The following is a 122902-nucleotide window of genomic DNA, read 5'->3' on the forward strand; positions in this document are numbered from 1 at the left end:
AACCCAATCTTTTACTATAAGTAAAAAAAAAAAAAAATGTCACTAGGTGTGCTTTTCAAGTTTGAACCGGCATTACCACAAGCAGAACCATTTGTTGTTTATATAATCTATCTTTCTTTATTTCTTCTTTTTATTTGGCTTTTTGATGCAGTGGATAATCAGGATGTTGTTGATTTGAAAGCAGCAAGAACATTTCCCATGTTTTGCCTGGCTCGTGTGACTTGATCTTTCATTAAAAACTGCAAAATTGGACAGACCAGATATTAAATTCAATAGTGTAGAGGTTAAGATGCAGCCCTTGTAAACAGGAGGTTTTGGGTTCAAAACTAGCACAGAATTTTCTCTGTATTTCATCTAGTTCTTGTAGCTTTATGTAACCTTGAAATGAGATATTTTACAGTTCCAGTGGTGCAGTGGTAAGATCCCTGACTGACAATCCATAGGGTCCTAGATAAAATCCAGCAATGAATCATTCTAATTTTATCTCACTCTTGCACCTTTACCTAACCTTTTAGTGAAAATGTGCAAGAGAACAAGATTTAAGCAAGCATTCATGGAGTAGTGGTTAAGGTGAAGGCCTTGTGACCAGAAGGTTATTAGTTCAAACCTGGCAAGGATGTTGCTCAAAGTTTGTTCCTATAGTTTTAAATAATCTTCACTTGAAATTGTGCAAGAGAAACTAAATAGTGTAGAGGTTAATATGCAGCCCTTGTAAACAGGAGATTTTGGGTTCAAAACCAGCATAGAATTTCTCTGTATTTCATCTAGTTCTTTTAGCTTTATGTAACATTGAAATGAGATATTTCATGGTTCCAGTGGTGCAGTGGTAAGATCCCTGACTGGCAATCCATAGGGTCCTAGTTCTAAATCCAGCAATGAGTAGTTCTAGTTTTTATCTCACTCTTGCACCTTTACCTAACCTTTTATTGAAGATGTGCAAGAGAAAAAGATTTAGGCAACCATTCATGGAGTAGTGGTTAAGGTGAAGGCCTAGGGACCAGCAGGTTATAAGTTCAAACCTGGTAAGGATGTTGCTCAAAGTTTTTTCCTATACTTTTAACTAATCGTCACTTGAAGTTGTGCAAGAGAACCTTTGCTTTAGGAGCCATGGTGGTACAGTGGAGTAGATACAGTGCCCACAAGTAGCACGTTCCTGGTTCAAACCTGGGACAGGGATTTTTCAAAGTTGTACCTGGCTTTTGTACCTTTACCTCTAATGTTTCACTCAACAGCATGCAAGAGAAGTGATTTAGTAAGAACCACAGTGGTGAAGTGGTTAAGAAAACTGCCTCAGAGTTCAAAGACTGTGAGTTCAAACCTCACCAATGGTGAAGGAAAAGTGCAAAAGATGGCACAAGGGAAAATCCTGAAAAAATGAAAATGCCCAAAATGCAAAACCGAAAGATGGAAAAAGACAGTAAACATCAGCATGTAAGGTGTACCACACTAACGAGATTCCAAAAGCAACGGCTCAAAATGGGCAGAGGCGGCAACGGCTCGAGATGGGCGGCAACGGCTCGAGATGGGCGGTGACGGCAACGCCTCGAGATGGGTGGAAACGGCAACGCCTCGGAATGGGCAGAGACGGCAAAAGGCTCGAGATGGGCAGGGACGCCAACGGCTCGAGGTGGGCGGAGACGGCAACGCCTTGAAGTGGGCGAAGATGGGTGGTGACAGCAACGGCTTGAGGTGGGCGGAGACGAAAGGAGGCAAAGAAGGGGAAAAGCAAACTTTTTTTTAATTTTATTTACATTTTAAGCCCCTCCCCACCTGAGGAGTCTTCTTAGGGACAAAAGTTGAAACTGCTATCACCTGGATTCAAACCCCCAACCTTCTGCTCACAAGTCCTGTGCTTTACCTCTGTACCACCAGGTCATTCACACTTACATAAGGTTTAAGGTCATATTTAAAGTCGAAGCAACAGATGGCAGGTCAAAACATAAATATTTAAATATTCACATATTTTATGTATTTTTCTGTTTTTTCCATCATAAAGCATACATTTTGGTATTTACATTAAAAGAATTAATGGCTATAAAGTTTAAGGCAGTGTCGTACTATACCCAGGCATGCAGCATATCACATTAATGAACAATTATAAGCTGAGACACATAGTTATCAACTGCATTCAGTTTTTTTAACAGATTTTAGACAGCATCCTGTTTTTTAACTGATTCTAGACAGCATTCTGCCTGTTTGACTTGAAACCTACATAAAATAGATTCCAACCACTTGAATTCCATGTTTTTGTTACAACATAAAAACCTCGCCTCAACCATTAATAACCTCGCCTCAACCATTAATAAAGGCTATGCGCATGCATAAAGTGAATGGCAAATTGAGCGGCAAATCGAGTGTCAATGTGATTGCCTGGTTATTAAACCAGACCGAATTGTTTAACGTCATTTAATGCAATCAGATAGGACCTTTCTGTTTGGATGTATGGGCTGTCAAGGCCAGAAAGTCGTTTTTGCCACTCAATAGGTTTTCCCACATACCCTCTATATATAGTAAAGAAACTCATATCATAAGACACAACATATAGGCTATATCATAAGACAACATATAGGCTACTGTAATAATACTATCAAAAACATGAACCTAACTAACCCTACTGTATGTCGTCAAAAAACATGACAAGGTGGGTTTTGATTTAATTTCTTTATTTACAAATGTATAAACACCTGTCAAAAGGATTTCCATTGAGTTGTGTGTGTGTGTGTGTGTGTGTGTGTGTGTGTGTGTGTGTGTGTGTGTGTGTGTGTGTGTGTGTGTGTGTGTGTGTGTATCTGTTGGGAGGAGAGCAGATATAATTATTACAGGAAAACAAAATCAACAATACATTAATTAATAACATTTCCAATTGACCATTTAATTAAAATAACATTAAAACAATATGGGTGTATAGAACCCGTTTATAATGTCCCAAATGGTGTTGAGGGCAGTTCACACTGAGTACTATAAAATACAATGGTGAACCATATAGTCATAGTTATAGTGTGAATGGCCCTTTGATGTTAGGGTCAATTCTTGTGGTGTTAGGATATATTAAGTATGGTGTGTTGGTTAAATTCCTACCCTTTGGTCAATTCTTGTGGTGTTAGGATATATTTGTATGGTGTGTGGGTTAAATTCCTACCCTCTGATAACTCTAACAGGATGTGGTCTAGTAGAGAAGGTGGAATTCTGTGCATCAGGATCCTGATCCACTTCCTCAACAGTGGATCCACCCTGAAGGTCAAAAACAAAGGTCATTAACTGATGCAAAATTATATTTATAATCCATTCATTTCAACAGTAGAATAATGATCATATACTATAGCTACAGACAGTTATATCTATAATCCATCCGAGGACAAATATAATCACTCAGGATTCCTTGTTCCCTCAATCTGAAGGGGTCAAAGTAGCCTTTCTTTCACATTTTGTCAGGAGATATGTCAGCCCTTGGGTGTTTTAAAATTTTCTAATGTGGCCCCCTTTGAAAAAGGAATGTGGCCCCCTTTGAAAAAGGTTTGGACACCCCTGATTTAGGAGGTCTAAATCTGCCTCAAATCTTAATGGGAGGAGAACGGCCCTGTGTGAGTGATTCAGATTGTAACTCTAATGTACGCCTGTGCTCAAATAAGTTATAACTCACATTCACTTATAATCAGTGACCTACTGCCATTTGCTATACAGCATATACCCTAGAACACTCACGGCCATGGATTCCTTTGTTTTAGTAAAACTAGCCCTTACCCGTTCAAAGATATGAGCTCCAAAATGATGTGCAGTGTGTGGGTTATGGGATGTGCACTGTGCATACAGTATATGAGGGATGGAAAGTAACTTTAACTGGTGCTGGCATGATAATATGTAGGAGCATCAATGTAAGAAATACCCGTTCCATTTAACGGCTACAGAGATACTGTGTACCGATCTGCATGATTTTTGGACAACATCTGTAACAGGGCCAGAATACACCATAAAAATGCTAATATACAGCATACGATTTGTGAAAGTGACAAACGGGCTTCACAGTTATGTTAGGTGTGTTCATCTGCTAATGGTGATGCGATTTCAGATCAATTGCTCCAGCCACTGAGGAGAAACGCTGTTTCAGACAGACAGACAGACAGACAGACAGACACTCACTCACTCACTCAGACAGACAGACAGACAGACAGACACTCACTCACTCACTCACTCAGACATTCGCAAAATTATAGTATAGATAGTCTGATAACAACAAAATTATGCTCAATTTGGGGCAGAGGGTCTTCCTTGACCTACCGGGAGTGTGTGTGCAAAGTTTGAGCTGCACTCGTACATGCGCACACGTGCACACAGTGTGAAGTGAGCTGTGCTATTTATGAGCTAATTTTCATTAAGTGTCCCGCAAAGCTTGGCCAATGTGACCCTGGGCGTACAACACACATTGAGCGCTTTGAGCCAAGATGTAGGCCACGCTTCAGAGCCTGGACAAAGCTAGATGTTGGAGCTTAGCTCATTCCAGGAGCATGCTTATAAACAACATCTGTCCCATTTGCACTGGGGCTGTAATGCTACACCACTGATAAATAACATCCCAATCAAACAATAGATTAAAACCTACATCAGTGACATTACAATAAAGGCATTTAGCAGACGAGTGCATCTCTCCATTCTGACATGTCTCCTTTCCGACATGTCTCCATTCCAACACTAACCCTATCTCTTTTCTTTTTAATATATATATTTTTTATCCCACGGTTTTTGCAACCCATTTTTCTCACCCGGTGACTACCTAACCTGTAGTCCTGGTTTCCGCTCTCCCCCTGCCGCGCCAGGGGACATTGGGGAGCACCCGGCTGGCTAGGGGGAGGTAGTATAGAAACCAGGACTACTGCATGTTTTTGTGTGAGGGCCTATGCCCAAGGAGACACGGGGAGAACATGCAAACTAACCCTATCTCTTACCCTAACCCTAACCTCTATGGAAGGGTTGCCACACCGACAATAAGAAGTCACTGTCGGAGTGGCGACAATGGAGAGCGCCCCCCCTTAGCAGACAATCCTCCATTCATAGCGACTTACATTGAGCAAGGTAAACACATAGGCCTACAGTACATAGAATGCAGAGAGATAGTGAAGTGCCTCAGTAAACTATAGGATCACAGAGACAGCGTTAGTACTTCAGTATATGATCACATACTGCTGAGGGGGTCAAACAATATAGGAACCCTTTTTGTTTATTTCCTTTTTTACATTAACCACTTAATAACTTAACCAGCATCCCTATTCTAGTGCGAACATTCGCCAAAAATAGCCAATTTACATGCTCACAACACGTCGCAGTGATTTTGTGAAGAGGGGAAAACCAATGTCATAACCAATACAAGTAGCCAAAGGTCATGTTAAATGTCTGAAAATACACATGAACATGAATACAACACAACAATGATGATGACAGTGCTGTCAAACAAGTCTATGAAATCCATCAGAATGTTTGATCTGCACACTGAAACTATGGGATAGCAGGTAAACAATGAACCTAGCATCAGTCTGAATAACATGCTTTCTAAATGACAATTCTAACATTGTGGTCAAGAAAAACAAGCCTAAGTAACAAAAACACAAGAATGACCAGCATATGTACAGTACATCTGCATGGTTGTCATATCTAGGTCAGTCACTAACATCAATCCAGCACAATGTGGAAGGGACACGCTCTCTTCTCCTCCAGGCTAGTTTGTTATTCTGGGGCGGAACATTTGCCAAAAAATAGCCCATCTACAAGCTCACAACGTGTCGCACTGTGACACGTTGTGAGCTTATAGATGGGCTATTTTTTTGGCAAAGACATTTGATAGAGAGTGAAAAAAAGACTTTATCAAGTATGTATATTATAAGTACCTTTTACCAATTATAGAGGGTTTAAGTGGTAGGCTACCGGATAAGCAGCTCTGCAAATAAAAGGTGAATTGATCCCAGTGCATGATGGAGGACGATATCACGATAAATTAAATCTCCACCATACGATTATCCTGAGTGTTATTTATCACGATAAACGATAATATCGCGTATCGTCCCATCCCTACTCAACAGTAAACAAACCAACAATCGGCACATTACATAAGTTAAAATGTAATGACTTTTAAGGCCTTTTAAATACCAAATTGGCCAAATATTACACATGAAAGAGGCAACCATCCACCACCACGGATGTTGTGGGTTTGAATCCACAGCGGTGCATCCGGCTTTGCCGAGCATCTGCATGAACACACCTGTCAGCGTGGAGTATTACGCGGGAGGAGTAGGACGAAAGCTCTGAGAAAGTGAGCTTGTCGATCGGCTATTTTCACAACATTTATCTGTGGAACCGAGTCAAACTAAATGTAATGCCTGCAATTCCAAGTGCTTGTCAGGGTGGTGGGGGCCCCAGTTGATTATTTGAGGTTTGCAGCCTGAAAAGTTAGGGAACCCTTGATATATAGAATCTGCGATGTGTGCCTTGAACGTTGTTGGAACCAAAGTCACCAGAGATGGAAACAGAGAGATCCTGCATGGGGCAGGACTTACCTGGGTAGAAGAGAAGCTCAGTCTTGTCTGGGTTCAGCTTGAGGTGGCGAGAAGAAAACGTCCACTGTGAGATGTCAGCCAGACATGCAGTGATGCCCTCTTCAACCTGAGTGACAGAGGAGTGGAGAGAGAAAGGGTTACAATCAACGACCGAAGGTCGCAGTTTACCATAAGAAATCTCGCAGCTTGTCTCTGTCTATCTGTCTGTGTCACTCAGTCAGTACACATTTTTACAGTCTATGGGTTGGTTCCCTTGTCACTGTGACATCACAGGTGATATCACAGGTGACATCACCTATGTAAAAGTCCTTATATGGGTATTCCCCAGAACCCTTGTATGCCCATATATGGAGATCCCTGATGTCATCGATATATATCACTGGCCAGATGGCCAAAACATGGCCCATATCTGTGTGGCTGGTTCAGATACAATATATTGTATGTGTATATGAATACATATTTTTATTATTAATAAAGGATAAAATTAAATAAAAAGTCCAAATATGGGCATTCCCAGAAACAAAATCCCTTTTATGCCCATATGGAGATTGCTGATGTCATCAATCCCAGGCTATAACTGGCCCAAGAGCCTGCTTTACTCTGATTTACACCCTACCTTCCCCGAAAACGTTAATATTAAGTCCATATATGTTTATGTATATATATATACTTAATAAAGGGTAAAATAAATAAAATGTCCATATACAGTATGGGCATTCCCAGATGATGCCATATTAGGGTACCCCCTTATGCCCATATATGGAGATCTACATCACTGGCCAGATGGCCAAGAATTGGTGCGACCTTGAGGTCGCATGTCGCCCTGAGGCGTCTTAGTTGCGACCGTCAGGGAGCAGTTTACTATGAAAACCTCCACCGGCCGTCCGTCCGTCGGTCACACGTCACACGTCACACCTTTGCCCTGCTCATATCTCCACATCAGTATGACATCACACCACATGTGTACACAAACCTTTGTGTACGTTGCTGTGGCAACAGTCTGTTGTTGCTGGTCTGTTAGTGTACGTTAGCAACCACCTTAGCAACCATGGTTTTACCCTAGCAACCAACTGTTTACCCTAGCAACCAACTGTTTACCATAGCAACCATGTTTTTTTACCCTAGCAACCAACTGTTTACCATAGCAACCAGATACGCAGAGCAGGGATCTCCATATATGGGCATAAACAGGTGACATCACACTGATGTCAGATACTCAGAGCAGGGATTTCTCCATAATATATGGGCATAAAAGGGATTCTGTTAGGGATCTCCATATATGGGCATAAAAGGGATTCTGTTAGGGAACTCCATATATGGGCATACAAGGGATTCTGTTAGGGATCTCCATATATGGGCATAAAAGGGATTCTGTTAGGGATCTCCATATATGGGCATAAAAGGGATTCTGTTAGGGATCTCCATATAAAAGGGATTCTGTTAGGGATCTCCATATATGGGCATACAAGGGATTCTGTTAGGGATCTCCATATATGGGCATAAAAGGGATTCTGTTAGCTGTTAGTGATCTCCATATATGGGCATAAAAGGGATGCTGTTAGGGATCTCCATATATGGGCATAAAAGGGATTCTGTTAGGGATCTCCATATATGGGCATGAAAGGGATTCTGTTAGGGATCTCCATATATGGGCATAAAAGGGATTGTATCCCAGATGATACCCTGTTAGGAGATCCACACTAACAGAATCCATATATGGTCCTACCGACAGCTGCTATAAGCCAACCCTGGCGATAAGGTCTGAGTCGAAGAAATGCTTCTTTCCTGGCAAGAATTGCCCCTTTATACTGTAGGGCTCGTTTGTGTATTGTATGACATCACGCCACATCATCGGCTGAGGACTGTGTGATGTCATCATATCTCCATATATGGAGACATAAGTTGCTCATGCCCAAATATGGGCTGGTGAGGTCAGACTTAGTGTGATGCGTAGGTTATCTCCATATATGGAGATTCAACTTCAATGAGTAACCATGGCAAACTGTCAACTGCCCGTATGTCTTGATAATTGGTAAAACAAACTTTTGGCCTATTTGTGGAGATAAGCGACCAACGGTCGCTTATTGCGACCGTCAGGGAGCAGTTTACTATGAAAACCTCCACCGGCCGTCCGTCCGTCCGTCCGTCCGTCCGTCACACGTCACACGTCACACCTTTGCCCTGCTCATATCTCCGCATCAGTATGACATCACACCACATGTGTACACAAACCTTTGTGTACGTTGCTGTGGCAACAGTCTGTTGTTGCTGGTCTGTTAGTGTACGTTAGCAACCACCTTAGCAACCATGGTTTTACCCTAGCAACCAACTGTTTACCCTAGCAACCAACTGTTTACCATAGCAACCATGTTTTTTTACCCTAGCAACCAACTGTTTACCATAGCAACCAGATACGCAGAGCAGGGATCTCCATATATGGGCATAAACAGGTGACATCACACTGATGTCAGATACTCAGAGCAGGGATTTCTCCATAATATATGGGCATAAAAGGGATTCTGTTAGGGATCTCCATATATGGGCATACAAGGGATTCTGTTAGGGATCTCCATATATGGGCATAAAAGGGATTCTGTTAGGGATCTCCATATATGGGCATAAAAGGGATTCTGTTAGGGATCTCCATATATGGGCATAAAAGGGATTCTGTTAGGGATCTCCATATATGGGCATAAAAGGGATTCTGTTAGCTGTTAGTGATCTCCATATATGGGCATAAAAGGGATGCTGTTAGGGATCTCCATATATGGGCATAAAAGGGATTCTGTTAGGGATCTCCATATATGGGCATGAAAGGGATTCTGTTAGGGATCTCCATATATGGGCATAAAAGGGATTGTATCCCAGATGATGCCCTGTTAGGAGATCCACACTAACAGAATCCATATATGGTCCTACCGACAGCTGCTATAAGCCAACCCTGGCGATAAGGTCTGAGTCGAAGAAATGCTTCTTTCCTGGCAAGAATTGCCCCTTTATACTGTAGGCTCGTTTGTGTATTGTATGACATCACGCCACATCATCGGCTGAGGACTGTGTGATGTCATCATATCTCCATATATGGAGACATAAGTTGCTCATGCCCAAATATGGGCTGGTGAGGTCAGACTTAGTGTGATGCGTAGGTTATCTCCATATATGGAGATTCAACTTCAATGAGTAACCATGGCAAACTGTCAACTGCCCGTATGTCTTGATAATTGGTAAAACAAACTTTTGGCCTATTTGTGGAGATAAGCGACCAACGGTCGCTTATCTCCCGATTAGGGAGTCTTACTGGTCTCCCGATTAGGGAGTCTTACTGGTAGTATGAAAACCTGCAGATCATGTGAGTGCGTGCATGCGTCAGTCACGCTCCATATGTGGCCAAGACAGTCCCTTTTATGACCATATATGGAGGTCCCTGATGTCATCAATATTAAGCCCATATCTGGGAATGCCGATGTATGGACATATTGTGTCAATCTCTGTTGTTTCAGCACAACCTCACTTCTCGCCCTTAGGGTGTCTTACTGGTAATAAGGAGTAAAATAAATATCAGATCCTAGATCAGTGTCACCATCATGACATTTCACTTGATGATTGATTGTCATACAAATAATTGCACAACAATTTAATTTAATTTGTCCTTTGAACATTGGAAGGAATACATCAATTATAGGCCATATTTAATAATGTTATAGTCAAAATTAAAAGTTGTGGAAATAGACGATCTACAAGCTCACAACGTGTCGCATTGCGATGCAGATATACATAGCTATATTTTTTGCAACATGGAGATGATTATGATGGTGATTATCATATCGTAATTGTGACATGCCTATCAGTGACATTTCAACCAACCAATAGTAACAAAACAATAACATCAAACTGACTGATTTACCTATCATTAAAGCAGCATCATACATGTAAGAGTAAGAAGTAGTGAATCACTTTGAGCACAGTGGTGCTCAAACTTTTTCATGTAAATGACCTCCAAAATTATATGTATTTGGCCACAGACCCTCATCTCAAAATATTTAGTTCCAGGGACCCCCGAGAATCAAAATTTCAGTTACACACATATATTCAAAGATTTGCGCACATTTTCACGACTTGTATAAAATAGCAGATCTACAAGCTTGCAGCGCGGCACTCGGTGCCGCGCTGTGAGCTTGTAGATCTGCTATTCTTCAATAGCTAAAGCATAAAATAATTAAGGCCCCTCCACCTTGGGCCCTAGTAACTCAGTCCCACTCCCCCCTGTGACGCCCCTGCCTGGATCCTCCGGTGTGCAGTAAGTCCTGATCACCTTGGTAGCAGGTCTTGAAGCACACTATCCAAATCACCACAACACTGTTAAAGGTCCCACTGATTCCTTTAATTTATGTATTTCATATACAGTATAAAGCCATAGATCACTCCTATGCCCTCCTGAAATGTAAGTGAAATCATCACAGCCATTCTAGGGCTAAAGTTGTCAGATAGCGTTCATACTCACTCAGAAACCTGTTGAAATGTCTCCCACACTCTTCTCCTCCAGGCTAGTGTGTTGACCAGCCACAGTCCATCTGGTAGTTATTAATGTCAGCTGGTTGTGGTAGAAATACTGAGTGACAACCCAGCTCCAAACACACAGACATGCTGATATATCCACACTGATATATATTATCCCTGGTTCTTCATTTGGTGACAACAATTAACAGATTATTAAAAACAACTCTGTTTTCACCTATTTCTCTCACTCACAGACTGTTTCTCTTCCTGCTTCTTTCAGCCCCACCCCCTCTTATACCTGCTAGGTTGTCTAGAGTTGATTGACACCTGGATACCAAATGACATTGCTTCCATGATCTTTAAACACACATATCTGATCAAGTAGCTGCATATCTGCCCCCTAGTGGACCTGGTGCTTTAGACAACTGGTTAGTGCAGCTGTCAGTGAAATGACAAACCTCTTGTCTTTGATGTTTGATGATCTCAAGGTCAAACACTCTGACTACATTTAAAGTGTAATTAATATGAAAATAATAATACTAGTAGATTGGAATGTAACAGGTAGGCTAAAATATCCTGCGCTCCATTTATGTTAAGTTAGTAAATCAATATGCTCATTTCCAATGCTAGCACTTTTGACTCACTGATGAAGTATATTAAAGTATAGTGTAGGTCAGGGGTTTTCAAAGTGGGTGACGGGGCACCCTGGGGTGCCGCAACGGCAGTCCAGGGTGCCGCGAGATCATTTGATAATATTTGGAATTCATTTGGACATCATTTTTGGTATAATTTTAAACTTGAAGTACAAAGTTTATTTCAGTCAGTTCCAACCAAAATGGCTATTATGTCAACGTTTTCCTCACAACATAATCACTAAAATATCGTCACTGTCGGGCAGAAACCTTGTATCTCCAAGTTTCAAATGTGTACGTCTTTTGGTAAAGCAAAGCCCTGCTTCATCATACAAGACTGTCGCACAAAACTAGTGAAAAAAGTAAAAATTGATGGGCCAGGGGCCCTCGTGGGGGTTAATCCGTCCCAGATGTACCATCTTTCGGGGTTTTTCCTTGAACCATCTTTCAGGCTTTTCCTTCACCATTGGTGAGGTTTGAACTTACAGTCTTTGAACTCTGAGGCAATTATCTTAACCACTGCTCCACTGTGGTTCTTACTTGATCTGTTCTCTTGCAAGCTGTTATGTGAAAGATGGTAAAGGTACAAGAGCCAGGTAAAAGTTTGAATAATCCCTGTACTGGGTTTGAACCAGGAATCTCCTGCTTGTGATAACTGTATCTACTCCACTACCCCACCATTGCTCATACATACATCAATGGTTCTCTTACACAATTTTAAGTGAAGATTAGTTAAAGGTATAGGAGCCGGTTAAAACTTTGAGCAACATCCTTAGCAGGTTTGATCTAGTAACCTTCTGGTCACATGGCTTTCACCTTAACCACTACTCCATGAAGGTTTGCACAGGTTCTCTTCTCTTACACATTAAACGTGCAAGCGTAAGATAAAAGTTAGACAGAATCCTTTGTTGAAGTCGAACCAGAACCCTATGGGTTGCTAGTCAGGGATCTTACCACTGCACCACTGAAAATATTAATGTGTTTTCATAGAGATTACATGTAAGGTAAAAGAACTAGATGAAAGATGGGCATAAAGGTTATGTGTTAACACTTGTTGGTTGGTTGTGAGTGACGTCACCACCAACATCACTCACGGTGGCCCGAGTTCTGTCCGTTTTTTTGTGGGTGGGCAAGTTGACGCTCTTTCGAGGTGCCAACTTGCGTCTTGTTATCTATATCAGGTCGAACTTGTTGGTGGTGAAGTCACCGAGAACGCTGCTCCCTCATTGGCTAAAAGCCCTGCCTTTGTACTGTCGGCCCGGAAACAGACAGCACCGAACACAGTACTTTGCGCACTCTGCTGGTGCAAGTAACAATACAGAAACCTTGCCTGAACTTGTACGATCATTAGATTAACGTCAGTCGAGCGCCATGTACGATTCTGCTTCGATAACCTCTTGTCATCGGAAATAGATTGAGAGCCCTGCTGCCGCAGGTCAGCGGAGGGGGAAGCCACAGACATGTACTGTGACCTTGGAAATGTAGGCCTACTCAAGTAAGAGTAATAAGTATATAAAAAATAAAAATCAAACCTCGGTTCGAATTGAAGCGGTGGACAGATAAAACTTCTATTCTGAATGTATTTGGAGAGCTGGTATGACAGTTGGTATAATAGGTTTAAAAAATAAAATAGATTAAAACACATACATTAAAATAAGAATTTGTAATTAAATAAATACATAAATAAATATAAAGTGTTTAAATAAGACAGATAAACCCTGAAGGCCAAATTATCATGTGAAGCTTGATAAATCCTCAAAGTATCCATTCATCTGACCGGGAGGGACACCGCACACATATTCTAGATGTACAGGACATATAAAGCCTATTCATTCTGAACTGAAATGACCATATATGGACATGGGACACACATTTTGCTTTTTGAAAAAGCCTATTCATTCTGGACTGATATTTTACACGTACGGGACAGGAAAACCTGTTCATTCTGGCCTGGAGTGACCATATATGGACATAAGGTAACGGACATTCTGTTTTTGAAAAACCCTGTTCATTCTGGACTGAGATCACCATATATGGTAATTAAACGGACATTCTGTTTTTGAAAAAGCCTGTTCATTCTGGACTGAAATGACCATATATGGGCGTGATACACACAAAGCCATTCATTGGAAGTGGTTTCCACCGCTTCAAAAAAAAGATCAAGTAAAGTACAAATCCTCAGAATCTGTACAGTACACAAGTACTTTTACTCAGTTACTGTCCACCACTGCTGCTCACATTTACCCCCTCTCACCTTTAAGGGGTGATTTATATTTGTTCACCAAATATAGCAGATCTACAAGAACACGTGTCATGCTGCCACATCACGCGTGTAGATCGTCTCTTGCGTGTAAAAGTTTACAGGGAATAGTGCATGACTCACATTACTGTTTTTCTTCTGATGCATCAGATTTGATAGAAGCTCTGTTGTTGGCAGGGAGAAGTGAGGAATAACATTAATCTGCAGTTCAAAGCTCAGGAATAAACATTTATTTGAGGCCATCATGACTCACTCCACCAACAAAGGAAAATGTATACACCACATGCAGCCACTAGATGGCAACACATATCAAGGGGAAAGCCTAGCAACCTTTATTGGGGTCATGTTTTCATTTACACACAAGTCTCTGGCCTCCATGGACATTAGTTAAACTGAGAAATACATTAGTGCCCAATGTAGCCTGTCAATGGCAAAAAGGATTCATAATTGCATTGCACACCCAGCAGGGCGCGGATAATTTCTCTCAACAGATTGGGTTTTCACAGATGCCTTTGCTTATAGGTCATATGGAGTCTGCAACAGGAGAGTTGCTGATAGCAGTCTGTAGCCCGGGCATTAGCTTTCAGTCTGTGCCAGCAGTAGGCTTTGCCAGCTGGACCAGTTGATTTTACAGAAGAGAAGCAAAGCTTGATAAGATCCTTCCGAAGTCATGTATTGTAATGTATTGTGTTTAGGCATGTTTTTATGTGTTTATTTTAACAAAGCATGTTTCAAATAACCTTCACAGGCAAAATATGTTAAAGTGGAAAAGGGAAATGTAGAGGCTATATTTAATTATATGTCATTTCATTTGAACTCTCTCTCTGCATCAAGAAAACAAATCAATTTTCTGCCAAGTCACCGGGTCTTTGTGTTTACATGTTATGTGGCCTTAGTATAAATCAGAAAGTGAAAGCTGCGTTAAAGCACGGATCAAGGGCAATAACATAGGAGACTTGGGGGAAATGAGAGTGCTGGGTGGTTCAACGTGGATTTGATTGACCGTGGCTTACAAAAACATTGTTTTTGGACAAGCTCTCAAGTGAGCAAGGCTATTTACAGCCCCTTCTGTTAGTCCATTCTGCCAGTGCTCAGTTTGCCCAGACCCAGGTTATCTCCAAGGATGCAGTAGGATCACAGAATATCATTCCCCCGACATGTTCTATGGCTGTACCCTCTCTGAGGTGGTTTAACAAGTGGTGAGGGTTATGTAGTCATTATATTTGCTTATATAGTTGCTTTTCGTCCGCCAGGCCGGACCCGCCGGACGGTGGAAGACTGTATTTTCGTCCTGTCCGTCCGTGTGTCTGTGAACATGCAGCTACTCTCCGGCACTGTTGCCAAACAATTTTATTTATATTATGCCTACAGATGTAGTCCAAAACCCATGCAAATCAGTGCACACTACGTATCGCTATGGTCATGTGATCATGACCATGGAGATATGTACTGTTTCTGTCAGATGTTTCGATTTCCTATCATTTTCTCCCTCCTGTTGTTTAATATTATTAATGTAATAGCTGGTTTAGTACGGTATATTAAGGCATTTGATTCATCCTTTATTTGAGTAAAGGTTTCTTTAATCAATTTAGATTGAATCACACCAGGTTGATTTCATAGTTGTTTCAGAGTTTTGAACCTAGAACCTTCGGTTTATAAACCCCTAACTATTGATGAGCCATGCTGGCATGGAGGATGTGTTTGGGAACAACACTTGTAGAATTCAGATGAATGGTGTAAATGTAACAATGGTGGTCTTGAACTTACAATCCCTGCTTGGGAAGGTTCTGAGTTTTGAACTCATAGTCTTGAGTCATGGGGGCTTACCATTATACTACCATGTTTCATGCTCAACCAGTTCTATCCCATGCTCTTCAGTGAAAAACTAGAGCCAGGCACAAACTTCCATTTTTGAACCAAGAGACTACTTACCATCAGTACGAGTGTTGAAGTCAGCAGGCGTTGACAATAAGGGTTGCCCACCTGCCCCTGGCAGGTAAATAAAACTTTTGGGCTTGTGGAGTTTGCTTTCAGATTGCCCGACCGGCAAGTGCTCATTTGAGAGGGGACGCAACCATCTATAAAGACAACACGAGATATCTGTCTAAACACCTGAACATGGCCAGAGTGCCCTGTCTTCTGGTCTTTGGAATGTAAAATACTACTGGTCAAGGCGCATACAGGCACCGCCATACTTAGGCATGGATGCCTGCTGGCGTCGCCGGTTCGATTCCCAATCCGGACAACCTTTGCCGTGTGTCATTCCCCATCTCTCACCCCATTTCCTGTCACTTTCAATAAAGGCATAAAAGCAACCCCCCCCCCCCCAAAAAAAAAGTCATAGTCATATTCGCGCCTCAGTCTTAACAGAAAGTGGAGTGAGTTATTAAGCTAGCAAAGTCCATCCTAATGGTCAAGTTTGAACAATTAAGTTTTTTAATCAATGCTTTTAAAAGAGTTTCAAAGTTTACGTTCTCTTTTGTCCTTTAATGAAGCAATTAGTTTGTGTGGGTTACTGATCAATCGGTAAGGTTTGCCACACTTGGGTGTCTGTGTAGTGTGTAGAAGGGAAGAAGAGGGGTGACAGGAGCCTGAGTCTTGTCCCTCCTTGTCCAAGGACTTGCAAGCCTGACAGCTCATTTGCCCTATAAGAGAGATGAACAGGTGTGTAGAAGCCCTGAGAGAAGAGATGGGGTTCTAGGCAGCTCAAATAGTCACTATCTCTTGTGCTGCAAGAGGAAGGGGGCACAGGTTGTCTACTGTCACCAGGGTAATTCATCACGTTCATCACAGTGCGTGGCGGCATACCTACTGTACAAAGAAACAGCAGCGTAGATGGTGTGCTCACCCAGCTCAGTCTTCTAATGAAGACATACTGCAGCACAAAGACACAGACCACAGTTCTCCATCTCCTCCTCTGTCCATTAACTCTCGGGTTAAAGGACATGAGGCACTGTAGACTGGAAAGCTTCAGGGGGAAAAAATGAAATAAAACAAAACCAAAACAGTGGGGAAGGTGATGAACGAACATCATTCTCATGAATGATTGCGGACGCAGGGATATGTGTCTGTTTTTTTCCGTTGCCTTTTTTTCTTTCTCTTTCTGGCAAACAACCAAAAGGATGGAACTTGCTGTTTTACACCTGTGAACCTGTGATGTGACAGTAAAGATGATGGTTGCTCCAAAACCTTGTGTCATGTAACCCTGATGCCATAAAGCTGGCCAATGAGCAGACTGGGTATTAGCCTCACAAGACTGGATAGCCTCAGACTATTAGTACTTGTCCGACTTTCGTTCTTTCTTTCGTTCTTTCGTTCTTTCGTTCTTTCTTTCTTTCTTTCTTTCTTTCTTTCTACGAGAAGGAACATGATGAGTCAATGTTAAATTAACATGGAGTGTGAAGTTCGATTAGGAGTGGTCGGGTCTGATCAAATGAATACCAAATATCAAAATATTGAATCAAGCAACGTTAAAACTGTCTGGAGTGCACACAAACCACCTAGTGGATGTGGCAACTTACCTCAAAAGTGAAATCCCCCCTTTAAATAAGCACTGAGTATTTCACTGTGTATTCAATCTGAATTTCCTCAATCGACAACTTTGGCAGTTTTCAAAGTGCCATTGATCACTGCAATGTAATAACAGAGTAATCCTTGGTTTTACTTTTATCGAACTGGAGCATTGATTTATGCCAGCCAAGTTCAAGGTTGTTTCAGGCAAGTAAATGGCCACTTGTTGAGCACAACCATTAATGTGTAACCATACTGGAAGGAGCAAAGAAGCACGTGTCACCTAGTAGGCCTATTCTAGTATTTGAGCTCTTATATCAACTTCCATTTATCGCTCTTGAGGAGACCTTTCTTTAACGCTTTATTCTTTCTAACTTGCAATTCTTCAATGTACAATGAGCAAAGAGCAAAGGGTGCATGAATCCCATGTATGGTAACAATGGAGATGTGATGTTTTCAAGGGAGACATTTTCAATAGGCCTACACTCAGAAATAGCTGAGAGTGCTGAATTCCAGTACTTAATGTTATGCCAATGTTTCAGCCATATTGTATTTTTGCAAACAATCTCAAAATAACCATCAGGAGTTATGTGCCAAAATCAGGAAGAATACATTCATATTGGCTTAATACCCAAACTCCAAGTAGTTTATCAGCAGATATGTGCTGATAACAACGCATACGTAATATAGATTTAAGTTTCATTTTACAACAGCTAAATTACAAATTGTCCATCATATTGGCCATATGTCTATGCAAATCTAATAGCAAAAACATGTAATGGGGTCAATGGGTCATGATGGTGAGCTATCCTGTGCTCTCCCGGCAGAGCGTAGCAGGTGATCAATAGATGTGAATCACCTGTGGTCACATGGACTGTGGCATTTATTGATTTTCATTTGGTGATTTGAAATATTGCCACTGCCACTGATGCTTGCTTACCAGTGTGCAACATTAATTTGCATTGTTTAGAGAGACAAAAAGAAAAAATCTATTGGTGCCCTCATCAGGTTGGGTTATCCCAACCTGATGAGGGCGTCGCACAAATAGATTTATTTTTGCTCCCTGCAAGATGTTAGGAATAAGGCTTTCATTTAGATTTACATTGTGAAATCCTGAGTGTTATTATAACTCAGAGTGTACAAATGTGGTATGCAACACAACCTAAATGAATCACTCTACCTAACAAGTAAAGTGATGTACTACAGATAATATTAACATTTGGACGGTCATTTGTAAATGAACCTGTTTTTAATAGTCACCCAGGGAAGCGCCTATGAAAGGCAATGGAGTAGAAATGTCTGTTATAGTATGTTTCATTGTTCCGGAGTAATTAACATGCTGTTGTCCCAGCACCGTGTGGTGCTTGTTGATGCTTGCTTCCTGTTCAGCTGGCCATGGACAACCAATGTGCTTATACCTAAAATCAAAACATAATCTTTTCATTTCCTATTACTTCCATGGCTAATCTTTGCAGGGTTGCCATTATTATGATGCCAAGAGAGTGATTCTGTAACATTAGTTACAAGCAAAATAGAACTGACTGACAAGAGGCCTCATATCTCCCTTGGACAAGGGGAGAATTCCCTTTGGCAGGGTGGAGAGAACCTGCGTCCTTATAATCCAGAGTGGCGCTACTGGTGCAATCTGCAGTGACATCTCAACAAACTACATTTTAACGATTATCATTTTTGCAGCATGGACATTGCAGTTTGGCTGCAGCCATGGAGATTGTAATGTAACTAAGTGTGCAGCCGTGAATTGAACCAATGGACCATAACGTAATTATTTTGAACATGACGCGATGCATGCAAATAAAACTATGAAGTCTAGATGATACACATTCTCATCCATTACCGTCCAATGTTCCTGTTGTCACAGCAGTCATCATTTCATGACATTTTTATTGGTTGGAATGTTTTGTCTGAAAACGAAATGGATTCATGTTTTGCTTACAGCATTGGTACAGTATTATATAATTGCATTTATTAGACACCAGTAAGGCTCCCTAATCGGGAGATAAGCGACCGTAGGTCACTTATCTCCACAAATAGGGCAAAAATGTGTTTTGCCAAAATCTTCCTGATCCATGTTGATGACATGAGTGTAGACATACTGTGTAGTGATTTTCGTGATTTTAGGGCAAAATCTGTAGGAGCAGTGTCCAAAAATGTGTTTTTAAAAATCGGCCTGGAGGTGGCGCTATATGGGACAGATTCATGTTGATGGGATGAGTGTAGACATACTGTGTACCGATTTGCGTGATTTTAGGGCGAAAATTGTAGGAGCAGTGTCCAAAAATGTGTTTTGCAAGAATCGGCCTCATGGTGGCGCTAGAAGAGGGCCATGTGAGAAATGAGGGGTGGGGTCTCCGCGCCGGCAAGGCGGACGAATAGGTACCGGCCCCGGCTGTCCCGGTCGCTCCTAGCCGGAGTTACGGCATTTTATGTGAGCTGCAGTGTAGGGGGTCCTCCACTGGGGGCGCCACCACTTTTGCATCCGTTCTGGAGCACCAGGAGTCGGTGGTCCCCGGGAATTCCCCGTGAGCAGCCCCGTTGGGGTGGTCATTTGGTCATGTTTGCGCATTTGGTCATTTTTTACATCTGGGGGTCCCCCAGGGACCTGGGGGTCCCTGGAGCTCCGGGGGTAACGGTTGCGGAGATATAAGCAGGGAAAAAGTGTGACGTGTGAGGTGTGACAGACAGACAGACTGACAGACAGACGGAGGGACGGACGGACGGAGTTACTTACACTTTGTGGTGGTTTTGATAGTAAAGTGCGACCTACGGTCGCAATTAAAACTGAATGAACTAGTGCATGAACAGTAGGCTGAACTTTGTTCGTTCACCCAATTTATAATGATATGTAATAATACAGTATGTAATAATTAGTGTATAAGCGTAACTTTTATTCTATATTTTGTAGTCATGTTAGGTTCATGTCATTTGAAAATATATTCGCACCATTTTTACAATTGAAATTACTGAGTATGCCAACACCTGAAAATGTCAAATGGTGTAACCGCATAAAAATTAGAATTATTTTATTACCTACTATTGTATTACTCTTAGAGATCTTAGAGATCCCTAATCGGGAGATAAGCGACCGTAGGTCTCGCTAGAAGAGGGCCATGTGAGAAATGAGGGGTGGGGTCTCCGCGTTGCCTTGGCGGACGAATAGGTACCGGCCCCGGCTCTCCCGGACGCTCCTAGGCCGAGTTAGGGCATTTTATGTGAGCTGCAGTGGAGGGGGTCCTCCACTGGGGGCGCCACCACTTTTGCATCCGTTCTGGAGTAGCAGGAGTGGGTGGTCCCCGGGAATTCCCCGTGAGCAGCCCCGTGGGGGTGGTCATTTGGTCATTTTTGCACATTTGGTATTTTTTTTACACCTGGGGGTCCCCCAGGGACCTGGGGGTCCCTGGAACTCCGGGGGTCCTTGGAGGTTGTAGTTTGGCAGGTAAGGAGTGTGTGTGCAAAATCTGGCATGGATCGGGGCAACGGTTGCGGAGATATGAGCAGGGCAAAAGTGTGACGTCTGACGTGTGACGGACGGACTGACTGACTGACGCACGGACACCTGGTGGAGCTTTCTGTAGTAAGTGCGACCTACGGTCGCAATTACAATTTAGGCATTTAGCAGACACTCTTGATCCAGAGCGACTTACAATAAGTAAGGTAACACATCAACACAATAAGCAAGCTAATACATCAATGAATTCATCAACATCAATACATCAAATACATAGCAATATCAATCTAGAAAAAAATAGCATAGGTAGACCGAGCACGTAATGAATAAAAAGGAGACAGCTTAGGTGGAGTGTCGCTGCTGCACGTCCTACTGGTAGGAGACCCCCTAGCAGACCAAAGACCAGATGGAGGGATTACATCTCCACACTGGCCTGGGAACGCCTCAGGATCCCCCCGGAGGAAGCAGCTAATGTTGATCAGGAGAGTTGGAACTGTTAGATAGGTAAATCCACATAGGGTAAATCCTTGCAAAGAAAGTATGAAGTAATCTATGAGGGAAGGTATCCTAAGGCAGCATTAGGAGACTAGTCCGACATAATGAGGGAAAGTATTCCAGTGCGGCAGGCCAGGCAGTGTTGTTCAGGCCTTGTTCAATCAACAGTCAGATGGTAGCCAGCTGGAAACTGCACATTTCCACGCGACAATCACATGAGGATGCAGTGAAGACAAAATAAGAGTTGGCAAATGGAAATCCAACGGTGATAAAGGTATTTGACACAGATTACTGTAGTTATTAATCACTTCCACAATCCCAGAGTGCTTTCAATAAACATGCAGCCATCTTGGGAGTGCTACCGTAGGCCTACAGGGTTTTATTGTGGCAGTTATGTAAGGTTTTACAAAACCTTACCGACCTGGGGCCCATGTCCCATGTCTCCTCCACACATTTTGCGACACTAGGATGGACAGGGTTAAACAACAAAAAATGGGACTGACTTTCAAAATAGTCAATGCAAATCTGCCCTCAACCCTACAGGGTTGACCAAACACCTTCAAAAAGTTAGCGACACCCACAGCTACAACACTAGAGGGAGCGTACACAACAATCTGATAATACAAAACCCATAGTACAAATATGGGAAAATTCTCCTTTTACAACACTGCCACTCAAGTGTGGAATTCCTTGACTATTTCCCTTAAAACATGTAAATCGCTGGCCTCCTTCAAAACGGCCCTGAAAATTCACCTTTCAGGAGGCCAGAGGAGAAGGTAGGCATCACTTCTCCCATAAGACAGGCAAGAAGTGAGACCCCCCCCTACCCCCACTCTCTCCCTGGACTGAACATATAGTGTATTTGTTATTGTTGCTATGTCTGTAAATTGAGTGCCAAGGACTTCTGACGTAAACAAGACTGTAAAAGGCCTTATTCGGGATGTTCCTGTTGGGCAGGATGTTCTAACTGTACCTGTGCCGTGCTGCATCTTAAATGTGACTACTACATGTGATGTTGTTCATTGTGACTAATAAAATATTCAATCAATCAAAAACAATATCAGGCTTTAGATTGAATTTACTGGTATGTGTGTGTGTGTGTGTGTGTGTGTGTGTGTGTGTGTGTGTGTGTGTGTGTGTGTGTGTGTGTGTGTGTGTGTGTGTGTGTGTGTGTGTGTGTGTGTGTGTGTGTGTTTGCTATACCCAGGTATAGCAAAAGCTCCAGGGAACAGCACTTGTGGCCTATCTGGTGTTAACTCCTGGACAGCTGTCTGTCACCATAAAGAGGAGGAGCGCATCTTCCACTCTTCTGCTCCTCATGAATTCACATGAGGCCCTATGCTTGAGTCTGTTTAAGGCCACCGGACTGTCCCTGCATCTTGTTGACATGCAGCAGTCTCATATTATGCAAGCACAGCAGATATACAAGCTCAGAACTTGTTGCTGTGTCACATCATGAGCTTGTAGATTGCCTCTTGCCTGTTTTCCGTGACTAGTCCGTCTGACTCTGCACAGTCCCGTGCCTCTTCAGAGGATCTCTGACCTGTAGCTGAGAGAGATGGATTCATTTGACACTGATTGGTTTGACAGGATAACGTCAGGAGTCAGGACTGAGAGAAAGTACTTGACATGGCATCAACGTATGCACCACACGAAGATGGATTCACATACTAATCGTCACTGTCCTGCGGAAACCTTGTATCTCCAGGTTTCAAATGTGTTTTGGTAAATTAAAGCCCTGCTTCATCATACAAGACTAACAAGAGTGTTGCACAAAAGTAGTGAAAATAGCGGATCTACTAGCACACATCGCCTCAACGCGAGGCATTGTGTGCTTGTAGATCATCTATTTTCACTATTTTGAATCGTTTTTAAAATAAATAAAAAAAGGAAGGTTTTAGACATACATTTCCACCCGACAACAAAGTAATGCCTACGTACCGGTAGCTACACTGGCCAAATTGCTTACACATTTGGAAGCACACACAAGTACATTCAAGTATGTGCAATTGTGCATGTGCACAATCACAAACACACAGAGATTTTAACTGAATTGCAATCAATGTATTTTTTATTTTATTCATACTCGCTTTTTTCATCCTCTGTACATTATGAGTCCTTTGACTCAATGTCCTTAAGGGACATTTTTTACATTGTTGGGTAAGTATAACTTATTGCATAGCTTACTGTCTCTATTTACACACGAACGCATGCACACACGCATGCACGCATGCGATTGTAGTGATACGTGGAAGCGGGAATTGAACCCGGGACTCCCACTCGCCAGTCCAACGCACAACCGGTCGTGCTAATAGGGCTGAGCCCGATTAGCAGGGCTGTTGTCGCTGGTTCATGGCTGGTACTAACTGTGGGGGCTACAATCACCCCCCTGATCTTTGGAGCGCGCCCTCGCGCTCCACACTTCACACCGCAGACCGCCGCGCACAATGTGGACCTGTCCCTCACGCGAGGATATCACGCTCCTCATCCTGCCGACAACGCCAGATTGTAGTGATACACGGAAGCGGGGATTGAACCCGGGACTCCCACTCGCCAGTCCAACGCACAACCGGTCGTGCTTATAGGGCTGAGCCCGATTAGCAGGGCTGTTGTCGCTGGTTCATGGCTGGTACTAACTGTGGGGGCTACGCACGCACGCACGCACGCACGCACGCACGCACGCACGCACGCACGCACGCACGCACGCACGCACGCACGCACGCACGCACGCACGCACGCACGCACGCACGCACGCACACACGCACACACGCACACACACACACACACACACACACACACACACACACACACACACACACACACACACACACACACACACACACACACACACACACACACACACACACACACACACACACACACACACACACACACACACACACACAATAATGTGCCAGTCAGAGATGTAAGGATTGCAGAGAGCATTAGGACAGCATATAGGTGAAATTGCTAGACTTCCGCATGTCTTATAAAGGGCAGAATATAGCCTCTGGTGAGTGAACCATGGGCACTTTACTTCTTTCCTGCTCATCGCTAAACTAAACTAAAGCAAACAGGAATTAGGTTAATTAACTTTTTAAATAATCAATTTACATCAGTGGTGTAAAGTAAAGTACTGTACATGTACTCAAGTACTGTACTTTTATTTGTTGTATTTTTTACTTTCTTCAGTTTTACATTTTCAATACTTTTACTTCTACTCCACTACATCTCAGAGGACAATATTGTACTTTTACTCCACTACAATTATTTGAAAACTTTAGTTATTTGTTACTTTGTAGATTTGGATTTACTACATGGATTTATTACAAAACATGCATTAACCACTTGTCTTCATCCCTATATTGGTGTAAGAATAATTTCCTTCATTTTCGGACCAGTTGTGATGCTGCACACCAGAAAATAGTCATTGATGGGGATGAGGTAGAGACTGTTGAAGAATACAAGTACTTGGGTACAACGATTGATTCAAAGCTGACATGGAATTCTAACACCGATGCCATCTATAAGAAAGGTCAGCAGAGGCTGCATTTTATGCGCAGACTGAGAAAGTATAACATGGATAAAAGTCTAATTCTACTTTTCCATCTCTCCTTCGTGGAAAGTGCATTAACCTTTTGTTTTGTTGCCTGGTATGGCTCCTTATCGTTGGTCAACAAGAACAGGCTCCATAAAATCATAAATGTACCTGCGTTGAAGGTGAGGGCTTCGAGGACATTTGTCCCTACAAGTATAGGGCTTCTGAACAAACAAGCCCCATCTCAGTTCAGCGCATAAAATGTTATGACTGGTTAGCCTATTCTCGTTTTGTATCATGTTGTCAGTGAATTGTGAGTTTTGTCTTGTCATTCATGTATTGAGTATATTATGTGTTGTGATTTTGTATCCTGATGACTGCTTGGTGCAAAAAGAATTTCCGCAAGGACAAATAAAGCATCTATCTACATCATTTGGCTATTTGAAAATAGCCGATCTACAAGCTCACAACACGTCGTATTGTGCACTGTCATCAAATTTAAGGGTTGTATTCAGGATAGGTCAAAGTCATGGACATTGAAGTGTTTCCAAGGATAGTGAGAAGAGGAATTATGCCAGTCGAGCGTGTCACCATGATAGAGCAGCTCATGGCATATTTCTTAGAGGATATCTACTTGACTGCCTCATTAGCCTTTGAGCTGTTTCACTGTCAACTCTCAACTTGGATGCTTGCCCAGCCTACTACACAGTAAAATCAGTGTTAATTATAAGGGTGCATAACGGATAACGGTTAATCAACCAAATCAATTTAATCAATTATAAAATATAATACAGTTTGAAGGGAATATAAAAAACATAATATAAAAAAGTACAGAAATATTTGAAAACACTTTGTTGCAGACACTTTGTTGCACACTCGTGCATCATGTGACTATACCGTCAAACAGGGTTTTCATACCCAAATAATGAAATTAGATTAATAAAATCGTGTGCATGTAGGAATTGCAAGAATTGTGGGCCAACTGTACAAAAACACCATGTATGAATGCAACATCCAATCATCCCCAAATTGGAATCACACGTTGAGGGGCCTCTATAGAGCGAACCTCCAAAAGCACTTTCACTTCTCCTCAAAGGGGGTGCCACAAAAGCGAGGCAGCTTCCTCTTGTCCTGATGGCTGCACCTCACGACTGACATGGCCCCATGGGTGAGAGAAGGGACTCAGTACTCAGAAAACTGTAATAGTATATAATTCCATACAAAACATTTTCGACTGCTCAGCTCATGATGGCAGGAAGGGGAAAATACGTTTTGTATGGGTGGCATATGATGGATTAAGTAAATTGATCTATTCGGAGTGCGGCCCTTCCTTTTACATACGTGTTATCATTGCATAAGATCCACATCAACATCTCACTGGCCTGCTTCCTATGTCTCCGGGCTAACAGCTGGGACTGGCCTCATTTTCTTGCTTATTTGCTGTGAGTGCCATGCCCTCCCCACACAATTCATGCGATTTTGACATAGTGTGAAATTAATCTTTAATACACCTCATTAAAGGAAGTGAGGGTATTAGGGGAAGTTTGGAATTATACAGTTCTACCTGTGATCCAGTTGTAACCAAGTGTTTAATTAAAAAGAAATGAAGTGTTTTCTTCTTTTTTCATTAAAAAAGAAATACATTTTCTGAACACTATGGAAAGTCACATGAGGGTTTGTGAATACAAATGTTTCAAGACAATATGTGGGAAAGAATTCAGATGCAAAACGTCTGCATCCGAATTCTCTATTGTGTACAAAGTAAAACAAATATTATACACACACACACACACACACACACACACACACACACACACACACACACACACACACACACACACACACACACACACACACAGTTGCACATTACGCAACACAGAAATCACAATTATCTCGTACTTTCTCGTTCTCTCTGCCTTACGTACATATATATATATATATATATATATATATATATATATATATATACTGTAGGCCTATGCCGAGTATGTGCATACGCACAAACACTCACATGCACGCAGCAACGGGAATGTCTGCAACTTTCTAGGAAGTGTATCGGGGCAGAGGACATGCACCAGGGTCCATGGCTTTCTGGGCTTCCAGCGTTGCTGAAGGTCCCCAAAGACAGCCAGCTGCTCCATCACATTCATCTCCTTTAGGCCTTTAGGCCATGCTCGTTGAGCATGTGCTGTCACCACATGGGGAGCTGTCTCCTTTCACCTTCACCATCTAATGTTTTTTAAAGAAGCATTTAATAGGTTCTGTGGCCCTGGGTTTTCAGGAAACCTGTTTCCTGTGCCGGCTAATTTTCCCACAACTTCATCTTATTGGCTCGGAAGTATATTTGAACTGGAAACTCATGACACTTTCATACTGTGTGTTTCCGGTCTGTACAAAATACCTCTTATTGTTTGAAAAATAATTCAAATATGATGGAAGCGGGATGTCGACAGCTGAGTGGTTAAGGCACGTACATACCACATAGATGCCATACAGCGAGTCCCGGGTTTGATTCCCGAGCCTGTCGGATTCAGACGGACCATTGCTGTAGCATGTCACTCCCTGACTCTCTCTTGCGGGTTCCTGTCTCTCTTCAATGTGGACTATCTATCAATAAAATATATGCGAAATGAATGAATGGCTAACTTTTACCTAATAATAAGAAGTAAGGTGACATTTACTGGCCTGCCCTTGGAGAAATGTCCGTAAAGGTCATTCCAATGTGGACGACTTAACTAGCACTAGAACAGGGACACACCATGCGGCTGTCATGTCACGCAAATTGGAACAGTGTAATGTTGTTGGTCTCCCGTTCCAGCATTAGCTCAAAAAGGTTACTGCAAATGAACAGTTTAACACAGAAAGCCATCTCCGGGTACTATCGCAAAGGTTACTACAGCTCCATATGGGATGTTCGCATGCTAGTGTCATGCGAGAGAACACATGGCGATGGCGCTGTGTGTGTAATAATTACTAAGGAACAATTAGCATACATAGCGGTTTCAAAGGGGAGGTGGAGGAATGCGATTAAGATAACCATGGAGGAGTTTGATGCCTGATTAGAAGAGATGTGTGTAACTTAATGAGACCATTCAATTATGTCCCATTTTCCGTGTGAACACCCATTGGCCGAATTAACATATGATATGTTGGTGAACATGGCATGTCATGCTTATGAATGGAAAATGAGATGTCATTTGAAATTTTGCACTTTCCCATTTCTTAAGCCAGGGGTCTTCAACAGGGGGTCCGGAACCCTAGGGGGTCCTTAGAGTTACTACAGGGGGTCCTCCAAATCTTTGTGTGATAGAAACCTTTTTCCCCTGCATGAGAACTTTAGCCAAAGGGGTTTAGTCAGTGTAGAGGGGAAAAAGAGCAGACTAAGTACTGTCAAGTTTATTAAGCATTGACGGTTCAAGTGGTTAAATATCTGAAAACACAAATTAACATGAATCCAAATACACTGATTGTGCTTTCAAACGATGAAACTATATGGAATCTCTGAAAAGGTTGTGGGGGTCCCTGACCTGTTTCATCTATCTTTCAACTAAGGGGTCCTTAGCCTGAAAACAACCCCTGTTATAGGGATTTAATTGCTGAAGTTTCTCGATTCATGTTCCAGTAAAAAGAGAGCGCGGTCAGATCAGATATCCACTTCCATCGAGGTGTTATAAGCCTGTCCCCTGGCCTTGCTTCTCCCATCTCCTTTGGCACTGCCAATAAACTAATGGGAACACAGGGGTAAATGCCAATCCATTTTGCTTACCTGCGAAAAGGCTTCCTCAAAAGGCTTCGTCATGACAGGGGTGGTCTGGGCCTCTCATGTGGTAGATAAGAAAGTTATGCAAATAAATTGGTGGTGGCTGCCTGTTGCTCACCACACAAAGACAGACAGACAGACAGACAGACAGACAGACAGACAGACAGACAGACAGACAGACAGACAGACAGACAGACAGACAGACAGACAGAGGGAGTTATTATAGTGTTGTTGTCGGTGTAAACCTTGCATGTCCAAAACCGTTCGTATTGTATTTATGATTAAAATAAAAAAGTTAAAATAGTAAATATTGCTGATCTACAAACTTGTAGATCTGCTATTTTCACTAGTTGTGTGTGACAGTCTTGTATGATGAAGCAGGGCTTTACTCTACAAAGAAAAAAATAAAATAAACTTGGAGATACAAGGTTTCTGCCCGACAGTGACAATATGAAGAAGAAAAAAAAAAGTCTCGGAATGAGTGTCACCAAAACCTTATCCAACCCCCCCCCCCCCCCCCAGAGCTTGCCTAATACAGACGCAAAGCCAGCGCTTTGATCTTTCAAAGGTCCAGAGGGTGGGAAATTACCGGGGATTGAAGGTGCAGAAATATGATTGACACACTGTCATAAATCATCCCTGGCTGCTAAGCCTAAATTGGTGTTTACTCTGTGGAAACTTGGAGTCATCAAATGGAGTTTTGATGAATTCCAAATGAGTTTTATGAAAAAAAAGTGCTCTAGGTTGAACTGAAGCTGTTGCCATGGTCCTATTATTGTCTCATAATGTATCTCTCTCTCTGACCCTTTCTCACTTTCATGCAAACATGTAGCATAGGCCTATACTGTATGCACACGCACGCACGCACGCACGCACGCACGCACGCACGCACACACATACACTTGAATTGAATTGAACTGTATTTGTACAGCTGTTCATCACTGTTGGCGTCTGACACATACCAGCCAACCCTCCTGTTTTTGGAAGAAGTCTCCTGTTATTTGACCATGTCTCCCGTTCCAGAATGTCCCCCAAAACAGGAGATGTTCTTCTCCTTTTTGGGGGGATTTTCACCCTTTTTCATACCGACCAACCCTCCTGGCTTTGGAAGTAGTCTCCTGTTCAGTTTTTGCATGTATATGTCCTGTCAGACTCTGACAGGACATATACATGCAAAGGAAACAACCTGCCCAACCTGAACCTATACGTTTTAGAACAGTGATTTAATTGCCTCGACTTCACACATTTAACGACCGAAGTTAGCAGATTACAGTCTTCGACCAGCACACTCCTTCATAGGAGGCGTGCACACTGGCAGACAAACATGGATTTGGCATCACAAACTACAGGATCAGGACAGATTTGTCAAGATTCCAGTTGTAAAATCATGTGTTTAATGTTTTAATCAATGTTTAATCACGATGGCTCTGACTGGTCTGAAGCTTGATCAGGACTCCAGGTGGTGACAGATTTGAATCCTACAAAATAACATGTGCCTTAGTGCCTTGGTCTACCCACAGTGTCAGCAGGTGGTTTGATGAAGTAATGTCTTTCTCTTCCTCTGGCTAAATATAGGTTTCAGTAACAGAGTTTTACCCATGCTGTGGGACACATCTTCAGTGAATAGCCTAGATACTATTATTTAAAATATGTTGGTGGATTCAAATTACAAAAGACATCAACAAAAGTAGATTTAAAATGGTTATAATAATTTACACATGCGCAGGGATGTGCAGAGAATGTTAGAGGCAGGGGCTGAAATTTATAAAAGGTCCTTTGTTGAAAATATTGAAAATAGCAGACCTCCAAGCTCACAACGTGTCGCAGTGCGGCTATTTTGGCATGGAAAGAGGGCATTTGCATTTCTTTCACCATATAGTGAAAACTGCATTCATGGTCTGGAGAGGTCACTTTTTACAGATGGGTAAAAGGGCAGGGGCTCAAGCCCCCTTTGATGTCTATGTGTGCACATGCCTGCACATGTTTCAGTATTCTTTTTGTTTTTATGGATTATTTGACCTTTTTTGGGGCTACAGAAAATGTCTTCCAAATTCTATAATGATCCTCATACACATTAAAAAGTGAGTATTAATGTAATTTAACTTAAACATGGATCAAAGGGTGAGTTTAAGGGTTAATGGGCAAGGCTTTTACTTTGTATTTATATTTTCTCTATCTGTGCCTTGCTTTGCTTGTCTCCCATCTTGATCACTTTAATAATACAATACGAATTGCTGCTATCTTTTATATTGCCTTCCATTTTCTACAGTCAAAAGTGAAAACTTTTCAAAAAAAGTAGAGTAGAAGTCTAATACATCAAGTTCTTACATAATCAGTTGTGTCTCTTTGGCAATTCCAGAAAGGTTCCCAGCTTCTCTCCTGCTTTTCCGAAAGTATCTGATTGAACAATTCCCAAGTGCATTTTATCAGGTTTTCCAATTACAGTAGGTATCTGCTTGAACAACACCCTCATGCATTTTATCACGTTTTCAAAAAATATATGCTGGAATAACACACCCTATAGCGCATTTTATCACGTTTTCATAAATATGTGCCTGAACCACACCCTAGCCTAGTGCATGCATGGTCGTGGCCTGTCAGACGTGTAAGTGTAACTATGGAGAGAGATGGATGGTGCAGTGAAGGGTTGCACCCATGGTGTGCTGGATGTAGCTCTGGTCCATAGTGTTAGAAGGCCAGGATCGAACCGGTAACCTTCCGATTCCCAAATCACTGTACGTTGTCTGCTACAATATATTTTCAAATATCTCAAGCTAGATACATATCGTCGTTGTCGGGTGAAAACCTTGTATGTCCAAAACCGTTGGTTTTGCATTTATCATTTTAAAAATGATTTAATCTAGTGAAAACAGCCGATCTACAAGCACACAATGCCTCGCACCGCGAGGCGTTGTGTGCTTGTAGATCTGCTGTTTTCACTACTTTTGTGTGACAGCCTTGTATGATGAAGCAGGGCTTTACTTTGCGAAAGAACGTACACATTTGAAACTACTAGGTTTCCACCCGTCAACGACGATATGCTTCAACTAATTTGATTTACCGTAGGACTTATATATGCGACTGCAAAAGGCAAAACAATTAACGTTCCAATGTTGGGTGGAACATTTGTAAAAATGTGTGAGCCTGTCTCTAGAAAATAGATGGATTCCTACAGAGCCACGCTGTTAAAACATACACATTTCCATGCAATGTAAACTGTAAACAGCCACACAGCCAAATGGGGATGTGTGCTGGAACCTGGAGGTAGTAAACAGAACTAAAGCGGTCCCATAATTCCTTCTCAGTTGACCTCACCTTACGCACTCAATCATGTTTCTGTCTAAAGAAACCAGGTACACCATCAAGAGACTGGTATGTAATCAACACGTACTGCTGTCCCAGGGGGGCAACGCAATTCTCCAGTGGGACTCCTGGAATGTCTGCTGCCTTCAGTCCAATGGCCCCAAGGTTCGAGATGCTCAAGAGTAATCAACACCAGTCCTGTCGCCGGTCATTACTCAACATAAGGCTCTGGTATCGTGGAAGAGGCAGTAGGCTTTAGGCTACCCACAGGGAAATGACATGGGTCATCTCACCAAGGCTGATGGGAACTATTGATCCACCTGGTTCTGATTCGAAAGTTGCTGTTACGAATTAACTGTAGTGACCTCTTGACAGCCCAGGGCTGAATTCCTTAATGGACCTCCTACCCCTTCACCAATACCTAAGCAACCCTGTCAAAACAATATAAAAACAATCTAATTGCCTAAACAATTGTACAATTGCAAATAAATAAAGGTATCGCGTCGATTCGGTCGCGATTCGTTGGCCGAAGAAGCCGGAAAGCGTCTGAACCAGTTGATGAATAACTGAGCATGTTCAGTCGTTTGCCGTCCTCGCTAGCCACCGGTAGAGATGAGCGGGTAAATACTCCCCTGTAGAGTGGACCTCTCACCTGCTACTGGTGCAGAAGCAAGCATAACTAGAAGCAGTGCTCTTCCGAGTACAGGTCTCCGCCAGTCAGGTATAGGTTACTGTGGCCTCCTGGTGACACTATAATAGGCAAATGTGAAAAGGGTGTCATGTCATCTGTGGCTCGGCATGATTTGAGGGATTTTGTTCCAAAAATGTGTTTTGCAAAAATTGAGATGCTGGTGGCGCTATAACAGGCCAATGTGAAAAGGGTGTCATTTGTTCCTTATATTGGGAAGGTGCGTGCAACGGAAATCGCAAGCTATGTTTATGATTTGAGGCATTTTGTTCAAAACTGCAAACTTTCGAAGCCAATGTAAGCCAACTAGGATGGAATATGAAATATTGGACAGATCAGTCTTGCTCACTCGACTATAGAGATACTCTGTACTGATTTGCATGATTTTTGGAACAAATCTGAAGGAGTTATATAAAAAAATATAGTTTTACATAATTCGGCCTCCTGGTGGCGTTATAAAAAGCACATGTGAAAAATGCAGAGCAAAGGTTTTTCCTTGGCCTCTGGAGTGCGCATATAAAGTTTTACACAGATCGGTGGAGTTATTGGTAAAAAAACACAAATAGTTATAACACCACCATGAGGCTAATTTGAAAAAGGAAGTTGAAGTGGCATTTCTTCCTCGGCCTAGTGGGAATGTGCGTGCAAAATGTCACAGAAATCACACTGATTTGAAGCATTTTGTTCAAAAGGGAGCACTCTTGCAAACTTTGGAAGCCAATCTTGGCCAATTAGGATGGTATATGACAAATCTGAAAGACCCGTTTTGTTTCATGACTATAGAGATACTGTGTACCTATTTGCATGATTTTTGGACAAAATCTGTAGGAGTACTGTCCAAAGTTGTCTTTTGTACAAATCCGCCTCCTGGTGGCGCTATAACAGGCCCATACAAAAGATTGGGGCAGAGGTTCTGCTCTGGCACCCAGGGAGTGTGTGTGCACAGTTTTGCTGCCATCGTGCCAATGGTGCCGGAGATTAGCTGTCCACAGACTGGCACGCACGCAGATGGAAGGACACGCCCGCAGACGGACGGACGGACAGACAGACAGACAGACAGACAGACAGACGGACAGGCGGCGAAAACATAATCTCGGCCATGCCTTTCGGCCTGGCGGAGACAATTAAGACACATTTTCCCGTCATAGTTTGTCTATTCATTTAGCTACGGTGACACACCCTAGAATGTTCAAAAAACGTTTCTTGTGTGATTTTGGCTCCGTTTTGTGTCTCAGAACTCGATTAGTACAACTTTATATAAGAGACTTTATTGGACACCATCAAGATTGCATAGAGCTAAACTTATAGTCCGACTTAAAGTCCGCTGGGGATGTGGGGGTGACCACGGTACACTTAATAATCATTTTCTGTGGGAATGTTCCAAAGTTCAGATTTTATGGCGTGCTGTTCATGAAAATGTAATGCAGATCATAGGCCATGATATTTCTGTTTTGTTAGGTGATCCATCACAGTTAAGTAACCTCCCTATAGTCTACACCTCACCTCTAGCAGTTCACACAGCAATTATGTTGGGTAGAAAGATAATGGTTAAAGATTGGACATCTGTTGATTTACCTCCAGCACTGCACATGTACAGTATGGTTCTCTCAACTTGGAACTGTGGCTGCCATTGAGAAATTGTAATTTAGGATTAAAGGCTAAGTGATTTTAAATTTAAATAAGCGTTAAATTATTTTTATATTCTGATAGTCCTCACTGGTATAACATGTTTGTTCTTTAATAGGGGTCTTCCCCGTCCCCCCAGCTCTTTTTCTGGTCAGGATACCAATTTTATCCAATCAGGAGAGAGACACACAATAAACAAGTGAAATGCAAGTGATGACAAATAAATGAGCAGACAAAAGTGAACTGGGACACTATGAAATTGAAGCTGATAAATTGGTACTTTCTTCTGATTGGCTGAAGATTGGCCACCCACCTGAAAATTTATTTTCTGTTTATTAAAGAGCTGGAGAGACGCAGAGACAAAATCTATAGTTTGTTCTATAGCAATGATTACTACCACAATATAGTGCTTTAACCTTTTAACTTATATTAATGTTGCGTTTAAAATCCGAATAAAGTAAAATAATCTGACCATAAAACCTCAGGCTCTAAATGGCAACAGAAGTATCTAGCCAGGTCTGGTACTGTAGGTAATTGTGGGCTAGCAATGTTCGTAATTCGCCAATCAGGATGGGATATGAAAAATGTAACAGATCTGTCTTGATCACATGACTATAGAGATTATGTGTACTGATTTGTGTGATACGTGGATAAAATCTGACAGAGTAATATCTAAAACATTGTTTTACATAAGTCTGCCTCCTGGTGGCACTATGAAAGGCAGATGTGAAAGATTTGGGGCAGAGGTTCTGCTCTGACATCCAGGCCTCCAGGGAGTGTGTGTGCCAGTGTTGGAAAAGATACTAAAATTCTTTACTTAAGTAAAAGTATCAATACAGCAATGTAGAAATACTCTGTTACAAGTATTAGTCCGGAATTCAAAATTGACTTGAGTAAAAGTAGAAAATTATTGGTATCAAAATGTACTTAAAGTACCAAAACTATAAAGTACTCATTATGCAGAATGTCCCATTTCACAATAAGTTTTCAAATGTATAAAAATCTTTTGAAAATAGCAGATCTACAACTTTTTTTTTTCAGCACTCCAATGCTTGACCGAGTGTGTAGGTAGGTATGTCCGTATGAAGTATGAGGTGTACGAGTAGCAACAGCTGCAATACCACTGGGTGACCAAGTGACGCTGTTGAGCAGCCTTGACATTAATGGACAATTTTCCTTTTGCACAAAGTAGTGCAATGCAAGATAGAGGGCGCCAGATCCCTTTGAGTCACACCCTACCACTACTTCCTGTTCATCCACAGAGCATTGATTCTAGTTGTTTTCTCCATTAGATTAAAGTGCTTTCTTTTCACTTTTTTCAACTTTTATTACTTGTCAAAATACATTTTATTTGTCTGCCTCATCTTTTTACCATCCCAATTAATACAAGTTGAAAAAAGTGAAAAGAAATCTAATGGAGAAAATGACTAGAATCAATGCTCTGTGAATGAACAGGAAGTAGTGGTAGGGTGTGACACAAAGGGATCTGGCGCCCTCTATCTTGCATTGCATTACTTTGTGCAAAAGGAGAACAGATCTGCTCAAAGGCACCGCTCACTTCATACTGGGTGTGTTTTTTTTTTTTTTTTACACTCAAAGTTAAATTAACATTCCGGAGTTCACTGTGCACTGTGTGGTCTAAGCAGTGGCACAGCCGTTTGTGAATAGTGCAGATGTCTAGCTGTAGTGCTGCTAACCTGGTCCATGCAACAGGTTACCATGGAAATCTTCCCCTATGACATTTTTATCTGGTAACTATGGCTCTGTGTAATTTGGAAGGATACATCCTATCACCTGGGTACCCAGTTAGAAATGTTCCTGTTTTGTCCAAAATGTTACATGAATTGCGAGAACCAAGAAAGGTGGAGTCATGTTCCATAGCATAAAATGTTGCCTGCACGGTTGCCATGGTAATCAAGCCATTCGCACATCACGGTCTGTGTATTTGCACCAATCAAGCCTCTCCTCAAACCTATACTGACAGACTCCATTGGACAAAGGTAACTATGGATGACATTTTGAAGGCTTTGTTTTCGGTTATAATTGTATTGTGTTTGGCTGGAGGAAATTCACATGAAATAAACCAACCGGCCTCACTTTTACAGCCTTTATGAGATATCCTATGAAGTGAACATTTCAACAAATCAAGGAATGAAACCCAAGGTATCTTGTGCTTCTTACTATAATAAGACCTGTTTAAAATTCTAGGAAGCTTCCTTGCAAATGAAACAGAGTCAATGGTTATGTACAGGGGTGTCGCACCAAATTCTGGGTCCTGGGTACAAGGATTCACTGCAGGCCCCCCATGAATGTTCTTCATAGGGGGAGGGGGTTTAACCCATTTAGACTGGGAACAAATTATTACGAATTCATTTGTGCTTTAACTATTGAAAAATAGCAGATATATTTGAAAAATTGTGAATGTTTGTGCAAGTCTTTGAATATTTCAAATCCTTCTAAGTGTTTTTTTTCTTTTTTTAAAACCTATGTTTCTATGTCAGTGGTGCTCAAACCTTTTCATGTGAAGGACCCCCAAAATGATATGTATTTGGCAACGGACCCCCATCTCAAAATACTTAGTTCCAGGGACCCCCCCGGAAGCAAAATTTGAGTTACAAATGTTCGCTTAAAAAATACATTTATTCAAAGATTTGCACACATTTTAACAACTTTTCAGAAATAGCAGATCTACAAGCTTGTGCCACGCTGCGAGCTTTTAGATCTGCTATTTTTGCCAGACCCATGAAATGGGTAGGCCTACATAAGCAAATGTCGGTCTGTCCGGGTTTTCTATATAAAGGGTATATATGATGATGACATGATGATGACATGCCTACAAAAGGCATGATGTCATAAATGATGATGACAGACAGGGGGTTGGCAGAACCGGGGTCTGGCACAACCAGGTTGACCTGGTCTAGTTCCAATAGCTAAAGTATAAAATAATTAAGGCCCCTCCACCTTGGGCCCTAGTAACTCAGTACCACTTTTCCCCCCTTGTGACGCCCCTGTACTTTACACAGGATAATTGAGTCGCTGACCCACAACAATCACGTTTGAATGTCAGGATTCCTTTCATACCTACAGAACATCAATATCCAATGTCCATCAGAATGCTTGAGGATACTGAGACAATAGACAATATGAGAACTGTAGAGGTAATTCAAAAATCACACCCATATTGAAGTGAGCGGTGCTATTTATGAGTTAATTTCATTAAGCGAAGCTTGGCCAATGTGACCCTGAGCGTACAAACAGACACCAATTGACCTCAGTCTAGACAGACGCGGGACAAACAGACAAAGCCAAATGTAGGAGCGGTTAGTACCGCTCAAAAAGTGAGACTATTCAACATTTTGTTAATAGTTTCCATGCTGTAAACTGTACAGATGTACAGGGGGTAGAGTTGCCGTCTTAGAACATGGAGGGTTCCCGAAGCGCTCCCAGTTCGATCCCGGGCTCCCCCAGAGTTGGAGTCGAAGAGTCCTTGAGCACGACTCTGAACACCTAGTTGCTCCGGTGAGCAGGTTGGTGCCTTGCATCACGGATTCCTCTGCCATCGGTGTATGAATGTGTGTGTTTGAATGGGTGAATGTAATGCACAATCTCTGTACAGTGCCTAGGATAAAGGTGCTATATAAATGCACCATTTACCACTGGATTACTTATTAACCATGTCTAAAGTAAATTAGGCCTGTCATGTTTTATTTCAACTCATATGAGTAGTATAAGAACCCAAGAACCCTTAGGTCATCTGGTACCGGCCTGCTAATTGTTCACACAGATGGAACAAAACATGGTGAAGCATCCTTTCATCACTACAGTATATGCACCACCAACATTAGTCAATTCCCAACCATAGCCATTTTTAAGTCCAATTTAAAAACCTATTTATTGCGACCATAGGTCGCAGTTTACTGTCAGAACCGTCACAGCTTGTCCGTGTCTTTGTACGGCTGGGTTACGCCTGACACTGTGGTTCCCCTGACACATCACTGTGACATCACAGGTGATGTCAGATACTCAGAGCAGGGATCTCCATGCATATATGGGCATAAACAGGTGACGTCACAGTGATGTCAGATACTCGGAGCAGGGATCTCCATATATGGGCATAAAAGGGATTTTGTTAGGGATCTCCATATGTGGGCATAAAAGGGATTCTGTCAGGGATCTCCATATATGGGCATAAAAGGGGATTGTATCCCAGAGACAGGGATCTCTATACGGGCATAAAAGGGATTGTATGTATGATGTGCTGTGGGCATATAAGGGATTGTATCCCAGTGACAGGGATCTCCATATATGGGCATAAAAGGGATTGTATGTATGATGTCAGATGTCATAGACGTCATAGGACTTTCACATAACAAGTAAGCATGTTTGGGGTCTCACAGCAATATCTCCATACAGTAAATGGATCTCCATATATGGGTACCATGGGTCTCCATATGGGTAAGTGGTCCGATATACATCACTGGCCAGATGGCCAAGACATGGCGTGCCCTTTAGGGCGAGGTCGCTTGTCGCCCTTTGGCGTCTTACTGGTATATTGCTTACTCTATACCCCATGATGTACAACAGTATGTATTATATACTCTTTTCTTGTTTTAAATGTATGTATTGTATTTTTAATTTCTTTTTAAATTGCATTGTTAAATGTATTTGTTTTTATTCTGTAAAGCACTTTGAATTGCCTTCATATACAAAAGGTGCTCTATAAATAAAGTACTACTAGAGTAAAGCACAAAAAGAAAGGAAACTTGACTTCGGTCCATTATATATATATATATATATATATATATATATATATATATATATATATATACTGTATATATTAATGGTGAATTTATGAGTTCATTATTAATTAAGCATTAATCAAGTGTTAATTTGCCTTCGCACTGAATTCATTTGCTCCCTATTGTGCATTGCAATATGCAAGGCACCAAAATCTGACCTCTGAATAATAACACATTAATTGGGGAACAACCAATTAACGAGGACTCTGTCAGATTAACATAATAATTTTGATATATAACTTTTACTTGGTCTATTAAATTAGACTTTAGCTTTTCTATCAGAGGTCTATTGAGAGAATGTTGTGCACAGTAAGCAGAATTTCAACCAACCAATTTCAAGGACCCCCAGTTTGACATGCAATCAATCAATCAATCAATCAATCAATCAATCAATCAATCAATCAATTCTGAGAGTGCACAAATTGTACAAATGGAACCAAATGGTTCCATTTCAAAGTCCATTTGAATCCCAGCTGGGGACCCCCCTGGAACTCCCTCCAATGACCACTGGTGGTCCCCGGACCACTAGTTGAAAAACCACTGGTCTATATAAAGAGCTCACAAGATGCTGCTGCGCTCATTTCCCCCCTGTTGCTGCCTGCTATCGCTTTTCAAGACATCACTCCTGCCCACTATTTTATTAGTGGATGCAGGAGACTCGCCACTGCACCCGATGAACTTATAACAACGTGTTGTGCGCTTGGGCGCAGCTCACGCGCTTTGCGGATAATAACATATCCTACTACTACTATGAAGCTATTCAAAGAGAAGTCACAACAACCCCAAGGAATACGCAATAAAGTAGCCACTGCCGGTGAGATAGACTTCTACCTGTTCGCGATCGTCGCGGTGTCAAGGGTCTGGGATCTTATGATATGATGGTCAGGTAGGAATTTAATAATAATAATAATAATAATAATAAACACGTTTTCTGACGTTCGTTTCAGAAAAATAAAATAAAATAATCGGTTCATTTCAACCCAATTTTCTAGCCCACATAATAATCTGGAAAATGCTCAATTTGTCTGATTTTGTGATTTTTGGGCATTTTTGGATTTGGAACTGACAATCCACACACAGACCCAAGGAGGACTGGCAGACTCTCCCAAAGTTTAGTGAGTGATGAGAAGCAGAGCATGGACATGGACAATGGATGATGTTTCGAGACTCTCAGTGAACGGCGTGTCTTACACCGAGGCAGCAGCGGCCGCGGAGCTCCCCTCCAAACCCGCGGATGATGATCCGTTCACCGGACCGATCCGGGACATCGCGCCGTGGAACTTTACAGTGCTGGCCGTGCTGATGTTCGTGGTGACTGCGCTGTCCCTGGGCGAGAACTTCATAGTGATGTTCGTCACCTTCAAGTTCAAGCAGCTGCGGCAGCCCCTCAACTACATCATAGTGAACTTGGCCATCGCCGACTTTCTCGTCTCGCTCACCGGAGGAGTTATAAGTTTCCTGACGAACACCAGGGGTTATTTCTTTCTCGGGCGGTGGGCGTGCGTGGTGGAGGGCTTTGCCGTCACTTATTTCGGTGAGTCTAGAAGTGCATATTATAGGCTGGTTCCCAAACAATGGTCGGGACCCATTTTTGGGTCATGGAGAAATTGTTATGTGTCCCTTAATTTAAAAAAAGTTGTTTTTTATTATTTTTATTTTTCAATCCAGGGAAAATCAAAGAAATTCCATAAATTAGAACACAAATGTTTAATAAGTAGCCTAGTGAAAATAGCTGATCTACAAGCTCACAATGTGGCGTGAAGCAATTTGTTGTGAGCTTGTAGATCTGCTGTTTTCAATATAGAGTCTTGGGCAAACGTCTGATTTCTTTTTTGGGTCACAACTAAAAAGTTTGGGAACCACTGGGCAACATTGGTTCTCAGTGGGGTCCGGGGACTCCAAGGGGTCCTTGGGGGAGTTCAAGGGGGTCCCCAGCTAAATGATAGTTAGGAACGAAATGGACCCTTGGGTATGTAACTCTGTACAAAATGGTACCAAATGGACCCTAACCAACCCATTTGGTTCCATTTGTACACTCAGAGTTAAATTAAACATTGATTTTACAATATAAATTGGGGTCTTCTCAGAGAGAAATGCTATTAAATGGGGGACCTTATAGCCTAATGCATGTCAAATTGTTGGTTGTAAGTCACTGCTAGAGCTGTAAAAAATCTTCTCTTATGGGGGTCCCTGGCATATCTTTTCAAATGGGGGTCCGTGGGCTGAAAAGAGTCAATTTGGGGGTCCTTGACATGAAAGGGTTTGGGAACCACTGTCTAAGATGAATGCACGTTAACTTCTACAACTGCAGGTGTCAGTGTTGCAGCTTTTTGCCTCGCAAACAGTAGGTTAATTGAAACCATAACATGATGTGTCTCAGTCAGTCTCCCACCTTATTCAAATGAAAATGATAGACTTATATATATTTTTGGGGTAGGACGTTATTGATACAACAATATGCAAATAAACAAATAATAGCTTACCAGATCATTTTAACCATGTTTATAATGAATTGATCAACAATTGGATTAGACAGACCAGACTGCCACCATTGATTGATTGATTTGATATTTTATTAGAAGTTAGCATAGGAAAAGGTACAGGAGGACAGTAGGCTACTGTTCACTGATAAAGTCAACTACTGTACTCAATTCATACAATCATCATTGATCGCTGAGATCTTTGAGATCTTGAAAAAGTTGCCACATTCTCCTTAGCCCACTTAGGTTATAGGCTACAGAAGAACTCAATTCTAATCAGCCTGTTAACTCTCCAATTAACTCGTCATGATAGGAGTTTGATTGATTAATTGAATAGGCTACTTTATTAGAAGTTTGAATTGGAAAAGTACAGGATAGTACAGTTCAGAATACAAATCGCACTATATGTACAGAGTAGGGGGAAAAAGGTGGGGATGGGGTAAGGGGTAATGTTCAATCATTAGCTAATCATAATAAATCAAAATTAGGCCTTTGTTCGATGCAGGACAGAATGTCAATTTAGAACAAATAAATCAATACTAAAGGAGAGCTTCATGGCATTCATTATAGGGGAATCATAAAACACTAGTTAGCTTCCTTGTCTCTTTTCACTGAAAAAACAATCTGGGAACCCATCATCAAATGAAAAACAGCGCCCTCTCTAATCTGTCTTGAGAGATTACTGAAAAACAGACTCTAGGCTACTGCTCAATGCTCCGTCCAAAGCCATGCTAGGGACGTGCAGAGAATGGCAGGTTCTGAAATATCTAAAAGGGCCTTTTGGTGAAAATATCGAAAATAGCAGACCTCCAAGCTCACAACGCGTCACGCTGCAACGCGTTGTGAGCTTGGAGGTCTGCTATTTTCGGTACTTGACACCACACTGAACTAAGCATAATCAAGTCAATACTGGAGATGTGGCGTACGGCATGGATTTCTACACAGAGAGGGCAATTCTTTCAACACAAGATGCTGCATTCAAGTTCAGGAGAGTTTGGACAAGGCAATTCTCTTGAATGCTGCCTTCAGGTATGGCATGGAAAGAGGGCATTTGAATTTCTTTCACCATAGTGAAAACTGCATTCATGGTCTCGAGAGGGGACTTTACAGTGCGGTAACCGGTAGAGTCGCTGGAAAGAAACTCACAGAGATTTTTATTTTTGGTACTTGCTTTACTGAGAATAAGGTTAGAAATAACTTTAGGATTACGCATATCTTTCTGAGGTTAAGATTAGGTATAGGGTTAGGTTTTGGCACCGTTTTACTGAGGTTAAGGTTAGGAATAAGATTAGGTTTAACCGATATAGTTTACAGAAGTATATAAGGATATTAAGGATCTCAATGGAAAAAAACAAATAAGCCTTACCTTACCCGAGTTTCCTTTTAGTTTACATTGTATCAGTGAACTGTACTGTCATGAAACTGTACCTTTTCCTATCCAAAACGTCTAATAAATACCTTAATCAATCAATCAATCAAAAGGCATAAACCATCAGCCCAGGCGAGTTTCTTTCCGGCGACTCTTCTTACAGACGGGTAAAAGGGCAGGGGCTCAAGCCCCCTTTGATGTCTATGTATGTGTGCACGTGCCTGTCCCTCTCCATGTGTCTTTCTGATATTATGGCTTTGAAAAGGTTTTAATCAGTTTGACTTGACTGCATTGAGCATCCTAGTCTCCACCCCTCTATTTTGTCCTCTCCTGAAAGCCTCAAAGGAAGGGCCGCAGACAAGTAATTAACTGGGCTGAGGGTGACTTATTATCCTAATTAAAATCTTTTTTTAGTCCATTAGGAGGCGGCCAAATGCAACTCTCCTGCATCATTAAACTATTTTAGGAAATGACACCTTCCAATTTAGGCTACCTGCAAATTAAAGGCTTAAATATCACCATTGATAAGATTGTGCAACACCAAGACATACCCATAGGGAATATTTTGTCCTGGATTCTACTCTGGTGAGAAATAGCCTACTATATTCATCTCTGATAACAGCAAAATAGTTTTGCTTTTGCTCAGAATTGATCTGGTGTTTTGATGACTAACCCTGGCCTGAACCCAATCCAGGGGTCATCGCCATGTTGGCATGTTTTAATTAAATTGAAAGAAAAAAACAATTTGCCACAACATACAAAATCAGCGGACAATAATATTACCGAAAACACTTAAAGAGATAGTCCTGAATGGTCTGTAACTCTGAGAGTGTACAAATGTGTACACTCTCAGAGTTATGGTGGTCCTTGCAAATAAAACATTTGATCAAAATAAGAAACATTATAATGATGTGTAAAACAGAAAATCGAAAAAGTCTTTCCCACGGACACATTTGTGTAGGGACCTATTGATGACCCCTGACCCAATCCCACTCTGCCACATGTTGAATGCCAGCTCATCCTGTTTCTCTTAGGAATTGTGGCCCTGTGGTCCTTGACTGTCTTGTCCTTTGAGCGCTTCTTCGTGATCTGCCGGCCGCTTGGGAATATCCGGTTGCGGGGGAAGCACGCGACGCTGGGCCTGCTGTTCGTCTGGTCCTACTCCTTCATCTGGACATTCCCTCCCGTGGTGGGCTGGAACAGCTATACTGTCAGCAAGATCGGCACCACATGTGAACCTAACTGGTGAGACGTTTCTCTGTTTTAACGGCTTTAATGTTAAAAAGGAGACATACCGTACTAGTTGGAATGGCTTGTTTTCAGCCTCCAGTCAGATTATGAATCTGAACAACCAGATAATTTCGTAGGCCAAAAGCAAACAAAACTAGAACTGCGCTCTGTCGAGGTGCCAACTTGCTCCTTGCGCACAAGTAGGCCATGTATGGCCTACTTGTGCGCAAGCATAGCGCGCCATGAGGTGCACTCACCACTGGCAGGCGATGCCAGTGACATCACCACTGGCAGGTGATGACAGTGACATCACCACAGGCATCACCAGGAATGCTGGTCCCTCATTGCCTGTTAATGATGACGTTGCCAGAAATGATGGTCCCTGATTGGGCTACGGGGCTTAAACAAGAGAGGACACGACATACTGTACATACATACCCAGCCGATCGCAGTACTTGCGCAAGTAAAGACTAAAAGTGGAATTTCCAGGATAGAACATGCAATTACTCCTTATTAAGACAAATTAATCTAATACTCCAGCCAGAGTGAGGTAAATTATCTCATGCAGTGCACTAATTAAACACTGCTCCACAATCTGGTAAACAGACTGCTTAAACCTGCATAAATAAAATACATCCAAATATCTGATGTTCTATTCTAAAGTGACACACATCGATAGGTACTGCTACATTTGAGCCATTATAGTGACACTTTCTGTGTGAGTGGAATTTATGGAATTTCTTTTGATTGTTTTAATTGGGTCCCAACCCACTGTTTAGGAAACAGTGATCTAGATAATGCTATTTAACAGATAATGCTATTTAACAACCATAATCAAAGCCGACAAGGGGGCAGACAAGGGGGCAGAGCAGTGTCCTTTACCCCCCTGTAACTAAGGAACACTTTGCTCCGATGAAGCAAACGTGAGCGAATGGATCAGACAATACAATTACGGAAACCATTTTCAAGGAGACACATAGTAATTGGACGTCCTAGGCTAATCCACCTCTGTCTGCACAGAGCATGCGCTCTGTCAGAAAACATTTGGCACGGAGGATTGACATGTGGTTAGTGAGTGCTGATCATCTCAAGTTATATATAAATTTGCTTTGAAATCTGGATTTACTGTATATTCCACGGAATGGGTGGGAAAAACCTTGACAGGGAAAGTGAAGGATGTAACATTCCTCAACAGCTTTCCTCAAGGTGAGCATGGTACTTATAGTCGCTCAAGGGAAGCTGCTCAGTGACCACGAATAGCGGACTGCAGCAGTTCATGGAAGCTCCTAGGTGTGAAAGTGTGTGTCCGCAGGAAAGTCAAGTAGAGTGCTGCTGAAAGATAGCATACACGCTCTGGATAAATAAAGGGTAAACACGTATTTACGTATACACAGACATACATGTAGGCTACTGTAGGCACACATGAACACATGCACGGAATAGCAGTCGGTATACATTGTAGATAGGCTACTCTGCATGATACAGGGCCAGCATTTATTTGAAAGCAGCAGGTGCTAGAAATGCAGACCCTTTATCCTCATGGGAATTACACATCATTCATGTGTGTGGAATTTCCTTTTTGACATAAAATTTGGCTCAAATTGAGCTTCTTTCTAGCTATTGAAATGTACTCTGACGTTTCACACCAATTCAGCAATTGATGTTGTTAAGGGTGTTCATGGGTTTTTTGAAAGGAGACTGGGCATTCCATTAAATGTATTTATTATTTAGCTTTATTGCAGGCATGTCCAAAGTCCGGCCCGGGGGGGCAAACACGGCTTGCGTTGCAAATACACATATCTCACCTCTCCCCCCCCGGCGTTGCTGTAAATGCCAATACAGCAATGCATTGATTGATATTCAATGGAAATGTATTTTGTAATTTGTACATTTGAATATTAAGCATTTTAAAAAGCATATAAAATTACTTTTGAATACGTATACTATTTTTAAAAGCAAGTACTTTAACTCAAGTACATATTTGACTGAACAAATGTCACTTCTAGTTTAGTAATATTTTACGAGGAGTATGTATACCTTGACTCAAGTTCTGGTCTTGAGTGCTTTGTCCACCCATTGGTTGTAATTTTGACAATCTAGGAATTCAGTTACTGTAAACACTTTTTCCACCTTTGACCAGGTACGCTACTGATGCTATAGATCACGGCTACATCCTCACTTTCTTCGCCACGTGTTTCATTCTGCCTCTGGGAGTGATTATTTTCTGCTATGGAAAGCTGATACGGAAGCTCAGAAAGGTAAGGGCAGCTTAACACAAGAATAACCTACACACTAATTACATTGTGTATGGAGCATGATTCACAATCCTGCATGGCAGATTTCAGTCCAACAGGGCATAGTTCCATCATTTAACAACTTTCAACCTGCCGTCCTTATTTTGGGCATGTCATAGGTGAACAGTTTTCAAAACATACAAAAACAGGCTATTTAGCGTGACACCATTGTAAGAAAACGTATACATATACATATCTCCAGAATTCCAGGATATCTTGCAGGGCTGGATCTAGCCTGTAAAAGCAAAAAACCCCAAAGGCATAGCAAACTAGAAGCAGTGCTCTTCCGAGCACAGGTGCTATAATAGGCCAATGTAAAAAGGGTGGCATGTGTTCTTTACCAATCTTAGACCTTTCATGGCGCCACCATGAGGCTGATTTGAACATTTTGTAGTGTAATTTCTTCCTTGGCCTTGTGCGAATGTGCGTGCACAATTTCATTACAATTGCACGCTGTGTTTTATTTGAGGCATTTTGTTCGAAACGAATCAATCCTGCAAAGTTCAGGATGGAATATTTAATATGGGACAGATCCGTCTTGATCATATGACTGTAGAGATACTGTGTACTGATTTGTGTTAATTTTGGGTAAAATCTGAAGGAGTAATATCCAAAAATGTGTCTTACATAAGTCTGCCTCCTGGTGGCGCTATAAAAGGCTGATGTGAAAAATGCAAGGAAATGGTTTTTCCTTGGCCTATAGGGAGTGCGCTTACAAAGTTTGAAACTGATCGGTGGAGTTATAGCTAAAACCACGAATTGGCCAGTTATAGCGCCACCATGAGGCTGTTTTCAAAAATTTTAAGTGGCATTTCTTCCTCGGCCTAGTGGGAACGCGTGTGCGCGATTTCATGTTAATTGCACTCTGTGTTTGTGATTTGAGGCATTTTGTCCAAAACGGACCAATCTTACAAACTTTGAAAGTCAATCTCAGCCAATCAGGATGGAGATTGACAATCAGACAGATCCATGTCGATCACATGACTGTAGAGATACTGTCTACCGATTTGCGTGATTTTTGGACAAAATCTGTAGGAGTACTGGCCAAAAGGTAGTTTTGCACAAATTGGCCTCCTGGAACAGGCCCATGTAAAAAATGTGGGGCAGAGGTTCTGAATTGGCATCCAGGGAGTGCGCTTACGAAGTTTTAAACCGATCGGTGGAGTTATAGGTAAAACCACGAATCGGCCTGTTATAGCGCCACCATGAGGCTGATTTCAAAAATTTGAAGTGGCATTTCTTCCTCGGCCTAGTGGGAACGTGTGTGTGCGATTTCAAGTTAATTGCACTCTGCGTTTGTGATTTGAGGCATTTTGTCCAAAATGGACCAATCTTACAAACTTTGAAAGCCAATCTCAGCCAATCAGGATGGAATATGGACAATCAGACAGATCCGTGTCGATCACATGACTGTAGAGATACTGTCTACCGATTTGCGTGATTTTTGGACAAAATCTGTAGGAGTAGTGTACAGAAATGTGTTTTGCAAACATCGGCCTCATGGTGGCGCTAGAACAGCGCCATTTGAAAAATGTGGGGCAGAGGTTCTGAATTGGCATCCAGGGAGTGTGTGTGCTCATTTTGGCAGCGACCGGGCCAACGGCGCCGGAGATTAGCTGGTAACAATCTCGGAGGACGGACGTACGCACGGACGGACGGACGGACGGACGGACGGACGCACAGGGCCGAAAATATACTCTCCCCTGCCTTCGGCTGGTGGAGACAACTATGCATTTTGGCACAGTTATACCTATAACTCACAATACAAACACAACAGGTCTTACACCTGCTTCAGGCTACTGCATCACACACTAACGTGGTTGTAACAAGTTCTATTCAAGTGTGACTCGCGTCACCACACTTTAATAATTAATCATTCTGTCCTTCTCCCTTTTATGCCCATATATGGAGATCCCTGATGTCATCAATATTAAGCCCATATCTGGGAACGCCCATATCTGGGAACGCCCATATATGGACATTGTGTCCGTCTCATGATAACCAGTGTGGTTGTCGCGACGCGAGTCACACTTGCAAATGAATTCCGTCCTTGTCCCTTTTATGCCCATATATGGAGATCCCTGATGTCATCAATATTAAGCCCATATCTGGGAATGCCCATATATGAACATATTTTGTGTCTCTGTTGTCTCAGCGTGACGTTGCTTCTCGCCCTTAGGGCGTCTAACTGGTTTAACCTCGCCTACCAGGCTTTCTGGGGGAAAGCCTGGTGTTCGTTCACTACAGGCCGTTTGGTTTCCGCCTAAAGCGCGGAAACCACTCGAAGAAGCGGCGTTGCTTTGATTTAGTTCCCTCCGTTTGTTTCCCCAATCCCTATTAAAATGCTCGAGTAGCCTAGTGTAGTCTTGCCAGTCGCTAACAGTTGGACAAAAAGATGCATATACCAAACGAATTTTTCAAAAGCAAAACTACTCTGCATCAAGGAGTTTATTAGGTAGGCCCTAAAAGTATATCCTTGAGCGCAGGGGAATATTTTGGGTTAAAACTGAATCCGGTTTGATCTTTCCGGCAAATTGTAGTCCTTTGAGTACTACAACATGACGTGTTGTGGTTTCCGCTTACCGGTTACAACCCCGAAAAGTGAAGTAATCCCAGACTAAACTGGTTAGACGATTAAATGGATTATTTGGAGTAACTGTTGCACCCTTACAGGTGTCTCATGGTCGGCTGGCCACTGCCAGGAAACCAGAGCGCCAGGTGACCCGCATGGTGGTGGTGATGATCGTAGCCTTCATGGTGGGCTGGACGCCGTACGCAGCCTTCTCCATCGTGGTCACGGCCTGTCCAACCATCTACCTGGACCCCAGGCTGGCTGCCATCCCTGCCTTCTTCTCCAAGACAGCAGCCGTGTACAACCCAATCATCTACGTCTTCATGAACAAACAGGTATAGCTTGTTTGTGTTTGGTAGACCTTATTATTAATCGCGCAGGTGAAATTGCTTTTGGATCTGTGTTGTTTAGCGGTGCCTCAACTAATAATAAACTATATTTGATTTGTTTTGCGAAATCTACTACTGTGGCACTTAAAGTTACACCCACACACCTTTCTTTTCAACAGTTGGAAAGGTCAGAATAGATCAAATCAAATCAGGTCTAGCTTTATTTGTATAACATCTTCAGAACACTCAAGTTTGCTTTCCATATAAACACAAATGCATTCAAATGAATAGAGAAGGTTTTAATGTTAATGTGTTCAACAAAAAATATCCTCTTCATCTTGACACCACAGATTGTACCATTATGTCAGATATTGATCTAACGTAATGACGTTTTGTGACCTTGTGTTGTGTGATTTGATGATATTGAGTCATTGCAGGAGTGACATACAGTATACACACAGACAGTATCATTACAATAAATCCACTACCACTTTGTGGCTTAACTATATTCTTCTTCCTCTTGAAGGCCATCTGCGGTTATGCACACAAAATGTACTCTCCGCACATAATGCACTTGAGAGAAATGTATTTTATCAATGTATTTGTGTTGTAAGACAAATTTACAAATACACATTTCTGCAGGACTATAATGGAACATGATTTAATCTTAAGCATAGAGAATTACACTGGCTAAAACTGGGCCCAGTGGATGTTAATATGTTAAAAAAATATAGCCACACCTTCTGATGTTTTACATGCTATAAACAATAACCCTGCTCCTGCCTGTGCCACTGTCTGTAGCCTGGATGGAAAGACCCTGCATCCTCCTTTTGTTGTTGGGTGTTAGCCTGTCTCTCAATAATGCATGGTGTAATAAATCAAATATGAAATCCAGAGTGTACCATTCTCTAGGCCTGGGCCGATTGTGAAGATAGCAGATCTACATGCTCACAAGACCTCACGTTGCGAGGCGTTGTGAGCATGTAGATCGGCTATTTTCACAAAAGCTCAAAAAGCAATACCATTTTATAATTGCAAATCTATTGGCAATGATTTTTGAGCTTTTGCCTTGTTTGGCATTGCCTTTCTCAGTGCAGCTTATATTAGAGGCTTCCGAAACCTTTTCATGTCAGACCCACCAAAAACATACATCATAGGCCACAAATCTGATTTCAAGGAACCTATAATAAGTATTGTTATTTCTGATTAAGCTGTATAATAGTTTCTGAGGAGCTGACAGTGAGGAGAGTAAAACAATTGAGCCATCAAACTGTCATGGCCAGTTCTGACAAAACAGATTTGAGACTCAGCCTCCAGTGTGGTTCAAAGCATTCTGCTATCAGTATACTGTAGCTGAGGCAAGATAATGTAGTTTTGTTTTGGGGGGTCCCCAGATGATTAACTTAATGTGCAACATTGTTTTCTCACGCATTAGTGTATAGAGGGAATATGAACATTTCTAAATTGACAATTTAAGGACTTTTATACCTCTAAAATGACAAATTAAACATTGACCAAATTGTCAAATATTAGAGGCAGAAAATGTGAAAATAGCCGATCTACATGCTCACAACGCCTCGCAACGTGAGGTCTTGTGAGCATGTAGATCTGCTATCTTCACAATAGAACTGTGTTATACAAAATATAATGCCTCAACTCCCAGTTAAAATATGATTATTTTGGGGGTCGCGGCCTGAAAAGGTTGAGAACCACTGCTCTAAGAGCAAGCATTGCTTTCCCCTGACTGTAAAAGTCAATTGAATTACTGTATGCGCCTGATGTTTCTCCCGCCGCTGATGTTTCTCCCTATTTCTGGTTGTCTTTGATACATGTTCAGTTTAGGAAGTGTCTGATCCAGCACTTCGGCGGCGTGGGGATCAACGAGAGCAATGTGAACCCGACCTCAGACCGACCGGGGATGACCGGGGAGAGCCAGACAGGTGAAATGTCAGCCATTGCCGCTCGCGTCCCGGCGGCCGCCCACACCTCACCCAAGTCGGAGGATCCACCCAGCGACTGCAGCACCTTTGCTCAGCTTCCCATCCCAGAGAACAAAGTGTGTCCTATGTAACAGAGTGTAGGGGTGTCGCATCAAATTCTGGGCCCTGGGTACAAGGATTCACTGCGGGCCCCCCATGAATGTTCGTCATAGGGGGAGGGGGTTTAACCCATTTAGACTGGGAACGCATTCTTTTGTGCTTTAACTATTGAAAAATAGCAGATATACAAGCTCACAGCAAGCTTATAGACCTGTTATTTTTGAAAAATCGTGAAAAAGTCTGAATATTTCAAATACTTTTTGAAAAACCTATAGTTTCTATGTCAGTGGTGCTCAAGGACCCCCAAAATGATATGTATTTGGCCACGGAACCCCATCTCAAAATATCAAGTTTCAGGGACCCCCCCAGAAGCAAAATTTGAGTTACAAATGTTTGCTTAAAAAAATACATATATTCAAAGCTTTGCTCACATTTTCACGCCTTTTCAAAAATAGAAGATCTACAGCGCTGTCAGCTTGTATATCTGCTATTTTTCAATAGCAAAAGTATAAAATAATTAGGGCCCCTCCACCTTGGGCCCTAGTAACTCAGTCCCACTCCCCCCCCCCCTTGTGACGCCACTGTGTACAGTACCATGTTCTCACTGTGCTTCTACCCTAGTGTCTATCACACTCCATAATACCTTTTTGTATCCTGCTTATGGTGTAGCTCAAGAATATTTGGACAGCTCTTTGGATGACGAGTGACACTGGGATTTTAAAGGTTAAATGGACAGTTCACCCCCCAAAAATATATATATTTTTTCATCTATTGATTACTCACCCCATGGAGACTTGAATTGAATGTTTTTTGGTGCGTTCCTAAGCCAATCATTTGATGACCAGCAGTGGTTCCCTATGGAGACACAAAGCACCTTCTTTGTTCAAAGAGTCTCCTCAAATTATTGGCTTAGGAATGCGACAAAAAAAAGAAGAAAAAAAAAATATTGGGGGCTATATATATATATTAGGGCTGGGATGCGATAAAAAAATTTAATCTAATTAATTACAGGCTCTGTGATTAATAATTGCAATTAATCGCATTTTAATCGCACATCGATATTTGACCTGAGAAACATTGTTTTTCAAGAAAACACATTTTGTTGTACGAGTGAATCAACGAGTGAGTTTTTTAAATCTAAATTCCGCATCCACTGGGCCAAGCAAAGCGCTCTGATCGGCTACTTCTCCCTTTGCGTTAGTTGTCTTTTCTTGGTTGGTGCATCGCTATGATCGGTATGCCCGAAACTGAAGGTTCTGTGGTGCAAAAACTAAGTGCGATTAAAATGTGTTAATTTTTTTAATCTCGTTAATTTTCTGTAATTAATTAATCGCAATTAATCAGTTAAAGTCCCAGCCTTAATATATATATATATATATATATATATATATATATCCATGAATTCATGTCTCCATGGGGTGAGTAATCGAAGTAAAGAAAAAGAAAAGTCATTTTGGGGGTGAACTATCCCTTTAGGAGCAGATGTTTTGGTTTAATCTGAGGGCTTTTTTTCCATCCATATTGTGCAGAATGAGGAGTTGAAAAATATAAGCACTTTCTTTGTGTATGTGTTGTGGAGCCCTGTTTCAGGGTGCCAAGTGTATCCCAACAGTGACGTATTATAGGCATTTCAGTCATACAAAACTTCCAGACTAATCAAACACCTGGGCCCTATATCTTCCGGCCGGCACAGTTAGTGTCACTAACGGGAGCGCACATCTTCCGACCGGCGCAGGTGTTATTATGACTTGCGCGCCCCCGTTGTCTAAATAAAAAAATATCTTACACCTATTTAGCACTCATGGGTATTATATGTGATCTGGCGCTTATGCCCGGAGTAGAGATGGGCCGATCAATCGGCCGCCGATCAAAAAAGGTCGGTTTTATATCAAACTGGCCCGCATCTGTGATCGGCCGGGCACTGACATAAATTCTGGTTTTCCGGATCCTCTGAATCCAACACAATAAAAAACATGTTCAACATGGTAGATTAGATTTCTGAGGGACTGCATTAAGGTAAAAAAACTAAACTTAAACTAAAATGTATGATCTGGCCCAGATTATCATATTGCATTGGTTGTGCTGTTTTCTTTGCACTGAGACAAGCAACAAGGAGAGAGATTCGGAGGGAGAGAATAAATGCATTTCTTCTACACTTTATTACTGAGAATATCTCTTCATAATTCCTCCTTTCCATCCTGTAAGAATATCGTGAACCATATTGTGTCCTGGTTGTCCTTATCTGGCTGCTCAATGAACAGCATATAAACAACGTATAGAGCGTATAAAGCTCCGACTCAAGGAAGCACATGGCGCATGTCTTTGTCACGCTTTAATCGGTGGCTTAAATAAAGAACAACATAAGTGAGAACGAGCAAGTGATTATTAAGTTGATGTGTCAAGATAATAGGGATGTGTTTACTGCTATATGGTCCCACATTTTAACTTTTACACTACAGAAAATTGTTTGTTTTTCGATCTCCTCCAATCGGGCAGCTTCTCTTGAAGGGAATGGGAATTCACCCTTTGTCAAGTCCCGCCCGTTTGTGTTCATAGGAGATGAGATGTCGTCCGTGGCTTGTGATTGGCTGAACCGGAGGCAATCAATCAATTTTATGGTGTTCCAGTTCCAATTTGTTTGCTCATTCCTTCATCATGCTCATGCCATCAGTTCCAATTATCCAATTACACTTGTTCAGGGGTCATCTATTCTATATGTCCGGACAAATGTGTCTGTGACAAAGAGGATATTTTCCTTTGTACACACCATAATGTACTTATTTTGATCATAATACCCAATTACTGAATGTCAAGTCTCCAGGTTTTCTTGGAACCCGGGTCTCCTGCGTGGAAGTCTGGAGATATTACCCCATTTTTTGATCAAAAAGGGGGTGAGTGTAGCAGAGTGACTCAAAATTCTAGTATCTCCCATAGAGTTATAAGGTATCTCCCCTGGTCCATATAGAGAGGATCAATTTTCAGAAAATCAGAACCCTGAAGGCATTTTGCGAATATTTATTATATACAACTGTTCTAGGGGTATTAAGGGATGCTGAATCCAAATTTGCTGTATATAATGCTCAAAAATGTTCCTAAATGGCTCAAAATTGAGAAATCCAACATGGCCGCCTCTGCAAGGCTTAAATCTATTTAAATGCAAATCTTTTTGAATAAACAAGGTAGAAACTTGAACTAAATGTGTTTTTCTAGGTTAGCCTACATGGGGAATTTGAAATTCTATCCTGATTTTAGCTCAAGCCAATAATTGGCTTGAAACTCATACATGTATAGCAGAAAAGGTTCGTTATTGATGCATAATTCATCAAACAGAAACAAAAGCAGGAACCATGGTTTTATTCATCAAAACTCTTTTGATATATGATTTGATATATGCAAATTATATACGTATAGTCCTTAACACTCTGGTGCCAACCCAGAGTTTCCCGAGTTTGTATAGGTACCACCCCTGTGCCAACCCCGAGTTTCCCGAATTTGGGCAGTTTTTGAAAAAATGTTTTTTGGACCTCCAGAAATGTAATAGGCATGATCGCGATCGCGAAATTGCATGTTTAACCCCCATACCAACCCATTATTTCAAACATGGCAGCCATGTTTGTTTACATCTGAAGAAAACATAATGGCTGCTAAATCATCAATGCCTGAACGGATTTCCAAGCGGACTTTTTTGTTTGAAAGCTGTGAACAGCGTGCACACACGTGGTGCATGATCTAGGCATGGGCGTGCACGATCCGTGCACTATGAATTACATGGAAGTCTATGGAGACCATGGTATCTTGGACCTTCAAAGAGATTAATTCATTGCAACTTAAGTGTTAATATGAAGGTAGGCTACATTAATTTAGCCTATTTGCAGTCCAATTCCACTTTGAATAGAATAGAATGGATTATAATATAATATAATAGTATTTTACCATATCAATAAAAGTAAATGTACATGGGAATACTTCTTACTGTAATCCTTACTGTGGCAACTTATTCAGTCTTCCTCAGTGTTCCGGCAAGTGTTGAGTTTTTTGCAGTTGCATGCTTCCATACATGCCATTTGACTCTTTCTGGATAGAAGAGAAGGGGATACAACGTTTATAGCCAGCACAAGTACATCAGGGTAGGGTTCATCAATCTGTCAACATCTAAGAGTCTAGAGTATGCAGTCTAGTAGGCTAGTATTCTCTAAAATGACCAAATCCCATTAGTACAATCTATAATACATAGTTACATACCTGCAGCTGCAGTGTTGGCTGAGGCACTCCTTTGTACACCCACATGAAGTGAACTCCCTGCAGGCTTTGGGCATAGGTGGCAGAGAGAGTAGCCGTGGCACTAACTGGCCTTCCTTGATTATCCATCCCATTTCCTCCACTGGAGGAAGATTGGGGGGTGGCAGGTGAGCTTGATTCCATATAGTTGCTTGATACGCATGATATGGAACCTCACAGCATCTGTGGTTGGTGGCAGAGTCTCTTGGGGACGACCTTTGCAGAATAACTTTACTCGTGCTTAGTTGCATGAATCAACATCAGGCACACCATAGATCTTACAAATGAATGTTTCTGATGATGTCACGATATCTTCTGTGAAAGTGCCCTTCCCAAGGCCAGCAAGATCAGTGTGATGTTGTTCGAACACCTGCCAGGCTGTCTTCTTTCCGTGGCCGCTGAACTGAGACACATTGTCACATCCAGTAAGGGCATGGAAGGCAAGGAGTGTGTCCAGTTTATCCTCAGACAGTATCCTGTGAATTTCATGCACTGGGAAAAACTTTGTGTCCTTTCATGTCCCAGCTTTCATGTAGACATAGGTACATCTGATCTGTTCTTGAAGTCTCCTCCCTGAGTGCTGACCACGAGGAAGCTGATGCACGACTGATACACGATACAAGCTGATACATGACTGATCCTTGCACCGATGGAAACAGTAGTCGAGTCAGCACGTGACACAGACGTGCTTCTACTACTGCTTGCTCACTTTGACAAAATCAGATGTACATGAAAGCTGGGACATCAAAGGACCCAAAGTTTTTCCCAGTGCATGAAATTCACAGGATACTGTCTGAGGATCAACAGGACACACTCCTTGCCTTCCATGCCCTTACTGGATGTGACAGTGTGTCTCAGTTCAGCGGCCACGGAAAGAAGACGGAAGAAGGTGTTCGAACAACATCACACTGATCTTGCTGGCCTTGGGAAGGGCCCTTTCACAGAAGATATCGTGACATCATCAGAAACATTCATTTGTAAGATCTATGGTGTGCCTGATGTTGATTCATGCAACAAAGCACGAGTAAAGTTATTCTGCAAAGGTCGTCCCCAAGAGACTCTGCCACCAACCACAGATGCTGTGAGGTTCCATATCATGCGTGCACACTATCAAGCAACTATATGGAATCAAGCTCACCTGCCACACCCCGATCTTCCTCCAGTGGAGGAAATGGGATGGATGATCAAGGAAGGCCAGTTAGTGCCACGGCTACTCTCTCTGCCACCTATGCCAAAAGCCTGCAGGGAGTTCACCTCATGTGGGTGTACAAAGGAGTGCCTCAGCCAACGCTGCAGCTGCAGGTATGTATGTACAGTATAATAGATTGTAATGGGATTTGGCAATTTTACAGAATATCAGCCTACTAGACTGCATACTCTCTAGACTCATAGATGTTGACAGATTGATGAACCCTACCCCAATGTACTTGTGCTGGCTATAAACGTTGTATCCCCTTCTCTTCTATTCTATCCAGAAAGAGTCATATGGCATGTATGGAAGCATGCAACTGCAAAAAACTCAACACTTGCCGGAACACTGAGGAAGACTGTGAATAAGCTGCCACAGTAAGGATTACAGTAAGAAGTATTCCATGTACATTTACTTGTATTGATATGGTAAAATACTATTATATTATATTATATTATAATCCATTCTATTCTATTCAGGAAAAGTGGAATTGGATGCATGCAGCTGCAAGATCTATGACATCTGCTCGAAATATTGATGACTGCAAATAGGCTAAATTAATGTAGCCTACCTTCATATTAAGGACTATATATAATTTGCATATATGACTTGTTGATAGAAAAATCTAAATCAAAAGAGTTTTGATGAATAAAACCATGATTCATCCTGCTTTTGTTTCTGTTTGATGAATTATGCATCAATAACGAACCTTTTCTGCTATACATATGAGTTTCAAGCCAATTATTCACGTCTGATCTAAAATCAGGATAGAATTTCAAATTCCCCATGTAGGCTAACCTAGAAAAACACATTTAGTTCAAGTTTCTACCTTGTTTAGTCAAAAAGATTTGCTCTTAAATAGATTTCAGCCTTGCAGTGGCGGCCATGTTGGATTTCTCAATTTTGAGACATTTAGGAAGATTTTTGAATACCCCTAGAACAGTTGTATATAATAAATATTCGCAAAATGCCTTCATGACTTTATACAAGCACATTTTCAGAAATTCTGCCTAGTCTAATAGGGAGGTTAAGATATATCTAGTGGTTAAGATATTGGACTTTCACATTGGAGACCCAGGTTCAAACCCCTGGCGTTACAATCATTAATGACAGTGATTTACTACGTCACAATGGGACATTAGGGCCCGGGCGGCTAGTCTAGCAGTCTGGGCACCTAATGCAACACGGACATGTTATGGTCACTCAGGACTAGTTCTTTGTGTTTCTGTTACTGAACACACACACTATGGCAACATGTTTTTTTTTTTCTTTCCAGAATATAGAGCTATTTAACACGTATTTGAACAAAATAATATTTTTACATATATAAAAGTGGCACACTTTTTGTCTTTCCTTTCAAATTCTTTGATAAAAAACACTCAGTCAACATATCAGAATATAAGCACAATCACGAGGGTTAGAAGTATTTTAAATGTGAGTTAAGCACACTGAAATGTTTGCCAAGTTAACCCATGAGAAACTTTGGCTGTAAATATTACTGGAGGATGTCTCTGTGTTTTCTTCACATGCTAGCTTGGTGTACTGAATCAGAGGAAATTGTGTGTGTTGGTGTTGGTTGGTATGCATGTGAGCATTAGAGAGAGGGGAGAAGAAACATATGGCTGCACATAGTTTCTGTCAGGTGTTAACCTTGTACGTCCAAAATGGAATATCAGGAAATGGAAAAAGAAAGAACCTGCATTCCAATTGTTCCAGTGTATTATTTAGCCACAAAAGCGCCAAAATACATGTCATTATGTCATTATATATTATGTGAAAATTTTCATAGCAGATCTACAAGCTCACAACCTTTCGTGGTGCAACGCCTTGTGAGCTCAGACTATTTTGGCTACTTTCCCATGACGAATATATGACGAATTCTAGGGCATTGATTTATTTTAAAAAATAAGAAAAATATGGAGATGCAAGGTTTCTGCCCAAGAGTGGTGGCATGCAGTTCTGTTTAAAAGCTCGAACCCTCAAATGCGGTAGTTGGGGGCTAGCCAGCATTTTCCAAACGTCACAATAAATGTAGCTAGCCTTTCATCTGCCCTCTCTGCCTTTGAAGACCCCTGCAATGGGGGCTGCATTGTTTTTTTTTTTTTTCTTTTTAAGTTTTTTTTTTGTGTGTGCTTTTTATGTTGTTTCAGTAGCTTGCTTTGACAGTGCATGTCCATTGATTCTTCTCCACTGCTGAAGAGAGTAAAGCTCAATTCATACTTTGTGGCCATAAGTAGCCGACCTACAAGCTCGCAACATATGGCGGTTGCGGCGTGTTGTAAGCTTGTATGTCTTTTCGCCATGTAAGGGCAGCTTTCTGAACTGGGCCATTGTTTCTGCTGTTCATCGTGAACAGACTTGAATCGTTCAAGGCTTTCATCTTTAGCATTGGGATTGAAGATCCCCGTCTACTGCTGCCTCTGTTGGTATACATTGAGGGGCGATACAATTCATGAGGTTCTAACAAAGACAAAACACAAAAACACATGCATGAACACAGGCATACTGTACACCACCCATTCACATGCATGTCATACACTACTCACACAAAGACACACATGCTGGTATACTGTTTGTTGTCTGTACTGAGACAAGCTAGGGATTTTGAATTGGATTCAAGTGCATCAATGAAATGCACAATTAATACAGGACAAAAATAGCATAGCTAAGCCTGCCATGTATAAAAAAGGATTCACTTCACAAGCATGGGTAAAAAGCAATATTAGCCACTTTCAATGTGGCGTCCCTATACTTTAGGCATGTCATTATAGGCAAAAAAAGTTTGAACATTAAAGGGGAGAACCATTTTACAAAATGTCCAAAAAGAGCAACAATTGCAGCTCAACAAGCTCACAACACATAATCACACATTGTGAGCTTGTAGATCCGCTTTTTTTTTGCACTATTTTCTGCATCACAGATACAGTAGCTCCGGTAGGTGAAGCGATGCACTTTGAAAATGTAATTTACCAGACTTTTAATAAGGTTACGTGTTTGTTCACTCTCACTGGATATCTCTGTGAATAAGTTACTTACTGGTGTATTCTCTATGTGTAATGCAGCAGACATAATAACAATAATAATGTGGTGTCTGTTTGCAATGTGCCAAGACGCCACGCGATTCCAAGTGTTAGGTGTTGTTTTACATGAAGCTTTTGGGCCTACCTGAAGAGAAAGGGGAATAGGCTACTGTATGTGCACATGTTTATAATGTGTATATAACTGTAATACAACTATTATTTCAAGTGTTCACACACTCAACTGCAGGTTTTCTTTTCTGACTGGACCGTATTTTTTAGACGGAGAGTCTACACAAATCACTCTGTTCTCTCCCTACAGAGAACGGGTAATTGCAACTTTAACACCCGGGATTTGAACCCGAGTCTCCCACATGGGAAACCAAATAACTGCCGCTCCTTCAAGATGGAATCCCTGCTTGGCCAGGGGAGATACTGGTCTTATGAGCTCCAGGCAGGGATAAGTAGGGATAAGTAACCAATAGGTGTCTTACCCACTAGGGTCTGCATTTCTCAATGGAAGAGTAGGGAGACCACCTTCAAACCACAGCAAATGTACAAATGACATTGTATTAACATACTCTACCTAAAATAAAAATGTATTTATTAAAATAAGGCCTGAATTGCAGCAATAAAATGACATACTGTACTGTACAAACACCTTAATAACAATGCAGAATCTCCACAGCATAATTAAAATGCAGTGTCGTCTGTTAATGATTTTTGTATTTTCAAATTGCATAGGGGAAAAAAAAAGTACTGAATGACAAAATGTCCGAATTCAATTTGGCTATACAAATTGTGCCTAATATACCAGTGTTTCAATACATTTTGATGCAAGGTTTAGAGACTGTCTTGCATGCTGATCATAACAAGACACAAACTATGTACTGTATAGAAAGATATAAAGTATTTCTTGCTTTCCTGCATGGACCCTGAATATAATGTCGCCTCCAACTGTTTGTAGTGTCGTCCCATAGAAAGGTATGTCAAAAACAACTTCTGCTGTACGCTTATTCTTTTCCTTTTATTACTTTTTTGTGCGTGTGAGATAAGAGTACTTTTGTCTCGAGGTTAAAGCTCATAGATGCACGCTGATTATGAAGATGTCTGTATTAAAGTGTATTTTCTAAAAGTGCTCATGCTTTCGTGTTGTTCTCTACATGGGTAAAAAGCCATGGCCAGCTCTGAGAAAACCTCCCCCCAAACAAAATAAATAAAATACTATTAATCTGATGAAGGATGAAAGAATGAATGTTGGCAGTTCTGGGCACTTGGTGGTGGATGTCTTTCTAAATCTACACCACAGTCATCTGTCTTCATTCTCTTAACAATATATTTCTGCCCCCAGGTCCAAGGTTCTATCTTATGGCCTACATTCAAGCGATCGATATTTTCACTTCTACTTGCAGTGATATAAAGTTTCTCAAAACACAAGTCAAAAATTCTATCCTGCACCTATTGGCAGTACTTTTATTTAAGTTTATTTAAGAGGTAATTGTACTTTACTTGAGTATTTCCAATTTCCAATACGTTTACTTCTACTCCACTACATCTCAGATCCAAATATTGTACTTTTACTCCACTACAATTATTTGAAAACTTTAGTTACCAGTTACTTTGCAGATCTAAATTACAATATTATAAAACATACATAAACCACTTAATCCTGATTTTATACGGTGGCCATTTGAAAATAGCCAATCTACAAGCTTACAACGTGTTGCGATGCGACGCATTGTGAGCTTGTAGATCTGCTATTTTCAAACATTTTGTACTTTTACTTTTGGTACTTTAAAGTTATACCATGTAACTTTTTTTATAAAACAAATCTTAAAATTGTCCTAACTGTTAAATCGCTAAAGTTTTAGAACACCCACTCTGTTATTTTCAGCTTCTGAAGCCTTCTCTTTATATGTTTTCTATGAGTTGTGAGGGGGGTAGAATTTCCCGGCAAAATGATGTCATCTCCCACATGATACACTACCGGCCAATCACAGCGCAGATCATACACCACCGGCCAATCACAGCGAGTCTTGCTGTCTCTAAAGGAAGTAGCTTCCCTCAGCAACTGTGTTTACATTGGTGAAGGAATCTTGCCTGCTACTCCCTCAATCTTGGTCTAAAAATGACGGGAGACGGCTCTACGGATGCGTATCGGCGAGGCGGAGGTGCTCGCGACGGCCGCGGTGGTCCGCGGACCCCCGTTCCGGTGGTCCGCGGCGACTCCGGCCGAAAAAAGCAATACCGCTACTGACCACTAGTTGAGCAGCTTCCACAGTACAGCTTTTAAGTACTTATTGATGCCAATTTTCGCAATTACTTGTAACGGAGTACATCTACAGTGCAGTATTGATACTTTTACTTAAGTACAAAATGTGAGTACTTTTTCCACCACAGCCTATTGGTCAACTCCCTGTAATGCCTTTATGGTCTGCTGTACGGCGGTGTCGCACATACAATCTCACAACACATTGCATCCGCAGTGCTTTGTTGAGATTGTAGATTAGCATTTTTTTTGTGTGTGACACCGTCCTGTATGACAAATTATGAAAGCGCATAACGCAGTGGCTATTAGGAAGCTGCAAGGACTTCACTTGACATTATTGGAAATACACCTTACAGTAGTCTGTCACATACTTTAACATGGTGACCAAATTTCCCCCGAGGGTTAGTTGGGCAGCCTTGACCAGAATGATGATGATGATGATTCAATGAGAAGCCATGCTGGCCCCCAGGCTGAACCACAATGGAAACAAGTCCCCAGGACTTTTTTGTGTTATCCTTTTAGCCATAATGTCTTAAAGACAGACAGCTATAGTAGGCTGAGGCACATGAAGAAGAGCTGATTTCGCTCAGCGGCTCATTTGCTTGGGAATTATGTTCAATACCAGCGGGTGGGTTTTGTTATAATTAATCTGGGAGCAAGAGGGTACCGGGTCCGGATCCATGTGGTTAAATCTGTACCCTCACGGAGTTACATTTAGGCCGCGATGTAACGTTGCCGACAGACAGCAGAAACAGGCCAGACTGTTACCACGTCGGGTCAAGAAATTCTGTGGTTCTACATATTTTGGCTAAATGCTTCGGTTTACACATGTCTGCATGCAGAGCCACCTCCATAGCTTTAAGCTTTATTCTGCTCTCGTCTTGTATGCTCTGTGCTGCGTACGTACACAAAATCAAGCATACAGAACTATAAACGGCCCTTAAGCTGAAAGCATCAACGTTAGCCAAAGCCCAAAGCCTTGGGCAGTGAGGGGAGCAAAGGGAAACACATGGCAATTGAAGATCAAGAGCACCAGGGTGTGAGGGTGTGATGTTACAGAAGGACTGGCTGGGTAAATGGAAATTTAAGTTTGCATCTCCACTGGGTCTCCACTAGGATGATATGATATGATATGATACAACTAGTTTTATGCTTTTAAAGTGTGTGCATTTCTTTTAGCTGACACCAAAAAGAAAAAAGAACATTACTCACAAAAGAGCTACAGTTTATGTTTCATAAGTATACTTTTAATATGAACACTGGAAAAAGGTGCCCAGTGGACACAGAAGATGTGTTTTTAGTTTAATCTCACAAACTGACCCCCTAAACACACCAGAGACAGCATTAGCTATATTTGTCACATCACAGGCTTACATAAATAAACAAGTGTGTGAAATTTGTTTTCGTGCATAGTTCCCGTCGTATTGTTATTGGAAAAAAGAAAATGGACAAAGGCTATTGGTTCTCAAGCTCCCCAGCTAAACTATAACCAGATGGACCCTTAAGAGTCTGTAACTCAGAGAGTGTACAAATGGAACCAAATGGACCCTTGGTTCCATTTGTACACTCTCAGAGTTAAGTTAACATTAATTTTACTATATAAATTGGGGTCCCAGAGATAGAAATACCATTAATTGGGGGTCGGTAGCCTAATACATGTCAAACTGGGGGCCCTTGAAATCAAAATGGTTGAGCATCACTGTGAAATCTTCTCTTATATGGGGACCCCATGTGGTGAACCAATAGGGGACATTATTTCTAGAACTGGCACACTGACAAGGTTACATTAACTTTAAAGAACTGCTACAGCTGACGTACCCATCGCTGTGCATGCAGCAGGGTCAAAAGGACAAAAGCAGCTAACATTTTGGCTGAACTCTCCCACAGTGCATCTTTCAATATCCTCTGCTTTCATGCGATATGATTAAAAGCAAAAAGGAATAAAAAGCAAATCCCTTCAATGACCATCTACTGTAGTTTCTGCAAAGACATGGGCCTCATGCGGGAAGCAATATAAGATCAAATTTTCTCTTATTTTGTTATTAACCTGCATTTTTTCTTATTGTGTTCTTATCTGGGATTCAGCTACTTTTTCTTATTTTAGCTTCTGTCTTGTGTAACATTTTAAGAGTGGTTACAGAGATAAGAGAAAACACAGTCCAGAAATGTTGTTTGTCCAATGCTAGAAAACATGCATTTAACATTTTTGAAAAATAGAAAATATCTTTTAATAAAATGTAGGCTATATGATATGTTTTAGAATAATTTGATTGGATTTGAGCGACTGCTAAATGCCTATAGCCTCGTAAACCACCAACCTCCCAACCTCCCAAAATGCCTAAATTGCAAAAATTGTAATTGATCTAAAACCATGGAGAATATTGCATGCTTTAAGCCCCACAATTGTCAGTTAATTGCCCTCTACTAAAGACTGATTTATACTTAGGCACACAATGGTGTTGAGCAGTGAAAATGCCAGTCCACAAGGTCAGATTCTGAGAGCTTGTAGATGTGCAATTTTGTACACAGTTGTACAATGGAGCATAATTTTCCAAAGCATTTACAGCATAACAAATGTTAATGTTTTGCCATTGCTGGGGTTTTGATGTCCCTAGTGTCAATAATATGAACATAACAATTTCATTTTCAACGTGGGTTAAATTACTCACAAGATTTCTTCAATAGTTCTTCGGCATTAACCAGAAAATTATCTAAAAACAGTATCAAGGCAACTTAGCTAGTTTTCCATGTTTCCATTTATGTTGATTGTTTTTTTGTTGATCCACACAAGGTGAATTGCTATCTCAGGACAATAAGCATGACCGGCCTATTCTAATCAAATAAACTAATCTAATATCATTTAATCTGTTTAGGCTTATTGGTTGCTAAATGTTTCTCATGATTGTCTCATGAATGGTTGACTACAATAAAACCATAGACCACTGAGGTCCGAGACACCACCAATGTCCACCATACATCCAACATGATGAGGTATACCAGCTGTGTTCTATTTAGTGTGATTGATTGATCGATTGAATATTGTTTAGACAAAATGAAGTAACACAAGAACAAGTACAGTAAAAAAGAAAAAGAAAAAAAGTAGTAGGCTACAGTTAAAGACCCTGCCTAAAAGGAACACCCCAAAAAAGCCCTTGCAGTCTTGCTTCCATTGGAGGTCCTTGGTATTCAATTCATTGACATATAAAGTAGCAACAAAAAACATTCAAATATCATTGCAAATACCAGAAGCAGTGCTCTTCCTAGCACAGGTCTCCACCAGGTCAGGAAGGTTATTCTGGCCTTCTGGTGGCATTATAAAAGACCAATGTGAAAATGGTGCCAGGTCTTCTTTGGCGCTTCACGGCCGCTTCACGGAAGCTGCATGCGTGATTTTGTTCAAAAAAATTGTTTTGCAAAAGTCGACCTGATGGTGGCGCTATAACAGGCCAATGTGAAAAGGGTGGAATTTGTTCCTTGACCTAGTGGGAATGTCCGTGCAATGTTTCACGGAAAGCACGAGCTGTGTTCATGATTTGAGGCATTTTGTTCAAAACGGACCAATCCTACAAACTTTGGAAGCCAATCCTAGCCAATCAGGATGGAATATGGAAGGTCGGACAGATCCGTGTCAATCACATGACTGTAGAGATACTGTCTACCGATGTGCTTGGTTTTTGGACAAAATCAGTTTGACAAAAATTGGCCTCATGGTGGCGCTATAAATGGCCCATATGAAAAATTGTGGGGCAGAGGTTCTGAATTCACCCTTTGTCAAGTCCCACCCATTGTCCTGCCCCTCTCCACACCCATTGGTTGCTGTGTCTTGGTGGGACATTCAGTGGGACATTCCATCCACTGTCATGTTAATTCAGTTGCTTCATATTGTTATTCTGTGTGTTCAATTCTAATTTCAAACTTTGTTTCAGTCAATTGGAGCTGCTCAGTGGCAGCATAGTGAATCAGCATGTTTTTAAATGTTTTTATTTCTCCAAAAATAATGTTTTAGCTAATTCAACATAAAAAAGGCGGAACCAGGGTGGGACAAGGCAGATAGAGCCTGCTGGTTGGTCAGTTAGGGACCAACCAGGAGGCTAACAAAGGGTGAATTGGCATCCAGGGAGTGTGTGTGCTCAGTTTGGCCGAGACCAAGCCGGAGATTAGATGGTAACATAGTACAGTGGTTCTCAACCTGTGGGTCGGGACCCCCAAATTATTTTGGGGGGTCCCCAGATGATTAGCTTAATATGCAACATTGTCTTCTCACTCAACAGTAAACAAACCAACATAAAGTTTAAGTGTATAGAGGGTATATGCACATTTCTAAAGTGAAAATTTAAGGACTTTTTAATACTTCTAAAATGACAAGTTAAACATTGGCCAAATTATCAAATATTAGAGGCAGAAAATAGCAGATCTACATGCTCACAACGCCTCGCAACGTGAGGCGTTGTGAGCATGTAGATCTGCTATTTTCACACTACAGTAGTACCGTGATATACAAAATCTAATGCCTCAACTCTTAGTGCTCGTCAGTTAAAATATGATTATTTTGGGGTCACAGCCTGAAAAGGTGGAGAACCACTGACAGTACAGCAGAGAGAGACAGGAAACAGACATGCTGCCAGGAATCAAAAGCCTATGTGGTGCTAACCTCGCCCACCAGGCTTTCTCAGGGAAAAAGCCTGGTGTTCGTTCACAACAGGCCGTTTGGTTTCCGCCTAGAGCGCGGAAACCACTAGAAGAAGCAGCGTCGCTTTGATTTGGTTCCCTCCGTTTGTTTCCCCAATCCCTATTAAAATGTTCGAGTGGCCTAGTGTAGTCTTGCCAGTCGCTAAAAGTTGGACTAAAAGATGCATATACCAAACGAATTTTTCAAAAGCAAAACTACACCGCATCAAGGAGTTTATTAGGTAGGCCCTAAAAGTATGTCCTTGAGCGCAGGGGAATATTTTGGGTTAAAACTGAATCCGGTTTGATCTTTCCGGCAAATTGTAGTCCTTTGAGTACTACAACGTGACGTTTTGGGGTTTCCGCTCCAGACCGGTTACAAGCCTGAAAAGTGAAGTGATCCCAGACTAATGTGGTGCCTTACCAATTTTGCCATCTGTGACTCTGCACACCTAATCTCATATGGACTAATTGGTTGCATTCACTTAACCCATTCAGGCCGGGAACACATTTTGCTGTTTGGGAGGGGCTTACAGTACATGTATAGTATGTAGCAACATATTTGTTTTGTAGGCTAATTTCGGATTTAGCCCTATTCTATAGGTTAGGCCTAAATGCGGATTTTCCTTTGCCATCACAGCCGTGTGCTTGAGGCAAACATTAGGACATCACTCTGTATACGATAAGTGAGAGATAGATGAGAGACATGATCATGTGTACCGTAGGTTCAACAGCAAAACTGTCATAATCATACTGTTGTTGTTAATGGATAACTAACGATGCCGCAAAAAAGAAAAGAAAAAGAAAATACAGCCACCTTTTGTTCCCTTCTCGCCTCTCACTTGGTCCCTGTGTGAATTATTCACATGGGGACCTGTTGACCCTCTCGTAAATCACGATGAGTGCTTGTACTCTCATTTAGTGAGACACTGACAGGTGCAGTCCATCACTTGGGTGGATTACCGTGGTTGGCTACGAGAACAATGAAGGAGGTATGGACAGGCGTTTTACACTGTAAAATCCTGACGGTTCATTTATTGTACAAATGTACCCATAAGGGTCCATTTAGTTACATTTGTACACAGTGTATTTTATTGTGTGACAAAACAATGTACTTTGCCTTCTTGGACAAACTGACCACAGCTGCCATGTTCTAATCCAAACCGGCTTCCTATCAGAACCTTTCGGGTAAAAAAGCATTGCGAGTGCAATAATCACTTGTCAAGTCACATTTATGTGTAGCCCTTAAAGGAGCACTTCACCCATTTTCAACCTTATCGTCATATAATTGGTCCACACAAATGCGCATTATAAATTAAAAAATGGCACCATTTCTGTTCACCAGGGACGTATGTGGCGGGGCGGACGTGGGGGAATTTGTACCCTGTGGACCAGTCTGCGGCCCACAACAGACCAGCTTCTGCCTGCGCAATTTGGATAAATCGCATACGTTTTATTAAAAAAAGTATAATGAAACTCTACAGCCCAGCAGAGTGAGCAGAATCTCTTCGCCCCTCCCCTCTGTGTTTCCGCTCGCTGCTATGCGGCCTCGCTGTGCCTTGCTCGCTCCCGTTTCAGTACAGTCACAAGTTAAATAAACTACAGAGACAGAGAGATGAAACTACCTGCCTGCTTGCACACTAAAATATAAAAATTGGATGCTTCATATTCATTTATGTCCATGTGTATAACAGAGATAGTGCACTTTACACATGTATTTCCCAGATTAGCTGCAGGCAAAACAAGGGAATGATTTTGCGACCCTGTAGGTGGATTCAAAATATTTCTATGGGGGTTATTGGTCAATCATAGCGAACTGCCTACTCCTTTAATCACTGTTCAGTACACCCTTGTTAAAGTTAGTCAGCAGCTTAAACAATGCAATAGATTTATGTTTGGCAGTATTTTTGTGTTCAGAAACAACCAAAGCAGGGGGTACACTTAAACAATAAACCCCCCAGAGCTACAGAATGAATCCAATTAATGCACCAGATACAAATTGATCAACACCAGAGTGCTGATCAATTTGTGCTTTAGCCAAAACTAAGGAACCAGGTGGGGGCTGGGGTGGAGGTCGTTGAAGCTAGATGATTAACTACAGCTTGCAGCTTAAGGAGTTAGAAAACAACACGTAGACATAGGCGGACTTTGCCATTTGCCCTAGGGGGGGCAGGCTTGAGCAGCAACATGCCAATAGATGCCTTAATGGTCCACGTCACATTGATATAAACCAGTATGCGCACGCCGGTCGGCACCAAATGAACCCCACCGTTCATAGGATGCAATGGATGGCACTCGTGTTTAAAAATGCATTCCATCAATTTTTCAGATGCCGTTTTTCTCCCAGTGTGGAGGAAGAATGCTTAGGATTTTTACTGTAAATTCTCACTCTTGAAATATATAATCCTTAGTTTCTGTTGATTGTAAACAATAATAGCGATTCAAAACAGTTGTCCTTCAAACCCCACCTCTATTTACCGTCATCAGAACAGAGGGAGCGCTCCTCATGATCACCCACCCGATCCACTGGATCACCAGAGCGTCTACTGCTCGCCCAGCTGCAATCCATGAAGCCTAATTATGCTCCGTCCTGCGACGGTGTCGCGCGCAGAGCCGCAGACCTCCAAGCTCAGAAGGGTTGCATTGGTGACGCGATGTGAGTTTGTATATCAGCTACTCTTGACGTGGAACACCTTTGCGCAATGAAGTATATATGTCTCGATAAGGGCACACCCATGGGAGCACCTCACTAGCACACAAGAGGAGGTTGAATAACCAGTGCTCCCCAAAACAACAGGTATGGGGATCTGTTGGGAATTGATTACATGATACAGTCAGCTGTGCATTCAGTCTCAATGTTTGTAAACAAATAATTGGCCTATGGTCAACCCCTCAACACTACTGTTATTCATTGTGTCCACCAGACCACTAGTGTACCAAATAAAACGTACACTTATGTGTGGTTAGAGCAGTGTCATTTTACAAATTGTGTTCATTATTAAATAAAATAGCTACTTTCATTATTGGTAACACAGTTGCAGTTTACAAGAAATGCCAATAAGAATAAACCATTTGATAATTTCAGCTATAATTTCTAAATGGCTACAAAACATTTTGTTTGATGGAGGACAATAATTATTGTAATTTAATTTATTTTAAGTAATGAACAATGAGGGAATATCAGTGAATAATAACTTAAAACATAGATATTTTTACATTTTAAACTTTTTAATTATTTATCAAGCCTAACACATAATCTTTGTGTACAGTTCGGATATTGCAGGTATGTATGTTCAGGTATATTCATAGTCTAACAACCCCCATTCTTAGCAATGCTATCTTCAGAGAGAGTGAGAGAGTCTCTGATCACTTAACATTCCAATCAATCAACTTATTGTTGCCAGCTGGTCTCTGTGTGATGGGGATAAACCAGTGACTATTAGTTGGTTAATTCTTTAAGAAATCATAACTCTTGACAGGAATGGGCTAGAGACTTACTTTTTTTCCTAAATGCTCAGAAATGCCTGGGGGGTGCAGTGCACCCCCTGCACCCCCATAAAGTCCGCCTATGCACGTAGACTACATATTTCATTGATCCTTCCTTGACCTCCATCGGGGAAAAAAAACATATTGTTGCACTGTATATAAACCTCTTTCATTGATTGATTGATTGATTGATTGATTGAATACTTTATTAGCAGTTCGCATAGGAAAAGCACAAGACGATACAGTTCAGGTCTACTAATAGGATTTAAACCCAAGAAAGCACTATGGCTTGTTTACATTGATTGGGGATCTTTGTACTCATTTGATTGAGACATTAAATGACAGAACATTTCAATTCAATGCAAAACATCTTATAACAATCAGAAATCATATGTATAATATGTATGCCTACAGTAAGCAGGTCAGGGGGACATAGGGGTGAGAATACATCTAGTTTCTACAAACTTTCAGACTCCCATCCTGGAAGAGAGCATTCCATGTCATCTCTGCCTTGCTATTTGATTTAGTGTCCTGATAGTCCTCTTGGGACACTAAATCAAATGGTGGCGCTCACTTTATGGTAGGACGTCCCATCATGCACAAGCCACTAAACCAAACGTGTTGTGGATAATGGATATATATATAACACCTGAGCTCTAGCTCACAGAAACTGAGGTTCCACTCAACATAAGATAAGATGAAACCAAGCACCAAGCACCTATATACTGCTCAAATAAATGAAGGGAAAAAAATGTTCCCTTAATTTATTTGAATTTATCTGAGTAGAGTACAGTATACTGTAGTACTGCTCAAAGAAAGCTCAAAGAATTAAGGGAACATTTTGTTCCCTTCATTTCTTTGAGCAATGTATGTATATATATATATATATATATATATGTTACAGTCATTTTGGGTAACTCAGTGAGACTGTGGTAAGAGCGCTCGTTTTGTAGTTCACCACACACTAATCACCACCAGATGGCGACGCAGCCATTCAATAGTGAAGGCGCTGACGTCACTCGTTTGCGACTCTCTTTCTTTATTTACTAGCCTAGCCTAGCCTAGCTTAGCCTAGCCTAGCCTAGCCTAGCCTAGCTTAGCCATTAGCTCCATTGTAGTCACTTGGACAGGGCGTTTATCGTGGGCTTGCCCAGGCCTTATGGCCTGGGCATAAATATAACGATTGCATTCACCACGGCTTCGTAACTCGCGCGGCCGGCGGCGCGAGTGGCCGCGAAGAGCGGGCCAGGGCCCGCTGGCCTTCGCGCCGCTTGCAATGTCGTGGACAATCGAGTGGCTCCGCCTGGAGGACGTTGTTGTGGCGACCGCTTGTTCCGCCCCGTGCGGCACGGCAAACGCTCCGTTTCTCTATCTCACCGTTTCTCTATCTAACCGTGACATATATATATATATATATATATATATATATATATATATATATATATATAAATAAAACTTGCCACAAAAAGTTCGGAAATCTAACTTTGGTCGATTATATCTCCCCTTTAATAAACCCAAATGGTATTGTATTTTTATATAATTTTTATTGTTGATTTGTCACCTTTACAACGAAGTACAGCTTGTAATCATCGGGCATTCGAGGCATGAGCTACACAGCTAAACGTGTGGGTAGCGCCGACCAGAATTTTGCCAAAATGGCTTGCAATATACTGTTCTGCTGGCATTTACTCTCGTTTTGGGCTTCCCTGACACTGAGCTTAACATTAACAAAGTGTAAAAATTGCCAATATGTGTTGTTTTTTCTTTTCCTTATTACTGTGAGAGAGTGCAATCATTCAATGCCCCAAGTAACAAAGGTGAACACCAAAAGAACAGTATTGCAGGCCTGCCAGGCCATTTTGACCATTTTTGGAGGGGCGCTACCCACACGTTTGGCTGTGTTGCTCATTCCACGAATGCCAGATTCTTACAATCTGCACCTCATTGTAAAGGTGACAAATCAACGATAACAATGATATCAAACACAATACCATGTGGGTTTATTAAAGGGGAGATATAATCGACCAAAGTTAGATTTCTGAACTTTTTGTGGCAGGTTACAGTCGTTAGCAGTTGAGATTGGCAGTGTCACCAGTTGGCTGCCTCAGTGGCACCACTGTAGTGCCACTACAGTGTAGTTGAGTAAAGGTGGTACCACCTTTTTTAGAGGTGTTACAGCATGTAATGTGGCTTATCTGCCACAGGGAGGCACATGTGAGTCCATGAACCCTACATTACAGTGTTGGCAACACAGCAAGGGTGAACAGATTCATTGTGATTGTTATTAATTAAAGAAAAATTAGACGACAATGCAGAGTTCAGGTTGAATTGAAATGCAATTGTTGCTTTATACACAACTGTGTTTATTATACTTAAAAACATTTGACAAATAAAAAACTAGATGCGCCTAGACCTCAACTAGATTTGTAATAAGTATGCTATTGAATTCTAATTTCCCCACGACCCATGACAGGAAAATAATAATAATAAGGGTAATAATAATAATAATAATAGTACAAAGCTTGAGTTTTGGACAAATGAACTATTCTAATTTCAAAGTCTCCAGGCCAGGAAAAATAAAGGATGAATAAAATAATTCAATAAAATCCTCCAGTCAACCATTAGAGGTTGATTATCACCTTTAGGCGTTTTTATATATCCCTATGTAATTGTGAGTATTTTCTTTTTTAAAGATTGCTACTTTAAAAAACAACTATGTTTCTTACACTAAACAATGTTAGACGACAAAACAAACACCAAAGATTTGAAACCTATCACAAACAATGCCAAATCAGTGGAGTAAGCAGGAATCGAACCCCTGTCCTCTGGCTTACAAGCCTGTCTTTCAGTCCCCTAGACCACACTGGACCTAATGCAGAAGTGTGTCGTACTGGCTAGAGTCTAGTTAGCCTGCCACAGTGACAGTCTGAATAGTTGAAAAACAGATGTAGAGTTCTTAATGATAGTTTTTTGATTGATTGAAGACTTTATTAGAAGTTTGCATAGGAAAAGGTACAGTTTCATGAGGGTACAGTTCACTGGTACAATGTCTACTAAAAGGAGATCCATGAAAAGACTAAGCTTATTTCCACAGGAAACCATTAAAGTATCTCATACAAATAGTTTAAAAAATCAAACGGTGTTTATGTGATAAATGGAGGCTATATTGTTGCTACATTTCTGCCAATCATAAAAGAAGGGGGAAAAAACCCCAGCTCTTTGCAGAAAATAGCCGATCTACAAGCTCACAACGGCTGCCGAGGGGGAGGGGTGATGGGGACTTGGGGAGGGAGGGTGGGGGAGCCATTTCACCAAGATGAAAATCAGGTCTGTCGCTTGGACAGGAAAAAACAATACAATAAAGTCTTCCATTCAACAATTTGAAGTTAGTAATCACTTACGGCTATTTTGTATATCCCTATGATGATTGCAGAAGAGACAAAGTTAAAACAATAATAAAATAAGTCATTAGGATTATTTCAATAGAGATTGTTTCTTTATTAGGGATTTAAAAGTCTTGCTCAGGGACACTTCAGCAAGTAAGTGGCCTGGCCAGAATTCGTACCTGTGTACTCCCAAACCCCCAACCCCCCACCCCCCACTGTGTGTGTCTGACTCTCTCTGTGAGTTTGTTTGCTAAACTGTGTCACATGGGGGGTTGGGACTAGCCTAGCTGAGCTAGACATCCCAGCCATGTTAAAACAAGGTAGGTAGATACTGCAGTTAGTTAGCTAGATGCATTAGTATCTAGGCTGGCCCCAGGCTAGGTTGGGACTTGGGGGAGTTGTGGTCATTCGAAGAACTTTGCATTATTTCTCCAATAAATAAATAAAACATTATAATAATAATAATGTATTATGTACCTTGGTGCCAAGGTGTAATGAAAATCAGGTCTGTCCCCAGGACAGGAAAAAAACAACAACAATAAAATCTTACATTCAACAATTAGAAGTTAGTAATCACTTTATGGCTACTTTGTATATCCCTATGATGATTGCAAAACAGACACAGTTTAAACAAAAATAAAGAATTAGTATTGTTTCTATATACAGATTGTTTCTTTATTGGGGGTCTTAAAAGTCTTGCTCAGGGACACTTCAGCAAACATGTGACTTGAGCAGGAATCGTACCTGCGATTACTCTGGAGAGCTCTGGACTGCCAGGCAGGCACACTAACCACTCAACTACAACTGCCTGGGTACGAATGTCTACAGGACTCTGACGAGGCCTTGTAAGTGGGAGTTTGAGGTTCCATTCTGGCTTGGGGTGCTAACACTATCCAATATCTTTTGTGTTTGCTTTGTTTAAATAACATTGTTTATTGTAATAAACCGTTTTTTATAAAGAAACAAACTCTTCAGCCCCCAGTACTCAAGGAACACCGTACAGGGGAAAAAATCAATACAATAAAATCTCAACATTTATAAGTTATAATCACTTTTTGTAAACCTGCATTTTATGGAGACTGAAGATTGCCACTTTAAAGACAGGCCTATATTTAAACTGGTTAGAAGTTTGCATAGGAAAAGGTAGACTTTCATGACAGTTAATACAGTTCACTGGTAAAAGCTCAGGAAAGCCCAATGCTGTTTTACATTGAGATCCTTGTTTAACTCATGGCCGGGGGCAGTCAGAAGTCTGAGATCTGTCTATCAGACTCCCCATCACCCCTCCCCCTCGGCAGCCGTTGTGAGCTTGTAGATCGGCTATTTTCTGCAAAGAGCTGGGGTTTTTCCCCCCTTCTTTTATGATTGGCAGAAATGTAGCAACAATATAGCCTCCATTTATCACATAAACACCATTTGATTTTTAAAACTATTTGTATGAGATACTTTAATGGTTTCCTGTGGAAATAAGCTTAGTCTTTTCATGGATCTCCTTTTAGTAGTAGACATTGTACCAGTGAACTGTACCCTCATGAAACTGTACCTTTTCCTATGCAAACTTCTAATAAAGTCTTCAATCATTTAAAAAACTATCATTAAGAACTCTACATCTGTTTCTCAACTATTCAGGCTGTCACTGTAGCAGGCTAACTAGACTCTAGCCAGTACGACACATCTCTGCATTAGGTCCAGTGTGGTCTAGGGGACTGAAAGACAGGTTTGTAAGCCAAAGGACAGGGGTTTGATTCCTGCTTAGTCCACTGAAATGGCATTGTTTGTGATAGATTTCAAATCTTTGGTGTTTGTTTTGTCGTCTAACATTGTTTAAAGAAACATAGTTGTTTTTTAAAGTAGCAATCTTTAAAAAAGAAAATACTCACAATTACATAGGGATATATAAAATGCCTAAAGGTGATAATCAACTTCGAATGGTTGACTGGAGGATTTTATTGAATTATTTTATTTATCCTTTATTTTTCCTGGCCTGGAGACTTTGAAATTAGAATAGTTCATTTGTCTAATGTTGTTAAATATGATAAACAGTTGTTAATATAGCAATAATTGCTTTTTCAGTTCATTAGAACTCTGCATTTAAATTCACCCTTTCCCCTGGATTTAATACAATTGCCAACAAGTCATTTCTGTTGACTGAAAGCTCAAAATCTTCTCATTCTTGAAAATTAAATAAACTACCCAGTTAAGCAACAAACCTGTCTCATATGCCTTTGTCTGGGCATTAGTTGCTCTCTTACCCCACCTAGTGGTTGTGGCATGTAACAACGTGGTGCCTCAACTGATTTGGCTGCCATGGTGGTACCACATAGGTGCCACGACCAGCACTTTCAAGGTACAACCACTGTATATATATATATATATCCACAACTTTCCAACGCCCCATCGTGCATTGCGCAGAAGGTGTGCTGCAGCTTCCGGCACCGCAGCAGAGTGTGATCTACAAGCTCATAACGGTTGCATCTGTGACACGACGTGAGCTTGTATGTCTGCTGTTAACCGGAAGTGTCCCACAGATAATGCTACAGTAAAAAAGGTGCTTAATGGCGAGTGGCGACCGTAGGGGCACAATGAAAAGTTATGAAATAATAATGTATGCTTGTGTCGCACCGTGAATAACTATCTAAAAACAGTGTGTGGTGTGTCGGAGTTTCGCTCTGGTGTGTGGGTCGTTCCGTAGCCGACTGGCGCGAGGAACGAAACATGTCCTTGGTTCGAACTCCCTTTGGTTCGACCACCTAAACCTAACCTTAACCCTAACCCTCAGTAAAACTAACGCTGGTGAATGCAAACCTGGTGAGTAGCTAACCTACCAACGCTGGTGAATGCTAACCTGGTGAGTAGCTAACCTACCAACGCTGGTGAATGCTAACCTGGTGAGTAGCTAACCTGCCAACGCTGTGTGGTGAGGCTGCAGCAATCAGAAACAGCTGACTGCCCTGTGTGTGTGTGTGTGTGTGTGTGTGTGTGTGTGTGTGTGTGTGTGTGTGTGTGTGTGTGTGTGTGTGTGTGTGTGTGTGTCACACCTGACTGCATGAGCAGTATCAGCGTGACATACTGACAACTGCTGGGGTTTCTGATACTAACTCTGCAACCTACGGTCGCAATTATATATAGGAAGCAGGCCACCCAACTTAGAATGAGACGAAATCCGGAATAATGCTTGAGAATAAGGTTAAATAAATCAGTCTCTCCTTTGGATACAGTGACATATTTAGCTACCGTATTTCCTCCTTTCTGTCCCTCTAATTACAGAATTTGCAATATGCTGTGCCAGACTAAGATGAATTCTGCTCATCCGGGCTGCAGACCATCTTCTTGGGTAAATCTGCAGATTGCAGATGATGATGTAATTGCCTATTTGAGAATTAGGCATTTGCTCCTCACCTCTGGTAGATGTGTGTCACTGCTGAGCTTGGCAAAGCAGATCCCTCAATGCCAGTTCAGTAAATGAAGACGTATTGACTCGCCCATGACAGAGGGCTTGCCGTGTATCAAGGGGCGTGTCACTCACAGAGCAGCTACATTGAGGACGCGACGGACCTCTCTAGGGGAACACACACCAGACGCGGAGGCGAAGGGGAGGCGGTGCGGAGGCGGCGCGGCGCGGAGGCGGCGCGGCGCGGCCGCCGCGCGTCTAAACATACAGCCCCATTATTTACAATGAACTAACCCACACCGGCGGCGTCAGACGCGCGCAGCCACGGGTCTGCCACCTCACCTGCTGCGCCAATACGACGCTGTTCTATTTTTCCAGCGTTGCCGTGAACATGTTCTCCCATGGTTCTCCCCACTGGGGGAAATGGATGTGCTGTGTGGCAGCGCGTCGCATCCAGTTGGGGTTACCGCGTGGCACTTAACGTTCGTCGATACCGCGACGTGACGCTGCGCAGCCGCCCGCGTCCAGTGTGTGCTCCCCTTTAGATTCAACAGAGGATTTTGCTGTGTAGGCTATAAAGTTTAAACCTTGTCCCATGTCGCCAATTCAAAGTGAGCTACATTATGAAGTACTGTAGAGTGCTGTAATTAGGCGATTAACTTTGACTGTAAGTGCTCTGTACAGATTCAAGTAAACATGAAAAATGTGTGAAGATGATTGACAGTTAAGTGTGTCCAAGGCAAGCAAGATCTTGAATGTCTGTGTGTGAGAGAGTGAGAGAGAGAGAGAGAGAGAGAGAGAGAACTACCACGTTCTATCACTTTGTGTCGCATTAAGTGCGTTCAGCAATTGGCTGAAAGGGCTGTAAAGCAGACGACAATTACTGTAAGTTGTATTTCAAGACATCTTTAAGGGCCCCGAGTTTAAACTGAATTGAAAAAATGCATGAGCATCAGTAATCAGGGAATTTACATTTGGGTACCATCTTTAAAGATAATTGCAAATGGCCATGCTTACTTTGGATTTCAAAAGATCAGTGTCCCAATTTTCCAATTGTGTGTGTGTGTGTGTGTGTGTGTGTGTGTGTGTGTGTGTGTGTGTGTGTGTGTGTGTGTGTGTGTGTGTGTGCGCTTAATCTGACCCTGACGCGTGATTATGGATCCCACTGGGAAAGATGGATAACCACGCCCCGGACTCATTTTTTAAGCTTGTGATTGGCTGAACCGGACGTAGGGAGCGCTCCGTTGTAGTCTCTTGGACCGCGCGAGGTGCACCAAACCCCAATTATCATTGCGTTTATCGTGCGCTTAAATATAACGATTGCATTCACCACGGCTTCGTAAATCGTGCGGCCCACTCGCGCCTGCGGCGCTCGGGGGCGAAGAGCAGGACCAAGGTCCGCTGGCCTTCGCGCCGCTTGTAGTGTCGTGGACAATAACTGTGAAAACGAGCGCTCTATGCCGTTTCCATCCATCTTTCCCAGTGGGATCCATAATCACGCGCCCCTGACGTCTTCACACACTCCCCATCTCCTGTGTGTACCTTGAAAATCCACACCATGGCTGCCACGCATTGCTAAAACTGGACATCTGCTGACCACTAACGGAACAAACATGCCTCATACAATTGATTATATGCTAAACAAACTGACTCCCATAAAGTGAAAGCTCCTTACAGCCGCCTATGAATGTAAACGAGTGGAGATGAGTCTGGTAATGCACCTCCCGCTCTTCCCTTCACGGAGTGGTGTCAACTCACAACACCTCCCTCGGTCCATCCGTCTGTATGTGACAACAGGGACATAGTTGAACATTCAGAGAAAAGAGGTGAGATTTGGTGGGAAAAGGATGGGGGCAAAGTATTTGTCAGAGCTGGTGCAAAATAACAAAATAATAACAATAATTAAACATAATCTAAGCTATTGTATATCCCAAAACATAATCATCTTTAATTGATAAGATGTCATCGTCGCCATTGTCAAGCCGTCAGTGTTAATATTTAATCCCGGCAAAGAGGTGAAAGCAGAAAATGGGGAAATTGTGAGCCCGGATGAAACAGTCCCAAGTATTAAGCCAAAAAGACTCCTCTGTTTGGACTATACGCTTGGGTGCTGCACACAACGACTAAAAATAAGCTCTAATGACAGTGATACATTACGTCCAGAATAAATGATAACCTTTAATACCTGCTAAATTGGATCACAAAATAATTGCGACCGAAGGTCGCAGTTTACTATGAGAAACGTCACAGCTTGTCCATGTCCTTCTGTCTGGACGTGTACACATTTTTATGGTCTATGGGTTTGCCGCTCTGACATCACGCTCTGGCTTCACTGTGATGTCACATAATCTCCGCCTGTCAGGCCTTGCAGGGATGAATAGAAATAATGGCCCCTAGTTTTTGTCAGTCTGCCTGCACTCATGCCAAGGCAGGAGGACTGTTGTGAGGTGAGTGGCGGACAGGGAATCGACAATTCCCCAAGGCACAATGCTTTCCCCTCGTTTGAGTGTGTTTGGTATTTTGGGGACTCAAATGTGACACTAATGTGTCATTTACTAATCAGCACACTGCAATTTTGAGATCAACAAGGACCATGATTTCTGCTGTCCACTTCTCGCCTGCTGGGACAAGGTCAACTGGCTTATTCGAGGCGCAAGGTTGTTTGCTACTTTAACCACTTGAACCATAGCGTCCCTATTCTGGCCATATGTCATAATAGGTGGACATTCAGTAGGAATAGACAAAATCCAGTGAGCTTGTACCCTAGTAAGCATGTAGACCAGTGTTTATGAACATTTCATCCTAGCAGTACGGCGTACCACCTGGCACAGGCACTCTAAATGCCATCTGCACACCAGACTTAAACAAGACTCTCTCATGTCATCATCCAGCTTTGTCTTGCTGCAGCACAACTTTGGGCATAGGCTGCGACCAAGGGCTCTCCAGGCATTCCGGTCCTGAGCTACCTTCTCCAGCTGTCCTTGTGCACAGTATGGCCAGACCTCTTCTTCTTCTGCACCCAGGTCATGCTGTCAGGTGTTGAATATTTTCCTTTTCCCTTCCAGAAAAGGACATATCTTGTGATATTAGATGCAGGCTTGCAAAGAGTGTGACCAATCCATCTTCCGTGTCTTTGGAGGATTTCTTCCTCTTCACGGGTTGTCTTATTCGCTGCCATACTGTAGTTCCAGGTTACTGATATTGTTTGACTGGCAAATCCGAAGGATTCTTCTGAAGCAAGTGTCGTTAAATGCCTGGATTCTCTTCATGCCCGTGACAGTTGTTAAATAGGTTTCTGCTCCATAAAGCAGAACAGGCTTCACCATGGAATTGAAGATCCTGATCTTGGTGTTTGTGGCAGATCCAAGGACCCCAAGACATTTTTCAGCTAATGGAAAATCCACTGCCTTACCAATCCAAACTTTTATATCATCTGCACCCGTCCCTCCCAGTTTATCAACGATACTGCCAAGATAAGTGAAGCTCTCCACCTCTTCTAATGCTTGGGAGCGCGTTGATATTGCGACATAGCATCTGTTCGACGGTTATTTCTTTCGACACGGGTGAATGTTAACCTGGTGAAAGGCTAACCTGCCGACACGGGTGTAGCTAACCTGCCGACGTGGGTGAATGTTAACCTCTATGCCTAAACCTAACCCAAACCCTAACCTCAGTAACCGTGACGTGGGTGAGTAGCTAACCTGCCGACTCCCTTAGTCGAAATGATGGGACGTAGAAATAGCGAGATTTCCCCCTAATGCTTCACCTAGTGTGATGGGGTAATGTCTGTGTTTATTTTTAGACAGAGGGAGCCCTAGTTAAAGAGTTGAACCTTTCTACATTTTGCTACACTACGTTTTGTGGGGAACTGGGAAGTGGTCCCTCATAACATGGAGGTGGAAGTTATTTATAACTTATATAAAAATAAAGGATCTTTGCTCTTCAATATATTATGTTTTTCTTTTTTTCTTTTACTTTCTGGTTTGAGAGCAGACATGGTGGACATTGATTTACCCTTTGGTGGATGATCTGCAGCAGCTGGCTCCTGGTCAGTGGCCTCAGGCCTTCCTCTCCCTCCTCCATGTCGCTGCTGGCATGCATACAGACATACAAACAGAAAGGAGAAACTATCAGCTGTCACACCCTCAACCTCAACAAGACCAAGGAGCTGATTGTGGATTCAGGAGGCAGAGGAGAGAGCATGCAGCCATCTAATCTTCTTCAATGGAGCTGCATGTGGAGTTCATGTTCCTCAGAGTAAACATCAAGGTAAATGGTAAATGTTGCATTTATATACTGTACTAGTGCCTTTGTCCAAGGCACTTTACATAGATTGTGCATTCCACGCATTACATTCACACACACACACACACACACACACACACACACACACACACACACACACACACACACACACACACACACACACACACACACACACACACACACACACACACACACACACACACACACACACACACACACACACACACATACAGAGATGGCAGAGGAGTGGGTGGGTGTGTGGGTTTGATTGTTATTTTCCTGATATTTTGTTGTATTAGTTTGAAGTTGTGTTTGTGTTGAATGTATAACAATGTACAGTATTGTTTTTGTTTAGTCATTTGTTTTTATTCATGGTGCATCAATGTTTTTGTGATATAATGAATAAAAACAATAGATGAAAAAAATGAAATAATACAAAGCCAAATCTACAGTAACTTCAGTAGATGGCCATAGTAACAGATTGACACTTGCACTTTTTAACCACAAGAGGAACACCCTTTGTGTGTCAATGTCTCCCATGGAACCTTCTTATTGTTGCAGGGAAGCGTTATTGGAAATGACACCCGAGCTCCAGGCGGAGCCGCTCGATTGTCCACGACACTGCAAGCGGCGCGAAGGCCAGCGGACCTTGGGAGTTACGAAGCCGTGGTGAATGCAATCGTTATATTTATGCCCAGGCCGTAAGGCCTGGGCAAGCACACGATAAACGCCCTGTCCAAGCGACTACAATTGAGCGCTCCTTAGCTCCGCTTCAGCCAATCAAAAGCTTCAGTGGGCGGGGTTTCCCTGGAGCTCGGGTGTCATTTCCAATCACGCTGCAGGGAAACAAGCCCAGGGCTCCCAAATGCACTGACTGTGTGGTTTATTATCGCCAAACATTTAACCTAATGGAACATTATGAAAAAGCTGCCATTGACTTGAAAGCCTAATCAATATTCCAGTTGTGACCTCAGCCACTTCAAACCCCCTCATGACTGGTCCACAAAATTCAATATAAATATTGTCAATATAAAACCAGTCAACAGTGCAAAAGGGTTGGGGACATCTGATCTGGTATATGGGGGCAGGACATTTGCATTGACTATGCATGCAAAAGTCATTGGTTTGTGTTGCCCTTCCTCTGCATTCTGAGTACTTGAGTAAGAGTACAAATACTACTGGTCAAAATTTACTCCAATACGAGTAAAGGTAGCTCAGTCAAAATGTTACTCGAGTAAGACTAAAAAAGTACCCACTTTTAAATGTACTTAAGTAGTCAAGAGTACATGCTTTTAAATGTACTTAAAGGCCCGCTGACACGCCCCGAAATTATAATAGTATGATACAGTAGGTCACGTGGTCTCTCTGAAAACGGTCTGAAACAGTCTGAAGCTCTTGTCACAGTGTAATCTGCCCCTCGCCCCCAACAACAGCTGACCAGTACAGTAAGTAGTCTAAGTACAGTCAATTAATTTGATTGGCTTATAATTGCGCATTCCCACAATGACATCATAAAAATATTAACTATTTTAAGATGACTTTTTAAAGTGACAGTACCCCTATAGGTGAAAGTACCCCTTTTAAAAGTAAGAGTAAATTCCCCACTTTAAAACTCTGAATGCATGCATCATTGGTTATCCACACCTGATCTTTCTATTTGAGCTAATGATCGAGGGCTGAACTATACTATTGTTTCTGCTGTGTCGCCTCAAACTAAATCTCGATGATCAAATCTTGGCAAAGACTGCCATGAGTACACAGGTGCAGCTGTTCCTGATCAGGACCAAACCAAATCAGGAAGCCAATGAGTTCTGCAGACCAATAGCAGTGTTATGGCTGCTTGAGTAGCAGAGTGACACGTGCCGTTGCCAAGAAGTAGAGCGCCATCTTTGACAGTCAGCCATTAACAAATCACACCACAGTCCATTCAGTGGGCCTAATCAGAACCCAGACAGACGGCAGAAGCGTTGCTGATGGCTCCACAGATCTGGAGCCGGGGATAGGGGCAACCGCCAGCATGAGATAAGACTGCATGCTACATGTGATTGTGTTTAGGCACATAGCTTTCGGCTGGTACAATGCAAACACAGTGGAATAGCTGTGTGCATGTCCAACATGTCTTTAGGCCAGGTGCAGGATAAAAGTAAATGTGAATATTGAAGGAAGTCGATATCAGATTACTAGCTGGATTACAGCTCCCAATACTTTATTGACAAGCTAGTCAATAAAGTCTTGGGAGCTGTAATTCAGCGTGTGGATATGCATTTCAACACACATCCATTGAGAAAGTAGCCACGCCGTCTGATCAAACCAATTGACCTAATGTCAAACTGTACTGAAAGCTGCATCCTCAGCCCACTGCATCAGACATAGTAGATGCACACCCATAATGAGGAGTGGTGTGTGGCTGTGCTGGTTCCGTCGGAAGTCAACGATGATCTCCTGTGTCTTGTTGACATTCGGACCAGGTTGTGTGTGTTGCACCAGCCCACCAACTGTCTCACTTCCTCCCTATATGCGTCCTCGTTGTCATATTTGATCGTTTGATTGTCGTCCGCATATTTAGTACTGAACCTAGCACAGCAGTCATGGGTCATCAGGGTGAACAGCAGTGGAATCAGAACACAGCCCTGGGGAGAGCCAGTGCTCAGGGAGATGACGGTGGAGTTATTATTCACAACCCGCACAAATTGAGGTCTATCCGTTAGGAAGTCCAGCAGCCAGTTTCACAGGGGAGTGCCAAGGCCCATGGGGTCCAATTTGTCCACCAGTTGCTGAGGGATAATAGTGTTGAATGCTGAACTAAAATCAAAGAACAGCAGACGCACACTGGTGTTCTTCCCCTCTGTGTGTGCCAGGCTTTGCACGGTAGGCAAACTGGAAAGGGTCAAATTTGGGGGGGAGTTTGGAAACTATATGTGCCTATATGTGCCTCTCGAAGCACTTCATCATTACTGGGGTGAGTGCAACTGGGCGGTAATCATTGAGATGTTATAATGGGCTTTTTTGCTTTGAAACATGAACAGGGACATTAGCCTGGTTTAGTGAGATGTTGAAGATGTCTGTGAGGACCGGGGCCAGCTGATCCGCACACTCCTTAAGCACCCGACCTGGAATGTTGTCGGGGCCTGCCGCCTTCCGGGTGTTGATACCTTTCAGGGTCCGCCAGACATCAGCTAACGTAGGTCCAGACTGAGTACCTGCTCATCTGGAAGAGGAATGGTTTTCCATGATGTAGTTTGTGCTCCAAAGCATGCAAATTGATTATTGAGCTCATTGAGGAAGTCATCATTTTCCTCACAGGATGATGGTGCCCCCTTATAGCCTGTGATAGACTGCATGCCCTGCCACATGCGCCGAGAGTCTGTAGAGTCCTGGAAGAAACCTTAAATTTTCCGACAGTAAGTACGCTTTGCAACTCTGATACACGGTTCAGGTTGGCTCTTGCTGTTCTGAGCTCCATACCATCTCCTGCCTTAAAAGAACTGTTCCGTACAATCAGCAGTTCCCGTACCTCACTGGTCATCCAAGGCTTCTCATTGGCTCGTGTTGTGATGTTCTTGACAACACTAACATCACCCATACACTTGGAACTGTAGGCAGTCCCAGCATACTCCTCCACATCAGGGGAGGTTACAGAAAACACCCACTGAACTCAATGGACATTTGGGATTACAGAAAAGTTAAATGAAAACAGGTTTACTTTAGGTGACAAAAGTTTACAGAAAACTTTAGGACTAGAACAAGGGTGGGCAACTTTGATGATGGAGAGGGCCACTATATTTTCACATCGGCTTCATGGATTGGACCAGCTTTGCATGATGTTTGGGCCGCGGTACCACTATATGTTCCTGTGTACGTAACAGCATTCCATTCTTTCACAGGGTGATACGGAGGAGAAAGTTCTTTATTCACAGTGGTGCTGCTGTGCGAGATGTTGCGCTGGACAGTGCACCTGAAAGGAGGACCAAAGAAGAGTTATCATGCTGCTGTGGCACTGGGGCATAAGGTGTACTCCTTTGCATGGTACGACAGGGATCCCATTGATGTGCACGTCTTTAACTCGGTGTCTTTGCGCTGGTTGAAACTGTCCCCAGTGACATCTGGTATGGAAGAACATCCCCTTGAGCTTCCCTCCAAGCGCTGGGGCCATACAGCTGTGCTGATAGAAGATATCATCTACATATGGGGCGGGTTTGCTTACATACAGGACAACATGCTTTATGCATTTAATGTCGACACCCACAGGTGGTTCAAGCCCAAGGTATCTGGGACTGTTCCACAGCCGAGGGACGGCCACTCAGCGTGCGTCTTGGAGAAGGTCATGTATATTTTTGGAGGATTCACCAGCCTGGAAGGATGCACCAATGACATCTTCAAGTTGGACACCACCACAATGGCCTGGTCTTTAATTAACACCAGAGGCACTCCAGCACCTCCTTCATTATGTCACTCTGCCACCATCATCGGGACAAAGATGTTTGTGTTTGGGGGCCGAGATGACCAATTCAACTACAACAGCATCAGTGTGTTTGACACAGAAACCAACTGCTGGTTGAACACGCCTCTGGGTGAAGCTGTGCTTCGCCCAGAAAGACGCACGTGTCATTCAGACTTTGCCTACAATGGAAAACTGTATATATTTGGTGGCCACAACTATGTTTTGTACCAGACCTTCAATGATCTGTGGAAATTCAATCCAGAGACCTTCTCCTGGAAGAAGGTTAAGCCCAGAGGGAAAGTCCCATCTTCATGGAAGACTAGGATGGGCTGCTGCATGGTGGGAGAACGTATCATCCTCTTTGGAGGATACAGAGATTCATCCGTTCCAGTGGATATGGAAGACACTGAGGTTGACCAGGACATCGATGTGTCTGACCTGTACATCTTAGACATACGCCCTAGTCTGAAGACGTTATGCAAGATAGCAGTTATACAGTACGGTCTAGAGCAATCAGAACTCCCATACAACATCAAGTGGGAACTGGCAGCCATGACTACTAACAGCAACCGAAAAAATGACATGCCCCACAAAAGAAAAAGAAAAAGGGAATAGAAACGTTGTGGAAGAGGACTTCAGGAAACAGAAGAACTGGAAGTGGGAGAGGTAAATTACTGCAAAGGTGGAGACCGTATTTATTTTTTTAATCTTCGAGGCAATATTAAAGCTATACTGTGTAAGTTGCTCAACTAGTGGTCAGTAGCGTCCGCGTCTTTCGGCCGTTTTTCGCCTCACACCCCCGCGTCAGCCTCCACCTCGCCGAGATCTATCTTTAGAGGGGTCCCTGGTTCCTGTGCGTTCAGGCATTCCGGAGAAACGGAGTGTTTCACCCGAGTATAGATAGAGACACACGGGCGCCTACAAATATGGCCGCCCTATTGTGATAGCTAGCGACCCCACTTCAAGATGCGCTGTGATTGGCCGGCAGTGTATAACCCTCGCTGTGATTGGCCGGTAGTGTATGATGACGTAATTTTTGCGCGAAAACCGGACCCCGGTCAGGATCATAGAAAACATATAAAGAAGCTGAAAATAACGAAGTGGGTGTTCTAAAACTTTAGCGATTTAAGAGTTAGGACAATTTTAAGATTTGTTTTATAAAAAAAGTTACATGGTACAACTTTAAAGTGAGCAGTGCATATGAGATCAAAACAGTCTCTGATGGCTTTTCATTGTATTAAAGCAAATACAATTCACAAGACCTTGCACCCTTTTTTATATGAAATGTGACTGCTGCCCAACATTTAAAAATAGGGACCAGAAGTAGCATGTCAGGCACAAGCTGTCTTGTTTTCACTCTTTAGTAACACTAGAGGTATGCGCCCGCTTCTCCCGTTTTATAGTAAGTGAAACCTGACCAATCACTTATAGTCTGGTCAAAGTGTCATGTGAAACTCATCAATCCACCAATCCTCAAGCTTATCTGACACATGCCCGTTTATGCCCATCTATGCCCATCTGGCATATGCTATGCTACGGGCATAGACGGCCCCTCTCATGGCCCTTATTGCGACCGAAGGTCGTATTATACCCTGAAAAACCTTGTCGCTTGTCTGACTGTCTGTCTGGCTGTACAGGAAGTGATGTCAGTGTGATGTCAGTGAGTCACAGTCAGGAAGTGATGTCAGTGAGTCACAGTGATGTGGTACAGAATTACTCATATATGGACATAAAAAGGATGTCACGTGACATCACTTCCTGTACTGACAGTCAGACAAGCTACGAGATTTCTCAGGGTATAAAAGTCCACATATGGTCATTCCCAGAAAAAGAAAAAAAAACTTTTATGTCCATACATGGAGATTTCTGATGTCATAAATCCCAGGTCGAAAATGAGAATGTTAGGGACCATATATGGCCCATATAAGGAGATCCACAGGCTTAAAACCAAGGCCCTAACTCACCAATGCCCTGTTTGGCATTACTAATTAACATACGTTTTATGCCCATATATGGAGATTCCTATATTGTCAATATTAAGGACATTATTAAGGATATTGTGTTATCAATATTAAGGACATATATGGGAATGCCCATATTTGGTAATGTCCATATATGGGCATGTTTTGACATAACATAAGAGAAATCTCGTAGCTTGAACAAACTCCCCCCAGAATGACAACAACGAGAATCGTCAGAGAAACGCTGTGGTTGGCCAGATGGCCAAGAATTGGCGCAACCCTGAGGTGTCTTACTAGTATACCGTAAGCCTCAATATTACGACATCGCCCTCTATGTTTATATCAGGTTGCACTTATTGATGGTGACCAGGATTGCTGGTCCCTCATTGGCTTTTATGGTGATGATGACGTCATCACCCGATTGATGACGTCACTCTGTGTTTTTTTCCCAAGGGTTTTCCCATCGGATGACGTCAGCGCAGACACACAGACTCAGACACACAGACGTAGATTTTTCCCTAATTTATAGATAGATGCTGTCATCTAATACCATGCTGACCACCAAATTACTGTTGTGAAATAACTGCGTAGGTTATATAGAATCTACCAACAACTGCCATAAATGTCATAGACATGTAAATGTCAAAACATGTAACATGTTTGCGTTACATGTTTTGGTGTGTTCCTTTTAGACAGGGTGTTTTGATTCTACTTGTCAATCAAAAACACCTCACCTCTGATTTCAGAATGAAGGCATGCTAGTTCATGTCTACCCTACCATTACCTTGGAGCAGGGATGTCAAAGTCAAATGCACAGGGGGCCAAAATTTTAAAAATGGTACAAGTCAAGGGCCGGACTGGTTCAATGTTTATTTAAACGCAGGCTTGCAGTCACAGGCTCTCGATACGCACCAATGCACTAGCAGTGCATTGTGGGACTTGTAGTATTATGGTGGTGCGTGTGTAACAGAGTGACTCATTGCCTCAGCCTGATGGCATCAAAAGTCTAATATCTCCCCCTGTCCATAGGGATATCTCGTTGGTCTAATGGGTAAGATGTTGGAGTTTCATGCGGTTCGAATCCCAGACATTGCATGTGCAATATACCAGTGGCCAGTGGGCCAGTACTAATAGTAATTAAATATCACCCCGCGGGCCGAAGATAATTCAATCACGGGCCTGATTTGGCCCCCGGGCCTTGAGTTTGACATATGTGCCTTGGAGGGACGGGCAAAAGGCAATCCCCATTCACAAATTACAACTGGAGTTACCTTAAGGAACTTTCCACATGGAGCAGGTGCAGTATTCCTGTCATTTATATAATTCATGTGCTTTCAAACTACTGAATTTCCAGACAGTATTATTTATTTCAATCCAGTTTAATCTTCCCAAAACTGTCAAAAACAAACATACACATTCTGCAACTATTCCTGAAATAACTTTGCTTGTGTTTGGAAACAATCCCCCATGTCCCAAGGGTCTAAAATGATGACCTTCACTAAACCCCTAAAACAAAGCAGCTTAATTTTTAACCCCAAATCAATTTCACATTAAGAAGAAACAACCTGTAGCCTAATTCATCACTAACTCGGAGTCACACTGTTGATATACCCCACCTTGTTCTTTCAATAAATTATCACAGTAAACATTGATACCAAATTTGGAATATGCTTTGTTTTATAGAAACTATGTTTCAGAGTAGACACCTACACGGGAAGTGTATACTGTATGAGTGTTGCTGCCAGAAGAAAAGCTTACCTGATAGGAGGTGGAAGAACACCAGCATTCTCAATCATGGGAGGTGTTGATATGCCCAGAACTGAAGAAACAGGAAGGATATTCCCACCACTGCTGTCTTCACCCTAAAGTAAAATCAGTTGTCATTAGAATAAACAGGATCTTTAAATCCACACACAACAAAACACGTTTTTAATGATGCTTTATTGAACTATAAACAGTGTCTGTGCAATATGTTCAGGGTCAAAAAGCATATTCACTTTTACATTGAAATATAGATTTTAGTCGACTAAAACTACAGTTGATTTTGTCTACAAAAATGTATTTTGGCAGGCCTTGATGGAGTCGTAATTAGCTGTCCCCATTTGTTGATGAAATTGTCAATATATTTAGTCATCGTAGTTTAGTTTTTATTTAGTTCTTATTTCGTTTTCGTCAGTGGAAAAGGTAGTCGACAAATGTCTTTTGTCATAGTTTTTGTCGACAAAATCAACAAGATGCAAACTTGAAACCGACAATATTAACCTGGCAGTTTATTTCTACTAAAGTCGTAGACCTCGGACAGTAGTGGAACTTTCGGTCTATGGTAATAGCAGCACGTCTGGCAGAGCATTAGAGAGAACTCGCTTTGGTGTAGAGGGGGAAAAGAGCAGACTAAGTACAGAGTGAAAGGTCAAGTTTATTAAGTATTGACGGTTCAAGTGGTTAAATATCTGAAAACACAAATCGACATGCATCCAAAATACACTGACGATTGTGCTGTCAAACAATGCAACTAAATTATATGGAATCTATGAAAAGGTTGTGGGTCCATAATATCTCTCTCTCAAATAAGGGGTCCTTGGCCTGAAAACGTTGAAGACCCCTGCTTTAAAAGAATACATATTCAAAGATTTGCACAAATGTGACTGATGGGGGGGGGGGGGGGGGGGGGGGGGACACAGACTACCGGTACTGAACACACTGTGGTGTGGATGCTAAATGCCTCGATCGGAGCTACTGTACGGTGCATGTTGGATGAAGATAAATGGAGAGCTCTGACATGAAGCCTCTTTGAAGTTAAGTTCATGTGAACTATTAGCCCTCAACAGTGCCTCACCCTCTGTGCGCAGTATAGGCGTGCAGCCAGCAGCTCTGTCACCCGCTGTTCCGTCTCTCCCAGGAGGAACAGGAGTGATCTGGTCACTGTGTCATCGGTCCAGTTCACACTGCTGGCCACGGCATCACAGGTGCCCACATTTGATTTCTCTGCCATGCCTGTGATGGCTAGGAAACACGCACGCACGCACGCACGCACGCACGCACACACACACACACACACACACACACACACACACACACACACACACACACACACACACACACACACACACACACACACACACACACACACACACACACACACACCTGAATTACTTGTACAGAGCTTCATTCATTCCTAATTTCATTGCTTGTGACTCTCTGTTGTCTATTTGACTGCGGGTGCAATGTATTTATTTTGATTGCGTGCATGCAGCATGTTTTAATTACATGAGATAAGAGACAGCTGTGCCTAATCATTCACCGTGCTTCACAAGGAACAGGTGTAAGGCAATAAGTGGGAAACTAAATGTGCAACTGTAACCCTGGCTTGATTCAAGATTCAAATCTAAACATTTTCCCAGTCAATGGCATGTGAAACTCAAAGCTTCAGAAATACTGGCATTGAGACAAACGTGTGAGTTAGCTGTGTCCAGAAAAAGTATGTCACTGTCCTCTGTTATCAAAACTCACAAATGTTCATTTATACAACAAATGTCACCATCTAAACCAGAACAATTCTGAACAGACTACAATAGATGCCATCTGGCCTACCTGTCAAACTACTACAAAAGATTGAAAGACATACAATACTTTACAAGAAATCATCAATAATAGGAGCTAGTGCAAGTATATTTACAGAGGAACAGTGGGAGTTAATTTCTTTTGGCAAGCTAGAAGACTTATCTAGGTTCAGTTAGTTGCAAATTGCAACAGGTCCTCTTTCTTTTTATATATATACAGTATATTCTGATGGCTGGTGGTAGGGCATTCCACCTTTTGGTGGCATAATACAATGAATTCATCCCCATTTTTTGTGCGGAATCATGGGGGTGATGAGATCAGTGGAGGGAGCTCCACTGATCTCATCACCCCCATGATTCCGCACAAAAAATGGGGATGAATTCATTGTATTATGCCACCAAAAGGTGGAATGCCCTACCACCAGCCATCAGAATATACTGTATATATATAAAAAGAAAGAGGACCTGTTGCAATTTGCAACTAACTGAACCTAGATAAGTCTTCTAGCTTGCCAAAAGAAATTAACTCCCACTGTTCCTCTGTAAATATACTTGCACTAGCTCCTATTATTGATGATTTCTTGTAAAGTATTGTATGTCTTTATACTTTATGTCTTGGTGAGTTGAATACGTCACTCTGTACTTTGTGTCTTGTGTTTGATTACAATTATATTACGTATTGATATGCTATTATATGTTCAACTTACTACTTATTAGTACTGTACTTATTTTAGGTGAGAACCTTATACTGGTAAGCCTATATGGGTTTCCTTTCTATCCTATTTCTGTGCATTTTAATAATTGTCATTGTCTCCTCCAAAGGCATGGCATGGCAGACTATGTCTTGCACCCTATCCGTCCGTCCGTATGTCTGTCCGTCTGTGGACAGCTAATCTCCGGCACCGTTGGCATGATGGCAGCGAAACGGTGCACACACGCTCCCTGGGTGCCAGAGTAGAACCTGTACCCCAAATTCCTCACATTTTGAAAAACACACTTTTTGACAGTACCTATACAGATTTTGTCCAAACATCACGCAAATCAGTACTAGTCCGGGAGCCAAATGGTGATTTTTGGCTGAACGTGGATTCGCCTGTAAAAGTTTTTTTCTCAACTGATTCTTGTAGCTTGGGGTCACCTCTTAACTCATTGAGTGCCAGCCTATCACCACTAGAGGGCGCCCAGTGACCAGAGAATAATAGAGATATGCTGGTAATGCATGCCCAAGCCCTGGAGCCATGACTTGCCTTAACACTTTCCTTTGTGCATGTACAGGAAGAGGATGAAGTTAGCTTGAAGTTAGCTATTGGCTACCAAGCATTTTAGAAGCCTTATTTTCGTCAACTTAGCCATGATTAAACCTTGCACACCTCATGCATGGGAAAAAAACAGAGAAGAATGAGCTCTAAAAAATCCAATGCAATCCTGGATTGCATTGGAGTGGATTTGTGCAGTTTGTTCACAGCTTTCAAACAAAAAAATCCGATTGGAAATCCGTTCAGGCATTCTTGAGATAATCGCCATTATGTTTTACATGTTATGTAAACAAAAATGGCTGCCCTGTATGTTAGATGGGGTTGTATGGGGGTGGAACATGCAAAATCGCGATTGAAATCATGTTCACCAGATTTGATGGGGTCCAAAAAAAAAAAAAAAAAATTCAAAAAAAAAAATTTAAAAAAAAAAAAAAAATTTTTTTTTTTTTTTTTTAAAAGCCGAACTTGTTCGGGATCGGCACTCTACGATACGCTAATAAAGCCGAACTAGTTCGGGATTGGCACTCAATGAGTTAAGGATTCAAGATGATGACCAGTGATATCCATTGAGCATTTTTTATTATTAATAATAAAAAATGCTCACCTCTTAACCATCCTAAAAAATGCTCACCTCTCACCATCCTTAAGAGGTGACCTCTGGTCACCTCTTAAGGATTCAAGATGATGACCAGTGATAGCCATTGAGCATTTTTTATTATTAATAATAAAAAATGCTCAATGGATATCACTGGTCATCATCTTGAATCCTTAAGAGGTGACCCCAAGCTACAAGAATCAGTTGAGAAAAAAACTTTTACAGGCGAATCCACTTTCACCCCCACGGCTCCCGGACTACCGGGTATCTCTTCAATATGACTATCACAAAACACCTCTACTATCCCTCCTTATCATCTTACTTCAAAACCCACACTATCAAGATTGGTTGAAAGATTTGACCAAACATATTATGCATCATTTGATTAGGTATAGAGGAGGCTCTACAGACATCAACCACTTAATAGTTAGTAGCCAATCCAGGAGAAACTGTGACCATGTTATTGTGTGCTGTATTATTATTATTTTCTTTCTTTCTGCATCCTGCAAAACACGCTTTACCTCACCAGGGCCCCGTAATTGTCAGAGTAAAAAATTGAAATGTAAGCAAAGTCATATTCGGAGAATGAGAACTGCTTCCCGATCTCCTCTGCGTCTATATTTAGATGAGAATCTATGGTACTGGAGGACGTGTACTGCAAGTAGGTTTATCCGTTTCAGTGTTTCCATCTCCTGGGGTGCATTGTGGAGTGTATTTCTTAAGTCTCCATAACATATCCATCCAATCCATAATGGCTTGTGTACACCCTGCGACATTGCATGGTCATCAACACAAGTCTGTACTTGTTTTCCATTCATTTAAATCCCCATCCACTGTCCCATAGGTAACTGTGACCCAGGTTAACTACCCTGAAGGAAATTGCACAATTAAGCAATATCACACACGATGCGTTATCGTGATTGTTGGCACATAGTGATGTGGTCAGGAACGAGGCAGAGCCGAGTGCCACAAGCGGCACTGAAGTTCAGTGGTGTAAATTAACTAAGTACTTTTACTCAAGTACTGTACTTAAGAACAATTTCCAATACTTTTACTTCTACTCCACTATATCTCGGATCCAAATAATGTACTTTTACTCCACAACATTTATTTGAAAACACTAGTTACTTTGCAGACATTATAATATTATAAAACATACATTCTAAAACGGCTAGTTCCATTCCTTGATTTTGATTGGCTGGTTGCCATGGTATACCTGAGACTGTAACCCACACCTTGAATCAGTTTATATCAAAGCCAGGTGCGTTTTTTCTTTCCACTGTGCCGTGAGGCTGAACTAGAGAAGCGAGCGTTTGATTTCCTCTCAAATCCTGCCGTGCGGGTGCTTCTAAGCACCGCCCACATGCATAGGACAGTGACTGAATGGCTCCGGGCGGGGCTTGTAAAGGCAACAAGCGCCCTCTATTCTCCAGGCACCACTCGGCTGTTTAGCTTAGGTTGCTATGCTAGCGTTTTTGATGTTTTGTTCACCCACATAGCAGCTAAATCTGGATGAAAATAAACATGTGTATGGATCGAATATGGTTCTTAACATGAGACTGATCTAACACAAGTGTTGTTTCCCTATTCTTTTGGCAAAAAGAATGACGTGACTTTGTAAACACACACTGCCTTCCGTAAGTTCCATTCCTGGATGGATGTGACTGGTAAACGCAAGGAAATGTCTCTTCCTGGTGGCGGAGAAGTGTACTTTTTTCTTTAAATAATGCAATGCTATGATTTTCATGTTGCAATTATTGTGACCGTTTTAGAAAAGCAATAAGCCACGCGAGGCTTGTGGTTACCGGGGGAGTATACACCGGCTGAGAGGGTCGGAAACACTCGGCTGCGCCTCGTGTTTCCCAACGCCTCTCAGCCGGTGTATACTCCCCCGGTAACCACTCACCTCTTGTGGCTTATTGCTTTATTAACCACTTTAGCCCTATTTTATACCTTGGCTATTTGAAAATAGCCGATCTACTGTACAAGCTCACAACGTGTCGCATCACAACGTGTTGTGAGCTTCTACCGATGTGTCATTTAAAAACTTCACACGTCCTGCCATTGGCTATTTTTATGACCTTCTCTGACTTCAAAGATTAAATCTAGCCTATCCATGAAGGTGGATCCTGCTTTTCAATGGGAATGGAGTGGTTTCTTGACATTCGCGAGTTTCTGCAAAAATACGCTCCATTCTCCATAAAAGTTAGAAAGAAAAAAACAGGGAAAGAAACCTGTGGAAAAAACTTGCAGGAAATATTCAGGAAAAGGGCAGTAAATACTGAAGAGTTGAAACAGCACATCTGTAGATCTGCCATTTTCAAACATTTCGTACTTTTACTTTTTGGTACTCTAAGTACATTTTGATGCCAACACTTTCATACTTTTACTAAAGTACATTTTGAATTCCGGACCTTTACTTGTAACAGAGTATTTCTATATTGCAGTATTGATACTTTTACTTAAAAAAGTTAAATATGCAATTACTTTTTTCCACCACTGCTGAAGTTGATGCTCACAATGCCGAGTTGCGAGTCGTTGTGAGCATGTAGATCGGCTGGAATGGAATAGATCGAGTCAAAGTAAATGTAATGCCAACTCCTACAATTCCAAGTGCTTGTGCAGGGTGAGGGGTCCCCAGTTAAAATATTATTTTGGGGGTCGTGGCCTGAAAAGGTTGAGGACCACTCCTTTAAGCAAGGCATTGGCCACCAGTAGCAGATTGCTCTTGTACTGGGAATGTCTCAGGTGTCATGTACTGTGACTGTCAGGTGTGCAGCAGGATGTAATGCAGCATTGTGTTAAGAAAACAATCCCTGGGTAAAATGTTTCTTATATAAGGTTTTGTTCAGTATTTTACGTTAATTGCAAAACTGTGACTGCCATAAGTTAATTACAACCCAGGCCTTATGCAACACACCACATTTCAAGCAAACCTCTGCAAATATAAAATCAGCGACCTATTTATAACTGGAAGCCAAAATGCCCACAGGGCCTTATGCAACACAACACATTTCAAGCAAACCTCTGCAAATATCAAATCAGCGATCTATTTATAACTGGAAGCCAAAATGCCCACAGATAAATCAGTAAGTCAATCAATAATTAGTTTAGTCAGCCATTTGTAATAGCCCTCAGCCACGCGAGGCTATTATAACAAAGACATGGAAAAAACAATGTATTAACTGTCCAATGGGGAAATCTAGGTTCATTTAAAATGGCTGCTGGTGTCAGCAAACTGGGTGCCTTCACAATGTCATACTAGTAGTATATTCAGGTCCTTATTAAGAACAATTAGGTCCTAATCATAGGACCCCCTATCAACATTAACTTCCTATATACAGCATATACATATATTTATTTTATATAGTATTAAATGTTGATAGAATATATTCATTACATTTATTCATATTGCGTTTATAGACCATGCATATGCACAAAGAAACATACTCATTGTTGTTAAACTGTAAATATATATGAATTCATATATTCACTGGCTTTAGATACTGTAGTCCGGCTGCCAACTTAGTTTTTATGGCATAGGTATGATATTTGGTATATCGTTTTTTTTATTGCCCTATAAATGTTGTCTATACATATACATTCATGAAACCACCTGCTGACCACCTGTCAGCATTGAGCAATTTCTTTTATAGGGGGTTGAACATTGGACCCATCACCTACTATAAAGGGAAAAAATACCCCCAAAAGATCTGCTTTAAGTAGCATGTGAGGGGTCAAACTAGGGGTTTTTAATTATTCTGAATCCATTGCAAGCATTTGTTTTGCATGAAAAACATTCCTTGGGCTAGAACGCCCCCCACATAATTGTGAAAAGTGATGACTCATCACTAAACCATAGATTTGTGGATCTGTGGAAGAAATGTTTGACCCCTCACTTGCTATTTAAAGCAGATTTTTTGGGGGGTATTTTTTTCCTTTATAGTATAGTGTATAGTTAGTGATGGGCCCAAACTTATACCCCCTATAAAATAAATTGCTCAATGCTGACAGGCGGTCAGCTGGTGGTTTCATGAATGTATATAATAAACACCATTTTAGGCCAATAAAAAAATATATATACCAAATATCATACCTATGCCATAAAAACTAAGTTGGCAGCCGGACTACTGTATATTCATGTGTATATCAACTGTACATTTATATTGATAGACTGTACATAATTATGTTCAATCATTCAGAGATCCAGCAGCTCAGTGTTTTATTGTCTCCGCCAGGTCTTAGATCATTACGCAACCCCCTAGTATATTAAAGCACGCCCATTTCCACCTGACAAGTTTTCCGCCATGTTGCTTTTTCTTTAGCAAAACACAGTTTAGCGAAAGACAGTTGTCTGACATAGCCAGACAACTATTCCACAATCTCTGAATGGTATATAGAGTCTGGAACTACACCTCACATAATCCAAGGCAGGAAGCTATTATCATAATTTGTTTGTCATTTCTGTTCATAAAAATATATTTATATATACTTTACTATATCTTTGTGTTGTCCCAAGAACCTCTAGAAGAGAACATTTGTTTTAACAGTAGATCTTGGTTGTAATCACCTGTAACCAACATGATATACACCAGTTCACCTGCTGCTAGTTTCTGTCACTCTTTGAACCGATGCAGGCTCTATGACATCTTGGGTCTTGTTTTTAATCCCTGTCTGCCGCCCTGCACACACTACGAGTGTCTGGTGTCTGGTGGAATGTATACCATGTATACCTGAATGTATACCTGCTTTGACAAGGTCGAGGGTCCACTCAAACCTTTCCACATCTGCTTGGATTTGCCCGAAGGCCTCTTTGGCGCGCCGGTGAGCTAGCGCTGTCTCGCTGGCACGGGCGGCCCGAAGTTGTCCCTCCACAGAAGCTGCCTTCTGCTGCTGCTCCATGCGTTGTTTGAGCTTCAACATAAGTAACCGATGGGACAGGAAAATTATAAATTATTTGCATTAAGCCGAAGTCGATGACTGGATAGTGCGTCAACCCAGGGGCGTCACAAGGGGGGATTAGCTATTGAAAAATAGCAGATATACAAGCTTGTAGATCTGCTATTTTTGAAAAGTCGTGAAAATGTGTGCAAATCTTTGAATATATGTATTTTTTAAGCGGACATTATTGTAACTCAATCTTTTTCTGGGGGGGGGGGGGGATGGGGTCCGAGGCCAAATACATATTATTTTGGTGGTCCTTCACATGAAAAAGTTTGAGCACCACTGACATGATTTGAAATATTAAAAAATAGCAGATCTACAGCTTGCAGCGCTGTGAGCTTGACTGTATATCTGCTATTTTTCGATAGTTAAAGCACAGAATAATGCATTCCCATTCTAAATGGGTTAAACCCCCTCCTCCTTCAAACAAACCATCCTTCAAATGTAATTTTAACAGCACAACACACACAAGCAGTATACACAACCAGGCACAGATACACACCGACACACACACTTTAACTCTGTGTGATTTCACCGTAGGCATTGTTTCAGTTAAGTGTTTGCCAACATGATTGACTGAAAGATGACCATGAAAACCCTTTAGGTATATATAGACTCATTCAAGTGCAAAATAATATTCATAGTGTTCATTTATCTTTGAGAGTATACAGTATAAATGTGGCCAAAATGAACCCTTAGAGTAGGGGGAAAATAACTCTTATCTATCATGCATAAACTTGAAAAGCCAGGGTAAATAGCCAATTGACAATTCTTATCCAAAATAAATATCTTCCCATTAAAGTAGTTACATTCAGTCCATTGAATATGTTAGTCTGACAGAAGCCATGTAGCATTGAATTCCCCTGTCACTGAGCTGTAAATAGGCTACAGCACCACTCATCTATCTTCCATTTCATCAAGTTTACACACAAGCACGCACGCGCACTCATGCACGCACACTCACGCACTCACGCACTCACGCACGCACGCACGCACGCACGCACGCACGCACGCACGCACGCACGCACGCACGCAGCAAATACCTGTTCCATGTCTCCGGTCATCTCCTCAATCATTCTGTTCTGCTCCAATACATAATTGAACAGGGCAAAGTTGACCTCTTCTCCTGACAGCGAAGGAGACAATAAACAACAAAGTTAAGGAACAGGGTTGAACTGGACGGTCAATAGAGAAAAGCCTGGAGGAAGAAGTGAATAGGAAAGGAGCAGGAGACAAACTTGATGAACTGTAATGTAAATTACAGGTCAGACGAAACGTAACGCACCACCTTAACATTTTATATTCCATAAATAAATGATCAATGACCTTACCCAATATACCCATGGTAAACATCACACCACCACCCTTCAATCATAGCAGAATTCTTTAGTGGTGGGAAAACACGGCAGCTAATAATGCTGTGTGTTTTTTACAATGATTATGTGTATTAGACCACACAAAATAAACATTGCACACAAAATATGACCCTCGCTACCACCCTAGACACCATGGGGAATATTTCTTTATGTTCTTTGTGTGCCAGACGCATTGTGTTTGCATTGTGTTATGTCTGAATACTGTACACACTAACACTGTAATCTCATTATTTGTGTGCATGTGTGTGTGTGTGTGTGTGTGTGTGTCTAATTTGCTTATTTCAATTTGTGGCCTGTCAGTATATTTATTTGAGTCTTTTACTGATTTGAACAAAAGATAATTTATTGGAGAAATACAGTGTCTGCAAGTGGCATTTTTTTTTCTTTTGTTCACAGCTCAGATTAGTGGCTTACATTTGGCAACACTGCCTACAAAAGACGCATTTGTATGTGACTTTCTTATAGTGCAGTTTGGCCAGAGATATAGTCATAGCCTAGTAAACCATTCCAGTCGTGGAATTCTCATTTTCATGTGTCTTAAGTTAAATGAAACGTGAATTCCGCAACCGGGATGGTTTACAAAGGCTAATGTAGTCAGCCCTAAGGTACAGTACGTTTTCATATGCCTCCTTTGAAAAAAAGTTTGGACACCCTTGGCTTATTGATACCAGCAGCTAGTGCAAATTACTGCACCAGTGCTAAACACAGTTTGACTCGTTTAACTCTTATTCTTTCTACCCCTATCTATCCATTCAACAGCGCGGGTACAGAAATGGCCTACAGGACTCGTAGCAGTCAAGGGTGTCACAAGGGGGGGGGGGGGAGTGGGACTGAGTTACTAGGGGCCCAAGGTGGAGGGGCCTTAATTGTTCTATACTTTAGCTATTGAAAAATAGCAGATATACAAGCTCACAGCGCAGCTGCGAGCTTGGGGGTCCGTGGCCAAATACAGATATACAAGATAAAAAAATAGCAGATATACAAGCTCACAGCGCGGCTGCGAGCTTGGGGGTCCGTGGCCAAATACATGTCATTTTGGGTGGTCCTTTATATGAAAAAGTTTGAGCACCACTGACATAGAAACATAGAAACCTTAGAAGGATTTGAAATATTCAAAGACTTAGAAAATAGCAGATGTTTTTCAATAGTTAAAGCACAAAATAATGCGTAATAATGCATTCCCAGTCTAAATGGGTTAAACCCAGTGAATCCTTGAAGCACCCCTGGTAGCAGTTTCCGATAGATGTGTGCTCACTAGAAGTGGCCTTGGGCAGTCCTCCAGTCACAAATTGAGGCTACAGCCAGTCTGATTCAATTCTCCTCTATTATGTTAGTAACGATTGCTCCCACTGAAACGTATTAGCTGCACTTGAGTGGCAACATACAGCATTGCAAAGGATTTCAAATAGAATTTGTCTCGTATACAGCACAGTATGTGGTTTAAGGCCATGATGACACACTGGCGAGGTGAATAATTGGCTGATAACCGTCTTACTCTCCAAGTAGACGTTGTAGAATAATTCAGCGTCAAAGGAGACGGGCTGCTGCTCCTCCTGCCTCCTCTGTTCCTCCATGGCGTTCCTGGCCAGCTCCCTCAGTCTCTCCTGCTCCGCAGCGAGCAGCCCCGGGAGCAGCGCGGTGGAGAGCCTCCGGTGCTCCGTCGGCCTCCGTCCTCTGCGCTCCCATTCGACCCCGCCACCGCCTCCTCCAGCCCGCAACATGGGCACCACCAGAGTAGACCGCCTTCTGCTGAGAGCTAGTGGGGTGGACCGGGGAGGGGTGAGAGAGAGAGAGAGAGACAGAGAGAGAGAAATTATGCTTGAAACTTCAACCCACTTAGAAGAAAAACAAACGTGTGTGTGTGTGTGTGTGTGTGTGCGTGTGCGTGTGCGTGTGTGTGTGTGTGTGTGTGTGTGTGTGTGTGTGTGTGCGTGCGCGCGTGCATGCAGGTACATTTCAAGGCTGCTCAACAGCACCTCTCTGGTCACCCAGCGATACTCAGGCTACATACAGACTAGCCTCGGAAACCCAGACTTCTTTTGGTGATCGGAAGAAAAAGAGGTCTGGGCAAACCCCCCTATAACTGTGCTGGCTCATGACATTTTAATTGTATAAATAAATGTAGCCGTTCAGATATCTTATTTTACATCAGTATTGTTCATGTGAACTGGTTTGTTTAGGCTTATCCATTATAATGATAAAATCACTATGATTTATCAGTCGTTTTCCACCGAGGATCACTTCCTCATTTACTCAAAGTAGACAGCAGGGGGAGTCATGTCCCTCCTCATTTACTCAAAGCAGACAGCAGCAGGAGTCATGTGCCCCTCTGCGTCATTTTGAGACGTCGGAGGACGCGGCGAGATCCGCCGGCCAACAAATAATGTCCGCGTTCCCTCAGAGTGCATACAGACAGACACATGCACACGCATACATGGATACATGCATATACACACGGCCACGCTATGGAGACGGTGTGACCACCGCTCAAAAAAGCTTGGCAAAAAAGCTTGAGAGAGCAAGCAGGGATGGGTGGAGAGGGAGGAGGAGGAGGAGGAGGAGGAGAGGGCAAAGGCTGCATGTGAGAGCTGTACAGGGGTATTCTGGGCCCTGGGTACTTTAACAATTGAAAAATAGCAGATATACAAGCTCACAGCGTGGCACCGAGTGCCGCCCTGCAAGCTTGTAGATATGCTATTTTTGAAAAATCATGACAATTTGTGCAAGTCTTTGAATATTTCAAATCCTAAAGTAAAAAAAAAAGAAAAAAAAGAAAATATGTTTCTATGTCAGTGGTGCTCAAATGTTTTCATGTGAAGGACCGTAAGGACCCCCCAAATGATATGTATTTGGCCACGGACCCCCATCTCAAAATATTTAGTTATAGGGACCCCCCAGAAGCAAAATATGAGTTACAAATGTTTGCTTAAACAATACATATATTCAAAGACTTTTCAAAAAATAGCAGATCTACAAGCTCGCAGCGCAGCACTCGGTGCCGCGCTGTGAGCTTGTATATCTGCTATTTTTCAATAGCTAAAGTATAAAATAATGAAGGCCCCTCCACCTTGGGCCCCTAGTAACTCAGTCCCACTTTTCCCCCCCTTTTGACGCCCCTGGGGAGGTGAGGAGGAAGCAGCAGAGAGGCCAGACTGGCCAGTCTTCCTTCCAGCACCTGGAGTCTTCGGCCCCAGGGAGTTTCCCCTGAGGCCACGTACTCTTCCATCCTCATTGTGTCAACCGCAATACATCAGCATGCTGCACCACGGCCGTGAATGACAAGTTAGCGGCAGGTTAATCAGTGCGACTGACCAAGCCGGTCAGGCAGCCGTGCCCGGGGGCCTCGCCGGCCTGATGCAATGCATGGGCGGCATCTCTAGATGCGCTCCACAGTCCCATGAAATGGTAGAAAGCTAATAGGTGTTTGCTGCCACAGCATGATGTAATGCTTGTCAAAGGTTAAAGGGATATTCCACTTTCAAAAAAACTTTTGGTCATTTTATCGTCTAATCAGGCTTTTATGAACACCATGAACAGATTTTAATTTGCTTCATTCAATATTTAGATATTTGATGTAAATGTTATCAGGCCCTCCAGGCCCATGGCCTCTCCACATACACACCCATTGTAACTTCAAACTCCATTTCAACCATGATAGATTCATCAAAAACACCCATTATTTTTTCTGGTGACTCATAATACCCTCTTGATACGTGAGCAGGTGTTTTTTCGATAACTTTTATCATTTCTTTGTAATAATTAATTGTTGTATTAATTTTTTTCCATTTTCCCAAAGAATTATTAAAAATAAATGAAAAACATTATCTAAAAAACATGGCCTGCTCACGTATTAGGAGGGTAGTATGAGTCAAAAGAAAAAATAATGTGTGTTTTTGATGAATCTATCATGGTTAAAATGGAGTTTGAAGTTACAATGGGTGTGTATGTGGAGCGGCTCTGGATCAAGCCTCCTGATAACATTTACATCAAATATCTAAATATTGAATGAAGCAAATTAAAATCTGTTCTGGGTGTTCATAAAAGCCTGATTAGATGATACAATTACCAAAAGTTTTTTTGAAAGTGGAATATCCCTTTAACTCTCCTACTGCCAGATTATTTATTTATTTATTGGGTCTGGTGCCATCAAAAAGCGGCTTACCTTTGCGACGTTATAGTAGATAGACAGACATTTATTTATTTTTTATTATTATTTTTTTTTATTGTGCAATAGTGCACTTTGGTCTGCCAGGCAGCAGAGGGCGGCGTCATGCGAGAATGAATGTGAATTTGCCTGTTATGTGTTGAAGAAGAAGAAGACCAGTCACTGGCCACAGAGCCTTACAGCCAGAGGAAATCAACAAGGAAGTGAATTGTTCTCCGTTGATGTAACGCATAATGGATTTTTTACACCATCACCGCGGAAAATGTGTTTACAGTACACGGCCGCGCGACCCCTCATCAGCTTACAGTCATCAGACGAACGAGCGAACGAGCGCCGTATTGGCATCGAGGTTCTGTAAAAAATGGGGCGAACGTTAACGTTCAAAGCGTGGGGAGAGTTAATAATAGGAAGTTATGCATGCAGCTGTGTGTGTGTGTGTGTGTGTGTGTGTGTGTGTGTGTGTGTGTGTGTGTGTGTGTGTGTGTGTGTGTGTGTGTGTGTGTGTGAGAGAGAGAGAGAGAGAGAGAGAGAGAGAGAGAGAGAGAGAGAAATCTTGACTATACAGACTCAGTGAGCACAGTCTTGCAATCGAGAAAGGACGTCATAGACATACCTGGCTCCCTAGAGAACACAGACTTTGCACCAACTGCACACAAAATTAAGTGGAAACTGAGCTACACTTCTGGCTACACAGAGCTGGATTTTTCATATATCCCGGTTTTTCAGATATCCACATAGAAAAATATCTAGGTCAACACGACAAAGATATCTAGGTCTAACAAGCACACACAGTAAAGTCTTCAGAGATATCCGGGTTCCCTGTCTACAAGGATCCAGTGAATCGGATATTTTTCAATCTCTCCACTTATTTATCCGGTTTAAAAAATATCCAGTTTCACAGCCGAAATATCCAGCTTCGTGTGGCTGCAAGCCCCAACAGCACAAAACAATGTCTAGCTTCAGAAATATCCAGCTCCTTATAGCTGGCACCTCTACCACCTGTCCACTGTACCAAAATATCACATACTGTACTTCCCACAGATCATAACCATCCAACGAGAATTTGAAAACATGACCAATGAAAAACTCCCATACCTGCTGGGTGAAGTAAAACAATGTGCAAACACAGCAGCAAGATTTGTGAGCTGCTGCGATATAGGAGAAGGATATCAAATGGAATCCAACCCATTGTATATATCCCTGCTCTGCCTACACGTAACCTTGATGCATGAAAACGGTTACACTCTTTTCACCTGTACATATTTTGCTCCGATTGTATTGTATTGTATTGTATTGTATTGTATTGTATTGTATTGTATTGTATTGTATTGTATTGTATTGTGTACACTTCTGCTTTGGCAATGTAAATGTATGTTTTCTCATGCCATTAAAGCCCTTTGAAATGAATTGAATTGAGAGAGAGAGAGTTAGAGGGAGTGACAGGGAGAAAGAGAGAGAGAGATAGAAGGAGAGAGAGAGGGGGAGTGTGTGTTTGTGAGTGTGCAAGTGTAAGAGAGAGAGGGCATGTGCGTGTGTGACATATGGAACAGGTATTTTGCTTAGTGTGTATGTGTGCGTCTGTGTGTTTGTGTAGCGTGCGTGTTCTGAATGTATTCTTTTAGGGGGAGAGGGGGTTCCTCATATTTGGAGCTAAAGTCAGAAGCCAGGGCAGACTCATATGTGAGACTCTCTTAAGGCACTCTATCTATGGATTCAAGTCTCGCCTGGATGAATCCCAGAACAGTATTATTGAGGATATAGTCAGTACAGGGAAGAGCTGTCTCCGGTACTCTCTGTCCAGGCTGCGTAAATACTGGAGAGTCAGCATCTATTTATGTTTTTTTTTTTTTTTTTTATGATATCAATGATTTGTATGTATTCTATGGACCCACTGTGTGTCTGGAATAAAGTTTCTATCGAATTGAATTAAGTTCAGTAAAATCTAAATTACTTGCGTGGAAAACCTAAAAAGCCATTAACAGGAGAATGGTGTGTTTGTATATGATGTATGGCTGAAGTTGTGAAAAGACAACAAATGTGAAATACCAAATAGTTGGCTAGTGTGAGATTTCAAGATTCCCCCTATAGTTCTAAATTATAGTTTTAGAAATATGATCCATGCATCCACACTACATTGCAGGACATGTACATTTTCTTGTTATTTTATAACTGGTTTTGGAGCAATCAAGGTCTGAGTCGGGCAAGGTACTCAATAAACTTGTTTGGTTCGTTGTCATGGAGACATCACAACTTGCACTCACTCACGCACGCACGTGTATGCACACACACACACACACTCTCTCTCTCTCTCTCTCTCTCTCTCTCTCTCTCTCTCTCTCTCTCTCTCTCTCTCTCTCTCTCTCTCTCTCTCTCTCTCTCTGTCTCCTTGAAAAGCTGTCCTGATTGGTAAGTGACTAAGCACGTGAATTTTTTAAAAGGCCTTGGAGCAACCACAGATACCAGATTCTTTTCCCAGAGTATTTGAATTATTGTTAGCTGCTGGAAGAATGTAAGCATTTCACCAAAAAGTACAACATTCTTATCAAAAAAAGAATCTAGTGCTGCTTTAAGACATTGCATGCCAAAGAGCACAAGGAGGTGCACGCGACCAACATGGTACATTATTAGGGGTGTAACGATATAGTAACTGTATAGAAATATCGTTTTTAACTTAAAAAATCAAAGTATATCGATAATGAAAACAGCTAAAATCGAATCGTATCGTTTTATTTTGTATCGTATCGAATCAGCAGTGCAAAGAAAAAATGAAAAGGAGGGGTTTAATTACTTTTCCTTTCCATATAGTTCCACTGGCCTATTGATAAATGTGTTTAATCTCTGGGTTCATGTCAAGGTGCAGGTTTGTCAATATACAATGTCCATGTATTTGGCAGATAATCACTGTGTTTACTATTATTACATAATAATACATGTTTCCCTTAAAAACCTGCACTATACACACCTTTCACACAGATTACATTTCTTTGCTAAATAGTTACTATATCGCCATGAATGAACCAATATCTTCCATGTATCATATCGTCAACCATGTATCGTGACATGTACTTTAATGTACGTTTTTAACTTATTCTGTCAACTTAAAGGTGTCTCGCAACTCCTAGTGAGTGGTCCTCAAACTGTTATATGAAATATGCTGCTTGTTTTTAAATTGTATGGTCTGAGGAGTGACACTATAATAAAGTGTTCTATCTATCTATCTATCTATCTATCTATCTATCTATCTATATCTATATGTATCGAATCGCTATTAAAATGTATCGTTACACCCCTATACATTATGAAGACATGTCAGACCATGACAGTCTGAGCCATGTTAACAGCACATCTTACCAGCCTCCCACAGTGGGGGGTGAGAACGTTCCTCTGGGTTTATGCACTGTGCTGTGGCCTCAGGGTTCTTGGGGCCCCTGGCCGGTCTCCTCTTTGGGCCATGTTTTACAGTCTCTTCAATCTTCTCCACCGCAGATTCATACCGGTTCAGCTGCACCCGTTGCTCCACGCGACTCTCCCTCTCTTGTAGCTCTAGAAGGGAACAAACACCATTGTAGTTAGGCGGGCTGGCTTGCGGGCATATTGCTGGGGGGAAACAGCTACTGTAGCTGCCGTGTGTGGCTATCAGTCTTTCTTCATCCTGCTTTACAGCGGTTGGAATAATGATAACTAGGGGTGTAACAATATAGAATAAATAGATTTATAAAATAGATTTTAATTTGCAATGATCTGCAAAAGCAAAATATTGTACAGTTTTGGCTTTGTATCGTATCGTTTTCAAATGCGGTAATCTGCATCGAATCGTTCTGTGTTCATGTCAAGGTGGGTTTGTATTTGCTAGATAATCACAGCGTTTACTTCCATAATAATAGATTTTCTACACGTTTTACACAGATTTCATTTCTTTGCTAAAAAGTTAAATCATTGAATCGAATCGTATCGCATCGCCATGAATGAACCAATATCGTCCATGTATCGTATCGTTAACCATGTATCGTGATGCATATCATATCGCTGTTAAAATGTATCGTTACACCCCTAATGATAACGGTTTTATAGCAGTTGACAGCTGAGACAGACAGTCAATTATGTGTAAGAGTCTAAATGGACATTATGACTAATAAGGAAAGGCAAGGAAAGAGTCTACCAGACATGATACATATTTTCAGTGCTTAGATCAACCCCTTCTAATGAATGTCTCTCTGTGTGTGTATCTATAGTTACAGTTGCCAGTGCAGACTTCCCCACGGCTATGCCATGTTCTATGTTCCTGTGTGGTGTGGGATTTAGTACTACCACATAACAAGGCCCTGTGAAACCTATAACAGGCTTCTGTGGACCCCACTTGCTTCCTCACTTTGTATCAATTAGATGAAAAGAGGAATAACACAGATCACGGGCCCCCACCAGGCTATCAGGAGCACAGGAGCAGTCATCAAAATTACAGCAATGCGAGTAGAGACAGATATCACAGTAGCCAATTAATAAGGTCTTTTGTCTATGGCAGAGCGGGGGATGGGTTCTCTTTCACTTGGCCCTTTCAATCAGACGTATAATTTTCAACAAGTGGTAGCAAGGTCAAGAAAGTGGGACAGCAACAACATAAGGTGAGTGGTCTGACGGTCACTGATAAAGGCAATCAAGATGGGTGGAGGCGACTGTGAGCGCCAGTCATCACACATTTGAAAAGGTTCTGTGGATATTAAATGGAGCAAGTAATCCATTAAAACTGGGAAAGCATCAGTGTAATTTTTTAGTATAGCTACCGTATATTTCTTATCTCAATAACTTTTTAATTTTTTTTGTAAATGAATGCCCTACTTGATCATACTACAGCCGTCACACAAAACCATCAAAAGTAGCAGATCCACAAGATCGAACTTGTCTTACTACTTTTGCTGTTTTTCAAATTGAATCCTGAAAAGTAACAGTTTTGCTCCCTACAGAGATGATTTGTAGAATCAGCCTCAGGTCTTAAAGGACAACTTTGTTTTTTTAACAACAAGGGGTCATATTTTAGAAAGAAAAGATGAGTGTTAAAATGTTTTTATTTACTGCTTTATATAGTTTTAGCGTTTTTGATTTCAGTGGTTGGGGGCATACGTACAAGCTAAATGTCTTTTTAGACACAATAAGCCGGTAATTTCTTTATTACTATTTACAGTAACACTTGTCCCCATAAGTCACATCTGCCCATGAAAGATTGCGGTGCATCTTGGGAATGGGCTTATTGTGTCTAGAAATACATATGTAGCCACTTGTACGCATGCCCCCATCCACTGAAATCAAAATAATCAAAATAGCTAAAACGATAGAAAGCTGTAAATGAAAACATTTTAACACCCATTTTCTTTTCTCTAATTACAATCTAAAATATGAACCCTTGTAACCCAGTAAAAAGTTGTCCTTTAATGGGTTTAATGTGCACTGGGACAGTACGGAAGATTATGAAATGATAAGCATTTAGCATTTCCCCACATCAATTAATGCATTACCGGTAATTGTTTTTGCTTTTGCACTGCTTTTGCGAGATTGACAAGGCCATGAAGTCGCAGAACTTCATGCTGAAAGATGCTCTTGGCTCATTGGTATTCAGAAATTGGTACCAGAGCGCCAATGGAGAGATCAATGGAAATGGTCTGAGTTGGAATGTCACTGTCATTATTGGCTAAGTAATCCTCTTCATATTACCTGCAGTAATGATAATATAGGTAATTTAGACTCAGCACAGGATTATCAAGTACCTTAATGGTTATTGAGGGACCTACAGCGTAAGAAGCAGACCAAGGTGTAGGAAATGACACACTAAATGAACCATGGATAATGTAGGAAATGAGATGTAGTGGAGTAGAAGTAAAAGTATTGAAAACTGGAAATACTCCAGTAAAGTAAAAAAAAAATACCAAAAAAATGTTACTTAAGTACAGTACTTGAGTAAACGTACTTAGTTACTTTACACAACTGACCTCTCCTCTCCTTGGCTTTGAGGAAGCCATCGTCATGTTCCCTGGCTTTGGTCTTCTCCGACAGGAACTGTTCTGTTTTCTGAGCATGGCAGAGGTCTCGGCGGAGCTCCCAAGCCTCACTGGCATGATTCTCCTCGTCTTTCATCCGTTGATCGCTTACTTGTTTTGCTCCCGCGTGAGCTTCCTCCCTAAGAGCAAAGGGGACACTAAAGTAAAGGCCTGTCCATACTTTGAACGAAACTGGACTTTTCGGTCAAAAGGTCCGGTTCGACTACAAAATGACGTCACTAGCGACTTCTGAAAAGCATTACACCGAATGAGAGTTCGGAAATGTGCACGTCGGAAATCGCAACTCACTGAACAATTCAGAGATACTATGGACAGGCCTTAAGTCAGATGTATATGTATATGTATATGTGTACCATATTTTCCGGACTATAAGGCGCACCGGACTATAAGGCGCACTGTCAATGAATGGTCTATTTTCGAACTGTTTTCATATATAAGGCACACCGGACTATTAGGCGCACATAATAGACGCTACCGTTGCGTTATGCATCCAACAGATGGAGCTGTGCTAAAGGGAATGTCAATGTCAATTAGGGGTGGGCGATACTGGAAAAAAACATTATCACGATACTCTTCATGCTGTATCACGATACACGATATTATCACAATATTGTTTTATGCGAGTTTTTAGGTTTATTATGATTATTAGACCCACACAGATATTCTATTGATAATCCATAAATTTTTATGCTGCAGATAGAAAGATAGATAGCCTAATCTATGTTTTTTTTTTTATGATAACATACTTTGATTTTTGATTAAACAATTAACATTTTTTACCTCAAAATATTCACTAGTTGGTGTGATGATGGTTCAGGTCATTCATATGGGTCCCAGAAATGTTTTATGGGTTCCCTTAAAATGTTTTTTGAGTGTTGTGAGCTTGTAGATCGGCTATTTTCAAAACAATTTGGCTAAATCATTTCGGGACCTCTCTGGGGGTCTCGACCCACAGGTTGACAACAACCCATGCCTTACCATTGAAACTTGGGGGAAAACAAATTACCCTACGACGACCAACCAAAGTCAGGAAGTTTGTTATCATACAAGCTTTCTTTTTACAGAATTACTCCGTATTTTACAATACGATTATCTAGCTTTTAGCTTTTCTACTAACAATAATGGCATGGTTTTATAACTAAGCCAATTATGAAATAGACGCGAAATAGACGCGACGATTTCACCGCGAGACACACGCATATCAACGGTGAAAGCATAACACAAAGCACTTTACAAATAGCTGCAAATAGCTACTTGTTTGTAGTTAATAAAAACAGAAGCATGGATTGACAAGGTGATCTAAATCACCTCATCAATACTGCCAGAACACACAGCTGTTGAGTGGAGACTCCAGCACACATAACGCAGTGAGATTGCTGATAGCGATAGCAGGACGGATAAAGTAGTTTGCGTCCTGTTAGTTTAATCCATCCATTATTAAAAATATGCTTCAAAGAATGCAGGGCAAGCTGCATCACTGCTTCAAAAAGTCCGTGAAAGTGAAACTAAATGGACCAGTGTGCCGTGCTCGCTCTGTGCCTCGGCCAGTCACTGTAGAGTGTTGGTGTAGACACTCGTAGCCTGTCAGCCCTGTCTGCGCGCTGCCCGGGGGCGGGGCCGTGAAAGCAAAGGGACAGATCCTCAAACTATATGACACGTTGAGCCGCGACACGTAACAACGTGTCTATAGTATAAATTAAGCAATAGAGCTGCGACTCATAGAACATGCACTCGCTGTATCCAGAGCCTTTTCTGTATGACTGTTTGTATCACGAGAGAAACGATATTCTGAAATGGCATATCGTGGCAAAGCTGTATCGTCGAGACGATAATTATCGCCATATCGCCCACTCCTAATGTCAATGAATGATCCATATATAAGGCGCACTGGACTATAAGGCGCACTGTAGTTTTTTGAGAAAATTAAAGGCTTTTAAGTGCGCCTTATAGTCCGGAAAATACAGTATATGTATATGTATATGTATATGTATATGTATATGTATATGTACATGTATATGTATGCCCGGGTGGTATGCACAGAATATGAGGGGTTGAATGTAGGAGTCTCAGAAGTAATGTTGGAGAACCCAGACCGGTGCCCGTTGGACAGAACAGTCACCATTGTGGTCCAGTTGTGCAATACCTGTCTGTGATGTAGGCATTGTTTCAGCATGCGGCTGATACCATGGTGGCGACACTGTTTATTATCAGTGATGTCAGCATGCAGACAGATGGCAGACATCATCTTCAAATTTGGCCATCGTTTCAGCATGCGGCTGTTACCATGGTGTCGACACTATGTAGTATCAGTGATGTCAGCATGCAGAAAGACGGACAGATGCCGGATGCCAGACGGACAGACATTCGGTAAATTAATAGTTCGATATTTTAATACTAGTAAGACACCTCAGGGTGAATTGCGACCTCAGGGTGACATGCGACCTCGCCCTTGCTGTCACCCTGAGGTCGTTAATTAGTAATGCCAAGCAGGGCCTTGGTGAGTTAGGGCCTTGGTTTGATGCCTGTGGATCTCCATATATGGGCATAATGGGGTACCCTAACATTCTCATTTTCTGCCTGGGAATTATGACATCAGAAATCTCCATGTATGCTATAAAAGTTTTTTTTCTTTTTCTGGGAATGACCATATATGGACTTTTATACCCTGAGAAATCTCGTAGCTTGTCTGACTGTCATTACAGGAAGTGATGTCACGTGACATCCTTTTTATGCCCATATATGAGTCATTCTGTACCACATCACTGTGACTCACTGACATCACGTGACATCACTTCCTGTACAGACAGTCAGACAAGCTACGAGATTTCTCAGGGTAAATGCGACCTTCAGTCGCAATTAATGACATCAGGGATCTTGGCCATAAATGGAGCGTGACATGAGGCGTGGTGCGTGACATGAGGTGTGACACACGAGCGGACGTACGGACGGACATGATCTGCAGGTTTTCATACTAAATGCGACCTACAGTACGGTCGCAATATATATTTTTTTTCAGCAGTACACCTACTGTAATACTAGCCATGGCCGCTATGGGGACAGACTGATGCATACTGCATGTCACTACCCAACTCTCTCTCTCTGTAAAGGCAAGTCAACCACACCAGATTAAAAACATGTTTGGAGGTTTACCATGTATCAATGTGTTCAATGGCTTCGTCCAAAACTCTTCTCTTCATCTGCTGCGCGGAGAGTAACTCCTGAATAATAGAATGCATGGTGAGTTCTTAAGTGATTCTACTGCATGGTCTCAACAAAATCCAACAGTAGGGAAACTAGAAAAAGTGCTTTTCTGAGCATTTGGTCTCCTTCAGGTCAGGTGTGTGTGTGTGTGTGTGTGTGTGTGTGTGTGTGTGTGTGTGTGTGTGTGTGTGTGTGTGTGTGTGTGCGCGCGTGCGTGCGTGCGTGCGTGCGCGCGCGCATGCGTGCGTGCGTGCGTGCGTGTGTATGTATGTACAGTATGTGTATGAGGCTGATTAAAATAGATTCAAGTGGCATTTCTTCCTTGGCCTGGTAGTGGGAATGGACGTGCAAAATTGCACACAAATCACAAGCTGCGTTCATGATTTGAGACATTTTCTTCAAAACAGACCAATCCTGCAAACTTTGGAAGCCAATCTTAGCCAATCAGGATGGAATATGGAAAATCCGACAGATCCATCTTGAATATAGAGATACTGTCTACCGATTTGCGTGATTTTTGGACAAAATCTTTAGAAGTACTGTCAAAACAATCTGCCTCATGGTGGCGCTATAACAGGCCCATGTAACAGACCCATGTGTTTGGCAGTGCCAGAGATTAACTGGCAATAGACAGGCGGAGCCTGCAGTGGTTGCAGTGTGTGTTCTCTCACCTTCTGAAGTTTGTGGCGCAAATGCAAAAATGTGTCCTTCTCTCCTCTCATGGTCTCAATGTCCCCACGGAGACTGGCATTGGTGGATAGCATAGAACTTAGCTTGCCCTCTGCCTGGGGGTGCCAGAAAGGAGATTTTACTAGATTAAGCAATTTCTTTCCATTTAAAAATGAAGCCACCTGGGATAAATTGTTTGCTCTTCAGGGCGTCTGCCTCATGATTCTTGCCTTTTGTTTCCTGCCCATCTCTGCACTATTTTTAACATTACTGGCTTTCCTGTCAAAGAAAGCCACAAAGGCAATCTTACAATATAATTAACTTGATATTTTCCAAAGACAAAATTTCCAAGTTCAGTAAGATAACCCTTGGATTGAAATACAAATATTTATTGAATTGAGTCAATGTAGTATATGAGCAAGCATATGTAGGCTATCCTGCATATTTTGTCAAGGCTCTGTTTCAATTAATTTGTTCCCTGTAAGCATGAAAATGGGAATTGTTTGAAACGGAACCCACAGGTGGATGCTACGGCACTGGTGGGAACACACTAGCTTCATAGAACTAGAAGCACAAAGCAGCAGCAGCACAACAGATCAGCAGAATTGTAGAGCAGCAAGATACCAGTCGCTATACGAGTTGGACTAAAAGATGCATATACCAAACGAATTTTCCAAAAGCAAAACTATGCCGCATCAAGGGGTTTATTAGGTAGGCCCTAAAAGTATGTCCTTGAGCGCAGGGGAATTATTTGGGGTTAATCTGTTCCCGGTTTGATAGTTCCGGCCAAAGTGTAGTCCGTCTAGGACTACAACATGACGTAGAGTGGTTTCCACTCCCGACCGGATCAAACCCTGAAAAGTGAAGGGATCCCAGGCTAGCATAGCAGCATAATGGCAGAGCAGCAGCAAAGATAATGAGCAGTAAGCAGCGAGGTTTAAATAACCTGCTGTGCACCAATCAAATGAAGCGTGCATGTGACTGATCGCCTCATGTTGGGTTGGCACTGCTTTTGAGTTGTCTGCCTGAACTAGCTCCACTACTCAGACTGAGTGAGGGGGAGCTATTTGGGGCAGCAAAGTGAATGCAAATAAATATTCTCACATTTGTGGAATGACATCACTGCCCCAGTGTTTGAAGCTCAGAGTATGAGTGGAATGAGTGGGTGACATCGGACTGCAGTCTGCTCAGGCTCTCCACACTCTCATACTGCGCTGTCTGTCACACCCCACTTCTTCATAGGTGTTTTGAACCGGCCAACCCCAGTATGAAGGCGGTTCAGCAGGGTCCACTGCCGGCATGATAGATGTTCTCCTTTGACTCCATCTCCTGGGTCTAGGATGTGATGGTGCATACGTGTGGGCTCAGCCGACTCCCATTCCTGCTTTCAGGCATGTGCCAGCCATGCTCTTGCAGACATGTCTTCAGGGATGGAACCAAGCATCCCTTGAGCTGTCCTGTTGTAGGGGTGGTGGGACTTCAGTCTGCTTGGAGGCACTTCCTTAGTTGTTGTTTCATGTAGGATATGCCATTTGTGTTCTTTGGCTTTCCTTGCAAGTGTAAGGGTAGCGGCCTCACGTCTTAGGCCGGCAGGGGCAATTCCCGCTAGGGCTGGCAGATAGGACACTCGCAGTGCGAGGCGTTGTGAGCTTGTAGATCTGCTATTTTTGGATAAAGTTCTCAGAATATGGATGCTAGGGTTCAAGTGGTTAATACCAGTAAGACTCCCTAATCGGGAGATAAGCGACCGTTGGTCGCTTATCTCCTGTCACACTGCTGACATCAGTATGACATCACACCGTACACAAATGACCCTTATATAAGACCGGCATTATCTACCGACAGATTAGTAACAAGATGTCAAAATCATTGAAGGTTTACCCTACTAACCAACTGTTTACCATAGCAACCATGTTTTTTACCTTAGCAACCAACTGTTTACCCTAGCAACCAACTTTTTACCACAGCAACCATGTTTTTTTTACCCTAGCAACCAACTGTTTACCCTAGCAACCAATTGTTTACCATAGCAACCATGTTTTCTTACCCTAGCAACCAACTGTTTACCCTAGCAACCAACTGTTTACCATAGCAACCATGTTTTTTACAGGGCCTGGGATTGATGACATCAGAAATCTCCATATATGGGCATGAAAGGGATTTTGTTTCTGGAAATATGTCTGTGGGGTGCCACATTTGGAATAAAACACTTACATCACACATCTGGATATCCATACAGCCCATCTAGTTTGCCTGTGTCCATTTATGCCCATATATCTGATGACATTGGGACAATGATCTCCATATATGGGCATAACACTTATGTTAATTAGTAAAGCCTGGGGATCTCCATATATGGGCATGAGGGGTACCCTAAAAGGGCATCATCTGGGAATAGCAAATATAGTTATCCTAGAAAGTGAAAATCTTACATCAAAGGCCATAACTACCTACCTACCACCATACTGCATTCCTCATTAAACTACCTACCAGTAAGATGCCTAAGGGAGAAAAGCAAAGGGCGAGGTTGCACCATTTCTTGGTCTTCTGGCCAGTGATGTATATCGGACCATTTAACCATATATGGAGACATCTGGTACCCAAAGATATTCACAGATATGGGCTTAATATTGATGACATAAGGGATCTCCATATATGGGCGTAAAAGGGATTTGGTTCCCCTGGCATCACAGGGATCTCCATATATGGGCATAAAATGGATTTGGTTACCCTGGCAACACGGGGATCTCCATATCTCCATATATGGGCATAAAAGGGATTTGGTTCCCCTGGCATCACAGGGATCTCCATATATGGGCATAAAAGGGATTTGGTTCCCCTGACATTACAGTGATGTCAGTGGCTGGTTCTACAGAGGGGATCTCCATTTATGGGCATAAAAGGGAATGTATGTATGATGATGTCAGATATCATAGACGTCATAGGACTTTCACATAACGAATAACTGAGTAAGCATGTAAACCCGTAAAATCTATATTTGGGCATGGCTGATTTATGACCTCATCATGATGACACGAGCAAACACAGCTGAATTGTATAAATGATCAGTGCAGAAACCAACAGAAGTATTTGACCAAGACTCTTCGATTTAAACATCAACAAAGGTGTGACGTTTGTTGATGGTCACGTGTGACGTGTGACGGACGGACGGACGGACGGACGGACGGACGGCCGGTGGAGGTTTTCATAGTAAACTGCTCCCTGACGGTCGCAATAAAAAAGGAGAAAAAAGTGTCTATCACACAAAGATTTGGAGGACCCCCTATAGTAACTCTGAGGACCCCCTAGGGGTCCCGGACGCATTACTGGAAATCACACCACAGCTCCAGCAAACCCCACCCACGGAAGCTTTTGATTGGCTGAACCGGAGCTAGGGAGCGCTTCTTTTGCACCGTGCGGGGGTGCCGGGTGGTCCGACCACCTAAACCTAACCTTAACCCTAACCCTGACCTCAGTAAAACTATGCCTAAACCTAACCCTAACCCTAAACCTAACCTCAGTAAAACTATGCCCAACTCTAACCCTAACCTAACCTCAGTAAAACTATGCCTAAATCTAACCCTAACCTCAGTCAAACTATGCCTAAATCTAACCCTATCTGCTGACGCTGGTGAAACGAAACGAGCGGCTCCTCCTGGAGCTGTGGTGTGATTTCCAATTGCGCGTCCCGGACCCCCTGTTGAAGACCCTTGGCCTACATCATAGTGGTTGTTATGACACCTGAAATGAGATGGAAATTAGATACCATTTCAATGGTGATTGATGTGTTTGTTGACACGGCGGCATGTGGTAACCTGAGGTCAAGAGCTCTCTAAAGGCACTGAAAATGAATAGGAAGAGGAAGAGAACTGGGACATGGAAATGTCAATGAAAGCTACCCCAGCTATTAGCTGTCCTTCAGCATGTCCTATTGTCCTTGAACAGTGGGGAAAAAGCGGAAATGATGCACTTGTACAGAAAATTGTCCTGCCGTTGGCATGGTGATTTATACAGTAGTCATAGCCTTTGGGACAAATGTAGCAATGGGGGTGAGGTGAGGTCTGGTGCAGCAGCCACTACCTGTGTGGAATGTGTACTGTACACCTGTGTCTAAAATTGTTTTTTGCTTTGGATTATGAGCATAAATAAGAAAATAACCTCTGTAGCAAAGGATTCACGTTTTGCTCAGATCATCTCTGTCGTCTCCTAAAAAAATGCATTTTTGAACCATTTTTGAATCTATTTATAGTAAAAAGATTAAAGATTTAACACATTTGTTGCAATCTAAAAAAATATCTTTGAAGGTCCAAGATGCCAAGTCTCCATAGACTTCCATGTAATTCATAGTGCACGGATCATGCACGCCCATGCCTAGATCATGCACCACGATGTTGGCAAATGATGATTTGACACATTTTTCATGTTGACAAAATGTGTCAAATGTGCCTTATTTTCAGTAATCGAAAACCCAAGGGGAAAGAAATCCCTCATAATTTGTGGTTGTGATATAAAAAAGTAGTTATGAGATAGAGACGAGTGATCAAGAGAACGGAAATCAAGAGATAGGTAGCGGGAGAAACAGGAAGCATAAACCTTTGCAAGCTGTGTGGTCACATGCTGAATTTTCCTGTTATGGTCCTGTTTGGAAGCTGGCCCTTTCCTCTCCTTGTCAATCCTCTTCTGAACGTCCCGGATCTGCAGGAAAAACAGAGCCACAAGCCAAAGAAATCTCATTGGTGTCACAATAGACAACTCAACACTGCTTGACCTTTACGGCAGGGGTCTTCAACGTTTTCAGGCCAACGACCCCTTAGTTAAGAGAGAGATGAGGCAGCAACCTAAACTCTATTCAACCTTGTCATAGATTCCATATATTTTCATCATCATCATCAGTGTATTTTGGATTCATGTCAAGTTGTGTTTTCAAATATTCAACCACTTGAGCCGTCATTACCTAATAAACTTGACCTTTTACTCTGTTCTTAGTCTGCTCTTTTTCCCCTCCATCTACAAGCTGTTAATATAAAAAGGATTGGAAGATTTGGAGGACCCCCCTGTGGTAACTCTGAGGACCCCCTAGGGGTCCCAGACCCCCTGCTTTATGGTATAAAATTTAAAACTGAGAAAGACCGTTCTACTTTAAGATTTTTATTTTATGTTTTGGACGTGGCCTATGGGGTAGGAAATTAACAGGGTTCAGGGGATACACGCAACAGAGTTCATAAAAAGGCCCCTGAATGTGGGATTTAAAGTGACAAAAGTAGGCAAAAATGGAAAATACAGTATATCGTTCCAGTGGTTAAAAATTCGGATACTGTAGATGAAGAGTTTGTTGTCACATAAATGCTGTTTATCCAAACCAAAATCATTTCAAATGGTTAAAGTAAAACAAATGTAAAAACAATGTTGTCTTCTCTGTATTTACAGGAGGATAAGGGTTCTCACCGTTTTGGCCTTGATGTTCAATGTTGAAATTCCAAGCATAATAACCTGTGTTGCTATAAATATCCATAGTTGTTGCTTGGGTAGTTATAAGGTCTGCTCTGCTGCCGAATTACAGGAACGCAGTACCAAAATCAACCTACATACTTTCATATTTCACTTTGGACAGTTTACTTTCTTCAAAGCCAAAGCTGCCAGTGGGAATCAATAGTGAGTGAAGGGTAAACATTTCAAATGATGGCCTACTTTTGAAATGGGCACACAAGGGGGTAAAAAAAGTAATGATTTATTACAGAGAAATGTTCAGTTAGAGGGTGTAAACATCAGCGATGGGAACTCTTTTCTCTAGGTTCTTATAGACTACTGGAATACTAATGCATCACAATCATTCAGTCTGTCGGGCAAATCTTTATTTGTTTTTGATCTAAGTCTTGTTTGGGGGCAATATTCACGGTATGATTCATGTATTTCAACAGGAGTTTAATCTATCCTCTGAAAGCCAACCTTAATTACCAAGCCCTTTTAAATGGCTTAGGTTTAATTCACTCTCAGTGCACCTGGCCCTATTCAAATTCCTGAAAGATGTTCACCAATGAAAAACACTGCAAATGTTTGTAATACAAGTTTGTTGTAATAGACAAATATACCCTTACTGTATGGTCTATTTGGTTACAACTGCATACACTAAGACTAAGCTATTAACACGGATGATTTTATTGTGTAGGCCTATCTCATTTGATCTCTTCATTTCAAGAGCAGTACAGTAAAAAAGAAAACATATATATTGAATTGTATGATATACTACATTTAATAAATACCCTTTGTTTAGCTGTTTTCAATTATTTATTTTCACAGAATCAAGGGTTTTATGGTCATGATTCACCAGGATCCTGGGTGGCTTTTGGACATTTTTGAAACCAATAAAAATGCATGCCTTCTTGGGAAAGTGACAATTCCAACGGTTTCAATATTATTACACCCTCTAATTATCCACCTCGTTATTTTTGCCAAGCTGAAAGAAAACCGAATTTGGAGCAGAGGGATTTCCATTTTAATGTGCGCGTAGGGAGCCCTAACCTCAGTATTATGCCATAAGCACAGGCAGATTGTTTTTGTTAATCTAATTGATAAATGGGTGATGACTCGAAATGCTGCTGTTTTGTCGGCAGTGTCTTCCCCTGCCTACAGTACTTCCAGTGGAAAGGATCGAAATGATTTTTCTGTCTATATGTTCAATATTGTTTAAACCTTTGGACAATGAGAGTCAAAGGGTTGAAATGTAAGATTGGTGGTGGTGGTGGGGGGGTGCATTTGAAAAAGCATATACTAGTTTATTAGGGTCATGAATTTGAATTTGATCTTCAATAGGCTCCTTATGCCAAAAGCATCTAACACTGTTGTTTGAGGCCTTATAACTCCCAGCCAAACATACTCTAGGTCAGGGGTCTTCAATGTTTTCAGGCCAAGGACCCCTTAGTTGAGAAATAGATGAAGCAGGACCCCCACAACCTGTTCATAGATTCCATATAGTTTCATTGTTTGTCAGCACAACTGTCAGTGTACTTTGGATTCAAGTCAATTGTCAATGTTTTCAGATATTTAACCATGTGAACCGTCAATACTTAATAAACTTGACCTTTCACGCTGTACTTAGTTTGCTCTTTTCCCCCAATACACCAAAGCTCTTTGCCAAAAATAGAAGATCTACAAGCGCTGACTACGGTTCATGCATATAAAAAAGGAGAAAAAATTTGGAGGACCCCCTGTAGTAACTCTGAGGACCCCCTAGGGGTCCCGGACCCCCTGTTGAAGACCCCTGCTCTAGGTCACTGGGTGTCATACAGTGTTGACATTGAATCCACTCAGTTTCATCAGCGCTAGATGTGATCAAATGTTCATACTGTGTAAGGCAGCAGATAATGAATGTACAGTAAGAGCCACCTCTCTCTGGAGACAGGCCTGCGTGGCGTTCTCTTGACTAATGAGGTCACTTGTTTCGTTGTCACGGCGGTGCAGAGCGTGAATGATCTGGGATAGATGACGATCCTCTCTCTCGCCGGCTGAAACGCCAGCCAGTGAGGTCAGAAGCTCCTCCTTCTCTTCGCTCAGGGAGCAAATCAGCTGACTGGAAAACAGAGACAAACTGATGAATGGCACTTGCCGGAAACCTAGAGATGTTCCGAGTTTTACTATGGTTAAAGGCTGTGGTGGAAAAAGTATTTTACTCAAGTAAACGTATCTATACTGCAACATAGAAATAAATAAGTATATTGTCATCAAAATATACTTAAAATACCAAAAGTAAAAGTATAAAATGTTTGAAAATAGCAGATCTACAAGCTCACAACACTTTGTTAGCTTGTAAATTGTCTATTTTCAAATAGCTATATGAAAACCTGCAGCACATGTGCGTCAGTTCACACTTGCAAATCAATTCTGTCCTTACATATTGTGGCTGTCTCATGATAACCAGTGTAGTTGTTGCAACGCAAGTCACACTTGCAAATGAATTCCCTTTTATGCCCATATATGGAGATCCCTGATGTCATCAATATTAAGCCCATATCTGGGAATACCCATATATGGACATATTGTGTCACTCTCTGTTGTTTCAGCGTGACCTCACCCCTAGGGCGTCTTACTGGTGTATGTTTTATGTAATCATTTATATCTGCAAAGTAACTATAGGAACTAAAGTTTTCAATTAAATGTAGTGGAGTAAAAGTACAATATACTAAAGTACAAATACCTAAAAATTGTACTTAAAGGAGTAGTTCACCACTTTTCAACCTGTCTTCATATAATAGGTCCTCACTAATGTTCATGATACAATATCTAATTTTTTGGGAGCTGTGTGGAACACAAGCTCCCTATACGTGGCCGTGTGTGTGTCCGTCCGTGACTGTCTGTCTGTCTGTCTGTCTGTCTGTCTGTCTGTCTGTATGTAGCCTCAAAGTTTGGCACGCTACTCCTCCCACAGTTTTTGCACCACACACTCGCGCCATATGTCAAATCGACCGGCTTACTCGGGAATCGTCTGCTAGTAACTTGCTAAGAGAAAGGTTCTATAGTTTAATTGATATTAATTTATTAGTGAATTAATTTTCCCCATTGACTTATAATGGGAATTGCAAAAACTCACATTCAAGTATTTTTCTCTCGTAAACCATAGGAGCTACAGTTTCAAACCTCGGAGAGGAGATTCATAATGATTTTAAGAATGAATCCTAAAAAAATTACATCACTCGGCCTCATGGTGGCGCTATAACGGCCCACTTTGCGTTTTGCCCCGTAACTGTTGAACCGTAGATCGGACAATTAAAATTATTTTTTCCCTGGATTCCTTGGGTCAAGACGCATCTCCCCATATAGGCCACGCCCATTTGCGCCAGGATAGATTTTCCGCCATCTTGAATTTTCTCCAAAACACACTTTTTCACCTTTTCCTACATATTTCCTTCAAATGTCACAAACATCGGTACACATGATCCTGGGTGACCAGAGAGGTGCTACACACACACACACACACACACACAGCTCCACTTCGAACAGAGGTTCGATTTTTTCTACTCAGTCCAAGTCTCCTAGGAGAGCTGTGGGAAGTTCAGAATCCATCGTCTTGTGACATCATCATTTTCCCCAAAAAAAAAAAAAAATCAATATTTTTGAAAAAGATATTTAGATTTTTATTAACAATGGCTTCCTCACTCAAGGTATTTTTGAGTGAGGACCAATTATATGAACATAGTTTGAAAAGTGGTGGAGTGCCCCTTTAAGTACAGTACTTAGTACATCTACTTAGTTACTTTACAGCACTGTATAAAGGGAAACATCCATTGCACTCAACATCAACTTCAACAACTTGT

The 122902-nt window shown here is 41.8% G+C and overlaps 2 protein-coding genes across 2 annotated transcripts; one reads left to right on the plus strand and one right to left on the minus strand.

Annotated features, from left to right (window-relative positions):
• Positions 1-40265: 40265 nt before the first annotated feature.
• On the plus strand, positions 40266-51461 carry valopa (vertebrate ancient long opsin a; the record flags this gene model as incomplete). Its single annotated transcript, XM_080739979.1, has 5 exons — positions 40266-40650; positions 44000-44210; positions 46336-46453; positions 49163-49396; positions 51228-51461. The coding sequence occupies 5 exons, from the start codon at positions 40266-40268 to the stop codon at positions 51459-51461; spliced, it is 1182 nt and encodes a 393-aa protein (XP_080596105.1).
• Positions 51462-78392: 26931 nt separating this feature from the next.
• On the minus strand, positions 78393-119152 carry LOC308297185 (uncharacterized protein). The gene is made up of 13 exons (XM_080740601.1): positions 119040-119152; positions 118188-118289; positions 113597-113710; positions 112875-112942; positions 109656-109843; positions 107029-107220; positions 101008-101268; positions 99180-99262; positions 97938-98106; positions 90618-90784; positions 89540-89643; positions 81128-81203; positions 78393-78894 (listed from the first exon to the last, which is right to left on the minus strand). Exons 1-13 carry the CDS (start codon positions 119076-119078, stop codon positions 78868-78870), a joined length of 1590 nt encoding a protein of 529 aa, XP_080596727.1. The 5' UTR covers positions 119079-119152; the 3' UTR covers positions 78393-78867.
• Between the last annotated feature and the right edge of the window lie 3750 nt (positions 119153-122902).

The sequence above is a fragment of the Nannobrachium achirus genome, assembly GCF_963921795.1.
Source record: "Nannobrachium achirus genome assembly, chromosome: 13".
Taxonomy (NCBI): Eukaryota; Metazoa; Chordata; class Actinopteri; order Myctophiformes; family Myctophidae; genus Nannobrachium; species Nannobrachium achirus.

Excerpts from the sequence above, each read along its gene's own strand:
- LOC308297185 (XM_080740601.1), bottom strand. The coding sequence starts at position 119,078 with ATGCTTGGAATTTCAACATTGAACATCAAGGCCAAAACG. Across the intron at positions 112,943-113,596 it reads TGCGCCACAAACTTCAGAAG|GAGTTACTCTCCGCGCAGCA; the intron begins GTGAGAGAACAC and ends TCTATTATTCAG. Across the intron at positions 109,844-112,874 it reads ATTGAACACATTGATACATG|GGAGGAAGCTCACGCGGGAG; the intron begins GTAAACCTCCAA and ends CTTTGCTCTTAG.